Source organism: Heptranchias perlo, chromosome 9 (assembly GCF_035084215.1).
Source record: "Heptranchias perlo isolate sHepPer1 chromosome 9, sHepPer1.hap1, whole genome shotgun sequence".
NCBI lineage: Eukaryota > Metazoa > Chordata > Chondrichthyes > Hexanchiformes > Hexanchidae > Heptranchias > Heptranchias perlo.
In genome coordinates, this window is record NC_090333.1 from 1,350,872 (window position 1) to 1,494,686 (window position 143,815).

At 47.2% G+C, this 143,815-nt stretch overlaps 2 protein-coding genes, 4 non-coding genes and 2 pseudogenes across 6 annotated transcripts; 4 read left to right on the top strand and 4 right to left on the bottom strand.

Moving 5' to 3' along the window:
• The first annotated feature begins 12,499 nt into the window (after window positions 1–12,499).
• Window positions 12,500–81,860, top strand: msh4 (mutS homolog 4). Its single transcript, XM_067990848.1, has 25 exons — window positions 12,500–12,632; window positions 13,985–14,329; window positions 16,606–16,671; window positions 16,771–16,815; window positions 19,228–19,331; window positions 19,918–20,329; window positions 26,178–26,345; window positions 28,457–28,620; window positions 32,286–32,396; window positions 33,239–33,354; window positions 35,431–35,604; window positions 41,829–42,001; window positions 44,561–44,628; window positions 44,919–44,993; window positions 46,355–46,419; window positions 47,288–47,457; window positions 49,264–49,400; window positions 53,429–53,532; window positions 65,202–65,326; window positions 66,449–66,649; window positions 68,227–68,345; window positions 72,817–72,945; window positions 79,055–79,229; window positions 80,623–80,711; window positions 81,666–81,860. Exons 1-25 carry the CDS (start codon window positions 12,500–12,502, stop codon window positions 81,858–81,860), a joined length of 3,663 nt encoding a protein of 1,220 aa, XP_067846949.1.
• Window positions 81,861–82,835: 975 nt separating this feature from the next.
• LOC137324941 (ankyrin repeat and SOCS box protein 17-like) lies at window positions 82,836–86,533 on the bottom strand. The gene is made up of 3 exons (XM_067989632.1): window positions 85,969–86,533; window positions 83,819–84,098; window positions 82,836–83,185 (listed from the first exon to the last, which is right to left on the bottom strand). The coding sequence occupies exons 1-3, from the start codon at window positions 86,358–86,360 to the stop codon at window positions 82,979–82,981; spliced, it is 879 nt and encodes a 292-aa protein (XP_067845733.1). The 5' UTR covers window positions 86,361–86,533; the 3' UTR covers window positions 82,836–82,978.
• A 32,393-nt stretch (window positions 86,534–118,926) lies between these two features.
• LOC137326072 (U1 spliceosomal RNA) lies at window positions 118,927–119,090 on the top strand. The gene has a single exon (XR_010964089.1). It is a non-coding gene; the product is annotated as a U1 spliceosomal RNA (small nuclear RNA).
• Window positions 119,091–121,131: 2,041 nt separating this feature from the next.
• On the bottom strand, window positions 121,132–121,305 carry LOC137325812 (U2 spliceosomal RNA; annotated as a pseudogene).
• Window positions 121,306–134,227: 12,922 nt separating this feature from the next.
• LOC137326073 (U1 spliceosomal RNA) lies at window positions 134,228–134,391 on the top strand. Its single transcript, XR_010964090.1, has one exon. It is a non-coding gene; the product is annotated as a U1 spliceosomal RNA (small nuclear RNA).
• Window positions 134,392–136,440: 2,049 nt separating this feature from the next.
• LOC137325822 (U2 spliceosomal RNA) lies at window positions 136,441–136,612 on the bottom strand (annotated as a pseudogene).
• A 3,480-nt stretch (window positions 136,613–140,092) lies between these two features.
• LOC137325686 (U2 spliceosomal RNA) lies at window positions 140,093–140,283 on the top strand. Its single transcript, XR_010963930.1, has one exon. It is a non-coding gene; the product is annotated as a U2 spliceosomal RNA (small nuclear RNA).
• Window positions 140,284–142,262: 1,979 nt separating this feature from the next.
• Window positions 142,263–142,426, bottom strand: LOC137325861 (U1 spliceosomal RNA). Its single transcript, XR_010964045.1, has one exon. It is a non-coding gene; the product is annotated as a U1 spliceosomal RNA (small nuclear RNA).
• Window positions 142,427–143,815: the final 1,389 nt, after the last annotated feature.

The window sequence follows — 143,815 nt, forward strand, 5'->3', positions numbered from 1 at the left end:
ATTTTCTGTTTCTTTTTCAGATTTCCAGCATCCGCAGTATTTTGCTTTTGTTTTTACCATGTAATCTTAGTTGGGCTAAAATGAAGAGGCAGGAAGAAGAATAGGTTAAGCAATTGTGTCTAAACCCTTATACAATGGGAACACACTGGGGGCAATTTTCAACTGCCACACGCACTGTTTATGCTGTGTAGGCCCCGCCTATTCGTTTTAGGGCTGCCAACCCTCCAGGATTGTCCTGGAGTCTCCAGGATTGTCCTGGAGTCTCCAGGAATTGAAGATTGATCTCCAGGGCACTACTGTGAGCAAAAACCCCAGGAGACAAATCATCGGGGCATTAAAAAAATTGTGCTGAACACTTCTGCTTATTAGTTACAAAATACATTGGAGAGGGGGAGAAAGGGCTGTTTGAAGTTGAGAATCATCCAAGCAGGTAATGAAGAGTCTGTTCGCTTCTGAATTGACACTGGGAAGGTGGGTTCCGCGAGGTTGGGCGTGTTGCTAGACCAATGGTGGAGGCGGGACTGGCCGGCGGGAGGTCATGTGATGAAACCTCCAGGAATACGACCAAGCAGAGTTGGTGTCCCTAATTAGTACTAGTCGCGGAGCAACCTAATCAACAGTCTTTAAAGGGATTGCTGGAGCGGGCATCACAGTCGCACATGATTAAGAACATAAGAAATAGGACCAGGAGTGGGCCATATGGCCTCTCGAGCCTGCTCTGCCATTCAATCAGATCATGGCTGATCTTAGACCTCAACTCCACTTTCCAGCCTGATCCCCATATCCCTTGATTCCCCTAGAGTCCAAAAATCTATCCACCTCAGTCTTGAATATATTCAGTGAATCAGAATCCACAGCCTTCTGGGGTAGAGGATTCCAAAGGTTCACAACCCTCTAAGTGAAGAAATTCCTCCTCATCTCAGTCTGGAATGGCCAACCCTTTACCTTGCGACTATGCCCCCTAATTCCAGACTCTCTAACCAGGGGAAACAATCTTTCAGCATCTACTCTGTCAAGCCCCTTCATAATCGTATATTCAATAAGATCACCTCTCATTCTTCTAAACTCCAGACAGTATAGGCCCATTCTACTCATCAGCCCTCATCTGATGCTTGAGCTCGGGCAAGCCTAAGAAACTTGATAATGGTTACATCGTGTTAATGGTTGCACCAAGAGCATTTTGGAAGAGAGGTTTCCCCCATCAGTGTTTTGAAAAGTAGATGTTTTAGATAAGTTGACATACATTACAGGTGTCAGCCTTGGCTCAGTAGGTAGCGCCAAAAGAGGCTTTTCAATTTTAGCAGTTAAATGTTATTAATGTGCACTTTATTTGAAATCTGTACTGTATTTCATAGCTCCTATAAACTGTAAACCAGCCCTGAGCCTTTGGCACGTATTAGCATACAAATTAGTTTATATGTTTATCCCACATAAATTAATACCTGTTTTATACCTCATTTAACCAAACTGTTTCCATCCAATACTAGAGCCTATAATAAAAGATGTGATAACAGAACACTTGGAGTGCATTAACAGAATTGGACAAAGTCAGCATGGGTTTATGAAAGGGAAATCATGCTTAACAAATCTACTGGAGTTTTTTGAGGATGTAACTAGTAGAATAGATAGGGGAGAACCAGTGGATGTGGTGAACTTGGATTTTCAGAAGGCTTTTGATAAGGTCCCACACAAGAGGTTAGTGTGCAAAATTAAAGCACATGGGATTGGGGGGAATATACTGGCATGGATTGAGAAAACAGAGAGTAGGAATAAACGGGTCTTTTTCCGGGTGGCAGACAGTGACTAGTGGGGTACCACAGGGATCAGTGCTTCGACCCCAGCTATTCACAATATATAATCAATGATTTGGATGAGGGAACTAAACGTAACATTTCCAAGTTTGCAGATGACACAAAGCTGGGGTGGAATGTGAGCTGTGAGGAGGATGCAAAGAGGCTCCAATGTGATTTAGACAAGTTGGGTGAGTGGGCAAGAACATGGCAGATGCAGTATAACGTGGATAAATGTGAGGTTATCCACTTTGGTTGTAATAACAGAAAGGCAGATTATTATCTGAATGGTGATAGATTGGGAAAAGGGGAGGTGCAACAAGACCTGGGTGTCCTTGTACACCAGTCGCTGAAAGTGAGCATTCAGGTGCAGCAAGCAGTTAGGAAGGCGAATGGTATGTTGGCCTTCATTGCAAGAGGATTTGAGTACAGGAGCAAGGATGTCTTACTGCAGTTATACAGGACCTTGGTGAGACCACATCTGGAGTATTGTGTGCAGTTTTGGTCTCCTTATCTGAGGAAGGATATCCTTGCCATGGAGGGAGTGCAACGATTCCTGGGATGACAGGACTGACGTATGAGGACAGATTGGGTCGACTAGGCCTGTATTCACTCGGGTTTAGAAGAATGAGAGGTGATCTCATCGAAACATATAAAATTCTAACAGAACTCGACAGACTAGATGCAGGGAGGATGTTCCCGATGACTTGGAAGTCCAGAACCAGGGGTCACAGTCTCAGGATACGGGGTATGCCATTTAGAACCGAGATGAGGAGAAATTTCTTCACTCAGAAAGTGGTGAACCTGTGGAATTCTCTACCTCAGAAGGCAATGGAGGCCAAGTCATTCGATGTATTCAAGAAGGAGATAGATATATTTCTTAATGCTAAAGGGATCAAGGGATATGGGGAAAAAGTGGGAACAGGGTACTGAGTTAGACGATCAGCCATGATCATTTTGAATGGCGGAGCAGGCCCGAAGGGCCGAATGGCCTACTCTTGCTCCTATTTTCCATGTTTCTATGTTTCATCCTTTTTCCACCCTACATCACAATATTTTACTGTTTGCCGAAACAATATTTCAGTGAGCGAGTGGTCAATCAATGGAACATGCTCCCTAGGGTGACGGTGGAAACGGATGGTATTGATTCATTCAAATAAAAATAAGATTTATTTCAGTAAGTAACATTTTGGGATCCAGTATATCAGTAATTTGAGACATGATGTGTGGTGAGTGTAACAGGCTTGGGAGGAACAGGTGACTTTGGACCCATGGTTCCCAAAGCTCTCCACCACTGGGGGTTTTCCTCACCTCATGTCTGGGTCTGTTGGAGACTCAATGATAGAGATTGATTGCTGTGATTAGTCAACAACTCCATTATTGTCATATCACGTGACTACCAGGATGGTAGAAGGCGAACTAGATGGACCTGGGTCTTTTCTCGTCCAGCAATTCCTATGGTCTGTGGAACTTCTCTAATTGATATGCTCCAGAACTAGCTGCGCCTCTAGCCAAGCTGTTCCAGTACAGCTACAACACTGGCATCTACCCGACAATGTGGAAAGTTACCCAGGTATGTCCTGTCCACAAAAAGCAGGACAAATCCAATCCGGCCAATTACCGCCCCATCAGTCTACTCTCAATCATCAACAAAGTGATGGAAGGTGTCGTCGACAGTGCTATCAAGCAGCACTTACTCACCAATAACCTGCTCACCGATGCTCAGTTTGGGTTCCGCCAGGACCACTCAGCTCCAGACCTCATTACAGCCTTGGTCCAAACATGGACAAAAGAGCTGAATTCCAGAGGTGAGGTGAGAGTGACTGCCCTTGACATCAAGGCAGCATTTGACCGAGTGTGGCACCAAGGAGCCCTAGTAAAATTGAAGTCAATGGGAATCAGGGGGAAAACTCTCCAGTGGCTGGAGTCATACCTAGCACAAAGGAAGATGGTAGTGGTTGTTGGATGCCAATCATCTCAGCCCCAGGGCATTGCTGCAGGAGTTCCTCAGGGCAGTGTCCTAGGCCCAACCATCTTCAGCTGCTTCATCAATGACCTTCCCTCCATCATAAGGTCAGAAATGGGGATGTTCGCTGATGACTGCACAGTGCAACCCCTCAGATAATGAAGCAGTCCGAGCCTGCATGCAGCAAGACCTGAACAACATCCAGGCTTGGGCTCATAAGTGGCAAGTAACATTCGCGCCAGATAAGTGCCAGACAATGACCATCTCCAACAAGAGAGAGTCTAACCACCTCCCCTTGACAATCAACGGCATTACCATCGCCGAATCCCCCACCATCAACATCCTGGGGGTCACCATTGACCAGAAACTTAACTGGACCAGCCATATAAATACTGTGGCTACGAGAGCAGGTCAGAGGCTGGGTATTCTGCGGCGAGTGACTCACCTCCTGACTCCCCAAAGCCTTTCCACCATCTACAAGGCACAAGTCAGGAGTGTGATGGAATACTCTCCACTTGCCTGGATGAGTGCAGCTCCAACAACACTCAAGAAGCTCGACACCATCCAAGATAAAGCAGCCCGCTTGATTGGCACCCCATCCACCACCCTAAACATTCACTCCCTTCACCACCGGCGCACTGTGGCTGCAGTGTGCACCATCCACAGGATGCACTGCAGCAACTTGCCAAGGCTTCTTCGACAGCACCTCCCAAACCCGCGACCTCTACCACCTAGAAGGACAAGAGCAGCAGGCGCATGGGAACAACACCACCTGCACGTTCCCCTCCAAGTCACACACCATCCCGACTTGGAAATATATCGCCGTTCCTTCACTGTCGCTGGGTCAAAATCCTGGAACTCCCTTCCTAACAGCACTGTGGGAGAACCGTCACCACACGGACTGCAGCGGTTCAAGAAGGCGGCTCACCACCACCTTCTCGAGGGCAATTAGGGATGGGCAATAAATGCCGGCCTCGCCAGCGACGCCCACATCCCATGAACGAATAAAAAAAAAAGTAAAATTGTAACAGAATTTCTCTTTAATTCCCTTTCTCCACCTGTACAAAGTTGAGAGTGAAGGGAATGACACTGAGCTATGGACTTTCTTGTAGCTGCTATTTTGTTTTGCCCAACATAAGATGCAACTTGAAGGATAGGGGTCTGTGTGCCTGAAAATTTTTCTTTCCTGCCTGCCCATCACCCCACCCACTGACCCCAGAAATAGATAATTTCAGTGCCGTGGGATACATCAAACCGGGGCAACTACATTGAAGTTTTGCAACACATTTCTGTTCTCAAACTAAACTTGCAAATCATTGAATACAAGATTGGGCCAACTTTTAAAAATAGGACAGTCGGATTTAAAAATGACGAATGGAACAGTTGTGAGCAATTGACCAGAACTGTCTGTTGGGAATTAGGCCAAGTGGGGGCTGTGTGCTATCGAGCTCCTTCATTGAGTTACATCGAAACTACAGCACAGAAACAGGCCATTCGGCCCAACTGGTCTAAGCCAGTGTTTATGCTCGAGACGAGCCTCCTCCCTCCCTACTTCTCTAACCCTATTAAGATATCCTTCTATTCCTTTCTCCCTCATGTGCTTATCTAGCTTCCCCTTAAATGCATCTATGCTGTTTGCCTCAACTACTCCTTGTGGTAGCGTGTTCCACATTCTTACCACTCTTTGGGTAAAGAAGTTTCACCTGAATTCCCTATTGGATTTATTAGCGACTATTTTTTATTTATGACCTCTAGTTTTGGACCCCCCCACAAGTGGAAACATTTTCTCTACCCTATCAAACCCTATCATTATCTTAAAGACCTCAGCTTTCTCTTTTCTAAAGATAAGAGCCCCAGCCTGTTCAGCCTGAGAGGATATCCTCTCAGTTCTGGTATCATCCTTGTGAATCTTTTTTGCACCCTCTCTAATGCCTCTACATCCTTTCTATAATACGACCAGAACTGTGCATGATACTCCAAGTGCGGTCTAACCAAGGCTCTATACAAGTTTAACATAACTTCTTTGCTTTTCAATTCTGTCCCTCTTGAAATGAACCCTAGTGCTTGATTTGCCTTATTGTGCACTGATGAAAGACATTTCCAGCTATGTTACTGAAAACCCACAAGAGATTGTTTAGCTTGTTCGAACTCTTCCATTCCTGAGGAATTTGATAATTGTTGTGTATTGTAAAAGATGTCAAGAGATTTGGAAAGAATTTAGCCTTCTGGCATTTCAAAAAACACATCTGGGCCTAAAATGTTGCATGCAGCTTGGCCTTGTAGGCCAGAAGAGGGAGGAGCCAAGCTTGGAAGAAGCCAAAACTGAAATGAGAAATGACATTCTCAATGGAAAAATCAGATACTAACTGGACCACATCAAACTAACCAGACCTCACTCTCCTCTGCCAAAACTATCCACTATTCTATCATCATCCTAGAGAGCAAAGATAACCCCGGGTGTCTTTTCTCCACTACCAATCACCTCCTTTAAACCTCTCTCCCCTGCCCCCTTCACCCTCACCTCTAACAAGAGAACAAGAGAAGCTGGGATTGTTCTCCTTAGAGCAGAGAAGGTTAAGGGAAGATTTGACAGAGGTGTTCAAAGTTATGATGGGTTTTGATATAATATTATAAAAGGTACAGCACAGGAGGAGGCATTCAGCCCATCGTGCCTGTGCCAGCTCTTTGAAAGAGCTATCCAATTAGTCCCACTCCCCTGCTCTTTCCACATAGCCCTGCAAATTTTTTCCCTTCAAGTATTTATCCAATTCCCTTTTGAAAGTTACAATTGAATCTGCTTCATCCACCCTTTCAGGCAGCACATTTCAGATCATCACAACTCGCTGCATAAAAAAATGTTTCCCCATGTTGCCTCTGGTTCTTTTGCCGATCACCTTAAATCTGTGTCCTCTGGTTACTGACCCTTCTGCTACTGGAAACAGTTTCTGCTTATTTACCCTTTCAAAACCGTTTGTGATTTTGAACACCTCTATCAAAATCTCCCCTAACCTTCTCTGTTCTAAGGAGAACAATCCCAGTTCTCCAGTCTCTCCACGTAACTGAAGTCCCTCATCCCTGGTATCATTCTAGTAAATCTCTTCTGTACCCTCTCTAAGGCTTTGACATCCTTCCTAAAGTGCGGTGCCCAGAATTGAACACAATACTCCAGCTGAAGCCTAACCAGTGTTTTATAAAGGTTTAGCATAACTTCCTTACTTTTGTGCTCTTTGCCTCTATTAATAAAGCCCAGGATCCCGTATGCTTAATTAACAGCCTTCTCAACTTGTCCTGGCACCTTCAAAGATTTGTGTATATACACCCCCAGGTATCTCTGTTTCTGCACCCCCTTTAAAATTGTACTATTTAGTTTATATTGCCTGTCCTCATTCTTCCTACCAAAATGTATCACTTCACACTTTTCTGCATTAAATTTCACCTGCCATGTGTCTGCCCATTTCACCAGTCTGTATATGTCCCCCCTGAAGTCTGTCACCATCCTCCACATTGTTTACTACATTTCCAAGTTTTGTGTCATCTGCAAGCTTTGAAATTATACCCTCTATATCTAAGTCCAGGTCCGGGTAAATAAGGATAAACTGTTTCCATTGAAAAAGTGTCAGTAACCAGAAGGCACAGATTTAAGGTAATTGGCAAAAGAACCAGAGGGGATATAAGGAGAATTTTTTTTTACGCAGCAAGTAGTTATGATCTGGAATGCACTGCCTGAAAGGACGGTGGAAGCAGATTCAATAATAACTTTCAAAAGGGAGTTGGATAACTACTTGAAGGGGAAAATTTTGCAGGGCTATGGGGAAAGAGCAGAGGGTGTGGGACTAATTGGGTAACTTTTTCAAAGAGAAGTACAGGCATGATGGGCTGAATGGCCTCCTACTGTGCTGTATCATTCTATGATTCTAAGTGCGAGGAACTCATTGACTGTTTTGTCACTGATTGAGATCATCCCTTCAGCTACTGCTTCCCTTTGCTTACCAAGCCAGCCCACCCTCCAAGACCCTCACCCCATCCTAGTCCTGAACCCCCAAGACAGCTGAAGGCATATCCACCAGTGCTAAGACGAAAGGATTGGAGGGGAATGGGAATGCATAAGAGGCCAGAGTCAAAGGAAGAAACAGTTGGGGGAGAGGGTCATTGAAGGGCTGGAGGAGATAACGGATTGGGGGAGGTGGGTGGTGGTGGTGAGACCATGAAGGGGTTTAAACAAAAGGCTGTGGATGCTTGGTCAATTGAAATTTTCAAGACTGAGATCGATAAAGTTTTGTTAAGTAAGGGTAAAAAGAAAGAATTTGCATTTATATAGTGCCTTTCACAATCTCAGGATGTTCCAATGCATTTTACAGCCGTTGAAGTACTTTTGAAGTGTAGTCACTGTTGTAATGTAGGGGACGCGGCAGCCAATTTGCGCACAGCAAAGTCCCACAAACAGCAATGTGATAATGACCAGATAATCTATTTTTGTGATGTTGTTTCATGGATAAATATTTGCGAGGACACCAGGAGAACTCCCCTGTCCTTCAAATAGTGCCATGGGATCTTTTACATCCTCCTGTGAGGGCAAACGAAAGACGGCACCTCCGACAGCGCAGCACTCTCTCAGCACTACATTGGAGTGTCAGCCTGGATTATGCTCTCAAGTCTCTGGAATGGGGTTTGAATCCATATCCTTCTGACTCAAAGGTGAGAGTGCTCCCACTGAGCCAAGACTGACACCTATCAAGGGCATGGAGGGATAGGGAACAGATGTGGGTAGAAGGAGTTGAGGTATGGGTCAGAGAGATGCATTGGTATCTGACCTGGTTCATCCCCAACAGTTCCGTAACACAGGATTCTGTGCTCTACAGGCTGTTCCCTGGGACACACACCGAGACAGATATCAACTGCTGCTGGAAGACCATCAACTTGGTGAAGGAGGCCCTTTGATCCACCCGAAACCTGCTGGTCTTCCAGCTGAAGGAGCTGTCCATGACTGAGTGTTGCTGACTGGCACATTCCAAGGTCAAGGAGTATGTGCTGTGGGACGCACTGAGGCTAGGTACGACCTATGCAAAGGCTCTGTGGGGAAAGGCCACCGTGTAAAGCCACCCCACTTTGTATTGTATTGTACACCATGAATCATAAGGAATATTCTGTGTTTGAATTGTAATATTGAGATCGCATTGTATACAATCTGTAACGTATTAGTTTTGAATTGTACTGGTTTGAAATTGTGATATTTACATTGAACTTGTGTATCTTTAAATTCTATGAAATAAAGTATATTTTAAAATAAAAAAATAGATCAGCCATGATTTAATTGAATGGCAGAACCGGCTCAAGGGGCTGAATGGTCAAATCCTGTTCCTATATAATTGAAGTTGAACTTCATATGTATTAATTTGTCCTGAGTTGCGCTCAAGTGTCATTATGCACGCAAATTCAAACTATTTAAACTCTTTCATCTTGTCCATGTGTGGAGATTTCCCCCCTCCCTGTTGATGAAAACCAGTCCCTTACATTCTACTGGCTGTAGGGTTGCCAACCCTCCAGGATTGTCCTGGAGTCTCCAGTAATTGAAGATTAATCTCCAGGACGCCGCTACAAGCAAAAACCTAGGTCAAAAATCATAGCAGCATTAAAAAAATGCTTTTCATTTTCTTCGAAAACTTTGATTTAGTAGTTATAAAAATATTGGAGATCAAAAAAAGGCTGTCCATCATCCAGTCCATAACAAAGGGTCTGTTCACTTTCAAATTGGCATGGGAATGCAGAGCATCGCGAGGATGGACATGTCGGGCGAACGATGGTGGGAGCGTGGGGGTGGGGAAGTGGGGGGATGGGAGGTGATGTGATGAAACCCCCTGGAATACATCCAATCAACCCTAGCTGGTGGCCAAGAGACTGCGCTGTCTGATTGATGAACCAAATCGGTGGATACATCGCTTGTGCGAGTCCTTGATGTGACCCAGTTGGGAGACAATTCTTTAAATGCCCGAAGGAAAAACAAGTTTTCTCAAACTTTACGATGGTCTCCTTCTGTGTTGTAAATTTCTAAGAGTACATTTTTATTTTTGCAAGCTTTCAATAATGAAGGAGTAAAATATCCAGCCCAAGAACCAAGAAAGTTACTCAATAGCCTTTTAAACCCGCTACAGGTACCAAAGCCCCTTCCCAACCATTATTACAGATTAGGTGTGGCTTCAATGGACCATTACACGCAGCCAATCAGTGCGCATGCGCCAAGTGCGCAGTCACGTGGACGCCCCGGCGCCGCGCCTGCGCAGTGGCTCCCCGGCGCCATTTTGTGCCGGTTGCTTTTCCCGCCCAGAAGCGGCAGCTCGAGGCCCCGGGCGCCGCCTCCTCACTCCGCCCCGCCCGCCCGATGTTGAAGAAAGCGGCCAGCAGCGAGGATGCGGGGCGATCCACTCCGTCCTCGGAGCCCGTCCGGCCTCCGCGCTACGCCTTCGGGCTGTTGGAAACACCGTGCCCCGGAGGAAGAGGAGGAGGAGGAGGCCGCAGCTCCAGTTCTTCAACCGGGCGGCCGGCCACGGCCACGGCCTCGGGCTCCGGCCCGACCCACAGTAACCACACGGCCAGCGGCTTCACCCCCAGCGGCTTCAGCAACGGCTTAACGAGAGGTGAGGGGCGGCCGGCGGGGCTGCGCGTTCGACGTGAGGGAGGGAGGAAGGAAGGAGTGCGCGCTCCCGGGCGCCGGGGACGGCCTGCTAGTTTTCGACGCGCGCCCCCGTGAATGGCCATGCGCCCGCGTGCGCCCTTCACAAGCGCGCAACCGCGATTTTTCTCGACGCGTGTCGCCCCCCCCCCCCCAGCTCTTAGTGCGCGCTCCAGGTGGGTGAGGCTCCTACCGGGAGCGCGCCTCCTCCAGCTCTTAGTGCGCGCTCCAGGTGGGTGAGGCTCCTACCGGGAGCGCGCCTCCTCCAGCTCTTCGTGCGCGCTCCAGGTGGGTGAGGCTCCTACCGGGAGCGCGCCTCCTCCAGCTCTTCGTGCGCGCTCCAGGTGGGTGAGGCTCCTACCGGGAGCGCGCCTCCTCCAGCTCTTCGTGCGCGCTCCAGGTGGGTGAGGTTCCTACCGGGAGCGCGCACCCCTCCTCCCCCTCCCCCCATGAATGAATCTACAAACTTAAACCCAATAGGGTGCCCTCTTGTTGACCTTTGCCGACTGGACCTAGTCAGTGTTACCAGACGCCAGTTATACTGCACCGCCCACTCCGAAACCTGGGGCTGTAGAGGGTGAAGCACTCACCACCCGCACCCTAACCCCCCCCCCCCTGCCTGCTAGGTGTCGTTGGCTCCAGACCCGGCAATGCCTCGAATTTATAATTCCCATCTTTGTTTTCAAATCCCTCTGTAGTGACTCATTTATTTTTATACATGAAATGTACTTTCACGCACACCGTAATTGCAATGACTCTGCACGAAGCTCGCATGACAACGCTAAGCCGATCAGCGTTAATACCAGCCCTCGCAACGAAGCCTGGCAACCTCCAACATTTACTTCATTTGTAGCTGGACTCTCTTAGCGGACGGCGATGTTTTCAGCTACTCATCATTTTGGTACACACCACGCGGTTTTTGTACTTCAACATTTTATCGCGAATCCGTTCTATTTGCGGGGACTTTTGACCAAGGTTCGCAAATCTTGCAGTTTGGGCTCGACGAGAGCTTAATTCAGCTTTTTGGACAATCATCCGTACGGCAGTCGTGCATTGCACACTTTTGCGGACTTAATTCCAATGTGTACTGCTAGCGAAGCGAAGCCACATTGGACTTTATCAAAGTAGTATCCGTAAACACGCGAGTGCGGTACTTTCTCAGCACTATCTTCTTTGTTTACGACGCCATCTTCCTTCAAATCTCGTCTACAGAATTTATATTTGAGTGAGTGAATATTAACATTAGCTTAAGTTGATATTCATCACATTGGTGACCCCAATGTGATCTGACGAGATTTTAGATCTAGACCCTACTAGAGTTTTACTAGGCTTGGACATTTTTTTTTGCTATTTATGAATTTTAGTTTAGATTACCTTTTAGTCTAGCTTGAGTCATTTTTGACTTTTTCATAATGACGACGGATGCAGAGACATCCCCCACTCAACAGGCTCCTGTGGCAGCAGTCAGCCTTAAACTGCCACCCTTTTGGTCTAACGACCCAACAATTTGGCTCGCTCAGGTGGAGGCGCAGTTCATGACCAGAGGTATAACAGCTCAGGCAACTAAGTACACCTAAGTCATCGCCTCGCTACAACCTGAGATCGCCAGGACGTTAGAGACCTGCTAATGGACAAACCCGACAGCGTCCTTATGAAGTACTGAAGGTGAAACGTACTTCGGCTTTGGAGCAGAAACGTCTTCACCAACTACTGTTCTCGGAGGAACTTGGGGATCGAACGCCTTCACAGCTCCTATGACGCTTGAAGCAGCTGTTGGGCCAGAACACCATGGGGGACAGTATTTTGAAGCAACTTTTCCTACAGAGGTTGCCCTCCAGCTCATCCTGGCGTCAACCAGCGACAGCGTCAAGATTGAACAACTTGCCAGCATCGCTGATAAAGTCTTGGAAGTCACTGTACCGCCATCCTCCATCGCTACAGTGACCACTCCAGCATCACTAGTGGGAGCAGCTTCAGCTGGAAGTGAGGTGCACCGACTCAGCTCACAAGTCGACAGACTCACAGCTCAAGTGCAAGCCTTGACCTGCCAGCTGCAAGGCCGTCAGAGCTGTGAACATGACTGAGATAGTTCGAAAGAGCGTAAAAGATGGTCTTCATGTAGCCCGAGTGCTCAACAGCATGCCGGCGGAGTGTGCTGGTACCACTGGCATTTTGGGCGAGACGCCCACAAGTTTACCCCTTCTTGCACGTATGTAGAGCAGCCGAGACAGAGTCAGGGAAACGACCAGGCCAGCAGCTGAAGGCGACAAGTGTAGCCTGTCATGACAACGAAGGTCGCCTATTTTACGACACAGACAATTACTCTGGCAACCGTTTCTTGATAGACACTGGTGCAGAGGTTAGAGTTCTTCCTTCAACTCCAGAAGAACTCCGTCACCCTATTTCGACCGTTTTTTCACTCCAAGCGGCTAATAAGTCGTCTATCGCCGCGTTTGGAGAGAGGTCAGTAACTCTGAATGTTGGTTTGCGTCTAGTTTGTTGTTGGATTTTTATTGTTGCAGATATCCAGACACCCATCATCAGAGCTGATTTCCTGAGGCATTTTGGTTGGTTAGTGGAAGTCAAACATCGAAAGCTCATTGATTCCACGACCAGTCTAACTGTCCACGTGTCGCTTCACTTGTTCCATCCGTCAGCCCAGTGTTCGTTAAGCTTGATAACGCTGCAAGTTTTGACACCCTCCTTCAACAATATCGAGAGGTTACTCGACCTATTTACGGTGAAACGTCAATCAAGCACTCCACTGCACATCACATTGACACTCGTGGACCACCCATCGCAGCTCGACCACGCTGTCTTTGCACTGGATCATTACAATGTTGGCTCGGTAGCACCATTACTGACTGAGCTGGCCGAGCCCTGAACCCCCATCACTTTCCTGTACTATTTCCTTGTCTTTTCTCTTTATCAATCTAAACTTCGCCCCACCTGAGCTCCCCCCCGCCCCCCGCCATTTAGTTTAAAGCCTTCTCTACCGCCCTAGTTATTCAGTTTGCCAGAACACTGGTCCCAGCATGGTTCAGGTGAAGCCCGTCCCAACGGAACAGCTCCCTCTTTCCCCAGTACTGGTGCCAGTGCCCCATGAATCAAAACCCACTTCTCCCACATCAATCTTTGAGCCACGCATTCATCTCTCTGATCTGATTTACCCTGTGCCAATTTGCTCGTGGCTCAGGAAATAATCCGGAGATTATCACCTTTGTGGTTCTGCTTTTTAATTTAGTCCTTAGCTACTCAAACTCCCTCAGCAGAACCTCTTTCTTAGTCCTACCTATGTCGTTGGTACCTACGTGGACCACGACAACTGGATCCTCCCCCTCCCGCTCCAAGTTTCTCTCCAGCCCTGAGGAGATGTCCTTAACCCTGGCACCGGGTAGGCAACACAGCCTTCGGGACTCTCGCTCTTGGCTGCAGAGAACAGTGTCTATCCCGCTAACTGTACTGTCGCTTACTACAACCACATTCCTTTTTACTCCACCCCCCACTTGAATGGCCCCCTGAACCACGGTGCTGTGGCCAGTTTGCTCATCCTCCATGCAGTCCCTGCACTGGTCGACAAGGCCTGCAAGAACCTCATATCTATTGGACAAGTGCAGAGGCTGAGGATCCTGCAATGCTACCTCCTGGATCCCCATACCTGCCTCACTCGCAGTCACACCCTCCTGTCCCTGACCACGTGCCAATTCTACAGTATTTTGTCTAAGGGGCGTGACTGCCTACTGGATAAAAGTGTCCGGGTAACTTCCTCCCTCCCTGATGCCTCGCAATTTTTGCAGCTTGGACTCCAGCTCCTCAACTCGGAGCCGAAGTTCCTCGAACTGCAGACACTTGACCTCGTCCTCACCAATCTACCTGTTGCAGATGCATCTGTCCATGACAGTATTGGTACGAGTGACCACCGCACAGTCCTTGTGGAGACGAAGTCCTGTCTTTGCACTGAGGACACCATCCAACGTGCTAAATGGGGTAGATTCAGAACAGATCTAGCAGCTCAAAACTGGGCATCCGTGAGGCACTGTGGGCCATCAGCAGCAGCAGAATTGTATTCCAGCACAATCTGTAATCTCATGGGCCAGCATATTCCTCAATCTACCATTACCAACAAGCAAGGGGATCAACCCTGGTTCAATGAGGAGTGTAGAAGAGCATGCCAGGAGCAACAACAGGCGTGCCTAAAAATGCGGTGCCAACCTGGTGAAGCTACAACGCAGGACTACATGCATGCTAAACAGTGGAAGCAACATGCTCTCGACAGAGCTAAGCGATTCCACAACCAACGGACCAGATCAAAGCTCTGCAGTCCTGCCACATCCATTGTGAATGGTGCTGGACAATTAAACAACTAACAGGAGGAGAAGACCCCATGAACATCCCCATCCTCAATGATGGCAGAGTCTAGCATGTGAGTGCAAAAGACAAGGCTGAAGCATTTGCAGCCATCTTCAGCCAGAAGTGCCGAGTGCATGATCCGTCTCGGCCTCCTCCTGATATCCCCACAGTCACGGAAGCCAGTCTTCAGCCAATTCGATTCACTCCACGTGATATCAAGAAACGGCTAAGTGCACTGGATACATCAACGGCTATGGGCCCCGACAACATCCCAGCTGTAGTGCTGAAGACTTGAGCTCCAGAACGAGCCGCGCCTCCAGCCAAGCTAGAGCCAGTACAGCTACCAACTGGTATCTATCCAACAATGTGGAAAATTGCCCAGGTATGTCCTGTCCACAAAAAGCAGGACAAATCGAATCTGGCCAATTACCGCCCCATCGGTCTACTCTCAAACATCAGCAAAGTGATGGAAGGTGTCGTTGACAGTACTATCACCAATAACCTGCTCACCGATGCTCAGTTTGGGTTCCGCCAGGACTACTCGGCTCCAGACCTCATTACAGCTTTGGTCCAAACATGGACAGAAGAGCTGAATTCCAGAGATGTGATGAGAGTGACTGCCTGTGACATCAAGGTAGCATTTGACCGAGTGTGGTACCAAGGAGCCCTAGTAAAATTGAAGTCAATGGGAATCAGGGGGAAAACTCTCCAGTGGCTGGAGTCATACCTAGCACAAAGGAAGATGGTAGTGGTTGTTGGTGGCCAATCTTCTCAGCCCCAGGACATTGCTGCAGGAGTTCCTCAGGGCAGTATCCTTGGCCCAACTATCTTCAGCTGCTTCATTAATGACCTTTCCTCCATCATAAGGTCAGAAATGGGGATGTTCGCTGATGATTGCACAGTGTTCAGTTCCATTCGCAACCCCTCAGATAATGAAGCAGTCTGTGCCCGCATGCATCAAGACCTGGACAACATCCAGGCTTGGGCTAATAAGTGGCAAGTAACATTCGCGCCAGATAAGTGCCAGGCAATGACCATCTCCAACAAGAGAGAATCTAACCACCTCCCCTTGACATTCAACAACATTACCATCGCCGAATCCCCCACCATCAACATCCTGGGGGTCACAATTGATCAGAAACTTAACTGGACCAGCCATATAAATACTGTGGCTACGAGAGCAGGTCAGAGGCTGGGTATTCTGCAGCGAGTGACTCACCTCCTGACTCCCCAAACCCTTCCACCATCTACTAGGCACAAGTGAGGAGTGTGATGGAATACTCTCCACTTGCCTGGATGAGTGCAGCTCCAACAACACACAAGAAGCTCGATACCATCCAGGACAAAGCAGCCCGCTTGATTAGCACCCCATCCACCACCCTAAACGTTCACCACCGGCGCACCGTGGCTGCAGTGTGTACCATCCACAGGATGCACTGCAGCAAATCGCCAAGGCTTCTTCGACAGCACCTCTCAAACCCGCGACCTTTACCACCTAGAAGGACAAGAGCAGCAGGCACATGGGAACAACACCACCTGCACGCTCCCCTCCAGGTCACACACCATTCTGACTTGGAAATATATCGCCGTTCCTTCATTGTTGCTGGGCCAAAATCCTGGAACTCCCTTGCTAACAGCACTGTGGGAGAACCTTCACCAGACGGACTGCAGCAATTCAAGAAAGCGGCTCACTACCACCTTCTTTAGGGCAATTAGGGTTGGGCAGTAAATGCTGACTTTGCCAGCGATGCCCACATCCCATGAAAATAAAATAAATGTTGTGAAAGCAGAGTTCGACCACATGCACGAGCTTGGTATAATTTGACCTTCAGGTAGTAACTGGTCCTCACCTCTGCACATGGTTCCGAAGAACACGCCTGGATACTGGCGGCCGTGTGGTAACTACTGTGCATTGAACCGGAGCACAGTAACGGATCGTTATCCTATACTGAATGTTGGTTTACGCTGAGTTTGCTTTTGGGTTTTTATTGTTGCAGATGTCCAGACACTCATCATCGGAGCTGATATCCTGAGGCATTTCGGTCTGTTAGTGGCAGTCAAACATCAAAAGCTCATTGATTGCACGACCAGTCTGACTGTTCACATTTAGCTTCACTTATTCCATCCATCAGCCCAATGTTCATTAATAGAATCATAGAAGTTTTCAACATGGAAACAGGCCCTTCGGCCCAACATGTCCATGTCGCCCAGTTTATACCACTAAGCTAGTCCCAATTGCCTGCACTTGGCCCATATCCCTCTATACCCATCTTACCCATGTAACTGTCCAAATGCTTTTTAAAAGACAAAATTGTACCCGCCTCTACTACTGCCTCTGGCAGCTCGTTCCAGACACTCACCACCCTTTGAGTGAAAAAATTGCCCCTCTGGACCCTTTTGTATCTCTCCCCTCTCACCTTAAATCTATGCCCCCTCGTTATAGACTCCCCTACCTTTGGGAAAAGATTTTGACTATCTACCTTATCTATGCCCCTCATTATTTTATAGACTTCTATAAGATCACCCCTAAACCTCCTACTCTCCAGGGAAAAAAGTCTCAGTCTATCCAACCTCTCCCTATAAGTCAAACCATCAAGTCCCGGTAGCATCCTCGTAAATCTTTTCTGCACTCTTTCTAGTTTAATTTTATCCTTTCTATAATAGGGTGACCAGAACTGTACACAGTATTCCAAGTGTGGCCTTACTAATGTCTTGTACAACTTCAACAAGACATCCCAACTCCTGTATTCATTGTTCTGACCAATGAAACCAAGCATGCTGAATGTCTTCTTCACCACCCTATCCACCTGTGACTCCACTTTCAAGGAGCTATGAACCTGTACTCCTAGATCTCTTTGTTTTATAACTCTCCCCAACGCCCTACCATTAACGGAGTAGGTCCTGGCCTGATTCGATCTACCAAAATGCATCACCTCACATTTATCTAAATTAAACTCCATCTGCCATTCATCGGCCCACTGGCCCAATTTATCAAGATCCCGTTGCAATCCTAGATAACCTTCTTCACTGTCCACAATGCCACCAATCTTGGTGTCATCTGCAGACTTACTAACCATGCCTCCTAGATTCTCATCCAAATCATTAATATAAATAACAAATAACAGCGAACCCAGCACCGATCCCTGAGGCACACTGTTGGTCACAGGCCTCCAGTCTGAAAAACATCCCTCCACAACCACCTTCTGTCTTCTGTCGTCAATCCAATTTTGTATCCAATTGGCTACCTCACCTTGGATCCCGTGAGATTTAACCTTATGTAACAACCTACCATGCGGTACCTTGTCAAAGGCTTTGCTAAAGTCCATGTAGACCACGTCTACTGCACAGCCCTCATCTCTTCTTGGTTACCCCTTCAAAAAACTCAATCAAATTTGTGAGACATGATTTTCCTCTCAAAACCATGCTGACTGTTCCTAATCAGTCCCTGCCTCTCCAAATGCCTGTAGATCCTGTCTCTCAGAATACCCTCTAACAACTTACCCACTACAGATGTCAGGCTCACCGGTCTGTAGTTCCCAGGCTTTTCCCTGCCACCCTTCTTAAACAAAGGCACAACATTTGCTACCCTCCAATCTTCAGGCACCTCACCTGTAGCTGTCGATGATTCAAATATCTCTGCTTGGGGACCCGCAATTTCCTCCCTAACCTCCCATAACGTCCTGGGATACATTTCATCAGGTCCCGGAGATTTATCTACCTTGATGCGCGTTAAGACTTCCAGCACCTCCCTCTCTGTAATATGTACACTCCTCAAGACATCACTATTTATTTCCCCAAGTTCCCTAACATCCATGCCTTTCTCAACCGTAAATACCGATGTGAAATATTCATTTAGGATCTCACCCATCTCTTGTGGTTCCGCACATAGATGACCTTGTTGATCCTTAAAAGGCCCTACTCTCTCCCTAGTTACTCTTTTGCCCTTTATGTATTTGTAGAAGCTCTTTGGATTCACCTTTGCCTTATCTGCCAAAGCAATCTCATGTCCCCTTTTTGCCCTCCTGATTTCTCTCTTAACTCTACTCCGGCAATCTCTGTACTCTTCAAGGGATCCACTTGATCCCAGCTGCCTATGCATGTCATACGCCTCCTCCTTCTTTTTGACTAGGGCCTCAATCTCCCGAGTCATCCAAGGTTCCCTACTTCTACCAGCCTTGCCCTTCACTTTATAAGGAATGTGCTTACCCTGAACCCTGGTTAACACACTTTTGAAAGCCTCCCACTTACCAGACGTCCCTTTGCCTGCCAACAGACTCTCCCAATCAACTTCTGAAAGTTCCTGTCTAATACCATCAAAATTGGCCTTTCCCCAATTTAGAATTTTAACTTTTGGGCCAGACCTATCATTCTCCATAGCTATCTTAAAACTAATGGAATTATGATCACTAGTCCCAGCCTGATAACGCTGCAAGTTTTGACACCCCCTTCTTCAGACAAGCATCTTCAGGACTTTGCTACTGGTTTACAAGGGAAGCGAGTTTTCTCAAAGTTGGATTTGGTCCAGGCCTACCATCAGATCCCTGTAGAGCCAGCTGATGTACATAAGACTGCTATTGCCACTCCTTTTGGACTTTTCAAGTTTGTGCGCATGCCTTTTGGGCTACGTAACACTGCACAAACCTTCCTACAATGAAGTTATGCGCAGTCTTCCATTCATGTACATGTATCACAGAATGGTGTCGTCATCAACCCTGCCAAGAGTCAGTTTGGATTCCCTTCCTTACAGTTTCTGGGTCACCAGGTCTAGGAGCTCCGTGCCTGTCCACTTACTGACAAAATCAAGGTGATCCAAGACTCTCTGGCACCTACGTCAGTATGTAAGCTGCTTGAGTTTCTTGGCATGGTGAACTTCTACCGGACGTTCATACCGAACTGCGCAGGCATCCTAAGCCCACTCTCTGATCTCCTCACACGACAAGGAAGGAAGTTGAACGAGTCCTTACCCTAGACAGACGAGTGTGCTACGGTTTTTAACATGGTGAGGTCCACCCTTGCATAAGCTACTATGCTGGTACACCCCAAACCAGATACTCCACTCTACATCATGGCCTGATGTCGCCGTGGGTGGGGTACTCCAAAAATGTGTAGACAGAAGGTGGGAGCCCATTTCCTTTTTCTCTCAGAGGCTGCAACTAGCAGAGATGAGATATAGCACCTTCAGTCGCGAGCTGTTGGCCGTCTACCTGGCAATCCGCAACTTCCATCACTCACTGGAGGATAGGCATTTCTGCATGTACGCCGATCACAAGCCTCTGACTCACTCTTTCCAGTTTAAGCCTGATCACTACTCACCACGAGAAGTTCATCACCTTGACTACATGTCCCAATTTACCACTGACATATGCCGTATTAGTGGTAAAGAGAACACGGTAGCAGATGCTCTTTCACGTATGGATGTCAAAGCTTTCAACACACCACCCTCCATCGATTTTGACAAGTTAGCCAAAGCGCAACCGGGAGACCGGGAACTTCAACAGCTGAGAGCTAGCTCCATATCACTCCAGTTCAGCGAGGAGCCTCTCCTTACTTCAAAGGGTAAGGTTGTTTGTGACCTTTCTACAAGCAATCCTCGGCGTTATGTTCCAGTCAAGTCCAGACGTGCTGTGTTTGATGCCTTACACAATTTATCTCACCCTGGTATTAGAGCTACACAGCATCTCGTGACTCAATGTTTTGTTTGGCTTGGAATTTACTGTGACGTGAGGAACTGGTCCAGAGCCTGCCTACAATGTCAATGAGCAAAGGTGCATCATCATACACCAACACCACTAGGTATGTTTGCCTCACCTGACGCCCATTTCGACCATGTGCACATAGACTTGGTTGGTCCTTTTCCTCCATCCGGTGGTAACACAAATCTCCTCACATGTGTTGACCATTATACTAGGTCGTCTGAAGCTGTACCTATACCTGACATCACAGCAGAGACGGTGGCCAGAGATTTTGTTTCCGGATGAGTTGCTGTGTTTGGTGCCCCATTCCCTATCACCACCGACAGGGGTCGCCAGTTCAAGTCTGCGCTTTTCAAGGCACTGACGGAATTACTGGGGAGTAAACGCACCCAAACGACCGCCTATCACCCAGCTGCAAATGGGCTGATCGAGCATTTCCATTGACAACTCAAGTCTTCTTTGAAGGCGCAAGCAGATCCACAGTGCTGGATGGAAACACTACCACTTGTACTTCTGGGTATCTGTTCTACCGTTAAAGTTGATCTGGGTTGCAATACAGCTGAGCTAGTGTTTGGTTCGACACTTCGCCTGCCAGGGCAGTTTGTTATACCAGCAAAGAACCACACCAGTGTAGACCCAGCATATATGTAGACAGAATAAGGAGGAAGATGAGTGAGTTACACCCTACTCCTGCCAGAGTTCAGCATTGTTCCACACAACTGCACAAGGACCTCCCGTCGTGCACTCATGTTTTTGTACGTGATGACGCTGTGAGACCATAGCAGGGTGGCTCAGCTGTACAGGGGGGGAGGAGAACGGTCAGCAGAGCAATAGTGATAGAGGATTCTATAGTTAGGGGAACAGACAGGTGTTTCTGCGGCTGCAGACGTGATTCCAAAATGGTATGTTGCCTCCCTGGTGCCAGGGTCAAGGATGTTACTGAGCGGCTGCAGAACATTCTGGAGGGGGAGGGTGAACAGCCAGAGGTTGTGGTCCAATTCGGTACCAACGATACAGGTAGAAAGAGGGATGAGGTCCTGCAGGCAGATTTTAAAGAGTTAGGAAAGAGATTAACAAGCAGGACCTCAAAGGCAGTAATCTACGGATTACTCCTGTGCCACGCGCTAGTGAGTATAGAAATAGGAGGATAAAGTAGAAGACTGTGTGGCTGGAGAGATGGTGCAGGAGGGAGGGCTTTAGATTCCTGGGGCATTGCGACCAGTTCTGTGGGAGGTGGGACCTGTACAGGGTGGATGGGTTACACCTCAATGGAGCTGGGACCAACGTCTTTGGGGGGAGGTTCGCTAATGCTATGGGGGGGGTTTAAACTAATTTGGCAGGGGGATGGGCACCAGGATGTAGCATTGGAAAGGAGAAACAAAGTGCACAAAGGATTGGGAGAGAAAAATAGCGCTAGAATAAGAAATAGTACTGTATTAGGTGGGATCAGACTAAGAGAGAGTACAAGAAAGTCTAAGATTGGTTTACAGTACATGTGTGTAAACGCATGAAGCGCGGTAAACAAGGTTGGTGAGCTCCAGGTGCAAATAGCCACATGGGAATATGATTTTGTGGCAATAACGGAGACCTGGCTCAAAAAAGGGCAGGATTGGGTACTAAATATTCCAGGATACAAGATGTTCAGGAAAAAAACGGAAGGAAAAAAAGGACGGGGTTTGGTGGCAGTATTGATTAAGGAGAATATTGCAGTGCTAGAGAGAGAGGAACTCCTGGAGGGGTCAAGGACAGAATCTATTTGGTTAGAGTTAAGAAACAATATAGGTGCCATTACATTACTGGGTGTATTCTATGAAAAGGATATAGAGGAGGAAATTTGCAGGGAAATTACAGAGAGGTGCAAAAGCCGTAGAGTAGTGATAACGGGGGACTTCAACTTTTCTAATATAGACTGGAATAGTAATAACATAAGGGGCAAAGAGGGGAGGAATTTTTGAAGTGTTTTCGGGAGAACTTTCTTGACCACTACCAACAAGGAAGGAGGCATTGCTGAATTTGGTTCTGGGGATTGAGGCGGGACAAGTGGAACAAGTGTCAGTGGGGGAACATTTAGGGAACAGCGATCATCGTATCATAAGGTTTAGAATAGCTATGGAAAAGGACATGGACCACTCTAAAAATACTCAATTGGAGGAGGGCCAATTTCAGTGGGATGAGAACAGATCTGGCATGGGTAAATTGGAATCTAAGATTGGCAGGCAAAACTATAATTGAACAGTGGGCGGCCTTTAAGGAGGAGATGGTTTGGGTACAGTCTAGGTACATTCGCACGAGGGAGAAAGGTAGGGCAACTAAAGCCAGAGCTCCCTAGATGATAAAAGAGATAGAGAGTAAGATGAAGCAGAAAAAAGGGGCATATGACACATGTCTCCTGGAGAGAACCAGGCTGAATATAGAAAGTTCAGAGGGGAGGTGAATAAGGAAATAAGAGGGACAAAGAGAGCGTATGAGAATAGACTGGCGGCTAACATGAAAGGGAATCCAAAAATCTTCTATAGGCGTGTGAACAGTAAACGGGTAGTAAGAGAGGAGGGGTCGGGCCGATTAGGGACCAAAAAGGAGATCTACTTATGGAGGCAGAGGACATGGCCGAGGTACTAAATGAGTACTTTGCATCTGTCTTTACCAAGGAAGAAGATGCTGCCAGAGTCTCAGTAAAGGAAGATGTAGTTGAGATGCTGGATGAGCTAAAAATTGATAAAAAGGAGCGACTAGAAAGGCTAGCTGTACTTAAAGTAGATAAGTCACCCAGTCTGGATGGGATGCATCCTTGGTTGCTGAGGGAAGTAAGGGTGGAAATTGCGGAGGTTCAGGCCATAATCTTCCAAACATCCTGAGTGCCTGAGGACTGGAGAATTGCAAATGTCACACCTTTGTTCAAAAAAGGGTGTAAGGATAAATCCAGCAACTATCGGCCAATCAGTTTAACCTCGGTAGTGGGGAAACTTTTAGAAACGATAATCTGGGACAGAATTAGCAATCACTTAGACAAGTGTGGATTGATGAGGAAAAGCCAGCATGGATTTGTTAAAGGCAAATCGTGTTTAACTAACTTGATAGAGTTTTTTGAAGAGGTAACAGAGAGGGTTGATGAGGGCAGTGCAGTTGATATTGTGTATAAGGACTTTCAAAAGGCGTTTGATAAAGTGCCACATAATAGGCTTATCGTCAACATTGAAGCCTATGGAATAAAAGGGGCAGTAGCAGCATGGATACAGAATTGGCTAAGTGACAGGAAACAGAGAGTAGTGGTGAACGATTGTTTCTCAGACTGGAGGGAGGTGTACAGTGGTGTTCCCCAGGGGTCAGTACTAGGACTGCTGCTTTTCTTGATGTATATTAATGACTTGGACTTGGGTGTACAGGGCACAATTTCCAAATTTGCAGATGACACAAAACTTGGAAGTATAGTGAACAGTGAGGAGGATAGTGAAAGATTTCAAGGGGATATAGACAGGCTGGTGGAATTTAACGCAGAAAAATGTAAAGTGATACATTTCGGTAGGAATAATGAGGAGCGGCAATATAAACTAAAGGACACAATTCTAAAAGGGGTACAGGAACAAAGAGATCTGGGGGTTGAAGGTGGCAAGGCAGATTGAGAAAGCGGTTAAAAAAGCATACGGGATCCTGGGCTTTATAAATAGAGGCATAGAGTACAAAAGCAAGGAAGTCATGATGAACCTTTTTGAAACACTGGTTCGGCCACAACTGGAGTATTGTGTCTAGTTCTGGGCACCGCACTTTAGGAAAGATATGAAGGCCTTAGAGAGAGTGCAGAGAGATTTACTAGAATGATTCCAGGGATGAGGGACTTTAGTTACGTGGATAGACTGGAGAAGCTGGGTTTGTTCTTCTTGAAACAGAGAAGGTTGAGAGGAGATTTGATAGAGGTAATCAAAATCATGAAGGGGTTAGACAGACTAGATAGAGAGAAACTGTTTCCATTGGCGGAACGGTCAAGAACCAGAGGACTTAGCTTTAAGATAATTGGCAAAAGAACCAAAGGTGACATGAGGAAAAACTTTTTTACACAGTGAGTGGTTTGGATCTGGAATGCACTGCCTGAGGGGGTGTTGGAGTCAGATTCAATCATGGCCTTCAAAAGGGAACTGGATAGATAGTTGAAAGGAAAATATTTTCAGGGCTACGGAGATAGGGTGGGGGAGTGGGACTAGCTGGATTGCTCTTGCATAGATGGACCGAATGGCCTCCTTCCATGCTGTAACCTTTCTATGATTCTAACTCCACTTCAATCTCCTTACGTGTTCCTTTTCGAGTGATTAGCAGGAAGGACAAGTATTTTGCCCTAGACATCAACGGGAAGCCTGACACCGTCAGCTTAGATAGACTGAAGGTCGCCTATGTGGACAGTGAAGCAGAGGCATCACAATCTGCTCCTGCTGCCGCAGCGTAGAGGCAGCCTAAGTCAACGCTCTACTACTCCTAGCCAGCAACCTTCAACTCCATCCACTTCTCCATCAACATCTTCGCCACTGACATCAGCACCAGAAATGTGAGGAAGCCACGTTCAGGCAGACATGTACATTGGCCCAGGAGGTTTCTACAGGTATTGGACAAAGGTTGAAGCGCAACCTTGGTATACTTTTGTGATTTTTTTTATATATACCTGGCAATATTTAACTGATTGCGATATTTGAGCTACACTAATTAATGCTTCATTGTCGATCTTCGCTCTACGATCGTCGATTTCGGGGGGAGCTACATGTAGTGACTCATTTCTTTTTATACATGAAATGTACCTTCACGCACACCGTAATTGCAATGACTCTGCAAGGAGCTCACATGATGATGCTAAGCCAATCAGCATTAATACTAGCCCTTGCAACGAAGTCGGGTAACCCTCAACATTTACTTCATTTGTAGCTGGACTTTCTTAGCGGACGGCCATGTTTTCAGCTACTCAACATTTTGGTACACACCACGCGATTTTTGTATTTCAACATTTTATTGTGAATCTGTTCTATTTGCGGGACTTTTGACCAAGGTTCACAAATCTTGCGGTTTGGGCTCGCCGAGAGCTTAACTCAGCTTTTTGGACATTCATCCGTACAGCAGTCATGCATTGCACACTTTGCGGACTTAATTCCAACGTGTACTACTAGCGAAGCAAAGCCACATTGGACTTTATCAAAGTAGAATCTGTAAGCACACGAGCACGGTACTTTCTGCAGCACTATCTTCTTTGTTTACGATGCTATCTTCCTTCAAATCTCATCTATGGACCTTATATTTGAGTGAGTGAATATTAACATCAGCTTAAGTTGATATTCACCACACCTCCATGATCTCGCCCTCTCCCTTTCTCTGTAACCTCCTTCAGCCCTACAACCCTCCGAGATCTCTGCGCTCCTCCAATTCTTGCCTCTTGCGCATCCCCGATTTTCATCGCTCCAGCATTGGTGACCGTGTCTTCAGCTGCTTAGGCCTTGAGCTATGGAATTCCCTCCGTAAACCTCTCTGCTCCTTAAAACCTACCTCTTTGATAAAGCTTTTGGTCACCTGTCCTAATATCTCCTTATGTGGCTCGGTGTCAAATTTTAACTGATTACGCTCCTGTGAAATGCCTTGGCATGTATTACTACAATAAAGGCGCAATGTAAATGCAAGTTGTTGTTGTTTTTAGTGAATACTTTATTCATCATAATCCACCTTGATTTTTGTTTCGTAAGAATCATACTTTGGTGATAAGAGTTCAAATGCAGGGAATAGAAGCCTGTTTACTGTTGCCTCGGCGCAGACCAGTTCTTCACTGAAGGGATTCGATGATGTCAGAATTGGAAAGACACCCATGTCCACCACCAGCAGCAGTCACAATACAAGACCCGCCTGCAAACTTCGTACTCCACAAACCAGTCATTCAGGTTCATTGATAATTACCTTATTTTTAATCTTTTATCATGGTGCAATTCAGATTTGTTCATTCTAGGACCAAGTAGTTCATAAAGTTACTTGCCTGTTTCTAAATTTCTATTGTTATCAAAGCAAAAGTGTGTAGTGGATGATAAAGACTTAATAGGTGGCGAATAGGGGTTTTGATAGACTAGATAGAATTAACAGCACATTCGGCCCAACTGGTCTATGTCGGTGTTTATGCTCCTTCGGAGCCTTCTCCCATCCCTCTTCATCTAACCCCATCTGCATATCCTATTCCTTTCTCCTTCGTGTACTTACCTAGTTTCCTCGTCAATGTATCTATGCTATTCACCTTATCCATTCCTTGTGGTAGCGAGTTCCACATTCTTACCACTATCTGGGTAAAGAGGTTTCTCCTGAATTCCCTATTGGATTTATTAGTGACTATCTTACATTTTTGACCCCTAGTTTTGGACTCCTCCACAAGTGGAAACATCTTCTCTACGTCGAAAAGATAGGGATAAACTGTTTCCACTGGCGGGAATGTCGATAACCAGAGGACACAGATTTAAGATAATTGGCAAAAGAACCAGTGGGAAGATGAGGAGAAATTTGCTTTACGCAGCAAGTTGTTATGATTGAAGGGGATTCATTTCCTTTGGGACTATGATGCCGTTGGTAACCTGTTTATTTTAGGTGGACTGTTAAAATAGCACAATTTGAAGGGAACACATTTACCTTTGAACTAAAAGTCACATCCAGTGAAACTTCAACCCCCATGTTATGTGAAACTTAAAATACACAATTTGTAGGATAATACTCAGCTGTTTGGTATCTGAAAAAAGAGGGGTGGGGTCTGTGGTTTGACTTATTATTTCTCGCTGTTTTTTACCACTCCCCCATTTTGTTTGTGGTTGAGTCCTGTGTGACACCATGTGTTATGACATCATCAGGGGCATACCTATGAGACAATAGCTGCTTGCCAATCAGCTTTCGGTATTAGTGAGGTATGATTGAATGATATTTTATGTTACAATTGTTTTATATGCATTTTTATTACACCTACATGGCGACGCTAATATTTGTTTATTGAAGTTGTTCTCAGCTACAACACACAGTCATAGTAATATATTATTGGTCTAGTGTACAGTATGTGTGGTTCAGTGCACATGTTACAAAGGTAGAGCGAGAGCAGGTGACTTCACATAGCCTGAGTTGCCTGGTAAATAGTATAGGTTCTTACTGCTGTGTTTGTTATTTTCAAGTAGCAATTTAATTCACTTGCAAGCATCTTATCTCTTATAAGTTCTTTTTAGTTCAGCAGAGGGGCAGCTTTTATTAAGCTAGCGCTTTAAACAGTGGAAGAACCACTGTGGTGTGAATTGTCCTAATTTGTGGAACTTGTGTCAGCCGTGTCTCAGTGGATATCACTCTCACCTTTGAGTGAGAAGGTTTTGGGTTCAAGACCCACTCCAGAGACTTGAGCATATCATCCAGGCTGACATTGCAGTGCAGCACTGAGGGCATGCTGCGCTGTCGGAGATGCCGTCTTTCAGAGGAGACATTAAACGTCCGCCCTCTCGTGGATGCAAAAGATCCCATGGCACTATTCAAAGAAGAGCAGGGAAGTTCTCCCTGACCAACATCACTAAAACAGATTATCTGGTCATTTATCTCATTGCTGTTTGTGGGACCTTGCTGTGCGCAAATTGGCTGCTGCGTTTCCTACATTTACAAAAGTGTCGACACTTCAAAAGTACGTCATTAGCTGTGAAGTGCTTTGGGACGTCCTGAGGTCATGTAAGGTGCTTATATAAATACAATACAAGTTTTTCTTTAAACATTTGGTGAAACAATGAAAAGTAGGAATTTTTATGCAGAACACATTTTAGAAAAGCCTACGGTAAAACCAGTAGTCCACATTTGGAATGGGATTTCTTCCATTTCAATTTGGTTTTCATTAGTTCAGAGCTTGTTGTCTCTGCATGAACGCAGACGTAATAATTTTTTGATGAAAAGTTTCAAAGTGCACAGCAGTTAAACGTAGTTGCATCGCTATATTCATGGTACTTCTAATAAGTTTACTTTTGTACAGTTACTTCATCTTCTGCAGTCTCAGCTCACGTTGTTGCATCAGTAATTGTGGCTGTAGTAGAGGGACGTGGCCTTGCCAGAGGTGAAATAGGAATGGCCAGCATTGACCTGAAGAGCCCTGAACTAATATTGTCCCAGTTTGCAGACAACACCACCTACGCTAAGGTAATAAATTCAATCAATTAATCTAACAAAAAAAAATCTTTAGTTGGTTATACTTCACATGCGCTGGGTAAGATAACACCCAACCATTAACATCTCGCAGTCTCCCATCCAGCTGCCACTGTGTTCAAGAAGAAGGCCCACCACCTACTCAGGGCAACAAGGAATGGGCAATAAATGTGTCCATGCCAGCATCACCCACTGCCTTGTCAGAATCACCCGCATCCCAAGAAAATAACTCATCCTTCACTGATCCTCCTATATGATGCTTTTATATTAATGCAAATGGGGTTGATAGAGTAAATAAAGAGAAATTGTTTCCATTGACAGGTGGGTCGATAACCAGAGGACACAGATTTAAGGTAATGGGTTAGGAGAGAGATGAGAAGGCTTTTTTTACGTAGTGAGCTGATATGATCTGGAATGCACTACCTGAAAGGGTGGTGGAAGCAGATTCAATAGTAACTTTCAAAAGGGAATCGAATATATACTTGAAAAGGAAAAATTTCCAGAGCTATGGAGAAAGAGCAGGAGGAGTGGGACTAATTAGATAGCTCTTTCAAAGAGCTGGCACAGGCATGATGGGCTGAATGGCCTCCTTCTGTGCTATATCATTCTATGACTGGAATCACATAGAGGCCAGACTGGGAAGGACATTAGTGAAGCAGTTGGGTTTTTATAACAATCTGACAGTTTCCATGGTCGTTTCTTCTGGTGCGAGCCCATAAATTACTAGATTTATTGAATCAGTTCCAAAACTTGCCAAGGTGTAATTTGAACTCAGAAACCTCTAGATTGTTAGTCCAGTGTCCATAACCGCTAGGCCACGGTACCCTTATATAATCCTATAGAAAAGCAGCGACTGTCACTGCACACAATATATATTATTTCTTAAGTTTAGTTTTTTTTTGACAGTATAGGAAGTATGTCCTGAGAAACAAGCTAAAATGATACTTGAGTAATTTTATTTTATTCTGAAATAATATTGCGAATTGTAATGTGATGTACAGTTCTCCCTCCCCGCCCGCCCCATGCCTTACTAACTCTTGCTGAGGTAATGGTTTCATAGGAGCCAGGCATTCTTTGGTCACTCACCCAAGCGCCCATCTGGATTTGTGGTCCCTGATAGTGTGAACCAGGCGGCTGTTCGACTTTTTTATTCGTTCATGGGATGTGGGCGTCACTGGCAAGGCCAGCATTTATTGCCCATCTCTAATTGCCCTTGAGAAGGTGGTGGTGACCGCGTTCTTGAGCTGCTGCAGCCTGTGTAGTGAAGGTTCTCCCACAGTGCTGTTAGGTAGGGAGTTCCAGGATTTTGACCCAGCGATGATATATTTCCAAGTCGGGATGGTGTGTGACTTGGAGGGAACGTGCAGGTGGTGTTGTTCCTATGTACCTGCTGCCCTTGTCCTTCTAGGTGGTAGAGGTCGCAGGTTTGGGAGGTGCTGTCGAAGAAGCCTTGGCGAGTTGCTGCAGTGCATCCTGTGGATGGTACACACTGCAGCCACGGTGCGCCGGTGGGGAAGGGAGTGAATGTTTAGGATGGTGGATGGGGTGCCAGTCAAGCGGGCTGCTTTGTCCTGGATGGTGTCGAGCTTCTTGAGTGTTGTTGGAGCTGCACTCATCCAGGCAAGTGGAGAGTATTCCATCACACTCTGACGTGTGCCTTGTAGATGGTGGAAAGGCTTTGGGGAGTCAGGAGGTGAGTCACTCGCCAAGAATACCCAGCCTCTGACCTGCTCTTGTAGCCACAGTATTTATATGGCTGGTCCAGTTAAGTTTCCGGTCAATGGTGACCCCCCAGGATGTTGATGGTTGGGGATTTGGCGATGGTAATGCCGTTGAATGTCAAGGGGAGGTGGTTAGACTCTCTTTTGTTGGAGATGGCACTTGTCTGGCGCGAATGTTACTTGCCACTTATCAGCCCAAGCCTGGATGTTGTCCAGGTCTTGATGCACGCAGGCAAAGACAGCTTCATTATTTGAGGGATTGCACATGGAACTGTACACTGTGCAATCATCAGCGAACATCCCCATTTCTGACCTTGTGATGGAGGGAAGATCATTGATGAAGCAGCTGAAGATGGTTGGGCCTAAGACACTGCCCTGAGGAACTCCTGCAGCAATGTCCTGGGGCTGAGATGATTGGCCTCCAACAACCACTACCATCTTCCTTTGTGCTAGGTATGACCTAGGTAGCCATGGGAGAGTTTTCCCCCTGATTCCCATTGACTTCAATTTTACTAGGGCTCCTTGGTGCCACACTCGGTCAAATGCTGCCTTGATGTCACGGGCAGTCATTCTCACCTCACCTCTGAAATTCAGCTCTTTTGTCCATGTTTGGACCAAGGCTGTAATGAGTTCTGGAGCCGAGTGGTCCTGGCGGAACCCAAACTGAACATTGGTGAGCAGGTTATTGGTGATAGCACAGTCGACGACACCTTCCATCACTTTGCTGATGATTGAGAGTAGACTGATGGGGCGGTAATTGGCTGGATTGGATTTGTCCTGCTTTTTGTGGACAGGACATACCTGGGTAATTTTCCACATTGTTGGATAGATGCCAGTGTTGTAGCTGTACTGGAACAGTTTCGCTAGAGGTGCAGCTTGTTGTGGAGCACAAGTCTTCAGCATTACAGCCGGGATGTTGTCGGGGCTCATAGCCTTTATTGTATCCAGTGCACTCAGCCGTTTCTTGATATCACGTGGAGTGAATCGAATTGGCTGAAGACTGGCTTCTGTGATGGTGGGGATAGCGGGAGGAGGTCGAGATGGATTATCCACTCGGCACTTCTGGCTGAAGATGGTTGCAAATGCTTCAGACTTGTCTTTTACATCCACGTGCTGGACTCTGCCATCATTGAGGATGGGGATGTTTACAGAGCCTCCTCCTCCCGTTAGTTGTTTACTTGTCCACCACCATTCACTAGTGGATGTGGCAGAACTGCAGAGCTTTGATCTGATCTGTTGGTTTTGGAATCGCTTAGTTCTGTTTATAGCATGTTGCTTCCGCTGTTTAGCATGCATGTAGTCTTGTGTTGTAGCTTCACTAGGTTGGCACCTCATTTTTAGGTATGCCTGGTGCTGCTCCTGGCATGCTCTTCTACACTTTTTGAACCAGGGTTGATCCCCTGGCTTGTTGGTAATGGTAGAGTGAGGAATATGCCGGGCCATGAGATTACAGATTGTGCTGGAATACAAATCTGCTGCTGCTGATGGCCTACAGCGCCTCATGGATGCCCAGTTTTGAGCTGCCCGATCTGTTCTGAATCTGTCCCATTTAGCACGGTGGTAGTGCCACACAACACTGTAGAGGGTATCCCATCCTTTTCTCCTCCAAAGTCCACGCTTGCATTTTACAGCAGGATTCATTGGATAGTATTCAAGAGCAGAAACCCTGCCTGATTATCCCTTCTCTATCCCAGGGGTGGTGAGTCTGATTGTAGTGATCCAGCTGGCACTTGGGCTGGAATCCACTAACTGCGCACAGACCGAGAACTGAACTGGGAAGCTCATTTATTGTGATACATGTTTTCCAATGCTGTGTAGTTCATAATTTATATATATATATGAAATAAAAAATGAATTATCCACTTTTTAAAATCAAATTGGTTTGAATAATTCATTTCACTGCATGAAGACATTTCTTGCATTGTGTCTATTTTACAGGTTATTACCAAGCTGCAGATTTTAACACCTTTAGAAATAATAATGCCAAACACCACTTGTGATAAAGGAAGTGGGACCAAACTGTTTACTCTTGTCACAGAAAACTTTAAAGTAAGAATGATGCAGAGCTGGTTAACAATATTTTTGGTTTGTGTTTTGGATTTTGAACAACATAATAGGCTGTGTCATAGTAGTGTTATAATAGCCCTACAACCCTTCGAGATCTCTGCGCTCCTTCAATTCTGGCCTTTTGTGCATCCCCTACTACCTTTGCCCCGCCATTAGCAGCCGTGCCTTCAGCCTTCTAGGCTCTAAGCTCTGGATTTCCCTCCCTGAACCTCTCCACCTCTCTCTCCTCTTTAAAGACACTTCTTAAAATTTATCTTTGACCAAGCACCTGTCTTAATGTCTCCTTCTTTAGCTCGGTGTCAATTTTAAGTCTGATTACACCCTTGTGAAGCGCCTTGGGATGTTTTACTACGTTAAAGGCGCTATATAAACGCAAGTTGAAAATCGGGGATATGCAAGAGGCCAGAATTGGCGGAGCGCAGAGATCTCAGGGTTGTAGGGCTGGAGGATGTTACAGAGATAGACATCTTGAGTATACTGCACCTGTTGAACGCTCTGAGGGGGCCCCAGGAAGAAAGTTAGCCATCTGAACTTCTAGGATCAACATTAATTGGGGTGATATATCCAGTTTTGATTGAAAAACTCAACAAAAAACTGATGGAATTAAAGCACTGGAGAGCTTAGGGTGCTTGTAGTTAGTCTGCAGTTGATTACACAGTTGACACTGAGTCATTATTCATTATGTTTGTGTGGAAACAGTATGGAACTTGTTATGCTAAGTTTGATGGAAAGATTGTAAGGAAGCCAATGCATGGGGTTGCGAATAAAAGAGAGACTGATGAATTCTCTGTAGCTATTGAATGTTTTCTTTCTCTTTCCCACAGAGTGTTGCTCTCAGTACTGTTCAGAGGAAGTATTTTAATGAAACAAAGGGACTGGAATACATTGAGCAACTTTGCACGCCAGAGTTCAGCACTGTGCTAATGGAGATTCAGATGAAGTACGGAGTTAAGTTTAGGATTAAAATCAGTTGACCTTAAACTCAATGTTAACTGTTTTATGGCAACATATTATCAATAGATACTTTTAAGGAAAAGAAAGAACTTGCATTTATATAGCGCCTTTCACCACTTCAGGATGTCCCAAAGTGCCTTACAGCCAATAAAGTACCTTTTTGAAGTATAGTCACTGTTATAACGTAGGAAATGCGGCAGCCAATTTGCGCACAGCAAGATCCCACAAACAGCAATGAGAGAAAGACCTGATAATCTGTTTTTAGTGATGTTGGTTGAGGGATAAATATTGGCTGGAACACCAGGGAGAACTCCCCTGCTCTTCTTCAAAATAGCGTCATGGGATCTTTTACGCCCACCTGAGAGAGGCAGGTGGGGCCTTGGTTTAACGTCTCAACTGAAAGACGGCACCTACGACAGTTCAGCGCTCCCTCAGTACTGCACTGGAATGTCAGTCTGGATTTTGTGCTCAAGACCCTGAAGTAGGTCTTGAACCCACAATCTTCCGACTCAGAGGTGAGAGTGCTACCTTTTATGAGTTGTATATGTGTTTTTGCTGATTTACTCCCCTCTTGTACTGAAGACATTAGCTGCTTACTGCAGTTTATGGTTCCATGGGCACTGGCAGCACATGTCAAGTCACCAAAGTGGCCATCCTTATTAGTAAGCGTCGCCAGGCTTTTCAACTGCATGGACATCATAGCCATGGTGCTATCCTCACTTGATGTCCACACACTCCCAGCCCCAGCCCAAGGGGGTACTCCCGCTAATGGCGGTGCTGTCCATCAATCAACAGCTGACGTCACCCACTGCGCCTGTCGTTTCACCCGTCGTTTTGTGAGGAATAGCCAAGTGGAGATCAGTCGCTTTCCCAAGAAGGAGGAATCAAATCACAGCGAGAATTGCCCTGGCTTGCCATCTTGCAGCTTGCACCCATCACCCCTGTGCTCGCTGACCTACATTGGCTCCCAGTCCGGGAACACCTCGGTTTAAAAATTCTCGTCCTTGTTTTCAAATCCCTCCATGGACTTGTCCCTCCCTATCTCTGTAACCCCCTCTTGCCCTACAATCCTCAGAGATCTCTGCGTATCTCCAATTCGGGCTTCTTGAGCATTCCTGATTTTCATCGCCCCACTATTGGCGGCCGTGCCTTCAGCTGCCTAGGCCCTAAGCTCTGGAATTCGCTCCCTAAACCTCCGCCTCTCTACCCCTCTCTCCTTCCTTAAGACGCTCCTTAACACCTGTCTTAATATCTCCTTATGTAGCTCGGTGTCAATTTTTGTTTGATAATCGCTCCTGTGAAGTGCCTTGGGACGTTTTACTATGTTAACTGTATGATATAAATGCAAGTTGTTGTTTAGAACAGCCTTGGCAGAAGTCTGAAAGCAGATCACCTGTCTGCCCTTTTTGTCACGGTTACAAGATAAGTTTTGAGGAAGAAGGCCTTTCACTCCCTTTGATTTATCCTTACAGAATACCAAGCCTACCACCTTCGTATTACACCTTTAATGTATACCTGAACAGGCTGGTGAGGCTTCAGTTTGACATCTCATCTGAAGGATGGCACCTCTAACAATCCAGTGCTCCCTCTGAGCTGTAATAGAGTGTCAACCAAGATTCTGTGCTCAAGTCCCAGCACAGGGCTTCAAACTCACAGTCTTCTGATTCAGAGGCAAGAGAGCTGTGAACTAGGGGCCATAAGTATAAGATCGTCACCAATAAATCCAATAGGGAATTCAGGAAGAACTTCTATACTCAGAGAGTGGGTAGAATGTGGAACTCACTACCACAAGGAGTAGGTGAGGCAAATAGCGTAAATGCATTTAAAGGGAGGCTAGATAAACACACAAGGGAGAAAGGAATAGAAGAGGATGCTGATAGGGTGAGATGAAGTAGGGAGGAACGAGCCTCGTGTGGACCAGTTGGGCCGAATGGCCTGTTTCTGTGCTGTAAATTTTATGTAATTCTACGTAACTTGGGCTCATGGTATATGACCTAGAGGCTGGGGAGAAAAGGAAAAATTTTGAGGCGTGATACAATTGTTTTTATTGTTACTCTTGCAGGTACTACTGTTTGGCAGCAGCTGCAGCCTTGCTGAAGTATGTCGAATTCATTCAAAATACGGTTTACGCTCCAAAGTCCCTTAAAGTCATCTTCAAAGGGAGCGAACAGACTGCGATGATAGATTCAGCCTCAGCGCAGCAGCTTGAACTGATCATTAACAACAGGGATCCCAGGTACTTGGCCAAGCGAGTTATCACAAAATCTGAGGGAGGAATCTTCCAGGTGTTGGCGAGTTAGCTGCCTATTTTTTTCAGGTGAAAGTGAGATGGAAAAAAATGGATTTGTTTGCATTTTTGCCAGTCCAAGTTGTACAACTGTGTGCTTAACTGCAAGGAAAAGGGATCTGGGTGTTGCTAATTCGCCAATTATTAGGGGGTGGAATCCAAACTAATCACTGTTTGGGCCCAGCTGGATTATTGTGTCCAATTCTGGGCATCGCACTTTAGGAAGGATGTCAAGGCCTTAGAGAGGGGGCAGAGGAGATTTACTAGAATGGTACCAGGGATGAAAAACTTCAGTTATGTGGAGAGACTAGAGAAGCTGGGGTTGTTCTCCTCAGAGCAGAGAAGGTTGAGGGGAGATTTAATAGAGGTGTTCAAAAGCATGAAGGGTTTTGATGGAGTAAATAAGGAGGAACTGTTTCTAGTGGCAGAAGGGTTGGTAACCAGAGGGCACAGATTTAAGGTAACTGTCAAAAGAACCAGAGGCGAGATGAGGAGACATTTTTTTATGCAGCAAGTTGTTATGATCTGGAATGCACTGCCTGAAAGAGAGGTGGAAACAGATTCAGTAGTAACTTTCAAAAAGGAATCGGATAAATATTTGAAGGGGAAACATTTACAGGACTTTGGGGGAAGAGCAGGGGAGTGGGACTAATTGGATAGCTCTTTCAAAGAGCCGGCACAGGCACAAGGGGCCGAATGTCCTTCCTCTGTGCTGTAACATTCAATGATTCTATAATCAGGAGTCAGCGCCAACATGACCAGAGACATCCACCGCCTACAAAATTGAGGCCGAGTCAGAATATGTTTAAAAGCCACACAGAATCTCTGCTGATGTAGCTCTATCATTCCGCAACACATCTTTACTTGGGATCAGCTCGGCAATTGTCGACACAGAGGAGAGCAGGGGATGCAACAGGCACAGTGACGGAAGGAAAGGAAAGTCAAATGAGGTAGATCTCTAAGTAGAAGGATTTACTGGCCAAAGGTGTAGGAACATAAGAAAACTTGGAGTTAAAAAAAGTCATTTGGCCCAAGTCTGCTCCGTCCACAGTTCATGCCTGACTACCCCATGGTGGTCCATGGTTCTTAATTTCTACTCCACTGTCTCCCACCACTTGCCCTCCACTACTGTTAGTGTGGTTGATGGGATTTCCCCTCACTCAGGCTCCTCTCCTCATCACTGTAAGGTAGAAGTTCATAATGTTTTTTTAGCTCCACTTTACAGTGATAGGAATGGGAAGACCAACTAAATCACAGATTACTTTGGAGGGGGTGGGGGGGTGGGATGGGGTGGGGTAGGGAGTAAGTGAGCTGGCGGCAGCATGGTCGCTTTGAATGTTGGAGATTCAGATTCCAGCTGCGGGTCTGAGGATAAACAAAATGTGACTTACATTTCTTTTAAAATTGAAATCCATTTCAGCCTTAGAAAAAAAGTTGCAAGCTTAGAATCATAGAATCATAGAAGTTACAACATGGAAACAGGCCCTTCGGCCCAACATGTCCATGTCGCCCAGTTTATACCACTAAGCTAGTCCCAATTGCCTGCACTTGGCCCATATCCCTCTATACCCATCTTACCCATGTAACTGTCCAAATGCTTTTTAAAAGACAAAATTGTACCCGCCTCTACTACTGCCTCTGGCAGCTCGTTCCAGACACTCACCACCCTTTGAGTGAAAAAATTGCCCCTCTGGACCCTTTTGTATCTCTCCCCTCTCACCTTAAATCTATGCCCCCTCGTTATAGACTCCCCTACCTTTGGGAAAAGATTTTGACTATCGACCTTATCTATGCCCCTCATTATTTTATAGACTTCTATAAGATCACCCCTTAACCTCCTACTCTCCAGGGAAAAAAGTCCCAGTCTGTCTAACCTCTCCCTGTAAGTCAAACCATCAAGTCCTGGTAGCATCCTAGTAAATCTTTTCTGCACTCTTTCTAGTTTAATAATATCCTTTCTATAATAGGGTGACCAGAACTGTACACAGTACTCCAAGTGTGGCCTCACCAATGCCCTGTACAACTTCAACAAGACATCCCAACTCCTGCATTCAATGTTCTGACCAATGAAACCAAGCATGCCGAATGCCTTCTTCACCACCCTATCCACCTGTGACTCCACTTTCAAGGAGCTATGAATCTGTACTCCTAGATCTCTTTGTTCTATAACTCTCCCCAACGCCCTACCATTAACGGAGTAGGTCCTGGCCCGATTCGATCTACCAAAATGCATCACCTCACATTTATCTAAATTAAACTCCATCTGCCATTCATCGGCCCACTGGCCCAATTGATCAAGATCCCGTTGCAATCCCAGATAACCTTCTTCACTGTCCACAATGCCACCAATCTTGGTGTCATCTGCAAACTTACTAACCATGCCTCCTAGATTCTCATCCAAATCATTAATATAAATAACAAATAACAGCGGACCCAGCACCGATCCCTGAGGCACACCGCTGGACACAGGCATCCAGTTTGAAAAACAACCCTCTACAACCACCCTCTGTCTTCTGTCGTCAAGCCAATTTTGTATCCAATTGGCTACCTCACCTTGGATCCCATGAGATTTAACCTTATGTAACAACCTACCATGCGGTACCTTGTCAAATGCTTTGCTGAAGTCCATGTAGACCACGTCTACTGCACAGCCCTCATCTATCTTCTTATTGGATTTATTAGTGGCTATTTTATATTTTTGACCCCTCGTTTTGCTTCAAATTACGGGTGTGACCGTTTTTTTTAAAACAACACACAACACAACTCATTCTTTGATTAAGCAGTCTTAGAGCCAACATGCAGAAGGCAGTGATTTCAAACTGAGTAATTTAGCTGACTGCTTGCTGCGTTCTATTATATTGCCAGTTAGGACACAGTCGACTAACTCCCGATGCAGCAAAATGTGATGGCAAACATAGAATCATACAGCACAGAAGGAGGCAATATGGCCCATCGGGCTTGTGCCGGCTCTTTGAAAGAGCTATCCAATTGGACCCACTTCCCCCTGCTCTTTCCCCATAGCCCTGCAAATTTTTTCTTTCCTAGTATTTATCCAATTCCCTTTTGAAAGTTACTGTTGAATCTGCTTCCACCACCCTTTCAGGCAGTGCATTCCAGATCGTAACAACTCGCTGTATAAAAAGATTTCTCCTCATTTCCCCTCTGGTTCTTTTGCCAATTGTCATAAATCTGTGTCCTCTGATTTACGACCCACCTGCCAGCGGAAACAGTTTATCCCTATCTATTAGACATAGAGAAGTTGTTTCCACTTGTGGTGGAATCCAAAACGAGGGGTCAAAAATATAAAATAGCCACTAATAAATCCAATAAGAAATTCAGGAGAAACTTCTTTACCCAGAGAGCGGTAAGAATGTGGAACTCGCTACCACAAGGAGTAGTTGAGGCGAATAGCATAGATATGTTTAAGGGGAAGCCAAATGAGGGAGAAAGAAAAAGAAGGAAGCTGGAAACAGTTTCTCCTCATTAACTCTATCAAAACCCTTCATGAAAGTGTGAAGTCATCCATTTATTAGAGTTCTTTGAGGAAGTAACAAGCAACGTGGATAAAGGGGATCCTGTGGATGTGGTGTACTTGGATTTCCAGAAGGCATTTGACAAGGTGCCACATCAAAGGCTACTACACAAAATAAGAGCTCATGGTGTAGGGCATAACATATTAGCATGGATAAAGGATTGGTTAGCTAACAGGAAACAGAGAGTAGGCATAAATGGGTCATTTTCAGGTTGGCAAGATGTACGAGTGGAGTAACGGATCAGTGCTTGGGCCTCAACTATTTACAATCTATATCAACGACTTGGATGAAGGGACCGCATGTATGGTTGCTAAATTTGCTGATGACACAAAGGTAGGTAGGAAAGTAAGTTGTGAAGAGGACATAAGGAGTCTGCAAAGGGATACGGTTAAGTGAGTGGACAAAAATTTGGCAGATGGAGTATAATGTGGGAAAATGTGAACTTATCCACTTTGGCAGGAGGAATAGAAAAGCATTAAGAACATAAGAAATAAGAGCAGGAGTAGGCCATCCGGCCCCTCGAACCTGCTCCTCCGTTCAACAAGATCATGGCTGATCTTCTATCTCAATGCCATTTTCCTGCTCCATCCCCCTATCCCTTGATGCCTTTAATATCTAGTTTTCTATCACTCTCTGTTTTGAATGTACTCAATGATTGAGCCTCCACAGCCCTCTGGGGTAGAGAATTCCAAAGATTCACCACCTGAGTGAAGAAATTTCTCCTCATCTCAGTCCTAAATGGCCTGCCCTTTATTCTGAGACTGTGACCCCTGGTTCTAGATTCCCCAGCCAGGGGAAACATTCTCCCTGCATCTACCCTGTCGAGCCCTGTCAGAATTTTGTATGTTTCAGTGAGATCGCCTCTCATTCTTCTAAACTCTAGAGAATACAGGCCTAGTCTACTCAATCTCTCCTCATACGACAATCCTGCCATCCCAAGAATCAGTCAGGTGATCAGTATATTATTTAAATGGAGAGAAATTGCAGAACTCTGAGGTACAGAGGGATCTGGGTGTCCTAATACATGAATCACAAAAAGTTAGTATGCAGGGACAGCAAGTGATTAGGAAGGCAAATGGAATGTTGTCATTTATTGCAAGGGGAATGTAATATAAAAGTAGAGATGTTTTGCTACAGTTGTTCATGGCATTGGTGAGACCACATCTAGAATACTGTGTGCAGTTTTGGTCTCCTTATTTAAGAAAGGACATATTTGCTTTCGAGGTGGTTCAGAGAAAGTTCACTTGACTGATTCCTGGGATGAGGGTGTTATCTTATGATGAAAGTTTGGACAAGTTGGGCCTGTATACACTGGAGTTTAGAAGAATGAGGTGATCTTAATTGAAACATGTAAGATCCTGAGGGGACTTAAAAGGGTAGATGCCGAGAGGGTATTTCCCCTTGTGGGAGAGACTAGAACTAGGGGCCACAGTTTAAAAATAAGGGGTCTCCCATTTAAGACGGAAATTAGGAGAATTTTTTTTCTCTCAGAGGGTCGTGAGTCTGTGGAACTCCCTTCCACAGTGAGCGATGGAGGCAGGGTCATTGAATATTTTTAAGGCTGAGTTAGATAGATTCCTGATTAACAAGGGAGTCAAATGTTACAGTAGGTAGATGGGAAAGTAGGGTTGAGGTCACAATCAGATCAGCCATGATCTTATTAAATGGCAGAGCAGGCTCGAGGGGCTGAATAGCCTACTCCTGCTCTTAATTCGTATGTAGGTTGCATAAACTGAGCTTGTATTCTCTTAAATTTAGAAGATTAAGGGGTGATCCAAATGAGATGTTTAAGATGATTGAAGTATTTAATAGGGTAGATAGAGAGAAACTATTTCCTCTGGTGGGGGAGTCCAGAACATGGGGGCATAATCTTAAAATTAGTGCTAGGCAGTTCAGGGGTGATGTCAGGAAGCACTTCTTCACACAAAGGGTAGTGGAAATCTGGAACACTCTCCCCTCTAAAAGCTGTTGAGGCTGGGGGTCAATTGAAAATGTCAAACCTGAGATTGATAGATTTTTGTTAGGCAAGGGCATTATGAGTTATGGAACCAAGGCGGGTAAATGGAGGTAAGATACAGATCAGCCTATGATTTAATTGAATGGCAGAAACAGGCTCGAGTGGCTGAATGGCCTCCTCCTGTTCCTAACACATGCTTCGTTTTTTTTTTATTCGTTCATGGGATGTGGGTGTCGCTGGCGAGGCCAGCATTTATTGCCCATCCCTAATTGCCCTTGAGAAGGTGCTGGTGAGCTGCCTTCTTGAACCGCTGCAGTCCGTGTGGTGAAGGTTCTCCCACAGTGCTGTTAGGAAGGGAGTTCCAGGATTTTGACCCAGTGACGATGAAGGAACGGCGATATATTTCCAAGTCAGGATGGTGTGTGACTTGGAGGGGAACGTGCAGGTGGTGTTGTTCCCATGTGCCTGCTGCCCTTGTCCTTCTAGGTGGTAGAGGTCGCAGGTTTGGGACGTACAGTCGAAGAAGCCTTAACGAGTTGCTGCAGTGCATCCTGTGGATGGTACACACTGCAGCCACGGTGCGCAGGTGGTGAAGGGAGTGAATGTTTAGGATGGTGGATGGGGTGCCAATCATTGAGTCGTGACTTGTTTCTTTCCAAAGTAAAATGGCTTTGTTTTTGCAGAAATAATCACACTCTGTACGGGGTCCTGAATTACACGAAGACCGCCGGAGGGAGTCGCAGACTTCGCTCGAATATCTTAGAGCCCCTGGTCGACGTGGAGACCATTAACACGAGGTTGGACTGCGTCCAAGAATTACTTGAGGACGAGGATCTTTTCTTCAGCCTTCAGTCAGGTCAGTTATTGGTACCTCCACCTTTAGATGGACAAACAGTGCCTCTCGCCACAGTCAGAGTCTGACCTAGTCTGAAAATAATTCATAGAATTACATAAAATTAACAGCACAGTAACAGGCCATTTGGTCCAACTGGTCTGTACCGGTGTTTATGCTCCACATGAGCCTCCCCCCTCCCTACTTCATCTAACCCTATCAGCATGGCCTTCTATTCCTATCTCCCTCAAGTACTTATCTAGCTTCCCCTTAAATGCATCTATGCTATTCGCCTCAACCACTCCATGTGATAGTGAGTTCCGCATTCTAACCATTCTCAGCAAAGAAGTTTCTCCTGAATTCCCTTTTGCATTTATTGGTGACTATCTAATATTTATGGCCCCTGATTATAAATGCCCTATTGGACTTTTCATCTGAGTCCCATATACTGTACGGTTGGTCAACCTGCCCTCTAGTGGCTTGGTCAAGAAGTGAACACATCAAAAAAAAGAAAGAACTTGCATTTATACAGCACCTTTCACGACCTCAGGATCTCCCAAAGCGCTATACAGCCAATTAAATACTTTTGAAGTGTAGGGCCTGTTGTAGTGTAGAAAACGTGGCAGCCAATCTGCACACACCAAGTTCCCACAAACAGCAATGTGATAATGTGTTAATAAACGGATGTTGGTTGAGAGATAAATACTGGCTAGGACACCCAATCTCTTCTTCAAAATAGTGCCTTGGGATCTTTTACAATCCACAAAAGGGCAGACAGGGCCTTGGTTTAACGTCTCCTCCAAAAGACAGCACCTCCGACAGTACAGTGCTCCCTCGGTACTACACTGGAGCGTCAGCCTAGATTTTGTGCTCAAGTCTCTGGAGTGGGGTTTAAACCCACAACCTTCTGACTCAGAGACAAGAGTGCTCCCACTGACCCATAGCTGACACCTTAGTTGCAGTGCTGTCCTACAGTAATAGAAATATTAGAAGTTGAAATGTTTGAACATAAGAACCTAAGAAATAGGAGCAGGAGTAGGGCATATGGCCTCTTGAGTCTGCTCTGCCATTCAATAAGATCATGGCTGATCTTCTACCTCAACTCCACTTTCCCGCCCTATCCCCATATCCCTTGATTCCCTTAGAGTTCAAAAATCTATTGATCTCAGTCTTGAATATACGCAACGAATGACCATCTACAGCCCTCTGGGTGAAGAAATTTTGTAGTGGTGAGAATGTAGAACTCACTACCATATGGAGTAGTTTAGGCGAATAGCATAGATGCATTTCAGGGGGAAGCCAGATAAAGACATGTTGGAGAAAGGAATAGAAGGTTATGCTGCTCGGGTTAGATGAAGTCGGGAGGGAGGAGGCTCGTGTGGAGCATAAACACCGGCATGGACCAGTTGGACTAAATGGCCTGTTTCTGTGCTGTACATGGTATGAAATTCTGTGTAATTCTCAAGATCTTTTGTGCTTTCATTCAGTTGCTAAAGTTAGGTTTTCTGAAGATGGACCCTTATTATTTCAATATACCTGATTTTCCCAGAAAATAACAAGCAGATTGAAGCAACAAAGAACTTGGCACAAACCTGTAACAGTGACAAATGTTCTGTGTGTTTTCTGGAACGCTGGGGGGGTGGAGTGGGTTAGATGCTGACATTTCACTGTTGGTACCTGGGCTCCAATCCAGCCCCATGTAGGGGGGCTGAAAGTCTCCTCTTGTTTGCTGGCAGTAAGAGCCTTATAATGAAATGAACTCGGGCCTTTCTCGAGCCAGTTTCTCACAGACATGAGTCCACAGCAGAAAACTGGCTGTAATTGGCAGTCGTATTCAAGAGGTCACGGGATCACTGGAATGGGAAATGGAAATATAATGTTTCGCCGGTACAACAGGGGTGCTTGTCTGAGCCTGTAGTTGAAGTGCATTGATGGGGCAGAGTAGAGCATGTCTGCATCGAACCATGCTAAACCTGACCTGGAAGTGCTTGATGCTGACAACAGCAACTTATATTTACATAGCACCTTTAAGGTAGTACAACGGCCCAAGGCGCTTCGCGGGAGCGTAATCAGGCAAAAGAATTGACATCGAACCAAAGACACAGATATTAGGACAGGTGACCAAAAACTTGGCCAAAGAGGTAGGTTTTAAGGAGCATTTTAAAGGAGGAGAAAGAGGTAGAGAGGCGGTGAGGATTCCAGAGCCTGGGGCCTAGGCAGCTGAAGGCACGATTGCCAATGGTGGGGCGAAGGAAGTGGGGGATGCGAAAGAGGCCAGAATTGGAGAAAGAACAGAGATCTCGGAGGGTCGTGGAGCTGAAGGAGGTTACAGACATAGGGAGGGGCGAGGCCATGGAGGGATTTGAACACAAGGATAAGAATTTTAAATTCTAGGTAAAATATTTCACGGACAGTGCTTTCCTCCTTTGGGATTGAAGTTGTTTACATTGAGACTGTGCTCTCCCGATATTAATTTGCGAGCTTTATGTGACTTGTTGACGTGATTATGTTCCAATAATGCTTTGTATTGTTAAATATATTGTCATCATTATATATAAGCTGTATCCTTGTGTTTTTTTGCAGTAATTTCGCGGTTCTTGGATACTGACCAGCTCCTGTCTGTCCTGGTGCAGATTCCAAAGCAAGACACCGTACGTTCCCTATATTCAGCTATTTGAGATTTTTATTCTTACTAAATATGTATCATTTCAATAATGATTATCATGCATACAGACCGTAAAGGTTTTTATTATGGAGACCTGGCGCGCTGCCCCTTAGAGGCTGGAATGTTAGCTTTTTCTTTCTTTTTATTGTCAAGATTGGGAAATCGCACAGGCATATTTGATAGTATTTTGTTTTCATTTAAACAAGATATTCTTAGTTCATTCTAATTGTTTCTAAGTGACCAACGATTACAGGACTTCTTGTGTTTATTTAACAGGTACAGGCAGCTGAATCCAAGATCACAAATTTAATTTACCTGAAACACACATTGGAGTTGGTGGAACCGCTTCAGGTATGGTGTTTGACAAGTGTGTACGTGAAACTAGTGCAATTTAAACAATCGCTACAATAATAAATTGATATGAAGCAAATACAATCACTTTAGCAGTAGTATAGAGGAATAAGCAAACCCACTCCTCTGGGTAGAGACGTAAACCCTACCTCTTCCTGGTGTTCTTTCTTCGATTCTCTTACCATGAGTTCTCCCTTTTCTCCCACTTTCTATTCTGTCTCCCTTCCTGCCGTGTCGTTTGTTCACCCTGTGATCCAGGTTCAGCGACTCCACTATCACCTCTTCCTTGTATCGTTCACTTTACTTTGCATTCAAACCCCACTTAATTAATATGCAAACTTGCCTTTGGATTGAGTAAAGATTGTAATCTCACCCATCCTTACTTCCCTCGATCAATAGTCCTCAAGCTGTGATCAAATGGTCAACAGGTCACAGAATGAGATCAAACCGGTTTTAGTTTACTGTTGCATCACCCGAAACATGCTCCACCTTCAGTATCACGCAAAACTTATTCTAGTTTAATATTGTATCACGCAAAACTTATTCTAGCTTAATGTTGCTTCACCCGAAACTTATTAACCCCATGTTTGCTCCAAGCTGCTTTCTAAAATGTAGTTCTACCATCCATCCTGCTTCCTTACACTATTTATAGTCCATCCAAAATACCAACCCTACCATCTTCCCATTACAGCACCCAGCTTTCTTTTAAATGAGTCAAGTGTCCCAGTCCTCATGCACCTTTCCTGGTAATCCATTACCCTCTGTTACAAAGAAATACTTCCCGACCTTTGTCCTAAACTAGCTCTTCGTAAAAGAAAAAAAGAACTTCCATTTATATAGCGCCTTTCACGACCTCAGGATGTCCCTAAATGCTTCACAGCCAATGAAGTATTTTGACCCATTATCCACAGTCTTTTGGGGGAGAGAGTACTAAATTTGTGTGAAAAAGTGCCTCCCGATTTCGTTCCTGAACAGCCTAGCTCTGATTTTAAGATGATGCCCCCTTGATCTTGATTCCCCCGTCAGAGTAAATTGTTTCTCTGTATCTACCCTATTAAATCCTTTTAACATTTTAAACAGCGGGGAGAGGCAGTGAGCAGAGCGGGGAGCAATCCCCGTTGGGAGCAAAGGGAAAATGCCATGCACATCAAACACTCTCGCACCGATATAGAGCAGCATGGGCTTGGGAAGTGGGTAACTTCATAGCAAGGACACAGCTGGTGTTGTGAACAAGGGGAAGATTCAAAATCAGGATTAAAAATTGCTTTTCGTTGAAATCGAACTTTTTTTAAGAGAACGCAAAAGATTAATTTTCTGAAAACTGGTGAAATGTATTCAAGATCGGCGCTTTTGTTCTACAGGGAACTTTGAAAAGCTGCAAGACACCGTTACTGAAGGCTTATCGCAGTTCGCTTGAAGACAGCAGGTAACCAACAGTACAGCGAACGCAGCGGGACTTGGTACTTTGGCCGTGTAGCAGTGATTTACCTTGCTTCAATTGTACATCGTTCTGTAAAAACTCCATGAACAAGTTGGGTCTAATTAGTACATCTGACTGAACCAGATAGCATAGAATCATACAGCACAGAAGGAGGCCATTTGGCCCATCGTGCCTGTGGCGGCTCTTTGAAAGAGCTATCTAATTAGTCCCACTCCCCTGCTCTTTCCCCATAGCCCTGCAAATTTTCTCCCCTTCAAGTATTTATCCAATTCCCTTTCAAAAGTTACTATTGAATCTGCTTCCAATACACTTTCAGGCAGTGCATTCCGGATCACAACAACTCGCTGCGTAAAAAAATTTCTCCTCATCTCACCTCTGGCTCTTTTGCCAATTATCTTAAATCTGTGTCCTTTCGTTACTGATCCTTCTGCCAGTGGAAACAGTTTCTCCTTATTTAACTTTATCAGAACCCTTGATAAGTTTGAATGCCTCTATTAAATCTTTCCTTTAACCTTCTCTGCTCTAAGGAAAACAACCCCAGCTTCTCCAGTCTCTCCACATAACTGAAGTCTTTCATCCCTGGTACCATTCTGGTAATCTCCTCTGCACCCTTTCCAAGGCCAAGACATCCTTCCTGAAGTGTGGTGCCCAGAATTGGACACAATACTCCAGCTGAGGCCTAACCGGTGAATTATAGAGTTTATGTATAGCATATTTTGTCCAAGTTCGTAAAGTTCAGTGAGGGATGAGCTGTTTTTGTTTACAGCTTACTTTAGTTAATGTATCTTCCTTTAAAAATGCATGACTTGAATAATTCATTGCACCTGTTATTTTTGCACTGTGAAAATTATAGGTTCAACCTCATTCTGGAGAAAATCAAAACTGTCATCAATGATGATACCAGGTACATTAAAGGCTGCTTAAACATGAGGACGCAGAAATGCTATGCTGTCAGACCAAATATCAATGAATTCCTTGACATTGCTCGGCGCACATACGCAGAGATTGTAGATGATGTAGCAGGTACTGTTTCTGTATCGTAACATCTTTTGTATCTGTTAAATGAAGATGAAACAGTTCATACACAAGTTTGCCTTGTTAACTTAATAATAGTAACTCACTCTTTGTGCCTGCCTTGGCTCAGTGGTAGCAAAGTACCACTCATTGGCTGTGAAGTACTTTGGGACATGCTAAGATCGTGAAAGGCACTATATGACAACAACAACTTGCTTTAAAGTAAGAAAACGTCCCAAGGTACTTCACAGGGATGTAATCAAACAAAAATTGAGACTGTGCCGAAGAAGGAGAGGTGACTAAAAGCTTGGCCAAAGGGGTGGGTTTTAAGGCGGGTCTTAAAGGAGGAAAGGTAGAGAGACGAGAGGTTTAGGGAGAGAATTCCAGAGCTTATGGCTTAGATTGCTGAAGGCACAGCTGCCGATGGTGGGGCGAAGGGAGTGAGAGATGTGTAAGAGGCCAGAATTGGAAGAAAGCAGAAATCTCAGAGGGTTGTAGGGCTGGAGGAGGTTACAGAGATAGGGAGGGGTGAGGCCATGGAAGGATTTGAACATGAGGGGAATTTTAAAATTGAGGTGTTGCCAGACCGGGGAGCCAATGTAGGTCAGCAAGCACAGGGGTGATGGGTGAATGGGACTTAGTGTGAGTTAGGATGCGAGTTGCAGAGTTTTCAATGAGCTCAAGTTTATGGAGGGTGGAGGATGGAAGGCCGGCCAGGAGATCATTGGAATAGTTGAGTCTGGAGGTAAGAAAAGCATAGATGAGAGTTTCATCAGCATATGGGCTGAGGCAGGAGCGGAGACGGGTGATATTATGGAGCTGGAAGTAAGTGCTCTTTGTGATGGAGCGGATATGGGATCAGAAGCTCAGCCCAAAGCCAAATAGGACGCCAAGGTTGCGAACAGTCTGGTTAAGTCTGAGAGAAGGTCTTCAGCCCCATCCTCACAACCAGGCTGTGGTGTATGCCCTGCAGAGGTCTTGGAAGAGGGGGAAATGAGAATAGTGTAAATCTGCTAATTACTAAAAAGTGATTCAGGTTTTGAAAAAAAGTATCTTTGGGTCCAACCTATATGCCTTGAAAATGTAGTTGTGGAGAACTGCAACTTTAGTCCCCAGACATCAGCATTCTGGTCTTACGAACGCCAGTGGTCTTATAAACACTTTCCATTTGAAAAGTGCTAACTAAGTCCTGTGAGAATTGTGTTGCGTCAGTAAAGGTGCTTCACAAACCCCTATTGGACTTGTTAGCACTTTTCAAATGGAAATTCAACATGTTTCTAGGATAGTACTTGGCTAAATGCCAGAGTTTTGAACATGTTTGTGCTTGCTTTGCAAAACTCCCTTGAGTGCAATGCTAGGTTAGATGAGGTAGAAATAAATTGCAAAGAATTACATTGAAATTACAGCACCGAAACAGCACAACTGGTTTATGCTCCAACACGGGCTTCCTCCCACCCTTCTTCATCTAACACTATCAGCATATTCTTCGATTCCTTTCTCCCTCGTGCTTATCTCGCTTCCCCTTAAATACATCTGTGCCATTCACCTCAACTGCTCCCATATGGTAGCAAGTTCCACATTCTCATCACTTTCTGAGTAAAAAACTAAATGACAGTTTGATGCAAAGAGCACAGATCAAATCATAATTGATCTCTTTGAACATTTTACCATCTCCTTTAGACAAGAAATAGTTTTGCAATCAATGTTAAGCTAAGCTAAACGCATCCAATTTGGTTTCATGAATCTGTAAATGATACCTTAGTAAATTCTGCAGGATAAATAAGTTTTTTCACTATTTCATGTTAAATTGAGTAGGAATGATAACACAGCTGGGAGAAAAATACAACCTGCCTCTGAAAACTAGCTTCAGTACCACCCGAGGATTCTTCATTCAGCTGAGTTGTGAGGGAGCTTCATTCCCTAATGGACAGCTACCATCTGAGTTCATGAAGGTACGTGACTTACTGAAGCTTCTGACAGTTCTGTGTGCTTGGCAGAATATTTTAAGTATTAAATTGTAATCAGAAAAAGTTTTTTTGGGGGGAGATGGAATTTCCTATATAGTTGTAATTGGAAAATTTGGCAGAAATATGGCTGTGGATAGGACTTTAAACAAGTAGGACGGGGGGAGGGATCTGGTGAAAATAAGTCTGAAGATAAAGGAAGTAGATGAGAGTAAAGGTCAGACCAAGGTAAGGAATAAGGCTAACATACGGTCAGGGAACAAATACATTTTTCGAACATAAGTACAAAATGACTTAAAAATAAAGTAAGGGAAACAATTATTAAAAACAAATTACATTGCCTGTACAGCAATGTGCACAGCATCCAAAACAAAATGGGGGAACTGGAGGCAATAATTCATAGCGCGGAGCCAGATGTAGTAGGGATAACTGAAACAGGGTTACATAAAGAACAGGACTGGCAGTTAAATATTGCAGGATATAACGTATTTAGAAAGGATAGGGAAGGAAGAAGTGGGGTGGAGTAGCTGTACTAATTAGAGACGATACAATCGCAATAGAAAAAAGAGACATAAGTGATATTAAGATAGAAACAGCATCCATATGAATTGAGACAAAGGATACGAAGGGATCGATCAGGTTAATAGGTATATTCTATAGACCACCTAGTAGTGGAAGGGAAGTGGAGGATGAAATATGTAGCCAAATCTATGAAATGAATAAAAAACATCGAATAATAATTATGGGAGATTTCAACTATCCCCAAATAAACAGGCAAGAAGAGGTAGGGAAAAGGGAATGGAGTTTTTACAGTGTGTACATGACTCCTTTCTTACCCAGTATTTGAGAAGCCCACTGCTGGATCTAGTAATGGAAAATGAACCAGAGCAGACAAGAGAAGTAAGCATGGGGGAACATCTAGGCAGTAGCGATCTTAACATAATAAGATTTAAAATAATAATTGAGAAAGACATAAGTAAGCCAAAGACCACAGTAATAAACTGGAAGAAAGCTAATTTTGAGGGGATGAGAATGGAACTAAGGAAGATAAACTCGGAAAAAAAATTTGACAGACAAAGAGATAGAACTGGAGTATTGTGTCCAATTCTGGGCACCGCACTTTAGGAAGGATGTGAAGGCCTTAGAGAGGGTGCAGAAAAGATTTACTAGAATGGTTCCAGGGATGAGGGACTTCAGTTACATGGATAGACTGGAGAAGCTGGGGTTGTGCCCCTTAGAGCAGAGAAGGTTGAGAGATAGAAGTGTTCAAAATCATGAAGGGCTTAGATAAAGTAAATAAAGAGAAACTGTTGCCGTTGGCGGAAGGGTTGAGAACCAGAGGACACAGATTTAAGGTAATTGGCAAAAGAACCAAAGGCGACATGAGGAAAATCTTTCTTGCGCAGCAAGTAGTTATGATCTGGAATGGTGACCTAAAAGGGTGGTGGAAGCAGATTGGCTTTCAAAAGTAATTGGATAAGTACTTGAAGGGAAAAAAATTGCAGGGCTACAGGGAAAGAGCAGGGGGAACAGGACTAACTGGATTGCTCTTACAAAGAGCCACCATGTGCTCAGTGGGCCGAATGGCCTCCTTCTGTGCGGTAACCATTCTATGATTCTAACAGCAGTGGGAACTATTTAAAATGGTGATCAATAGAGCTCAGGAAAAATAGATTCCTCTAAAAAACAAGAACAAACTAGCCAATAATGAAATACTATGGATGAATAAAGAAATACGGGTAAAATTGAAACTAAAGATAAAGGCACACTTTAAGTACATAGACAATAAAGGAGAGGATGACAAAAGTGAATATGAATAGGTTAGGAAAGAAGTAAAAAAAAAACAATTAGGAAAGTGAAGAGGAATTATGAAGTTAAATTATCAAGGAAATAGTAAAGTATTCTACAGACACTTAAATAACAAAAGAAAAATCAGGATATGGATAGGGCCTCTAAGGTATATACACGATAAACTCACAGCGAAATGACTGAAATACTGAATAGTTACTTTGCCTCAGTATTTACAAGGGAGACTAATAAGGTGGGCATGACATTAGAAGAAGAGATCAAAAAAATAAAGATATTTAAGATAGAAAGGGAGGAGATAATTGATAAACTAATCAAACTTAGAGAGGATAAAACCCCTGGTCTGGATGGATTGCATCTGCGCATATTAAAAGAAGTTAGGGAAGAGCTAGCAGAGGCACTATTACATGTATATAAAAATTCATTAGAAAAGGGAATAGTGCCAGAGGACTGACTGGTGGACAGCTAATGTGATTCCTATATTTAAAAAGGGAGAAAGAACAAATCCAGGGAACTATAGACCAATTAGCTTAATGTCGGTGGTAGGAAAGATAATGGAATCTTTACTCAAAGATGAAATAGACCAGGAGCAAACAATGTAGGTCAGTGAGCACAGGGGCGATGGGTGAATGGGACTTGGTGCGAGTTAGGATACGGGTAGCAGAGTTTTGGATGAGCTCAAGTTCATGGAGGGTGGAAGATGGGAAGCCGGCCAGGAGAGCATTGGAATAGTCAAATCTAGAGATAACAAAGGCATGGATGAGGTTTTCAGCAGTAGATGAGCTGAGTCACGGGTAGTGTTACCGAGGTGGAAGTAGGGGGTCTTGGTGATGGAGCGGATATGTGGTCAGAAGCTCATCTTAGGGTCAAATAGGACGCCATGGTTGCGAACAGTCTGGTTCAGCCTCAGACAGTGGCCGTAGAGAGGGATGGAGTCGGTGGCTAGGGAACGGAGTTTGTGGCGGGAACCGAAGACAATGGCAAAATTTGACACCTAACCACATAAAGAGATATTAGGACAGGTGACCAAAAGCTTGGCCATAGAGGTATGTTTTAAGGAGGAGAGAGAGGTTTCTGGAGGGAATTCCAAGTCTTATGGCCTAAGCAGCTGAAGGCACGGCCACCAATGGTAGGGCGAAGGAAATCGAGGATGCGCAAGAGGCCAGAATTGGAGGATCGCAGAGTTCTCGGTGGGTCGCCGGGCTGGAGGAGGTTACAGGGATACCATTCCTCTTAAAAGTATCTAAGAGGTACCTTTCTAGGAAACCTGCCAGAGGAAAAGAAAACATCTTTCCTTCAACGCCCGTTATTCATCGACCCTATTGAGCCGAGTGTCCAGCTGGGGGACACTAAGTGCTTTGGGCCAAGACGGGGGGGGAGAGCAGCACATGATGCACCTCAGCCTGCAGTCGCGTTATCAGGGATAGATCAACACATAGGTGAAGTGTCGGGCTTCTTTATCCATAGCAGTTGATAAGCTCCCTAGCATAAGAACATAAGAAATAGGAATAGGAGTAGGCCATACGGCCCCTCGAGCCTGCTCCACCATTCATAAGATCACGGCTGATCTTTGACCTCAAATCCACTTTCCCGCCCGATCCCCATATCGCTTGATTCCCTTAGAATCCAAAAATCTATCAATCTCAGTCTTGAATATATTCAACGACTGAGCATCCATAGCCCTCTGGGGTAGAGAATTCCAAAGATTCACAACCCTCTGAGTGAAGAAATTCCTCCTCATCTCACTCCTTATCCTGAGACTGTGCCCCCTACTTCCAGAATCTCCAGCCAAGGAAACAGCTCTTTTTTTCATCTTTTTTTCCATCGGCTGTTCACATACGCCCTCAACGAAATTAGTAATTTCACACTAAGTCAGGGGAGCTCAGCAGGCAAAGTGACAAGTAAGCTTAAAGTCATAGGGTACACATTCAGGATGTATGTGTGTAGCCACACACCTGTGGAGCATAAACGCCAGCATCGACCAGTTGGGTCGAATGACCTGTTTTTGTGCTGTAAGGCTCTATGTAACACGTCTATTGAGCAGGCAGGGTCTAGACATTCAACAGCAACGGGCCAATACACACAAGGCTGCTCAGCTTTTTATAAGCGCCCCCTTGCCTCCTGCAATGTCTGTGAGGTGGGCACCCTGGCCTGACTTGCTTCTGACACCCACTGAAAGCTTCTATTATAACTTGTGCATTCCTTTCCAGGTCACCGTGATGAAGAACACTTACAACTTCACTACCACCGACTTAATTAAAATGAATGAACGGTGCCAAGAGTCTCTGCGGGAGATTTACCACATGACTTATCTGTAAGGAGAATAGGAATATTCATAAAGCAACTTTTGTTCTTTTAGGAAAGCCGGTATTTTCTCATAAAATGTGTCATTAGGACACAGATCATAAGCTAAGAATGAAAAACAGTGAAAGGGTGTCAGTTGCGGCTCATTCGGTAGCACTGTTGCCACTGAGTCAGAAGGTCGTGGGTTTGAGTCCCTACTGCAGAGACTTGAGCACAAAATCCACGCCGACACTCCCAACGCAGTACTGAGGGAGTGCTGCATTATTGGAGATGCCGTCTTTTAGATGAGACATTAAACCGAGGCCCCATCTGTCCTCTCAGGTGGATGTAAAAGGTCCCAAAGTGCTATTTCGAAGAAGAGCAGGGGAGTTCTAGCCAATATTTATCCCTCAACCAACATAACTAAAAAACAGATGATCTGGTCATTATCTCATTGCTGTTTATGGGATCTTAGAATCATAGAAAATTTACGGCATGGAAGGAGGCCATTCGGCCCATGGTGTCCGCGCCGGCAGAAAATGAGCCACCCAGCCTAATCTCACTTTCCAGCACTTGGTCCGTTGCCATGTAGGTTATGGCAATTCAGGTACTTTTTAAATGAATTGAGGGTTTCTGCCTCTACCACCCTTTTAGGCCGTGTGTTCCAGACCCCCACCACTCTCTGGGTGAAAACATTTTTCCTCAGCTCCCCTCTAATCCTTCTACCAATCACTTTGGGCCCGATTTTAGCACCCGGTTCCGGGTGCGTTCTCGGCGGGGGGGCCTCTAAAATCCCGGTTTCGAGGAGCGGGACCGGATCGCGCCTCGATCCCGCCCACTTCCTGGTTGCGCGATGACGTGCGGGGGTGCGTGCGTTGGCCCCGCTGGTGGGAATCCCGCAGGCAATTAAAGCCAGCGGGGTTCCACTTGAGTGTATTTATCTTGGTATTTCAGGTCATTAAATGACCTGATTGAGCTGTTTATTTAACAGGTGTCGGATTTTACAGTGAAATGAGACTGTTTCCCATACTGGGGGAAACACTCACACTCTCAACGGACGTGTTGCAGCCAGCAGCCTGTGGCAGCTGCCAAGGTGCATTCCACAGGTGGGGGGGGGGAGAGCCTTCACCAACGCAGGAGGACACTCCGTAACATTGGGCAACGCCTGCCCTCCACCACCCTCCTCCAAGCAAGAAGATTCACCGGCGTGGAAGTCCAACCCCTGTGCGAGGACACACTTTTCTAGCGTGCACAACCCCGCAAACCTAAACCTGCCAGATGGGTGCTGCGTTGACATCCTCGGAGGACGAACAGGATGACCAGCCTCAGCAGCCTCGCAGTCCACGCCGTCCGCCTCAGAGACATGCATCCCCACAACACGGTGCTGCGGCACATCCACCTGCACAGCAGGATGGAGGGCATCCGCAGAGAGAGATGCGTCGCAGGAGGCACTACCCTCCGCACAGGGTCTACAGACCGAGGCTCAGCTTCATGGACCTCTCTGAGCAGCAGTGCATACGGAGGCTCAGAGTCACTCGCCAGGTAGTCGCCGACATCTGCAGCCTCCTCAATGACGAGCTGCTCCCGGATGGACCAAGCAGCATCTTCTTACCCGTCGCCGTCAAAGTCACCACTGCCCTCAACTTCTTCGCCTCCGGATCCTTCCAGGGTGCCACGGGGGACATCACCGGGGTCTGTCAGTCGTCTGCACACAAGTGCATAAGGCAGGTCACCGATGGGTTGTTCCGCAGGGCCTCGACCTTTATCAACTTCGCCATGGATGAGCGCAGCCAGACGGAGAGGGCGGTTGGATTCCATGCTGTGGCTGGCTTCCCACGGGTGCAGGGTGTAATCGATTGCACCCACATAGCAATACGGGCACCTCCACATGAGCCAGGGCTGTTTATCAACAGGAAAGGGTATCACTCCATGAACGCCCAGCTCATTTGTGACCACCGCCAGAGATTCCTACACGTGTGCGCCAGATACCCTGGCAGCTGCCACGATGCCTTCGTCCTCAGGGAGTCCACCGTCCCGCCCCTCTTCCACGCACCCAACGCCGGCAACGGCTGGCTCCTCGGCGACAAGGGATATCCCCTGCACACGTGGCTTATGACACCTCTGAGGAACCCCATTACCGAGCCACAGCGTCGGTATAATGACAGCCACATTGCTACCAGGTCTACAATTGAGCAGGCTATAGGGCTGCTCAAGATGCGCTTCAGGTGCCTTGATCGTTCCGGGGGAGCGCTCCAATACACGCCATTCAGAGTGGGACGAATTATAGTTGTCTGCTGTGCCCTGCATAACATGGCACTACAGAGAGGGGTGCCGCTGGAGGAGGCCCCATGCACACCCGCCACCCACATTGAGGACGACAATGAGGAGGAGGTGGAGGAGGAAGAGGAGGAGGAGGAAGAGGGAGAGGAGGAGGAACGACCCATGCGCCGAACACCGGCTCACCTGCGTGCTCGTCAGGCCAGGGAGGCACTCATATGCCAACGGTTCTCCTAACATCACACTGTGTGAGGCGTTCACATGTCATAACGTGCACAGACGAGGGTCCATACAGGCTCCCTCCACAGAAGAGTGGTGCCTGTACACCTGCACCCACTGGATTATGCTCAATGGGTGGGACGGGGTGGTCGTCGTCATGATGAGGCGCAGGGAAGGGACATATTGCACAAGCCGCAGAATTATGGACAAGAGGTGGCAGCATTGGTGAGAAAAAGTGAGTTTATTTTGTGGTGACATTCAAAGAGTAGAAAATTAAAAAAAAACGACAAACACCCTGTTGCAATCCCTGTGTGCTCACGGAACTTTAGGCGTTCGTTTTCGGGACCCCCTACGTGGTGCTACCCCTGTGGCTCCAGCAGAGGTGGTGGCAGGTTGCTCCTGTTCGTGCCCTGACCGGGTAGATGCTTTGGGCCGACGCCCCCTGGGTTTCGGTGCCCGTGAGGGCACCTCCACAGACTGCTCCTCCTGCACCTGTGCAGGGGCAGACTCGGCCACCTGGAGAGGATGGACTATTGCGGGCACTGGTTGAGAGGGGGGCAACGGGTGAGACTTGGGGGCGCCTTGAGTAGCGTCCACACTTCCATTTCCCCGTTCACCATCTTCCCTCTCATGGCCAAGGCCCACATCACCCCTTCCACCCTGCTGGACGGCAGTTTGGATGACGTGGGTGAGACCTTGCAAGGCCACCTCCAATGTATCTGTCAACCTGTTGATGGCGGCAGAATGTTGTTCACCCTGAATCCGAACAGCCGTTGTGAGGGCCTGGATGGACTCATTGGTGAGCTGTGCGTGACGCTCGAGGGAGGCTAGCCTGTCCTCCACCGCAGACGTTCCCACACCTACCCGCGACACTATCTCAGAGATGCCTTCACGTCCCTGCGACACTATCTCGGCGATACCCTCCTGCACCTGTGCCACCATTCCCCTCATGCAGGAGTTGGACTCCTCCATCCTCCGTGCGATTGTGGAGAGTGCGCGTGGCACCTCTCCCAGTACCTCAGCAATGTTCTGGTGCCCCTCGACGACTCTCCTTTTGACAGGTGGCCCCCTGGGTTCAGCATCTGGGTCCGGCTGAGCAAAGCCTGGAGAAGAGTGCTCCCACCGACGCGGACCCTCCGCGGCTGACCCTGCCACCAGGGTCTGCTCATGCTCATGTGTGCGCGGTGACTCACCATGTGCAATCCCAACTAGCTGAGGGGGGGGACCCACCGAGGTGTGTGTATCTGCGCTGGTGGATGCAAGGCTCATGTGTGACGATGCACCCTCAGAGACGGGCATGTCCTCTGAGGAATCGCCCTCAACCGAGACGTCGATCGCAGACGGTCCTGGAAGAGAACAGAGGGAAATATCAGGCATGTGACCAAATGTGGCGGTGCGGCATATGCCATGTGATGCTACGATCATTCACGATCATGAGTGATGAGTGCCAGCTTTCCCTTACCGGCCGTTTCGCCAGAACCAGACTCGCCATCCGCCATCGACAGGCAATGCAGCGTGCGGCTGATCTCCAGTGCCTCGACCTCGGCGTCTGTCAGGGCCATCTCGTGTGGCGGGCCCCCTCCGGTGCATGCCCTATCGCGTGCGTTCCTGGCCCTCTTCTCCTGTGAGGGCAAAACACAAAAACGTTATTGAGTGATGATTACAATGTGAGACGCTTCAAGCATTGGTGTGATTGGGTTGAACGTGTGCCAGATGGATGGGAGGATGCGTGTGCCACATGGCCATCCCATTGTATGGGCATTGGGGTGTGTGGTAGTGGTCGAGTGGGGACAGGGACGGTGGGTACGTGCAGGCACTGTGAGGATGATAGTTGGGTGGCTGTGAGGATTGGTGCGGGAGCGCAGTACTGTCAGTGGAGATGGGGTTGTGAGGTGTTTGAGGTGATGTGGAAGACGGAGTGATGCAGAATGCGTTAGTGTACTCACTTTTCCGGACCTGGTGAGGTCATTGAATCTCTTGCGGCACTGAATCCAAGTGCGGGTGGTGTTTCCCCTGCTTGTGACCTCCGCGGCCACCTCCTCCCATGCCCTCTTGGTGGCGCTGGCAGGGCACCTCCTTCCATCCGTGGGGAACAGCGTCTCCCTCCTCATGCGGACCCCGTCCAGCAGCACCTGGAGGGCGTGGTCCGTGAAACGGGGAGCAGCCTTACCCCTGTGCTCCTCCATCCTTGATGGAGTGTAGTTTGTGGCTGGAGGGGCTTTGGTGGACTGCCCCTTTAAATAGAGCGCAACCATCGCTCAGACGTCAATGCGCATGCGCAGGCCGCCGGCACGCAGCTGAGAAGCGCGGAACCCGTAACTGCCGGCTAATCACATCAATCATCCCGCGATCGCGTGCGCAACGCATTCAATTTGGCCGGCGCGTTTTCCTCGAGCCCGCCCGACCACCCGCTGCCAACCCGCACCCCTGGTAAAATCGGGCCCTTTAAATCTGTGCCGTCTGTTTATCGACCTCTCTGCTAAGGGAAATAAGGATCTTGCTGTCCGCATCTTGGCTGCCACATTTCCTACATTACAACAGTGACTACACTTCAAAATAAAGTACCTCATTTTCTGTAAAGCGCTTTGGGACGTCTTGAAGTTGTGAAAGGCGCTATATAAATGTGAGTCTTTTAATGGATACCATGGCGTCATACACATAAGCATTTATATTGGTCAAGTTACCAGCAAGGAACTTGTATACAGTTTAAATTAATCTAGTTGACTAGATCAGTATTAGTGTTTAAATTAATCTAGTTAACTTCGGCTCCGAGTTGAGGAGCTGGAGTCCGAGCTGCAGACATTGCGAGGCATCAGGGAAGGAGAAAGTTACCTGGATACTTCGATCCAGGAGGCAGTCACGCCCCTTAGACTGAGTACTGTAGAATTGGCATGTGGTCAGGGACAGGAGGGTGTGACTGCGAATGAGGCAGGTATGGGGATCCAGGAGGGAGCACTGCAGGAGCCTCAGCCTCTGCACTTGTCCAATAGATACGAGGTTCTTGCAGCCCTTGTCGACCAGTGCAGGGACTGCAGGGAGGATGAGCAAACTGGCCACGGCACCATGGTTCAGGGGGCCATTCAAGTTGGGGGAGTAAAAAGGAATGTGGTTGTAGTAGGCGACAGTATAGTTAGAGTGATAGACACTGTTCTCTGCAGTCAAGAGCAAGAGTCCCGAAGGCTGTGTTGCCTACCCGGTGCCAGGGTTAAGGACATCTCAGGACTGGAGAGAAACTTGGAATGGGAGGGGGAGGATCCAGTTGTCGTGGTCCACGTAGATACCAGAGAGTTCCGCTGAGGGAGCTTGAGCAGCTAGGGACTAAATTAAAAAGCAGAACCACAAAGGTGATAATCTCCGGATTATTACCTGAGCCACGAGCAAATTGGCACAGGGCAAATCAGATCAGAGAGATGAATGCGTGGCTCAAAGATTGGTGTGGGAGAAATGGGTTTTGATTCATGGGGCACTGGCACCAGTACTGGGGAAAGAGGGAGCTGTTCCATTGGGACGGGCTTCACCTGAACAATGCTGGGACCAGTGTTCTGGCAAACCGAATAACTAGGGCGGTAGAGAAGGCTTTAAACTAAATAGAGGTGGGGAGGGCTCAGGTGGGACGAAGTTTAGATTGATAAAGAGAAAAGACAAGGAAGTAGTACAGGAAAGTGATGGGGGTAATGATAAACAGAGTGTGTCAGGAAGGGACAGAGCATACAAACATAAGAGTGCACTAGCAAATGGGGCCGGGGTAGGAAAGAATGGTAAAAAGACAAAATTAAAGGTTCTTTATCTGAATGTGCGCAGCATTCATAATAAAATAGATGAATTGACAGCACAAATAGAAACAAATGGGTATGATCTCGTGGCCATTACAGAGACGTGGTTGCAGGGTGACCAAGGTTGGGAGCTAAATATTCAGGGTTATTTAACATTTCGGAAGGATCGGAAAAAAGGTAAAGGTGGTGGGGTAGCTCAGTTAATAAAGGATGAAATTGGTATAATAGTGAGAAATGATCTTGGCTCTGAAGATCAAGATGTCGAATCAATTTGGGTGGAGGTAAGAAATAGCAAGGGAAAGAAATCACTGGTGGGAGTAGTATATAGGCCCCCTAACAGTAGCTACACTGTAGGGCAAAATATAAATCAGGAAATAAGGGAGACTTGTAAAAAAGGTAATGCAATAATCATGGGCGATTTTAACTTTCACATAGATTGGACAAATCAAATTGGCAAAAATAGCCCTGAGGAGGAGTTCATAGAGTGCATTAGGGACTGTTTCTTAGACCAATACGTCGGGGAACAGGCCATTTTGGATCTGGTAATGGGTAACAAAACAGGATTAATTAATGATCTCAAAGTAAAGGATCCCTTGGGAAGCAGTGATCATAACATGATAGAATTTCACATCCAGTTTCAGAGTGAGGATCTTGAGTCTGAAACTACTGTATTAAACTTAAATAAGGGCAATTATAAAGGAATGAGGGCGGAATTGGCTGGGTAAACAGGTTAGATGGTATGATGGTGGATAAGCAATGGCAAACATTTAAAAAGATATCTTACGACTCGTAACAAAAATATATCCCTGTGAGGAGGAAAGACTCCACAAGAAGGGTGAACCAACCATGGCTAACTAAGGAAGTAAAGGATGGTATCAGGTTAAAAGTAAAAGCATACAACATGGCAAAGATTACTGGTGAGCCCGAAGATTGGGAAAACTTTAAAAACCAGCAAAGGATGACTAAAAGAATAATAAAGAGGGAGAAAATAAATTATGAGAGTAAACTAGCAAGAAATATAAAAACTGACAGTAAAAGCTTCTACAAGTATATAAGAAGGAAGAGGGTAGCTAAAGTAAACATTGGTCCCTTAGAGGATGAGACTGGGGAAATAATAATGGAAAATAAGGAAATGGCAGAGGAATTGAACAGATATTTTGTATCTGTCTTCACAGTAGAAGACACTAATAATATACCAATAATAGTAGAAAATCAAGGGGAAAAGGGGAGGGAGGAACTAAAAACAATCACTATCACTAGAGAAAAAGTACTAGGTAAACTAATGGGTCTAAAGGCTGACAAGTCCCCTGGACCTGATGGCTTGCATCCGAGGGTCTTAAAGGAAGTGGCTACAGAGATAGTGGATGCATTGGTTGTAATCTTCCAGAATTCACTAGATTCTGGAAAGGTCCCAGCGGATTGGAAAACCGCAAACGTAATGCCCCTATTCAAGAAGGGAGTGAGACAGAAAGCAGGTAACTATAGACCAGTTAGCCTAACGTGGGGAAAATGCTCGAATCCATTATTAAGGAAGTAGTAGCAGGACATTTGGAGACTCATAATACAATCAAGGAGAGTCAACATGGTTTTATGAAGGGGAAATCATGTTTGACAAATTTATTAGAGTTCTTTGAGGAAGTAACGAGCAGGGTGGATAAAGGGGAACCAATGGATGCAGTATATTTGGATTTCCAAAAGGCATTCGATAAGGTGCCACATAAAAGATTACTGCACAAGATAAGAGCTCATGGTGTTGGGGGTAATATACTGGCATGGATAGAGGATTGGCTAACTAACAAAACAAAGAGTCGGGATAAAAGGGTTATTTTCAAAATGGCAATCTGTAACTACCGGGGTGCCGCAGGGCTCAGTGTGGGGCCTCAACTATTTACAATATATATCAACGACTTGGATGAAGGAACAGAGAGTGTCTTGTGGCCAGATTTGCTGATGATACAAAGATAGGTGGAAAAGCAAGTTGCGATGAGGACACAAAGGCCCCGATATTACCAGGGTGGCAGCGGGGGGGGGGGGGGGTGGGGACTGGGCGTGTGGGTAACGCACCCAGTGAAATCGGTCCGTTCCCCACCTGATTGCGGGTAAATTGAAGGCACTTACAGTGGCTTCCGGGTTTCCCGTCGTCAACCTGTGCAGTGGGTGGACTGCGCACCCGCATCACAGGCTGTCAGCTGGAGGAGCTCTCCTTAAAGGGGCAGTCCTCCAATGCTGCTCCTGCTTCAACCAACCAAAAGTACAGAATGGAGCAGCCCAGGGGAAAGGCTGCTCCCAGATTTACCGATGCCTCACGCCAGGTATTACTGGATGGGGTGAGGAGGAGGAGGAGGGAGATTTTCCACCCAGCGGATGGGAGGAAGTGGCCTGCCTCTGCCACCAAGAAGGCATGGCTTGAGGTGGCAGAGGAGGTCAGCACTAGCAGCAATGTCTCCCGCACCTGGATCCAGTGCAGGAAGTGCTTCAACGACCTAATTAGGTCAGCCAAAGTGAGTACACTTATTCTCCTGCACGCCATCTTCCACATCACTGCCCCCACCCCACAACTCTTTCTGCACTGCCAACACTACTCTATCACATTACTCCTCACAGCCACTCAAACCTCATCCTCAATTTACCTGCACTTATTCACCTCCACAGTACTCATCCCACCACTACCACTCAACCCAGTCCTCATACAATGTCATGGCTCTGTCTCATACTCACCCTCTGATGCATCTCTTTCACCGTCAGCCTCACCCAAACAAATGCATTCAGCAGTTGGCCACGTCATCATCCCTCACTCGCCTCTCTACTCTCTCCCCTTATAGGAGAAGAGAGCCCAGAATGCACAGGAGAGGGCAAAGACCGGAGGGGGGCCACAACATCAGGTCGTCCTCACGGACGCGGAGCAGGAGGCTCTTGAATTTAGCTGCACAATCGAGTGCCTATCCATTGGGGACGCCGAGACTGCCACCCAACAAACAGCTGGTGACAGAACTTTAACATTCAGCACTCACAGTAGCAAATGATGTTAACATGCTTTGCCATCTTCAGCACCTCAACATCTGTCATCATGTTTAATATTGCCTTCTATTCTCTTACAGGGCCTTCAGCGAATGCTGTGACGGCAGAGGGCGATTCCTCAGAGGATCTGCCGGCCTCTGAGGGGGCACCGTCATATCTGAGCGAGCCATCCACCGGCGCAGATACACATACCTCGGTTAGTTGGGGTTGCACATGGTGAGTCACCACACACGTGAGCACGAGCATACTCTGGTGGCAGGGGCAGCTGTGGAGAGTCTGCCTCAGTGGAAGCATTCTTCTCCAGGCTCTGCTCAGCTGGACACAGATGCTGAATCCTTGTGGCCATCCTTTAAAAGGAGAATGATCGAGGGGCAGCAGCACATTTGCGAGGTTCTGGAACAGGTGCCACGCGCACTCTCCACAATCCCTGCTGCAGCCACAGGGGAAACATCACGTAGGAGTACTCGTAAGCGTAAGGCGAAGGTTTTGTGAGCACAAAGGGGATGCACAAGGGTGTTTGACGGTTTGTCATGTTTTTTTATTCATATTTGATTTTTGTTAATAGCACATTAAATATGATCATTGTCACCACCACTGCCACGTCTTGGCCATTCTTGACTGGCTTGTGTAGTAAGTCCCTTTCATGAGGTTCACCATGAACACCCACACTTGATGCCACCCATTGGGTCACCCTACAGTGCGTGTATGTGTAGTTGCATGACTATTTTGTGCAGGTGCCTGTGGTGCAGCACTGTGTTGTGTTGCGGAGGTGGATGCGTGCCTGGCGAGGCTGGTGATGTTGCTCGTCCTCGGATGAAGTGATGAATGCAGCCATGGCGCCCCCTCATCCTGGCGGTGTGAGTTTGAGGGGGTCCGCAAAGTAGGTAAATGTGTTTGCACAGCAGAGTTTAGGGTATAAATTAATAATTTTGAGTGGAAAGACAAAGGTGTTGCAGTCAAAACTTTGTCTGAAGTGACAGAGTGCCCTGCTGCAATAAATGAGGTTTCCCCCCCCACAACGGTCAAATAATCCTTTGCATCTCCCACTGGCTGCTGACTGAAACACGTCTGCTCCAACAGGGAGTGTTTCCCACAGCACGGGAAACACGCTGAAGATCCTTCAAAATTGCACCCCTGCCAAAATCTCCACTCAATGAGGTCTGTCAAGTACTTAAAGTATCTAACTAACTATCTAAAGCAGCATCACGCTGGCTTTAATTGCCGGCGGGAGTCCTGCATGTGGGAGCTGCATGCGCACCCGAACGCGTCACTGAGGAACCTGGAAGTCAGCGGGTTGGAGCCGGGCTCCGAACCCGCTCCGGGATTCTGCCATTTTAGGAGCCCCCCCCCCCGCCCCTAACGTACCCGTTCGGCCATCGGAAAATCGGCCCCAAAGCGTCTGCAAAAGGATATTGACAGGTTAAGCGAATGAGCAAAAATTTGGCAGATGGAATATAATGTGGGAAAATATGAAGTCATCCACTTTGGGAGGAAAAATAAAAAAGCAAAATATTATTTGAATGGAGAAATACTACAAAATGCTGCGTTACAGAGGGATCTGGGTGTCCTCGTACATGAAACACAAAAAGTCAACCTACAGGTGCAGCAGGTAATCCGGAAGGCAAACGGAATATTGGCCTTTAATTCTAGGGGGATGGAGTATAAAAGCAGGGAAGTCATTCTACAACTGTACAGGGTGCTGGTGAGACCACAACTGGATTACTGCGTACAGTTCTGTGCCCTTACTTAAGGAAGGACATACTTGAATTGGAGGCAGTTCAGAGAAGGTTCACTAGATTGATTCCGGGTATGGAAGGGTTGTCTTATGAGGAAAGATTGAACAGGTTGGGTCTATACTCATTGGAGTTTAGAAGAATGAGAGGAGATCTTCTTGAAAGATACAAGATTCTGAGGGGACTCGATAGGGTAGATGCTGAGAGGATGTTACCCCTCATGGGGGAATCTAAAACTAGGGGGCATAGTCTCAGAATAAGGGGTTGCCTTATTTGGAAATGAGGAGGAATTTCTTCTCCCAAAGGGTCGTGAATCTTTGGAATTCTTTACCCCAAAAAGCTGTGGAGGCTGAGTCATTGAATACATTCAAGGCTGAGTTAGACAAATTTTTGATCAGCAAGGGAGTTAAAGGATATGGGGAAAGGGCGGGAAAGTGGAGTTGAGGTAAAAATCATATCATCCATGATCTCATTAAATGGCGGAGCAGGCTCGAGGGGCCAAATGGCCTACTCCTGCTCCGATCTCTTATGGTCTTATAGTTGACTAGATTAGTATTATCTTAGTATTCCGGCAGTGTGTTTTCTGCTACTCATTTTTCACGACCCAATAATTAAGAATACTCATGTTGCTGACCTTAACCCAAACGTAATCATTTTCTTTGTCTCTTGTCTTTCTCCAGGGTGGTTTGCAAACTCCTGAGTGAGATCTACAAACACATCCATTGCCTGTACAAGCTGTCTGATGCGGTCTCCATGTTGGACATGTTGCTATCCTTCGCACACACCTGCACGCTTTCTGACTATGGCAAGGGTTTTTTTTGTTGTTGTTTGTATTGTAAATAGTAGTGTGCAAAATAAGTGTAAGAGAAACAAACTCAACTTACTATAATTTTCGGACAAATGAGCAATTGTGCACAAATTCAATCGTAATCGGATTTCTGACAATTAACTGTACGGTGCTTCTGTTTCTGTTACGTTTTCGAAAAATGATGATTCAATAATAATGATTTTTAATGTAATTTCTGACCTCCCTCCTGAAGGCGTTGGCTCATGCTGTATGATTCCATGCATGTCAGGCACCCTCTGGTATCTAGTCCTAATTGCCACTCTTCATATGTGAGCCTGGACAGTGAGTGTGGGCAAGCTATTAGACTGCAGGAGGGTATCACAGTCAAACCTTAACTTGCTCTCTGATACTCACACTTGTGCTCATTAGAGAACAATCAGGAGTGGAAACTGTGGCTGTTGTTTCCTGTCCCAGCCCTGGGATGCTGAAGCCAATTGTAGGACCCCAACCCTGGCCTGGAACATGAGGCCATTCAGCCCCTCAAGCCTGCTCCGCATTCAGTTAGATCGTGCCAGATCGGCACCTTAGTTCCATTCACCCGCCTTTGCACCATATTCCTCGATACCCTTACCCAACAAAGATCTTATCGATCTCAGTCTTAAAAGCTCCAATTGTCCCCCTGCCTCCACAGCTACAGCCTGAAAGGGTGGTGGAAGCAGATTCTGTAGAAACTTTCAAAAGGGGAATTGGATAAATACATGAAGGGGAAAAAAATTGCAGGGCTGTGGGGAAAGAGTGGGACTAATTGGATAGCTCTTTCAAAGAGCTGGCACAGGAACGATGGGTCGAATGGCCTCCTCCTGTGCTATGTGATTCTATGACAAGGAACTGATTAGATGTGCATTTGAATGTCTGCTCCGACCTTAGCAATTTTCGGCAATTAATAATTATGAGGGTAGTAACATTCTGTACAGATATGTTGTTGCTCATGGGTTTTCCCGATCGGCCATCGTTAACTTCAGTGGAAGATGGGCGGAAACCCTCTTATGTGTCTATCTGGGGTTTTGGCACCTTTGGGAAATTCACAGAGTTAATATCAAAATCCGGCCTGGTTTTTTCACTTTTTTTGTTTTGTTTTAGTTCGTCCGGAGTTCACTGACACCTTGGCTGTTAAGCAGGGGCGACACCCTATTCTTGAAAAGATATCGATGGAGAAACCTGTGGCCAACAACACCTACATCTCCGATGGGAACAACTTCATCATCGTCACTGGGCCCAACATGAGTGGGAAGTCAACCTATCTGAAACAAATTGCTCTGTGTCAGATTATAGCACAGATTGGTGAGTAGGAGCTCCGCGGGGGTGAAATTAGACATGGGGAGGGGGTGCAAAACAGGCTCGAATCGCAATATCGGGTGGGGACTGTGACGGGCGGGGGGAGGGTATAACGGGCGACCCATGTGATACCACCTGTGATGATTGGTGTCCAGACTTGGACATAATATCGCTGCTCCTTCATCATGGCTGGGTCAGTGTGCTGGGATTCCCTGATTAACACCTTTATGGGAGCCCCATCACTACAAGGACTGCAGCGAATCACCACCAGCTTCTCAAGGTAACCGGGGGGCGTGTGTCACCCACATTCCAAAAACAAATAATGATAAAAAGTTTTTAAAAATTTAAATTACAACTTTCAAGATCCTGGGTACATTTACTTCTTGTGTGTGAAGTTAAAGTAACATTTTTCTAAACTATCATTAGAAATCATTTTCTCCTAACTTCATGTGTCCCCCCTGTTTACCCGCCAATAAATTATATTTTTAAAAATCTGAAAACACTGGTATGTGAAGGCCATGATATTCCAAGAATTTCAATGAGTTGAACTGAGGAAATTTATTGTGTTTTGAATTGGAATATCAAAGAGCGAGAGAATTAAGTGAAATACACAGCAGGGTGGAGGAGCATGTTGACTGACGTTCCTAGCAAGTTATTTAGCAAATAGTTTTCACATTGACTGGTACACTGAACATTCAGTCATTTTAATACTTGGCTGTATGGGGGGCATTCACTCAAATGCAGAGCGGGCGATTAAAAGATTAAGGGTTTGAAATTCTTAACTGAAGAGTTTTTTTTCTTTTAATTTTCTCCCCACTGCCTCTCTTCAAGGCACTGTCTTGCGCAACAAGCCATTCTTCATACATGAGCTAAGCTAGCAAGTGTTTGAATACTATTCCACCAGGAGGTGAAAGGGCATCACAGTCAAACCCCCACCCTGCCCTCTCCTGACATCCAGCCTGCACACTTTGCATCAGGAGTCACTGCACCTTTTTTGTTAAGCAGGTCGCAAAGGTAGACAAAGAAATTTCCTACAAATGCATTTAATGTTTTCGAAGCTAATCTCTCTAAAAAAGAGGAAGCTGTGGGCTGACCTGATAGAGGCCTTTAATATTATGAAAGGGTTTGATAGAGTAGATGTAAGGAAGATGTTTCCTCCACATGTTGCGGGGGTGGGGGGGGGACAAAACTAGGGGCCATAAATGTAAGATAGTCACTAATAAATCCAATAGGGAATTCAGGAGAAACTTCTTTACTCAGAGAGTGGTTCGAATGTGGAACTCGCCACCACAAGGAGTAGCTGAGGTGAATAGTGTAGATGCATTTAAGGAGCTGCCAGATAAACACATGAGGGAGAAAGGAATAGAAAGACATGGTAATAGGTTCAGATGAGGAGGGGTGGGAGGAGGCTCGTGTGGAGCATAAACACCGGCATAGACCGGTTGGGCGGAATGGCCTGTTTCTGTGTTGCAAATACTATGTAATTCACATAATTCTAAAAGAAAGTGTAAATGTATATTCGCTCTGAGGAATCTGGAGAAATCGGAGGAGCGATAAACAAGTTGCCCTTTTTTCCCTGCTAGGTTCCTTCGTTCCAGCCGAGTATGCCTCGTTCCGAATAGCCGATCAGATCTTTACCAGGATAGGTGTAGATGATGACATTGAAACCAACTCATCGACCTTTATGAAGGAGATGAAAGAGGTGCAAAACCTTTTTTTTAAAGGAGAATATTAAAATATCCTGTTGATGATAATTAACGTTTATTGTGGAAAGTGTTAAGACAAAAGAACGTAAGCAATAGGAGTAGGAGTATGCCAGATCCCTATATAATTGCAGCAAAACTTCCTTACTCTCATACTCCAACCCCCTTGCAATAAAGGGTAATATACCATTTGCCTTCCTAATTGCTTGCTGTACCTGCATGTTAACTTTCTGTGATTCGTGTACAAGGACACCCAAATCCCTCTGAACCAACATTTCTTAGTCTCTCACCTTTTAAAAAATATTCTACTTCTCTATGCTTCCTACCAAAGTGCATAATTTCACATTTCCCCACATTATACTCCATCTGCCACCTGTAGTCTATTTGAATCTCAGTTCAATTGTTCGAGACTGACTCCATAATGGTTAATAGCCATATGACTTTATTTAGTACAATAAGAATCAATACCGTACAGTATTGAAGCAGTAGTTTACAAAGCACAATTGAGAATTATATCAACCAGTTGTCCTTTGGCTAGAAGCCTCGACTCCATTCCACGTTCCCTCATACACGTACTCTCGTTCTCATTTACCTGCTAGGTACCTTTTTTCTGTCCTCTATAACTTGACTCTAGAAAGGGGTCTCTCTTTTATGCTACATTTGGGGGACGGCACAGGGGCTGTTACTGACACAGGTGTTTACCCTATCGGGATCTTTCTAAAGGGCGAGGTGGCCAATGAGGCGTTGTGTATCTCTTTAGACAAAGGAAGAAGAGTCAGCCCACTTATCTTTACATTTCGTGGGCAAGGGGTGATTGAGTGGCTGTCAAAATGTCATACCCTCTGGTTGACCAATCATAGGCTTCCAATTTAGCTTGTTCTAACTTCTCTTCAAGGCCGAAGCCGGCAGCTTGGATCTATTATCTTTATTTTTAATTAATTCATGGGATGTGGGCGTCGCTGGCAAGGCCAGCATTTATCCCCCATCCCTAATTGCCCTTGAGCAGGTGCTGGTGAGCTGCCATCTTGAACCGCTGCAGTCCGTGTGGTGAAGGTTCTCCCACAGTGCTGTTAGTTAGGGAGTTCCGGGATTTTAACCCAGCGACGATGAAAGAACGGCGATATATTCCCAAGTCAGGATGGTGTGTGACTTGAGGGGAACGGGCAGGTGATGGTGTTCCCATGCACCAGCTGCCCTTGTCCTTCTAGGTGGTAGAGGTCGTGGGTTTGGGAGGTGCTGTCAAAGAAGCCTTGGCGAGTTGCTGCATTGCATTTTGTAACTGGTACACACTGCAGCCATGGTGTACCAATGGTGGAGGGAATGAATGTTTAAGGTGGTGGATGGGGTGCCAATCAAGTGGGCTGCTTTGTCCTGGATGATGTCGAGTTTCTTGAGTGTTGTTGGAGCTGCACTCATCCAGGCGAGTGGAGAGTATTCCATCACACTCCTGACTTGTGCCTTGTAGCTACAGTATTTATGTGGCTCACCGAGTTAAGTTTCTGGTCAATGGTGACCCCCAGGATGTTGATGGTGGAGGATTCGGCGATGTTAATGCCTTCGATTGTCAAGGGGAGGTGGTTAGTCTCTCTGATGTTGGAGATGGTCGTTGCCTGGCACTTGTCTGGTGCGAATGTTACTTGCCATTTATCAGCCCAAGGCTGGAGGTTGTCCTGGTCTTGCTGCATGCGGGCAGCGACAGCTTCATTACCTGAGGGGTTGCGAATGAGACAGGGTTAATTAATAATCTCACAGTAAGAGATCGTCTGGGGAAGAGTGATCATAATATGATAAAATTTCACATTGAGTTTGAGAGTGATGTACTTAAGTCCGAAACTAGAGTCTTAAAGTTAAATAAAGCCAATTACATAGGTAAGAGGGACGAGTTGGCCAAGGTAGATTGGGAAATGGTTGAAAAGCAATGGTAAACATTTAAAGAAATATTTCAGTATTCTCAACAAATATACATTCCATTGAGAAATAAAAACTCCATGGGAAAAGTGATCCACCCGTGGCTAACTAAAGAAGTTAAGGATAGTATCAGATTAAAAGAAGAGGCCTATATAATGTTGCCAAGAGGGGTAGTAAGCCTGAGGATTGGGAGAGTTTTAGAAATCAGCAAAGGACGACCAAAAAATTGATGATAAGAGAGAAAACAGAATATGAAAGTAAACTAGCAAGAAATATAAAAACGGATTGTAAGAGCTTCTACAAGTAGGTAAAAAGGAAGAGAGTAGCAAAAGTAAACGTTGGTCCCTTAGAGGCTGAGACAGGAGAAATTATAATGGGGAATCAGGAAATGGCAGATGTGTAGAACAAATATTTTGTATCTGTCTTCACAGTAGAAGACACAAGAAACATACCAGAAATAGTGGGGAAACAAAGGATCTGCTGAGAGTGAAGAACTTAAAGTAATTAATATCAGTAGAGAAAAAGTACTTGAGAAACTAATGGGACTAAAAGCTGATAAATCCCCTGGGCCTGATGGCCTACATCCGAGGGTTCTAAAAGAGGTGGCTGCAGAGATAGTGGATGCATTGGTTATGATCTTCCAAAATTTCCTACATTCTAGAACGGTCCCAGTGGATTGGAAGGTACCAAATGTGACCCTGCTATTCAAGAAAGGAGGGAGAGAGAAAACAGGGAACTACAGGCCAGTTAGCCTGACATCAGTCGTCAGGAATATGCTAGAATCCATTATTAAGGAACTGGTAACAGAGCACTTGGAAAATCATAATATGATTAGGCAGAGTCAACATGGTTTAATGATTAGAATGGGCACCTGGTTGTTCTTCGAGCCGGCGCAGACACAATGGGCCGAATGGCCCCCTTCTGTGCTATGGAAAGGGAAATCGTGTTTGACAAACCTATTAGAGTTTTTTGAGGATGTAACTAGCAGGGTAGATAAAGGGGAATCAGTGGATGTCATATATTTGGATTTTCAAAAGGCATTCGATATGGTGCCACATAAAAGGTTGTTACTCAAGATAAGGGTTCATGGGGTTAGGGCTAATATATTAGCATGGATTAAGGATTGGTTAACGGACAGAAAACAGAGAGTAGGAAGATACAGCTCATTTTCGGGTTGGCAGGCTGTAACTAGTGGGGTGCCGCAAGGATCAGTGCTTGGGCCTCAGCTATTTACAATCTATATTAATGACTTAGAAAAAAGGACCGCGTGTAATGTATCCAAGTTTGTTGACGGTACAAAGCTAGGTGGGAAAGTAAGCTATGTGGAGGACACAAAGAGTCCGCAAAGGGATGTAGACAGGTTAAGTGAGTGGGCAAGAAGGTGGCAGATGGAGTATAATGTGGGGAAGTGTGAGGTTATTCACTTTGGTAGGAAAAATAGAAAAAGCAGAATATTTTTTAAATGGTGAGAAACTATTAAATGTTGGTGTTCAGAGGGATTTGGATGTCCTTGTACATGAAACACAGAAAGTTAACATGCAGGTACAGCAAGCAATTAGGAAGGCAAATGGTATGTTGGCCTTTATTGCAAGGGGTTTGGAGTATGAGAGTAAGGAAGTCTTGCTGCAATTGTACAAGGGTTTGGTGAGACCTCACCTGGAGTACTGTGAACAGTTTTGGTCTCCTTACCTATAAGGAAGGATATACTTGCCTTAGAGGCGGTGCAACGAAGGTTCACTAGATTGATTCCTGGAATGAGAGGGTTGTCCAATGAGGAAAGATTGAGTGGAATGGACCTATACTGTCTGGAGTTTAGAAGAATGAGAGCTGATCTCATTGAAACATATAAGATTCTACGAGGGCTTGACAAGGTAGATGCTGAGAGGCTGTTTCACCTGGCTGGAGAGTCTAGAAGCAGGGGACATAGTCTCAGGATAAGGGGTCGGCCATTTAGGACTGAGATGAGGAGGAATTTCTTCACTCGGAGGGTTGTGAATCTTTGGAATTCTCTACCCCAGAGGGCTGTGGATGCTCAGTCGTTGAGTATATTCAAGTCTGAGATCAACAGATTTTTGGCTCTAAGGGAATCAAGGGATAGGGGGATCAGGAGGGAAAGTGGAGTTGAGGTCGAAGATCAGCCATGATCTATTGAATGGTGGAGCAGGCTCGAGGGGCCATATGGCCTACTCCTGTTCCTATTTCTTATGTTCTTATGAGGAGAAAGGAATAGAAGATTATGCTGATAGGGTGTGATGAAGAGAGGTGGGAGGAGGCTCGTGTGGAGCATAAACACCGCCATAGACTAGTTGGGCCGAATGGCCTCTTTCTATGCTGTACATTCTATGTAATTCTATGTAAACCGCTTTGCAGCAACACAAAGTGACAGTATAACTGTACACTTATCCCTGAAATCAGACTGGTCACCTCTCTCTGAAACCGCCAGTGTACCAGTATCTATGTTATATTTAAACAACTTAGGATTCTGTCAGACAATAGCTAAGAGTCATGTATTTTTGTTATTGGGTGATTGTTAAAAGATAAATTGTGCTTCTTATCTTACAGATAACATACATCATGCACAATGTCACTGATAAATCTTTCATTATAATTGATGAATTGGGTAGAGGGACCAGTACTGAGGAAGGCATTGGTATCTGCCATGCAGTCTGTGAATTCCTGCTCAGTTTCAAGGTAAAAGTTTTGGTCATTAAGATGTTTAAAAGGAAGAAATACTTGCATTTATATTTTCATGACGTCCCAAAGCACTTTACAGCGAATGAAGTACTTTTTGAAGTGTAGTCACTGTTGTAATGTAGGATACGGGTTAGCCAATTTGCGCACAGCAAGATCCCACAAACAGCAATATGATAATCAGATAATCTGGACCAGGACGAACTCCCCAGCTCTTCTTCAAAAATTGCAATGGGATCTTTTACATCCACCTGAGAGGGCAGACAGTTTAACGTCTCATCTGAAAGACAGCACCTCCGACAGTGCAGCACTCTCAGTACTGCACTGGAAGGGGCAGCCTGGATTATGTGATTAAGGGGCCGATTTTCAGATGGCCGAGCGGGTGCGTTGGGGGCGGGGATGCTCCGAAAATGGTGGAATCCCGGAGCAGGTCCGGAGTCCGGCTCCAACCCGTTCACTTCCAGGTTCCCCAATGACGTGTTCGGGTGCGCCGCAGCTCCCGCATGCGGGACTCCCACTGGCAATTGAAGCCGGCGGGATGATAATTTAAATATTTATTTAGATACTTGAGGTACTTGACAGACCTTATTGACTGGAGATTTTGGCAGGGGTGCAACTTTGAAGGATCCTCAGCGTGTTTCCTGTGCTGTGGGAAACACTCCCTGTTGGAGCAGACGTGTTTCAGTCAGCAGCCAGTGGGAGATGCAAAGGATTCTTTGACAGGTGGGGAGAAAACCTCATTTATTGCAGCAGGGCACTCTGTCACTTCAGACAAAGTTTTGGCTGCAACACCTTTGTCTTTCCACTCAAAATTATTAATTTATACCCTAAACTCTGCTGTTCAAACACATTTACGTACTTTGCGGACCCCCTCAAACTCACACCGTCAGGATGGTGGGGGGGGCGCATGGCTGCATTCATCACTTCATCCGAGGACGAGCAACATCATCAGCCTCACCTGGCACGCCGTCCACCTCTGCCACATGGATCTGCACAACACAGTGCTGCGCCACAGGCACCTGCACAACAGCAGGGAGGGCAACAACAGAGAGAGCAGCGTTGCAGGAGGCACTACCCTCCGCCACAGGGTCTACAGACCGAGGCTCAGCTTCCTGGACCTCTCTGAGGAGCAGTGCGTACGGAGGCTCAGAGTCAGTCGCCAGGTAGTCGCGGACATCTGCAGCCTCCATGCCGAGCTGCTCCCAGCTGGCCCGAGCAGCATCTTCTTACCTGTCGCTGTCAATGTCACCACTGCCCTCAACTTCTTCGCCTCTGGATCGTTCCAGGGTGCCACCGGGGACATCGCCGGGGTCTCTCAGTTGTCTGCACACAAGTGCATAAGGCAGGTCACCGATGGCTTGTTTCACCGATGGCGTGGATGACCTTAGCCAGACGGAGAGGGCAGTGGGATTCCACACTGTGGCTGGCTTCCCACGGGTGCAGGGGGTAATCAATTGCACCCATATAGCAATACGAGCACCTCCACACGAGCCAGGACTGTTCATCAACAGGAAGGGCTATCACTCCATCAACACTCAGCTCATCTGTGACCACCGCAAGAGATTCCTTCACGTGTGCGCCAGATACCCTGGCAGCTGCCATGATTCCTTCATCCTTCGGGAATCCAACATCCCGCCCCTCTTCCACGCACCGCACGCCCGCAAGGGCTGGCTCCTCGGGGACAAGGGACACCCCCTGCACACGTGGCTCATGACACCTCTGAGGAACACCACCACCGATATAACGACAGCCACATCGCTACCATGTGTACTATTGAGCATGCTATAGGGCTGCTTCAGGTGCCTTTATCGTTCTGGGGGAGCGCCTCAATATGCACCAGACAGAATGGGACGCATTATAGTCGTCTGTTGTGCCCTGCACAACATGGCACAACAGAGAGGGGTGCCGCTGGAGGAGGCCCCATCCACATCTGCCACCCACATTGAGGAGGAGGAGGAGAAGGAGGCAGAGGAGGAGGAGCAACCTATGGGCAGAACAGCGGCTCACCTGGCTGCTCGTGAGGCCAGGGAGTCACTGATATGTGAACGGTTCTCCCAACATCAGACAGTGTGAAGAGTCCAGTCCTCACCACCTGGACAGAGGAACGGCCACACCAGCCCCCTCCCCCGCCCCATACACAAAATAGTCATGCAACTACATATACACTCACTGTAGAGTGACCCAATGGGTGGCATCAAGTGTGGGTGTTCATGGTGAACCTCATGAAAGGGACTTATTGCACAAGCCAGTCAAGAATGGCCAAGATGTGGCAGTAGTGGTGACAATAATAATATTTAATGTGGGTTGAACAAAAATCAAATATAAATAAAAAACATGACAAACCATCAAACACCCTTGTGCATCCCTTTTCTGCTCACAAAACCTTTGCCTTACGCTTCCGACTACTTCTACGTGGTGCTTCCTCTGTGGCTGCAGCAGAGGTAGTGGCAGGTTGCTCTTGTTCATGCCCTGACCAATTAGGCCTACGCCCTCTGGGTTTCGGTGCCCTTGAGGGCCCCTCCAAAGACTGCTCCACCTGCACCTGTGCAGCGGCAGACTCGACCACCTGGAGAGGAGGCAGCAATGCAGGTACTGGTTGAGAGGGGGGTAACGGGTGAGACGTGGCATCCCCACTTCCATGTCCCCTTTCGCCATCATCCCTCTCCTGGGCCAGGCCCACATTACTCCTACCACCCTGCTGGACGACAGTTTGGAGGACATGTGTGAAGCCTTGTAAGGCCAGTGCTAATGTATCTGCCTGCTTATTTAAGGCGCAGAAAGTTGCTCACCCTGAGTCCGAAGGGCCGCTGTCATGGCCTCAATGGACTCATTGGTGAGCCGTGCTTGAAGCTCGATGGAGGCTAGCCTTCCCTCCATCGCAGACATTCCTGCACTTACCCGCGACACTATCTCAGAGATGCCCTCACATCCCTGTGACAGTATCTCAGAGAACCCCTCCTGTAGCTGTGTCACCATTCCACTCATGCCGGACTTGGACTCCTCCATCCTCTGCACGATTGTGGAGAATGCGCGTGGCACCTGTTCCAGCTCCTCGCAAATGTGCTGCTGCCCCTCGATCATTCTCCTTTTAAAGGATGGCCCCCAGGGTTCAGCATCTGTGCTGAGCAGAGCCTGGAGAAGAATGCTTCCACTGAGGCGGACTCTCCACAGCTGCACCTGCCACCAGTGTCTGCTCATGCTCATGTGTGTGGTGACTCACCATGTGCAACCCCAACTAAGTGAGGACGGGGACCCACCGAGTTGTTTGTATCTGCACTGGTGGATGGCTCGCTCAGATGTGACGGTGCCCCCTCAGAGGCCGGCAGGTCCTCTGAGTAATCGCCCTCTGCCATCACTGCAGTCGCTGAAGGCCCTCTAAGAGAACAGAAGGCAATATTAAGCATGATGACAGATGTTGAGGTGCTGAAGATGGCAAGGCATGTTAACATCATTTGCTATTGTGAGTGCTGCATGTTAAAGTTCTGTCACCAGCCGTTTGTCGGGTGGCAGTCTTGGCGTCCCGCACTGCCAGGCACTCGAGGGTGCGGTTCAATTCAAGAGCCTCCTGCTCCGCGTCCGTGAGGACGACCTGATGTTGCGACCCCCCTCCAGTCTTCGCCCTCTCCCGTGCATTCTGGGCTCTCTTCTATAAGGGGAGAAAGTAGAGTGGCGTGAGTGAAGGATGGTCACGTGGCCAATCGCTGAATGCATTGGTTTGGGTGAGGCTGACCGTGAAAGAGATGCATCAGAGGGTGAGTGTGAGACAGAGCCATGAGATTGTATGAGGATTGGGTTGAGTGGTAATGGTGGGATGAGTACTGTGGAGGTGAGTAAGTGCAGGTAAGTTGAGGATGAGGTTTGAGTGGGTGTGAGGAGTGATGTGATATAGTAGTGTTGGCAGTGCAGAAGGAGTTGTGGGTTGGGGGCGGTGATGTGGAAGACGGAGTGTAGGAAAATGAGTAAGTGTACTCACTTTGGCTGACCTAATTAGGTCATTGAAGCGCTTCCTGCACTGGATCCAGGTGCAGGAGACGTTGCTGCTGCTGGTGACCTCCTCTGCCACCTCGAGCCAGGCCTTCTTGGTGGCAGAGGCAGGCCACTTCTTCCCGTCCACCGGGGGTAGGAGATCTCCCTCCTCCTCCTCACCCCATCCAGTAAGACCTGGAGTGAGGCATCATTAAACCTGGGGGCAGCCTTTCCCCTGGACTGCTCCATGGTGCTGTGTGGTTCTTTGCTGCAGGATCAGTCATTGGAGGACTTCCCCTTTAAGTAGAGCTCCTCCAGCTGACAGCCTGTGATGCGGGTGCGCAGTCCACCCACTGCGCAGGTTTCCGACACCCGGAAGCCATGTTAAGTGGCTTCAATTTACCTGCGATCGTGTGGGGAATGGACGGATTTCACTGGGCGGGTTACCCACGCGCCCAGTCGCCCCCCCACTGCCAACCCGCCTCTCTGGTAAAATTGGGGCCTAAGTCTCTGCAGGGGGAATATGATCCCATGACCTTCTAACTCAAAGGCAAGAGTGCTACCAACTGAGCCAGGGCTGACACTTATATTGGAGGATAAGTTGAAATAACATGTTACAGCAGGTTGTGTAGAGCAAATAATTTATTGCAGCAAATGGTTTGTTAAACTATTATTTTCACTACCTCCTCAAGGTCTTTTATACAAAACCGCAGCGCTTGGCAGCAGATTGCTCCAAGTGTCAGGTTGGTTCAGTCGGTAATATTCTCAACCGCATCAGAGAGAAGAATGTGGGTTAGAGCATCACTTCAGGACTTGAGCATCTAAATCAGGCTGACGCTCCCAGTAGCACTGAGAGAGAGCTGCGTTTTAGGCAGTGCCCATCCTTCGGATGAGATATTAAACCGAGACCCTGTCCGCTTGTTGCACTGGTTGAAGTGGATGTGAAAGATCCCACGGCACTATTGGAGGAAGAGCAAAGAGCTGTGGTTCCCTGCCCATATTGCTTCCTCAACGAAAAACAGATCAACTAGTTAAAGAAAGAAAGGACTTGCATTCATATCGCACATTTCACGACCTCAGGACGTCCCAAAGCGCATTAGCGCAATGAAGTACTTTTTGAAGTGTAGTCACTGTTGTGATGCAGCCAATTTGCACACAGCAAGATCCCACAAACAACGAGGGACAAATATTGGCCCAGGACACCGGGGAGACCTCCCCTGCTCTTCTGCTACCACTGAGTCACGGGCTGACGCAATTAATACTGCGATTAAGTTAATCAGCTTAGTTAATCATCTTGATCTAGCTATGTGCAAAATAACTGCTTTGTTTGCTGCATAACAACAGTCTGTGAACTTCAGAGTAATTCATTGTTTGTGAAGCAACTTTGGGGTGTCCCCAATAGATGTGATGAGCTAATGCAAGTATTTCCGTAACCTGTGATCGCTGTAGAAATGTGCGAGATGTTGTGCCATGTCAAATCACTCGCCCTGCTAGGAATTATTCTGGGTGCATTGTCCTCGATCATTAACCTTAGCGGAAATCTAAGCACGAGTATAAGGCAGATTTTCCAACTTTTCTCGCTAGTGTTATAAAGAAAGAACTTGCATTTAACGACCGCAGGATGTCCTAAAGCGTTTTACAGCCTGGACTTTTTTGAAGTGTAGTCACTGTTGTAATGTAGGAAATGCAGCAGACAATTTGCACACACCAAGGTCCCACAAACAGCAATGTGATAATGACCAGATCACCTGCTTTAGTGAGAGTGGTTGAGGGATAAATATTGGCTCGGACACCAGGGAGAACTCCCCAGCTTGTCTTCGAAATAGTGCCATGGAATTATTACATCCACCTGAGAGGGCAGACAGGGCCTCAGTTTATCATCTCATCTGAGAGACGGTCCCTCTGATAGTGCAGCACTCCCTCAGTACTGCACTGGGAGTATCAGCCTGGATTTTATGCTCAAGTCCCTGAAGTGGGACTCAAACCCATAACCTTCTGACTCAAAGGTGAGAGTGCTACCACTGAGCCACAGCATTATGAGCAGAGGGAAATATATATCCGCCATCACCAGATGTCTTTGCCAAGGTGGTTTGGTTTGAGGTTTGGTCAGTCGGAACAAACCCTTTGCTTTCTCTCCATTCAGGCATTCACACTGTTTGCCACTCACTTCCTGGAAGTCTGTCAGCTGGATGCTTTGTATCCCAACGTGGAAAACAACCACTTCGAAGTTCAGCACAATCGAAGCAACACTGGAAACTATAATAAGATCGTCTACACATACATTCTCTCCAAAGGTTACACCGAGGAGAAGAACTATGGTAAGGTACATTGCCGGACTCGCCATTCAGTCAGATCATCGCTGATCTATACTTAGGAACAGGAGTCGGCCATTCAGCCCCTCCAGCCTGCTCTGCCATTCAGTCAGATCATCGCTGCTCTGTACATAAGGGACAGGAGTCGGCCATTCAGCCCCTCCAGCCTGCTCTGCCATTCAGTCAGTTCATGGCTGATTTGTAGTGGAACATGCAGCAGGAAAATGTGCCCATTATTGTCTTGTCTCACACCAAGCGGAAATGCACAGCAACAAAGGAGAGGAGAAAAGTAAAGAAAATGATAAAGGGACTTAAGGCTCCAATGTAACAACTTCAGATTGCTGCAAAACCACTAACCAGGTTCAGAGCCCATCCACCACCTTAAACACCCACTCCCTCCACCACCTTAAACACCCCCTCCCTCCCCCACCTTAAACAGCCCCTCCCTCCCCCACCTTAAACAGCCCCTCCCTCCCCCACCTTAAACACCCCCTCCCTCCCCCACCTTAAACACCCACTCCCTCCCCCACCTTAAACACCCACTCCCTCCCCCACCTTAAACACCCACTCCCTCCCCCACCTTAAACACCCACTCCCTCCCCCACCTTAAACACCCACTCCCTCCCCCACCTTAAACACCCTCTCCCTCCCCCACCTTAAACACCCACTCCCTCCCCCAACATAAACACCCACATCCTCCCCCAACATAAATACCCACTCCCTCCAACATCAGTGCACTGTGGCTGCAGTGTGTTCTATCTACAGGATGCACAGTAGCATCTTGCCAAGGCTTCTTTGGCAGCACCTCCCAAACCCGCGACCTCCACCACCTGGAAGAACGAGGGCAGCAGGTGAATGGGAACACCGTTAACCTCCAGGTTCCCTTCCGAGTCACACACCATCCCTACTTGGACATATATCGGCCGTTCCTTCATTGTCGCTGGGTCAAAATCCAGGAACTCCCAACCTAACAGCTCTGTGGGAGAACCATCACCACATGGACTGCAGCGGTTCAAGAAGAAGGCCCATCACCACCTTCTCAAGGGGCAACTAGGGATGGGCAATAAATGCCGGCCTTGCCAGCGACACCCTCATCCCAAGAATGAATTTTAAAAAGTATTCACTTATTTGAGGGGGGGGTTAACCTAAACCAATTTGAAGAAGTAACACAGTGGTACAGGTAATAAAGATATTTTTGCAACTAAATTCACAGCCAGAGTTACTTCAGTGTTTAAATTTGTTTATTTCATATTCCGTGTAATCAGATATCGGTGGTAGTGTTTTAGTCAGAAAACTTTCGTGACCCATGAGCCCCAAATAACACTGCTGTGAATATACCAGATGCTGTATTATTCTCCTGTTGCTTAATGTCTTTTTCTTTGATTTTTTTTTGCGTGAGGTTTGAAAGCTGCTGAAGTTTCATCTCTTCCCCCGTCGATTGTACTCGACGCGAAGGAAATCACGTCTCACATCACCAGACAGATATGGGTAAGCACGATTAAAACCAGGGTTACAGAGCAATGTTTGTCGTTTAATAGATGGTACATCATGCGGGAAAATGATACACATCCTTTTATTTGCAATTACTGCGTAACAGAGATTGCAGATCAATGTATTGCAGTCAACATTGTAGAAAAATGTATGTGTCGAAATCACACTGTGGTATTACGGAGGCCAGAAATCCTCGGCATGCGAATTTCCTCCTCGGCCCCACCCCCTCTGACATCAGAGGCCGTGTTTGGGACAGATGGGGGAGTCCTGCCCACTCCAGGCCCCTGGTTGGGAGTTGGAGACGGGAAGGATTGTGAGCCGAGGCATCCCTAGATCCTGCCCTCGACGGGACTCCCTTCACCCAACTTACACCGCAGGAGCGCTGCTGGGACCGTGGAGTTATGGCCCCATAATGCACACAACTACATAATTTTACAATATCACCTAAGAGAATTCTTCTTCCTCTATCACCAGCACTCTGTCATGTGACTTAATGAGACTTGAGGACTGTCCTCCTCAATCAGTTTTCTTCCTGTCAGGTGATATGTATAATACCAGTGTATTCAGATCTGTACAAAATTATTCTGCGTGATAATGAACCCCCCCCCCCCCCCCCCCACCAATCATGGTCGAATGATGCCATGGGATCTTTTACATACACCTAAGAGGGCAGACAGAGCCTGGGTTTAACGTCTCATCTGAAGGATGGCACCTCTTAATAGTGCAGCACTCCCTCAGTATTGGTACTGGGAGTGTCAGCCTAGGTTATAGGCTCGATCGAGTCTCCGGATTGGGGACTTGAACCCACGACCTTCTGACTCAGAGGTGAGAGAGTGCTACCCATTGATCCACAGCCAACACGAAAGGCCGGTACGTTTGTGAATTGATATTAAATCTTTTAAGTACCCCAGTTGATTCTGTGATAATTCACTTGTTTTTGCTGAATTGTAGCGTAAACAGAGAAAGACTCCCGAGTCTCTGCAACGAAGAGCGATGCATCACCTGGCCACCAGACTAGTGCAGGCAGCAAGAAACTCCTGCCTGGACCCAGATCGTTTGCGGATGTACCTCATGGGTCTCAGGAAAAGGTATGAAGCAGACTGCCTCACAGCCAGGCAGTCTCCACAGACAGATATTTCCACCTGAGAACAATTTAGCTCCAAACAGTATAATGAGGCTGTTAATAACGTGACGTTTGAAAGCATTGTTGTTATTTGAAAAAGAAACATTGGGCCAGACTTTGCTGTCAAGATATGTGAGTTTAATGGCGCTTACCATTACTAATATGTAAATCGTCCAAGCAACTTGTGGTGAGGAAGAGATACCCTGTGAATCGCCACAAATTGCTGGACAATTTGTATCACTCCGCCGTTAGCCTCGCGAAAACGGCATCTCGCCCTCAACCTCCCCGTGAGTTTCATGAAATTGCTGCATTTGCACATTAATTGCCCATTAAACTCACCACAGAAAGTTAGGGCTGGTACTCACTAGCATAAGGACCCTTTCAATGAGGAGAATTATGTTGCCGCAATGCCACTCAACCTCTCCGGCCCAGAAGGGGAAGAGTTGAAACTGTGGAGTCTCATTAGAGGTTTTTTAAATATTAAATTTTAAGTTTTTTCTAACTTTTCCTTTCTGTCTCTTTTTTTTTCCTCTCTTAGTCCAATCTTTCTTTCCCTCTCTTTATTTCTCTTTCTGTATCTAATTTGACCTTAATTCACCCTATTTCCTTCTCCGTCGTTCCTCTGTTTCTTTCTCAATCCTTAAATCTCCGTTACCAGCTCGCGCTTCCAGCAAGTTAGGGCGCAAAAACATTTTGGGTGCAGGAACAAGTCTAACTAACAGGGCACAGCGTGAGATGCCCCACTCCAGCAAAATTCTGGGCCAAAGTTCCTTCAGAAGTTTGACTTGGGTGCATTTTAAAGTTTGTAAATGATTCGCTTTTTTGAATTTTAGTTGTAAATTCAGTTTTGGTGAAAAGTTTGAATGTCTCTTTGACGTTTTTAAATGAATGGTAAGGAAAAAAAAATAAAACAGCTCACAAAATTGCTGCAAATTCTGAGTTTATTGCATGATGTGAAGGGATAGAACTCGATGTAAAACGCAACACATGCTGTAATATTGAATCGGTTCTTTTTTCTCTCCTGAAGGGTCGGGTTGGGGTTTTTTTCTCTCTGTTGTCCCTGTCCCTGTCCCCAATCTGTTAAGCAGGACTGCAGCAAAGAGTGGGGGGGGTGGGGAGCGGGGGAGGAAGCCTTTTCAACTTATGTCTCCAAGTTCAAGTAATTCTGAAGCGATTTGGGAACCGGTAGCGAGGATATTCCACTGGGCAGCCCGTTGGTGGTGAGCAGGCAGCTTCTAATAGACATTCTGCAAAGGTGGAGGAGTTCGCATGGCTCTCGATATCGTGTCACAGGAATGTAATCCAACCAGTTAGAAACCAGAGGTTTGTGTCTAACACTGACACGTGCCTGCAAATGGAAGCAACAAGGGAGACTGCGTTACACTAACATCCATCCGTATCTTACTCATTAAAGCACAGCCTTGATCCTCTCTTATATCTTTTCTCACCAATGTTCTCTCCTCTCCCGAAGGTGTTGACTCGGTGCTGGGGAAGGGGGGGGGGGTTATGGTCCCGCAGATACTGGGCGTTCTCCGGTATCTCCGGCCCAAGGGACAAAATATTAACCCGGCGAGACTTTACCAGTGTCAGTGGTCTGTCTGTTCACTCCTGAGAGGCAAAGCAGCAAGGCCTGACCCAGTTCTCACCTAACACCCACATGTCAGATTTATCAGCAGTGTTGAAAATCACGATGGGCGGGGGGGGGGGGGGGGGGGGGGCGGGTTTCGATAAGAGTAGACAGGGAGAAACTGTTTCCACTGGCAGGAGGGTCTGGGAACTGAGCATTCCCCAGGTCCACAGGAGAGGAATATCAGGCTCGTCGCTCTAATGTTACAGCTTCCAAACCCGTCACAGGGGGGATTTTTGAAGCACGACGGATCCGTGTCTTAAACATGGCCTCGGACTTTTAAAAGCAAACAGGTTAAGCTCTAAACAAAAAAACAAGTCTTGGAATATCTAGCACGGCTGACAGCAGACCTACCTTAATCTGTGCGACGTGTATGCGACACATCGCTCTAACGCATAAACCTAGACAGAGTTTTGCCTCCTCTACTATTTGTGTTGACTCAAGGTCATCCACCAGTCCTACTGGTGTTGGGTAGAAGAGGATGATGAGGATTGTGGACATGGGCCTGTGCTCCCTCTCTAGTATCCCATACTGGAGTAAAATCTTCAGAATGTCTGATTGCCTGCTTTGAGCTACAAAGTGTAATGGGGTCACACCGCTCAAGGGGCTTGGACTGTACACTGGTGAGAAGGTTCTGAAACGCAAACAGGAAATTCAGAAACCCATCTAATAATGATATTTAAAGTAGCTTCTACGGTGTAATATTTATTCGCTTTTAAATGAGGCATGTTATTCAATGCGCACTCGGAGCAGGCCCCAAGAGAACATTCGTGCACAGCTTGCATTTATACAGCGCCTTTAACATAGTAAAATGTCCCAAGGCGCTTCACAGGAGTGATTATCAAACAAAATGTGACACCGAACCACATAAGGAGATACTAGGACAGGTGACCAAAAACTTGGTCAAAAAAGGTAGGTTTTAAGGAGCGTCTTAAAAGAGGAGGGAGAGGTGGAGAGGTTTCGGGAGGGAATTCCAGAGCTTAGGGCCTAGGCAGCTGAAGGCACGGCCGTCATTGGTGGAGCGATTAAAATCGGGGATGCGCAAGAGTCTAGAATTGGAGGAGCGCAGAGATCTCGGAGGGTTGTGGGGCTGGATTAGGATTTATGTTTATGTTCAGGATTTGTGCTTCATTTGGGTTTTGGTTGTCCCTCATAAACCAACTCAAATAAAACCGGGTCTGCACCTGAAACTTTAACTTCTCTCCACAGATGCTGCCCGTCCCGCTGAGTGTTTCCAGCATTCACTATTTCTATTTCAGATTTCCAGCATCCTCAGTATTTTTCTTCTGGTTTGAACAGTGCTGGGGAGGGGAGGGGAGGGAAGGGGAGGGGTGGAAGTGAAGAGAGGAGAGGAGAGGGGAGATCCCTCGGAAAGTACAGGCCCTCCTTCCCACACTCAGTGTGTTAGCTGTCGGCAGGGATGCTCTGTCTAGGCCTGTAGGAACCTGTCTGAAGAGCGCTCCCTTGGGCAGGACTATTCCACTTGGAACCAGTCAGTATAAACAAGGCTGGCTGGAAGTCAAAACAACAGCTACCTCCTCAGCTGCAGAATAGATGGCAGCTGAATCTCCCACCACGGGATCTAACTGTGTTTTGAATGATCCCAGTGGGGTTTTTTTTATTGCATTGCTTCAAACTCCAAACTCATGAAGCCACGAACCAAACCAAAGATTAGAAAACAAATCTGTAATTGATTATAATATTGATCGCCTGATTACAAAGACTCAGGCGATCTATATTATAACAGCAACTTGTATTTATGTAGCGCCTTTAATGTAGGAAAACGTCCCAAGGGGCTTCACAGGAGCCTAATAATTAGCTCTACACATATTGCACAGTAAAATTAAAGCAATACCCAGTCTACATCAAAGGCACGGCCAGAGGTGGATTGTTGAATGTAAGTGTCAGTGGGTAGCACTCTCACCTCTGAGTCAGAAGGTCATGAGTTCAAAGTCCCACTCCAGAGACTTGAGCACAAAATTTAGGTTGACACGCCAGTGCTGCACTGTCGGAGGGTCAGTACTGAGGGAGTGCCGCACTGTCGGAGGGGCAGTACTGAGGGAGTGCTGGCTGCAGTGTCAGAGGGGCTGTCTTTCGGATGAGATGTTAAACCGAGGCCATGTCTGCCCTGTCTCAGGTGGATGTAAAAGATCCCACTGCACTATTTTGAAGAGGAGTTCTTCCCAGTGTCCTAGCCGATATTTATCCCTCAACCAACGCCTAAGAACAGATTATTTGATCATTATCACATCGCTGTTTGTGGCACCTTGCTGTATGCAAATTGGTGGCCGTGTTTCCTACATTAAAACAGTGACTGCACTTCAAAATAAAGTACTTTGTTGGCTGTAAGGCACTTTGGGACGTCCTGAAGTCGTGAAAGACGCAAGTTCTTTTTCTTTTTATAAAATATAGGCAATGCACAATCTACATCAAAAGCATGGCCAGATGTGTATTGTTGAATGGAAGTTTTACACAAAGACTGACAGCAAATCCCAGTAAATTACCTCCAGATAAGTGCCAGCCGATTGCCCCGATCTCCCAGGTAGCTGACCGTTCTCTCCAATAGTTTCTCCACCAACAGGGGGCTGGGTTGCCGGGCAAACACCCAGTACAGGATGGTGTTGATGCAGATCTCTGTGAACTCCAAGTAGAAGCGGAGGCTGCTCTTGTCTCGGGGCCGGTGGAGGAAAGCGATGTAATCGGAGAGGAGGGAATCAAAGCCCAGCGCATCGATGTGTCGGAGGATGTGGGAGAGGGTGCGGTAAACGAGCGGCTCCCACTGGCGGATAAACAGCGGACCCAGTGACCTCCTCCCGGCTACTTTCTCCAGCAGCTCCCCGAACAGAGTCTGTCTCCCCCCCAGCACTTGACAGCACCTTTCAGCCTGGTCAGACATGCCCCTCCAGACACACACAGGAAAGTAGGGTTCAGCCCCGAGTTTCCTCTCACTACAGGCCACACGTCCGTCCCCCCCTCGTTTTCATAAAAGGCTCAAACCAACCGTGACATCTTCTTTTGTTACATAGACTGGATTTTGACATAGTTCAACCAGGTCACACAGAAAATGTCTTAAAAACATAAAGCATCTCAACCTTATGAAAGGGTTTGATACGGTAGACGTAGGGAAGACGTTTCCACTCAAGGGGAAGACCAGAACTAGGGGCCATAAATATAAGCTAGTCACTAATAAATCCTATAGGGAATTCAGGAGGAACTTCTTTACCCAGAGAGTGGTGAGAATATGGAACTCGCCACCACAAGGAGTAGTTGAGGCGACTAGCGTAGATGCATTTACGGGAAAGCTAGATAAACACGAGGGAGAAAGAAATAGAAGGATATGCCGATAGGGTTAGATGAGGAGGGGTGGGAGGATGCTCATGTGGAGCATAAATATGGACCAGTTGAACTGAATGGCCTCTTTCTGTGCTGTACATTCTATGTAAAGGTTTCATGGTGTTGACCATCTCTTGTGTTGGGTTTCCAATGTCTGCCTTTACTACATTTGCTTTCATTGTGTATCTCTCGCTTCTTTAAAGTTTCATCACTCCAAAATGATGATTTTAATCCAGTTTTTGACCGTCTTGCCTATGTCGGGAAGGTCAGATATCTCTGGTGGTCGCTATGAGCAACGACAATTCTATAAATGCATTGGTGAAAATTTCCTCTTCGTTACTGGTAATGAGATCAGAATTTGTTTTTTAAAATTCTTTCTTTCAGGATGGCCAGAAACATTTCGCTGGAGGTAGGAATATGGTAGAAGTGAGAAACAGGCCATTCAGCCCATCGAGTTCACCCTATTAAAGTTCACCCTAGTCTCCAATAACTAAGGGAGAGACCAAAGTAAACCTCACAGTGTCTGTACATCAAACCCCAAAGCTATTCTCACACCCCTAGGCATGGAGTTTGGTGAACTCTTGCCTAGGCAAATATAAATTATTCGTTTCCTTTCCAATTCCCGGAGTTTATTGTTGGAAAGAATTCCCACCGTGTGATTACAGTGTGGAGGGATTGGTCCGCTCAGTGCGTCTGACCGGAAGTGACCTCACCGCGCAGACATGCCAGCCAACATGGCGGCCGCCAGTGCTGCTGCTGCTCCCCCCCCCCCCTCCGCCATTTTGTCAACGTCCGGAAGTGACCTAGATCGGAAGACGGGCGGGGTCAGGTGACGGGGCAGTGCGGCCGATCGATGGGGCCTTTTCTGCGCCGCGCTGCATTGTGGGAAGGCGGGTCCGCCATTACCGTCTCCGTTCAACTGGCCCCTGGTGTTGGCGAAACCCGCCGCCTTCCCCGCCGGGGGACCGGCACAGAAAGAGGCCGCGGGGGTGGGGGGGGGGGGGGAACGGAACCGCCTGACGGCCCATCGCCCTCCGGTACCTCTCCCGGCACTCTGAACCCCTTCCCCATGAACCATTTCCCTTCCCAGTGAACCCCATGAATCCTTTTCCCTTACCATTGATTTATTGATCCAACAAATCCCAGTGAGATTAACAGCCTAGAAACTGTTTTTCTTTAATTTCCAATCTAACAATGTTGCTACATTGATGTATTGACTGGTCCCCCAATGGGACTCAAGACTGATTATATTTGGTCACCATCACTACAGTAGGGTAGAACTGATAACTGAAGAATAATAAACTGATACACGGTACAACTCTTTCCATTACTTTATAAATCGAGCATTACTTGTAGAAGTTGCCCACCTGTTCATCAAACTACTTATAGTTAGGTTGACCCTGCAATGTTGATTTTTCTTCAGTGGGGAAAAGCATCATTTTACCAAATAACTAGGCTTTAAAAGTAGTTACTTGGATGTGAAGCACTTTGGGACATCCTAAAGACCCGACAAGGTGCTGTGTAAATGCAGGGTCTTTAGTTCTACCCATGGGCTGGACACAAGACTCAACAGGCTACAAATTCAGGGTACGGTAACGCAGTGGTTATATTACTGGATGAGTAATCCAGAGAACGTGAGTTCAAGTCTCCCGGTGGCATTTTACCCATTTGTTTTTTTAAAAATCTGGAAATAAAAAACTGGCATCAGTAAAAGTGACTGTCAGATTGTTATTAAAAACCCAACTGGTTCATTAATGTCCTTGAGGGAAGGAAACCTGCCGTCCTTACCCGGTCTGGGCCTATATGTGACTCCAGTCTCACCTCAGTGTACTCTTCACTGTCCTCTGAGGTGGCCGAACAAGCTGCTCAATTGAACCACCACCTTCTCAGGGCAATGAGGGATGGGTAATCAATGCCAGTCATGCCAGCAATGTCCACATCCTAAGAATGAATTAAAATAATTACTGTTGGCCATTATTTTTTTTAAATAGCAGTGGAGTCATCAACAGGTTCATATAACATTCTTCTGTTTATTATTTTAAGGGCAACATTGGGCTGTTTATTTTAAATGGGATAACGTGTGAGGAATATCTTGGGACGAATCCATCGCTAATAAATGAAATAATCGGCTTGGGGCGTTGGCCAAGTCACAAAGTGTGACCCGGCCTCGGGTGCCTCCTCTGTTGATTCATTCAGTTGCATCTCTGACCCGATCCTGTTTGGGGGTCTCGGATCCCAGAGCCTGTTCGCTTCTGTTGCACCAGGCCGGCGATGAAAGCATCGATCTGGACCTGGAACAGTCTCTGGATCTCCCTCTGGTGTTGGGTGCGGTCGGGGGTCCGGTTGTAACTCGAGACCATCTGGCGGAGGATGCGAGCCTTCTCCCGCTTGGACATCACCACCCGGACTTGACCGCTGTCCCTGGGGCCGGAGGTGGCCACCGGGACATCGACAGAGAGCTGGCGCCGCCACTGTGAACTCCTCCTCCCGACACTTGGACTTGCCCAGATCTTGTCCATGTTCCCAGGGCACTCAGCCAGATCTTTCCACCCCGGCTCTCTAGCAGAGCAGAACCGAGGAGCAGCAAAGACGTGGGGTGAATGGGAAGGAGCTGAGCGGCTTCTGATCAATGGAGACCTTAGCGCTGGCTGATGGAAGCCCGGGTGCCCAGTTAATGTGGGAGATACATCATCGAAAGGGTGAGAAGTCGTCGGTCCTTTCTCTTTGGCCGAAGGGTGGTCACTGACTGGAACACAACGGCCATTGAATGGCCTCCACTCTGTGGCAAAGGACTCCAAGGATTTAGCAGTGAAGTCTAAGGACCGCTTGATTTGGGATTTAGTACTTGACCTTGCCTCCCTATCTTCAGAACAAACTATCACAGGTCCATCACTAACTGATTTACACTGAGGATCGGTTCTCCAGACCAATAATGTTCTTTGCACCCCAGAGTTTGTCTTGGATTCGCTCCTCTTACACCAGTCAGTACTCGCTGTCTGAAGACCCCTGGAGTCAGGAGGTGAGGGAGCTCCATCCCTGGGATTCACCAGAGGACCTGCCAACTTTCCCTTTCGGAATTCTGGCCCCTTTCCTTTCACGTCCAATCTTGCCTCCTCGCCAGTCCGCGGGTCCGGGTTGAAATGGGTTTTGTTCCTGTTACTCAGAGACCCTTCCCCGGTTCTCCAAAACCTCCTGCCCGCCTTCGATTCCTCGGCACCGGGGCGCCTCTCTGTTGATTCACTCCAAGCCCCCGAGCTATCTGTTGGGTCTGTTGAGGTCTCACACACACTGTGTCGGATGGGACGGTTGACCGGAGTTTCCATTCTGTTGGCCCTTTCACTTGGCTCGTTACCAAATGTGGCCAATTCTGAAGGCTGTGGGACACACTGCTTTGCTGGAATCCCCTCAGCTCTTGTAGATCTGGAAAGGTCCTTGTCCAATCCTTCCTCACCTTGGTGGCACTGTTCGCCCTTCAGACTCCAGTGACTGAGGTCTTTGCCCTCGTCTTGTTCCTCCTGAGGGGGTCTGCCCGCTGTCTGGTCTTTGTGGCCAGATGGAGGTACAGGGTTCACACTGTAACCACCGATAGCTCTGGTGACTCGCAGTGCCCTCCTCACCTTCTCCATCTCCCTCTCGATGATCAGCAAAGACCGAGCGCGTTGACTTTCGATCATCTCTACCTGCAGATCGCACCTTCTCTTCTCCTCGCCGTTCCTCCTGTGAGTTTGCAGGAGCTTCTCTCCCGCACTCCTTGCCCTGCCCATCATGAGCAGTCATCACATTGCAGATATCAAACGCGTTTACTCCGACCCAATCGCTGCAACTTCGCATCAACTTTGCATCAAACCCCTCTCCCGATCCATTTCTCCTTTAAGCATAAATCCCGGAGCTAATTCCGCCCAAGTAAAGTTCGCGGAGAACCGGCTCGGATATGCGCGGTGTGCACCGGCAGGGTGACTGATCAGAGGCTGCTCACCGTCAATATTATTAACTCTTTCAGGGCTATTTTTTAAAGAAGGATGAGATTCAACGGGAAAAATAAGGTTATTGTTAACGGGAAATAGTTAACAGCATTCTAAATTATTTCAAAAGCAAAATACTGCGGATGCTGCAAATCTGAAATAAAAACAGAAAATGCTGGAAACACTTAAGTCTGGCAGCATCTAAATTGCTATTTTTGCATTGCAGGTATTGCTTTAAACAAAACCTATTGCATTGTTCGAACTGCTGATTTGGGGCTTGAATTTTACAAAGAGTTACAATTGCTCTCTGACTAACCTCAGGAGTTTATGTGGCTGTGGGAGATCTGTGGGCTCAGTGCTCCCGAAGTGAGCTCCCCGCACAGACCCGGCGCCGCTGGGTTCCTCCTGTCGCCCCGTCCCTATCCTGTCCGAGAGGGTCACTGAGTCAGTTAACTCCATCTCCCAGAGTGCAGCCCAGGGACAGGCAGGGATTGAAACTCCGGGTACCCGCCTTTCCCCCTGACACTGGACTCAGTCTCACATTGTGTATCTCTGTGTATCACTCACTATTCTCAGTCTAAACTTTAACTATCTCTCTCTCTTGGTTTCTGGTATCATTCACTGTACTCAGTCACTCCTTTGCCTATCTCATTCTCTTGCTTTCTCTCTCTATCACTCAATGTACTCAGTCTCACCTTTATCCATCTCCCTCTGTTGGCGTCTTTTTGTCTCACTCACCGTATTCAGTCACACCTTTATCTATCTCTTTATGTTGGTGTATTTCTGTATCACTCTGCACTTAGTCGCTCCTTTATCCACCGTCCTTTGTTGGTTTCTCTGTGTATCACTATTAGCCATCTCTCTCTGTTGGTGTCTCACAGTGTCAATGTATCCAGTCTCCCCTTTATTTATCTCCCTCTGTTAGTTTCTCTGTGAATCACTGTACTCAGTAGCATTCGTGTCTAACGCCCTCTGTTGGTTTCTATGTGTCGCTGTAATCAGTCTCGCCTTTATCGCCCTCTGTTGGATTCTGTAAGTATCACTGTACTCAGTCACGCCTTTATCTAACGCCCTCTGTTGGTTTCTCTGTGTATCGCTATACTCAGTCACTCCTTTACTTATCGCCCTCTGTTGGATTCTCTGTGTATCACTGTACTCAGTCACGCCTTTATCTAACGCCCTCTGTTGGTTTCTCTGTGTATCGCTGTACTCAGTCACTCCTTTACTTATCGCCCTCTGTTGGATTCTCTGTGTATCGCTGTACTCTGTCGCGCCTTTATCTATCGCCCTCTGTTGGATTCTCTGTGTATCGCTGCACTCAGTAGCGTTTTTGTCTAACGCCCTCTGTTGGTTTCTATGTGTCGCTGCAGTCAGTCTCGCCTTTATCGGAGGCTTCCTCCTTCCTCAGGTGAACGTTGTTGGAAATTAAATCCTCAAAATGAAATTGCATTTATACATCACAGAACAATGCTTGGTGATTACAGACAGTTTTTTCAACTGCCCGTTGCCAAGGCAATCAGTGTGCAGACAGACAGGTGTTACCTGCAAGGTCTCCGAATATACAAATCACCAAAAAAAAACAAAAAAAAAAGAGATAGAGAGGTAGAAACACAGAAAAGACAGCAACTGACCCGTTATATTAAAAACAGATAACATTTGTTCGCTGGTGGGGTAACATGTAGCGTGACATGAACCCAAGATCCCGGTTGAGGCCGTCCTCATGGGTGCGGAACTTGGCTATCAATTTCTGCTCGACGATTTTGCGTTGTCGTGTGTCTCGAAGGCCGCCTTGGAGTACGCTTACCTGAAGGTCGGTGGCTGAATGTCCTTGACTGCTGAAGTGGGTGGTGTCCTCTCGTGTGATGGTGGTATCTGTGTCGATGATCTGGCATGTCTTGCAGAGGTTACCGTGGCAGGGTTGTGTGGTGTCGTGGACGTTGTTCTCTTGAAGGCTAGGTAATTTGCTGCGAACGATGGTCTGAGGTTGGGTGGCTGTTTAAAGGCGAGTAGTGGAGGTGTGGGGATGGCCATAGCGAGGTGTTCGTCGTCATTGATGACATGTTGAAGGCTGCGGAGAACATGGCGTAGTTTCTCCGCTCCGGGGAAGTACTGGACGACAAAGGGTACTCTGTTGGTTGCGTCCTGTGTTAGTCTCCTGAGGAGGTCTATGCGATTTTTCGCTGTGGCCCGTCGGAACTGTCGATCAATGAGTCGAGCGTCATATCCCGTTCTTACTAGGGCATCTTTCAGCGTCTGTAGGTGTCCATCGCGTTCCTCCTCGTCTGAGCAGACCCTGTGTATTCGCAGGGCCTGTCCATAGGGGATGGCCTCTTTGACGTGGTTAGGGTGGAAGCTGGAAAAGTGGAGCATCGTGAGGTTGTCCGTGGGCTTGCGGTAGAGTGAGGTGCTGAGGTGCCCGTCTTTGATGGAGATTCGTGTGTCCAAGAAAGAAACTGATTCTGAGGAGTAGTCCATGGTGAGCTTGATGGTGGGATGGAACTTGTTGATGTTATCGTGTAGTCTCTTTAGTGATTCCTTGCCGTGGGCCCATAGAAAGAAAATGTCGTCGATGTATCTGGTGTATAGTGTTGGTTGGAGGTCCTGTGCAGTGAAGAAGTCCTGCTCGAACTTGTGCATGAAAATGTTGGCGTATTGGGGTGCGAATTTGGTCCCCATGGCTGTTCCGTGTGTTTGGGTAAAGAACTGGTTATCGAAGGTGAAGACATTGTGATCCAGGATGAAACGGATGAGTTGTAGGATGGCGTCTGGAGATTGGCTGTTGTTGGTGTTGAGTATTGATGCTGTCGCAGCGATGCCGTCATCGTGGGGGATACTGATGTAGAGTGCCGAGACGTCCATCGTGGTGAGAAGTGTTCCTGGTTCAACTGGTCCGTGGGTACTGAGGTTTTGTAGGAAGTCTGTAGTGTCGCGACAGAAGCTGGGGGTTCCCTGTACGATGGGTTTCCGGATGCCCTCGATGTATCCAGAGAGGTTCTCACACAGGGTTCCGTTGCCTGATATGATAGGACGTCCGGGTGTGTTGGCTTTGTGTATCTTTGGGAGGCAGTAGAAGTCTCCCACGCGGGGAGTACGTGGGATGAGAGTGCGTAGGATGCTTTGAAGGTCTGGATCGAAGGTCTTGATCAGTTTGTTGAGCTGGTGGGTGTGTTCTTTGGTCGGATCTGCGGGTAACCATCTGTAGTGTTCCTGGTTGTCCAGTTGTCGGTATGCTTCTTTGCAATAGTCCGTTCTGTTCTGTATGACGATGGCTCCTCCTTTGTCCGCTGGTTTGATGACGATGTTGCGGTTGGTCTTGATAGCGTTGATGGCGTTGCGTTGTGCTCGGGTGACATTCTGGACTGTCTTCTGAGTGCGGCTGATGAATCTGGCATTGACGCATTTCCTGACATCCTGAGCATACATGTCCAGCTGAGGGCAGCGACCCTCCGGAGGAGTCCAGTGTGAACTCTTTCCTCTTTGGTTGCTGTACCGCGGATCCCTCTGTCTGCTGTTCCGGATCGTTGATTGTCTCATTGGGTTCGCTGTTGAAATCTTGGGGTTTGTGAGGACAACACAGTGTGCTGAGAGTTCGGTACGTGTGGGAGTTGAAGGGTTAATCTCTTTAAATCTAGTGCATATTGCTTCAACTGTTTAAGGTCAATTTAAAAGTTTAAATTTCTAAGTTTCTGTCAGGCTTCAGCAGAGAGCTGCTGTAGCAAGTTAATTGGTTAGCTAGATTCAATTGGTCCCTGAAGGTGGGGCAGGCCTGACTCATCTGAGTCTCAACTGTAGAAATACAGGGGCCTGTCAGTGCGGACAGCACGGTGTGAGGACAACACAGTGTGCTGAGAGTTCGGTACGTGTGGGAGTTTGGTGAAGTGGGGGAAGGAGGTGCTGCTTTGCCTTGCTTTTCCTGCAGAGCGGTAGTGGACCTGAGAGCGGTGAGCGGCGGGAGAGAGCGAGACCAGAGCGGGGATAAAAACAGCGCGGAGAGAGCGAGAGTTCAGTCGGTGAGCGGCGGGAGAGAGCGAGACCAGAGCGGAGATATAAACAGCGCGGAGAGAGCGAGAGTCCAGTCGGTGAGCGGCGGGAGAGAGCGAGACCAGAGCGGAGATATAAACAGCGCGGAGAGAGCGAGAGTCCAGTCGGTGAGCGGCGGTAAAGAGCGAGACCAGAGCGGGGATAAAAACAGCGCGGAGAGAGCGAGAGTTCAGTCGGTGAGCGGCGGTAAAGAGCGAGACCAGAGCGGGGATAAAAACAGCGCGGAGAGAGCGAGAGTTCAGTCGGTGAGCGGCGGGAGAGAGCGAGACCAGAGCGGAGATATAAACAGCGCGGAGAGAGCGAGAGTCCAGTCGGTGAGCGGCGGGAGAGAGCGAGACCAGAGCGGAGATATAAACAGCGCGGAGAGAGCGAGAGTCCAGTCGGTGAGCGGCGGGAGAGAGCGAGACCAGAGCGGAGATATAAACAGCGCGGAGAGAGCGAGAGTCCAGTCGGTGAGCGGCGGGAGAGAGCGAGACCAGAGCGGAGATATAAACAGCGCGGAGAGAGCGAGAGTCCAGTCGGTGAGCGGCGGGAGAGAGCGAGACCAGAGCGGAGATATAAACAGCGCGGAGAGAGCGAGAGTCCAGTCGGTGAGCGGCGGGAGAGAGCGAGACCAGAGCGGGGATATAAACAGCGCGGAGAGAGCGAGAGTCCAGTCGGTGAGCGGCGGGAGAGAGCGAGACCAGAGCGGGGATATAAACAGCGCGGAGAGAGCGAGAGTCCAGTCGGTGAGCGGCGGGAGAGAGCGAGACCAGAGCTTCCTCTGAGAGCGAGACTCTGAGACCAGCGGCAGTTCGGGGTGACGTCACCAGTCAGAAAGTGACGAGGCACAGGGGAGGCAGCTGATTGGTGAGTAGGTTCAGGTGAGTATTTCTACCATTTTACTGTAAGTAAAGTAATAAGAAAGGGAAGATCTGCAGGTTTTATAGCAGATAGTGTTTTTTTTTAGTGAACCTAGGTCCCTAGTATAGTTAACATTTTCTAATTTCAACGTAATTTAAAAGGGGTAACTAAGCTAAGGCAAGTCATGGCAGCAGACCTCGCACCCGTGATATGCTCCTCCTGCAAGATGTGGGAAGTCATGGACACTACCAGTGTCCCTGCCGACCATGTGTGCGGGAAGTGTGTCCACCTGCAGCTACTGACCGATCGTATCTCGGAGCTGGAGCTGCGGGTGGACTCACTGTGGAGCATCCGCGATGCAGAGAAACTCGTGGATAGCACGTTTAGCGAGTTGGTCACACCGCAGGTAAAGGGTATACAGGCAGGAAGTGAATGGGTGACCACCAGGAAGAGTAAGAGATGCAGGCAGGTAGTGCAGGGGTCCCCTGTGTCCATCTCCCTCTCAAACAGATATGCCACTTTGGATGCTGTTGGGGGGGATGACTTATCAGGGGAAGGCAGCAGCAGCCAACTTCCTGGCACCACGGGTAGCTCTGCTGCACAGGCTGGGAGGAAAAAGAGTGGCAGAGCTATAGTGATAGGGGACTCAATTGTAAGGGGAATAGACAGGCGTTTCTGCGGCCGCAACCGAGACTCCAGGATGGTGTGTTGCCTCCCTGGTGCAAGGATCAAGGATGTCTCGGAGCGGCTACAGAACATTTTGGAGGGGGAGGGCGAACAGCCAGCTGTCGTGGTGCACATAGGCACCAACGATATAGGTAAAAAAGGGGATGAGGTCCTAAAAGCAGAATATAGGGAGTTAGGAGGTAAATTAAAAAATAGGACCTCAAAGGTAGTAATCTCAGGATTGCTGCCAGTGCCACGTGCTAGTCAGAGTAGAAATAGGAGGATATTTCAAATGAATACGTGGCTAGAGGAATGGTGCAAGGGGGAGGGATTCAAATTCCTGGGACACTGGAAACGGTTCTGGGGGAGGTGGGACCAGTACAAACCAGACGGTCTGCACCTGGGCAGGGCCGGGACCGCTGTCCTAGGAGGTGTGTTTGCTAGTGCTGTTGGGGAGGGTTTAAACTAAAGTGGCAGGGGGTTGGGAACCTGAGCAGGGAGAGAGAGGAAAGCGTAACAGGAAGGGACAGAAGGTATGGAGTAATAGGTAAAGTGTTAAAAAAGGAAAAAGCAGGAACTAAGCGTCACAAAACAGATTTGAAAGTTCTTTATCTGAATGCACGTAGCATTCGTAACAAAATGGACGAGTTAACGGCACAAATAACTACGTATGGGTATGATCTTGTGGCCATTACAGAAACATGGCTGCAGGGTGACAACGACTGGGAATTAAATATGCCAGGGTATTTAACAATCAGGAAGGACAGGCAGGAAGGAAGGGGAGGTGGGGTGGCTATGTTAATAAAGGAAGGAATCACTGTAATACAGAGAAATGATATTGGGACAAAGCATCAAGATAATGAAACAGTTTGGGTGGAGATAAGGAATAATAAGGGAAAAAAAACATTAGTGGGCGTAGTATATAGGCCTCCTGATAGTTGCAACTCTGCTGGAAGAAGTATTAATCAGGAAATAGTCGGGGCATGTAATAAGGGAACAGCCATAATTATGGGGGATTTTAATTATCATATTAACTGGACAAATCAAATTGGGCAGAGCAGCCTTGAGGACGAGTTCATTGAGTGCATCAGGGATGGATTTCTTGAGCAGTATGTAACTGATCCTACAAGGGGGCAGGCAACCTTGGACCTGGTCCTGTGTAATGAGTCAGGATTAATTAATAATGTCCTAGTTAAGGATCCCCTTGGAACGAGCGACCACAACATGGTTGAATTCCATATCCAATTAGAGGGTGAGAAGGTTGATTCTCAAACAAGCGTACTGAGCTTGAATAAAGGAGACTATGATGGTATGAGAGCGGAATTGATTAAAGTGGACTGGGAAAATAGATTAAAGGGTAAGACGGTACATGAGCAGTGGTGTTCATTTAGGGAGTTATTTTACAACTTTCAAAATAAATATATTCCACTGAGGAAAAAAGGGTGTAAAAGAAATGACAGCCATCCGTGGCTAAGTAAAGAAATCAAGGATAGTATCCGACTAAAAACAAGGACATATAAGGTAGCCAAACTTAGTGGGAGGATAGAAGATTGGGAATTCTTCAAAAGACAGCAAAAAGTAACTAAAGGATTGATTAAGAAAGGGAAGTTAGATTATGAAAAGAAATTAGCAAAAAATATAAAAACAGACAGCAAGAGTTTCTATAGTTATATAAAAAGAAAAAGGGTGGCTAAGGCAAACATAGGTCCCTTAGAGGATGAGACCAGGAAATTAATGGTGGGAAACATGGAGATGGCAAAAATGCTGAACAAATATTTTGTTTCAGTCTTTACAGTAGAGGACACTAAGAATATCCCAACACTGGACAAACAGGGGACTCTCGGGGGGGAGGAGCTAAATACGATTAAAATCACTCAGGAGATGGTACTCAGTAAAATAATGGGACTCAAGGCGGATAAATCCCCTGGACCTGATGGCTTCCATCCTAGGGTCTTGAGGGAAGTGGCAGTAGGGATTGTGGATGCTTTGGTGATAGTTTTCCAAAATTCCCTGGACTCAGGAGAGGTCCCGGCAGATTGGAAAACTGCTAATGTAACACCGTTATTTAAAAAGGGTAGTAGGCAGAAGGCTGGAAATTATAGGCCAGTTAGCTTAACATCTGTGGTGGGTAAAATTTTGGAGTCTATTATTAAGGAGACAGTAACGGAACATTTAGATAAGCATAATTTAATAGGACAAAGTCAGCATGGCTTTATGAAGGGGAAGTCATGTCTGACAAATTTGCTTGAGTTCTTCGAGGATATAACGTATAGGGTGGATAAAGGGGAACCAGTGGACATAGTGTATTTAGACTTCCAGAAGGCATTCGACAAGGTGCCACATAAAAGATTATTACTTAAGATAAAAAATCACGGGATTGGGGGTAATATTCTGGCATGGGTGGAGGATTGGTTATCGAACAGGAAGCAGAGAGTTGGGATAAATGGTTCATTTTCGGACTGGCAACCAGTAACCAGTGGTGTTCCACAGGGGTCGGTGCTGGGTCCCCAACTCTTTACGATCTATATTAACGATTTGGAGGAGGGGACCGAGTGCAACATATCAAAATTTGCAGATGATACAAAGATGGGAGGGAAAGTAGAGAGTGAGGAGGACATAAAAAACCTGCAAGGGGATATAGACAGGCTGGGTGAGTGGGCGGAGATTTGGCAGATGCAATATAATATTGGAAAATGTGAGGTTATGCACTTTGGCAGGAAAAATCAGAGAGCAAGTTATTTTCTTAATGGCGAGAGACTGGAAAGTACTGCAGTACAAAGGGATCTGGGGGTCCTGGTGCAAGAAAATCAAAAAGTTGGTATGCAGGTGCAGCAGGTGATCAAGAAAGCCAACGGAATGTTGGCTTTTATTGCTGGGGGGATAGAATATAAAAACAAGGAGGTATTGCTGCAGTTATATAAGGTATTGGTGAGACCGCACCTGGAATACTGCATACAGTTTTGGTCTCCATACTTAAGAAAAGACATACTTGCTCTCGAGGCAGTACAAAGAAGGTTCACTCGGTTAATCCCGGGGATGAGGGGGCGGACATATGAGGAGAGGTTGAGTAGATTGGGACTCTACTCATTGGAGTTCAGAAGAATGAGAGGCGATCTTATTGAAACATATAAGATTGTGAAGGGTCTTGATCGGGTGGATGCAGTAAGGATGTAACCAAAGATGGGTGAAACTAGAACTAGGGGGCATAATCTTAGAATAAGGGGCTGCTCTTTCAAAACTGAGATGAGGAGAAACTTCTTCACTCAGAGGGTGGTAGGTCTGTGGAATTTGCTGCCCCAGGAAGCTGTGGAAGCTACATCATTAGATAAATTTAAAACAGAAATAGACAGTTTCCTAGAAGTAAAGGGAATTAGGGGTTATGGGGAGCGGGCAGGAAATTGGACATGAAGCTGAGTTCGGATCGGTCAATGCCCTGTGGGTGGCGGAGAGGGCCCAGGGGCTGTGTGGCCGGGTCCTGCTCCGACTTCTTGTGTTCTTTAAATTTGTGGTTGGGATCAGATCAGCCATGATCTTATTGAATGGCGGAGCAGGCTCGAGGGGCCGATTGGCCTACTCCTGCTCCAATTTCTTATGTTCTTATGTTCTTATGTAATTCCCGGAGCCTCATTCTCCTGATGAATTCCTTTGTGTCCGCCGCGAGACTAGTGGGGTCCATTTTGGTAGTGGGGCAGAAATTGAGCCCTCGGCTGAGAACTTCGATTTCGTCTGGTTGAAGGGTGTGGTCGGACAAATTGACGATAGACTTCCCTGTGGTTGCAACCGTGGTACCGGGGGAAGCTTGGTCGATGCTGGTGGTGATGCCGAATTTCTCAAGCTTCCTGCTCTTGGTTTTCATGTAGGCAGCGTAGTTCCGTTGCCTCGTCTGTCTGGCGGTATCTCGTAGCTGGTCTGCTGTGTCCTGAGTACAGGTTGAGAGTATGGACTCTATCTTAGTTTCGAGGTTGCGGCGTCTGCAGTAGAGTTGGTGTATGAGATGGTTGCGGAGTGTGCGAGAGGTACGGCGGCAGAGTCTCTCAGCGTAATCCGAGTTGTATGTGGACTTGAGTGGGTTTGTGATCTGTAGTCCTTTCGGGATCTTGTCTGCTTTCTTGCAGCTCTGTAAAAACTTGATGTCTGTGTCTATATGCGCGATCTTCTTGGATATCCTTTCCACTGTGAGCCGGCAGTTTGTGGTGTCGATGGTAGCCATGATGTGGAGATGCCGGTGATGGACTGGGGTTGACAATTGTAAACAATTTTACAACACCAAGTTATAGTCCAGCAATTTTATTTTAAATTCACAAGCTTTCGGAGGCTTCCTCCTTCCTCAGGTGAACGTTGTTGGAAATGAAATCCTCGAAAATGAAATCGCATTTATACATCACAGAACAATGCTTGGTGAGTACAGACAGTTTTTTCAACTGCCCGTTGCCAAGGCAATCAGTGTGCAGACAGACAGGTGTTACCTGCAAGGTCTCCGAATATACAAATCACCAAAAAAAAACAAAAAAACAAAAAAACAGAGATAGAGAGGTAGAAACATAGAAAAGACAGCAACTGACCCGTTATATTAAAAACAGATAACATTTGTTCGCTGGTGGGGTAACGTGTAGCGTGACATGAACCCAAGATCCCGGTTGAGGCCGTCCTCATGGGTGCGGAACTTGGCTATCAATTTCTGCTCGATGATTTTGCGTTGTCGTGTGTCTCGAAGGCCGCCTTGGAGTATGCTTACCCGAAGGTCGGTGGCTGAATGTCCTTGACTGCTGAAGTGTTCCCCGACTGGGAGGGAACCCTCCTGTTTGGTGATTGTTGCGCGGTGTCCGTTCATCCGTTGTCGCAGCGTCTGCATGGTCTCGCCAATGTACCATGCTCTGGGGCATCCTTTCCTGCAACGTATGAGGTAGACAACGTTGGCCGAGTCACAGGAGTATGAACCGTGCACCTGGTGGGTGGTGTCCTCTCGTGTGATGGTGGTATCCGTGTCGATGATCTGGCATGTCTTGCAGAGGTTACCGTGGCAGGGTTGTGTGGTGTCGTGGACGCTGTTCTCTTGAAAGCTAGGTAATTTGCTGCGAACGATGGTCTGTTTGAGGTTGGGTGGCTGTTTAAAGGCGAGTAGTGGAGGTGTGGGGATGGCCATAGCGAGGTGTTCGTCGTCATTGATGACATGTTGAAGGCTGCGGAGAACATGGCGTAGTTTCTCCGCTCCGGAGAAGTACTGGACGACGAAGGGTACTCTGTTGGTTGCGTCCCGTGTTAGTCTCCTGAGGAGGTCTATGCGATTTTTCGCTGTGGCCCGTCGGAACTGTCGATCGATGAGTCGAGCGTCATATCGCGTTCTTACTGGGGCGTCGTTCAGCGTCTGTAGGTGTCCATCGCGTTCCTCCTCGTCTGAGCAGACCCTGTGTATTCGTAGGGCCTGTCCATAGGGGATGGCCTCTTTGACGTGGTTAGGGTGGAAGCTGGAAAAGTGGAGCATCGTGAGGTTGTCCGTGGGCTTGCGGTAGAGTGAGGTGCTGAGGTGCCCGTCTTTGATGGAGATTTGTGTGTCCAAGAAAGAAACTGAGCAATTTTATTTTAAATAAATTTGCTGGACGATCACTTGGTGTTGTAAAATTGTTTACAATTGTCAACCCCAGTCCATCACCGGCATCTCCACATCATCGCCTTTATCGTCCTCTGTTGGATTCTCTATGTATCGCTATACCCAGGCACTCGTTTATCTATCACCCCCTGTTGGTTTCTCTGAGTATTACTGTACTCAGTCACACCTTAATTCATCTCCTTCCGTTGGTGTCTCTCCTTTATCTCCTTCTGGTGGTGTTTCTCTGTGTATCACTGTAACCAGTCACTCCTTTATCTATCGCCCCCTGTTGGTTTCTCTGTGTATCACTGTACCCTGTCACTCCTTTATCTATCGCCCCCTGTTGGTTTCTCTGTGTATCACTGTACCCTGTCACTCCTTTATCTATCGCCCCCTGTTGGTTTCTCTGTGTATCACTGTACCCTGTCACTCCTTTATCTATCGCCCCCTGTTGGTTTCTCTGTGTATCACTGTACCCTGTCACACCTTTATCTATCGCCCCCTGTTGGTTTCTCTGTGTATCACTGTAACCTGTCACTCCTTTATCTAACGCCCCCTGTTGGTTTCTCTATCTATCGCTCTACCCTGGCGCTCTTTTATCTATCGCCCTCTGTTGGTTTCTCTGAGTATTGCTGTACCCAGTCACTCAGTCACTCCGGATCTATCCCCCTTCTGTTGGTTTCTCTCTGCACCAAGCAAGAGCTCACTGGATGATCAAAAGTATCGAGATTAAAGTGAAACAGAAAAAGGAGGCTTGTGACAAATGTGTGGTTCATAACACAGTAGAGAACCAGGTTGAACACAGAAAATACAGAGGAAGATCCAATAAAGGGAATGAGAGGGGCAAAGAGAGAGTATGAGAATAGATTACCGGCTAACATAAAAAGGAATTGAAAAGTCTTTTATAAACATATATATCGTGAAATAGTAGTCAAAGGAAGGGAGGGACCAACTGTTCTGTGTGATACATGTAGAAAATGAAAGTGTTCAGTAAAAACAGGTTGAGGCACAGTGACTCCCACAGACAGACAGCGAGAGCGAGACAAACAATGCTTGAAGCACATGCTTCAAGTGCAGAGGACTTCTGCACACAGATGTCTTTGTGAATGGAAATCCGTTTCCAGTGGTGTGCCACAGGGCTCAGTGTTGGGTCCCTTGCTGTTTGTGGTATATATTAATGATTTGGACTTGAATGTAAGGGGCATGATTGGCAAATTTGCAGACGACACAAAAATTGGCCGTGTAGTTGATAGTGAAGAGGATAGCTGTAGACTCCAAGAAAATATCAATGGTTTGGTGGAGTGGGCGGAAAAATGGCAAATGGAGTTCAACCCGGAGAAGTGTGAGGTAATGCACTTAGGGAGGGCAAACAGTAAACGGGAACACGCAGTAAACGGGAATATATTGAGAGGGGTAGAGGAAGTGAGAGATCTTGGAGTGCGTGTGCACAGGTCCCTGAAGGTGGCAGTACAGGTAGATAAGGTTGTGAAGAAGGCACATGGAATGCTCTCCATTATTAGCCGAGGTATAGAATAAAAAGCAGGGATGTAATGATGGAACTGTATAAAATGCTGGTAAGGCCACAGCTGGAGTATTGAGCGCAGTTCTGGTCACCACATTACAGGAAGGATGTAATTGCTGTGGAGAGAGTGCAAAGAAGTATTACAAGAATGTTGTCAGGGCTTGAAAATTGCAGCTATGAGGAGAGATTGGATAGGCTGGGGTTGTTTTCCTTGGAGCAGAGGAGGCTGAGGGGAGACTTGATTGAGGTGCACAAAATTATGTGGGGCCTAGATAGAGTAGACAGGAAGTACCTGTTTCCCCTAGCGGAGAGTTCAAGAACGAGAGGACATTGATTTAAGATGATTGGCGGAAGGATTAGAGGGGACATGAGGAAAAACTTTTTTACCCAGAGGGTGGTGGGTGTATGGAATTCACTGCCCGAATTGGTGGTAGAGGCAGGGACCCTCAACTCTTTTCAAAAGTACCTGGACCTGCACCTAAGGTGCTGTAAGCTGCAGGGCTACAGACCGGATGCTGGAAGGTGGGATTAGAATGGGCACCTGGTTGTTCTTCGAGCCGGTGCGGACACGATGGGCTGAATGGCCCCTTCTGTGCTGTATCTTTTCCGTGGTTCTATTGATGTCACAATGGGAAATGGCTGGGGATGTCAGGATTACAGGAGGAGGAGGTGCTTAAAAGATTGGCAATGCTCAAAGTAGAAAAGTCACCCGGTCCAGATGGGATGCATCCTCGGTAATTGAGGGAAGTAAGGGTGGAAATTGCGTTGGGTCTGGCCACAATCTTCCAATCCTCCTTTAGATATGGGGATGGTGCCGGAGGACTGGAGGATTGCAAATGTTATACCCCTGTTCAAAAAAGGGGAGAGGGATAAACCCGGCAATTGCAGTCAGCCTAACGTCGGTGGTGGGGAAACTTTTAGGGACAACAATCCGGGACAAAATGAATCAGCAGAAGAGCCAGAGGTGACGAGAGGAAACATTTTTTAATGCAGTGAGTTGTAATGATCTGGAATGCACTGCCTGAAAGGGTGGTGGAAGCAGATTCAATAGTAACTTTCAACAGAGAATTAGATAAATACTTGAAGGGAAATAACTTACAGGGCTGTGGGGAAAGAGCAGAGGGAGTGGGATTAATTGGATAGTTCTTTCAAAGAGCCAGCACAGGCACGAGGGGCTGAATGGCCACCTCCTGTGCTGTATCTACTATAATACAAAGGGAACAGGGGGAGATGGAGAGACAAGAGCAGAGGGAAAAGCAGAAAGTGGATGGATACTTCAAAGGAAAAATTTGGCTACGGTGAATTAGCTGGGGAGTGGGACTAATTGGACAGCTCTTTCAAAGAGCCGGCACCGGCTCGATGGGCCCAATGGGCTCCTTCTGTGCTGTTTGATTCTGATTCTATAACAGATGGGGAACAGGGAAAGAGCAACCAAAAAGCAGACGGGTAACAGACAAAGAAGCAGCAGGTTAAAATAAAGCAAGGAACATTGAAATGAGACAATTGAGGTGATTGTAATGAAAGGAAGATCCTTCTTTTCATTAATGCTCCAGTGAGCAATGGAGCTTTGGAGGTGAGTGAGGGCTCCCCTCAGTTTCAGCTCACTGACTCTGTGCACAATGGTTAACAGGGCCCTGGCTTCCACAGGTAGTAGGCCTTATTCCTGGCTCCCAGCAGGAGGTCTGACCTCAGACAGGCCCAGGAAGGAACCACCTGGGTCACTGCAAGACAGAAGGCCCTCCCCCCTCACAGACAGACTCACCTTGGACCCTTCCACAGAAGGGGGCTGGGTTTGAGACAGAAAGCAGTTACCTGGTAGGTTGGGGGCTTTGGACTGGGAGGAGAAGACTTTTGACTGACAAGTTTCTGCTCCATCAGGGGAGGCAGATGCACTGGCCCCTCTCTCTCTTACTCCTGGGATGTGCTACTGGAGGCAGGTTGGTGAGTATTACTCTTGATCTCTGTCTTGCTGCACAGGTAATGAAAGTGTATTGGAGGATGGTGTGTGGGAGACCTCTTGCTCTGTGGATTTTTACTGATGTTTTGAATGTGGATTTTTACTGAAGGAATCATAGAACCTTACAGCACAGAAAGATTTAAATGACAAGTGATGCCTGTACAAGTAATGAAAGTATATTGTAGGACAGTGCAAGTGTCTCTCTATCTTTAAACTCTTGGGTTAAATTTGTTAACTCCTGAAAACAGGTGCTGGGATCGCGGTAGGTGATTAACCTTCGCCTGTTGTTTGCGATGCAGGCAGCACGTAACATTCGTGCCACCTGATGATTTGTGATTGCTGTGTGCAATCAGCGCTACCTGCACTTTTCATTGGCTGCACGCATGAGCAGGGGGCCCCAATATCGGGAGTGACTGGCACTACTTAAAGGCAGCCTGCACCTCTTAAAAGGGAGGTGCACTGTGGCTGCAGAAAGTGGTGAGAGAAGTGATTCCTGGGCTCTGATATTTGGAAGAATGGCTGCAGCTGGGAAAGAGCGAACACCAAGGTTCTCTGATGATGCACTAGAGACCTTGGTGCAAGAGATGGACAGAAGGTGGGGCATCCCATATCAGGGCAAGAGGCCCTCCAGAGGCAGTGGGAGGAATTATTTTTCAAAAAAATACTTTATTCATAAAATTTGCAGCAATACATACAATACAGTTGTGATATCACATTCCAAACGTACACAATACAGATTATACAATTTGCAGGTTACATTAAGTGCAGTTCAATGAAAACATTGGACATAATTACAGTTCATGACACTCGAGGGTGCCTCATTGCATTACACTCAATACAGATTATTGATTTCAGATTCATTACAGGTACATTACAGCAATTTGAATTTTACATTCTGCCCGAGGGGGTTTTTCCCTGATTGCAGCCCCTCGGTTTACAATGGCGGGAAGGCTCTAAACGGTTGCCTTTCCCCACAGGGCCTTTGCGGCGGCCGCACCCATCCTCAGTGCGTCCCTCAGCACGTAGTCCTGGACCTTGGAATGTGCCAGTCTGCAACACTCGGTCGAGGACAGCTCCTTGTGCTGGAAGACCAGCAAGTTTCGGGCAGACCAAAGGGCGTCTTTCACCGAGTTGATGGTCTTCCAGCAGCAGCCGATGTCCGTCTCAGTGTGCGTCCCAAGGAACAGCCCGTAGAGCACAGAATCCTGTGTTACGGAACTGCTCGGGACGAACCTGGACAGATACCACTGCATCTCTCTCCAGACCTTCTTTGCAAAGGCACATTCCAGAAGGAGATGGGTGACGGTCTCGTCTCCACCGCAGCCTCCTCTGGGACAGCGCACGGTGGCGCTGAGAGCCCGGGAGTGCATGAAGGATCTGACGGGAAGGGCCCTTCTCACCACCAGCCAAGCTAGGTCTTGGTGCTTGTTTGAAAGCTCTGGCGATGAGGCGTTCTGCCAAATGACATTGACAGTCTGCTCGGGGAACCAACCGATAGGATCCATCATCTCCTTTTCCCGCAGGGTCTCGAGGACGTTACGTGCGGACCACTTGCTGATCGCCTTGTGGCCAAAGGTGTTTTCCTGCACAAACCTTTCCACGAAGGACAGGTGGGGTGGAACGGTCCAACTGGACGGAGCGTTCCGTGGCAGCGTGGCCAGGCCCATCCTTCTCAACACCGGGGACAGGTAGAACCTCAGCACGTAGTGACACTTTGTGTTTGCGTACCGAGAGTCTATGCACAGCTTGATGCAGCCGCACACAAAGGTGGCCATCAGGATGAGGGCCACTTTGGGCACGCCTTTCCCCCCTTTCTCTGGAGATTTGTACATCGTGACCCTGCGGACACGGTCCATTTTTGATCTCCAGACAAAGTGGAAGATGGCTCGGGTGACTGTCGCGGCGCAGGAGCGAGGTATGGGCCAGACCTGCGCCACGTACAGCAACACCGAGAGCACCTCGCACCTGATGACCAGGTTCTTGCCCACGATCGAGAGGGATCGTTGATCCCACAGTCCCAGTTTCTGCTTAACCTTGGAGATACGCTCCTCCCAGTTTTTGGTGCATGCCCCGGCCCCTCCAAACCAGATCCCCAGCACCTTCAGGTAATCCGACCTGACGGTGAAGGGGACAAAGGATCGGTCGGTCCAGTTCCCAAAGAACATGGCCTCGCTCTTGCTACGATTTACCCTGGCCCCCGAGGCCAGTTCGAACTGGTCGCAGATGCTCATCAATCTGCGGACCGACAGCTGATCCGAGCAAAAGACGGCGACGTCATCCATGTACAGGGAGGCCTTGACCTGAGTGCCTCCGCTGCCTGGGATCGTCACCCCTCTTATGCCCGCATCCCTCCTGATGGACTCGGCAAAGGGTTCGATGCAACACACGAACAAGACGGAGGAGAGAGGACAGCCCTGCCTGACTCCAGATTTGATCGGAAAGCTTTCTGATTCCCACCCGTTGATTGAAACTGCGCTACTGATGTTTGTGTAGAGCAGTTGGATCCAATTGCGGATTCCCTCCCCAAACCCCATTTTGGAGAGCACGTCCATCATGTACGTGTGGGATATTCTGTCAAAGGCCTTCTCCTGGTCCAGGCTGATCAGGCAGGTGTTCACCCCCCTGTCCTGTACGTAGGCAATCGTATCCCTGAGTAGCGCCAGGCTATCAGAGATCTTCCTGCCGGGTACGGTGCAGGTCTGATCGGGGTGGATCACCACCTGCAGGGCTGACTTGACCCGATTGGCGATGACCTTGGACAGAATTTTGTAGTCCACGTTAAGTAGTGAGATGGGTCGCCAATTTTTGATTTCTTCCCTCTCCCCCTTCTGCTTGTAGATGAGGGTGATGATGCCTTTCCTCATGGAGTCTGACATGCTGCCTGCCAGGAGCATACCCCCGTACACTTCCAGCAGGTCTGGGCCTATCCAGTCCCACAGAGCCGAGTACAACTCCATCGGTAAGCCGTCGCTTCCGGGAGTCTTACTCTTCTCGAAGGATCAGACGGCCTTTGTCAGTTCGTCCAGAGTTAGCGGGTGATCCAGACTCTCCCGCTTGCTGTCGTCTAGAACCTCCGTGATAGACGACAAGAAGGAGTGGGAGGCCACGCTGTCTGTGGGCTTCGCGTCGTACAGTCCGGCATAAAAGGATTTGCAGATCCTCAGTATGTCGGGCTGCGAGGACGTGACCGAGCCGTTCTCTTCCTTCAGGCTGCTGATCACAGAGCTCTCTCTGCACCTTTTGGAAGAAGAAGCGCGAGCAAGTCTCGTCCTGCTCCACGGAGCAGACTCTGGACCGGAAGATGATCTTGGAGGCCTCGGAGGCAAAGAGCGAGGCTTGCTGGTCCTTCACCTCTCTGAGTTCCTCCCCGACATCGATCCCCATCGACTGCTTTTCTGGAGTCGGGACGTTTCCCTCTGCCTCTCTCTCGCCATCTGAACACCTTTTGAGGATGAAGAACCTCTTGATGTTCGCCTTGATGGCTTCCCACCAGTGCACTGGGGAATCAAAGAGGGGCTTTACGGTTCTCCAACCTTTGTAATCCCTCGTCAGTTCCTCAATGTTTCCCGGGGTCAACAGTTTCACGTTCAGCTTCCATGTCCCCATGTGATAGACACCGACAGAGGGAGATAAATAAAGGTGAGACTCAGTACAGTACTACAGAGAGACACCAGCAGAGAGGGATAATGTGTGACTGAGTACAGTGAGTAATAGAGACAAACCAACAGAGGGAGTTAGTTCAAAGTGAGACTCAGTATAGTGAGTGATACACAGAGACACCAAGAGGGGCGACAGATAAAGGTGAGACTAAGTACAGGAGGTGATAGAGGGAGATAGATAAAGGTGTGACTCAGTACAGTAATTGAAACAGACACCAACAGAGAGAGATAGATAAAGGTGTGAGTGATACAGAGGGAGATAGATCCAGTTGTGTATTGGTAAATATAAAGACACAGAAAGGGAAGAGTTTGATCAAGGTCCTGACCATTCCACCTGTTTAAATGAGGGGTGATGCAGTGCAGTGAACGGATCTGCACTGTTCTGTGTGATACATGTAGAAAATGAAAGTGTTCAGTAAAAACAGGTTGAGGCACAGTGACTCCCACAGACAGACAGCGAGAGCGAGACAAACAATGCTTGAAGCACATGCTTCAAGTGCAGAGGACTTCTGCACACAGATGTCTTTGTGAATGGAAATCCGTTTCCAGTGGTGTGCCACAGGGCTCAGTGTTGGGTCCCTTGCTGTTTGTGGTATATATTAATGATTTGGACTTGAATGTAAGGGGCATGATTGGCAAATTTGCAGACGACACAAAAATTGGCCGTGTAGTTGATAGTGAAGAGGATAGCTGTAGACTCCAAGAAAATATCAATGGTTTGGTGGAGTGGGCGGAAAAGTGGCAAATGGAGTTCAACCCGGAGAAGTGTGAGGTAATGCACTTAGGGAGGGCAAACAGTAAACGGGAACACGCAGTAAACGGGAATATATTGAGAGGGGTCGAGGAAGTGAGAGATCTTGGAGTGCGTGTGCACAGGTCCCTGAAGGTGGCAGTACAGGTAGATAAGGTTGTGAAGAAGGCATATGGAATGCTCTCCATTATTAGCCGAGGTATAGAATAAAAAGCAGGGATGGAATGATGGAACTGTATAAAATGCTGGTAAGGCCACAGCTGGAGTATTGAGCGCAGTTCTGGTCACCACATTACAGGAAGGATGTAATTGCTGTGGAGAGAGTGCAAAGAAGTATTACAAGAATGTTGTCAGGGCTTGAAAATTGCAGCTATGAGGAGAGATTGGATAGGCTGGGGTTGTTTTCCTTGGAGCAGAGGAGGCTGAGGGGAGACTTGATTGAGGTGTACAAAATTATGTGGGGCCTAGATAGAGTAGACAGGAAGTACCTGTTTCCCCTAGCGGAGAGTTCAAGAACGAGAGGACATTGATTTAAGATGATTGGCGGAAGGATTAAAGGGGATATGAGGAAAAACTTTTTTACCCAGAGGGTGGTGGGTGTATGGAATTCACTGCCCGAATTGGTGGTAGAGGCAGGGACCCTCAACTCTTTTAAAAAGTACCTGGACCTGCACCTAAAGTGCTGTAAGCTGCAGGGCTACAGACCGGATGCTGGAAGGTGGGATTAGAATGGGCACCTGGTTGTTCTTCGAGCCGGTGCGGACACGATGGGCCGAATGGCCCCTTCTGTGCTGTATCTTTTCCATGGTTCTATTGATGTCACAATGGGAAATGGCTGGGGATGTCAGGATTACAGGAGGAGGAGGTGCTTAAAAGATTGGCAATGCTCAAAGTAGAAAAATCACCCGGTCCAGATGGGATGCATCCGAGGTGATTGAGGGAAGTAAGGGTGGAAATTGCGTTGGGTCTGGCCACAATCTTCCAATCCTCCTTTAGATATGGGGATGGTGCCGGAGGACTGGAGGATTGCAAATGTTATACCCCTGTTCAAAAAAGGGAGAGGGATAAACCCGGCAATTGCAGTCAGCCTAACGTCGGTGGTGGGGAAACTTTTAGGGACAACAATCCGGGACAAAATGAATCAGCAGAAGAGCCAGAGGTGACGAGAGGAAACATTTTTTAATGCAGTGAGTTGTAATGATCTGGAATGCACTGCCTGAAAGGGTGGTGGAAGCAGATTCAATAGTAACTTTCAACAGAGAATTAGATAAATACTTGAAGGGAAATAACTTACAGGGCTGTGGGGAAAGAGCAGAGGGAGTGGGATTAATTGGATAGTTCTTTCAAAGAGACAGCACAGGCACGAGGGGCTGAATGGCCACCTCCTGTGCTGTATCTACTATAATACAAAGGGAACAGGGGGAGATGGAGAGACAAGAGCAGAGGGAAAAGCAGAAAGTGGATGGATACTTCAAAGGAAAAATTTGTCTACGGTGAATTAGCTGGGGAGTGGGACTAATTGGACAGCTCTTTCAAAGAGCTGGCACCGGCTCGATGGGCCCAATGGGCTCCTTCTGTGCTGTTTGATTCTGATTCTATAACAGATGGGGAACAGGGAAAGAGCAACCAAAAAGCAGACGGGTAACAGACAAAGAAGCAGCAGGTTAAAATAAAGCAAGGAACATTGAAATGAGACAATTGAGGTGATTGTAATGAAAGGAAGATCCTTCTTTTCATTAATGCTCCAGTGAGCAATGGAGCTTTGGAGGTGAGTGAGGGCTCCCCTCAGTTTCAGCTCACTGACTCTGTGCACAATGGTTAACAGGGCCCTGGCCTCCACAGGTAGTAGGCCTTATTCCTGGCTCCCAGCAGGAGGTCTGACCTCAGACAGGCCCAGGAAGGAACCACCTGGGTCACTGCACCAAGACAGAAGGCCCTCCCCCTCACAGACAGACTCACCTTGGACCCTTCCACAGAAGGGGGCTGGGTTTGAGACAGAGAAAGCAGTTACCTGGTAGGTTGGGGGCTTTGGACTGGGAGGAGAAGACTTTTGACTGACAAGTTTCTGCTCCATCAGGGGAGGCAGATGCACTGGCCCCTCTCTCTCTTACTCCTGGGATGTGCTACTGGAGGCAGGTTGGTGAGTATTACTCTTGATCTCTGTCTTGCTGCACAGGTAATGAAAGTGTATTGGAGGATGGTGTGTGGGAGACCTCTTGCTCTGTGGATTTTTACTGATGTTTTGAATGTGGATTTTTGCTGATGGAATCATAGAACCTTACAGCACAGAAGGATTTAAATGACAAGTGATGCCTGTACAAGCAATGAAAGTATATTGTAGGACAGTGCAAGTGTCTCTCTATCTTTAAACTCTTGGGTTAAATTTGTTAACTCCTGAAAACAGGTGCTGGGATCGCAGTAGGTGATTAACCTTCGCCTGTTGTTTGCGATGCAGGCAGCACGTAACATTCGTGCCACCTGATGATTTATGATTACAGTGAGTCCCCATCCCTGATTCAAAATTAGTTTCCTTGGGATGTCCAGCATGCTATCCTCTTCCTCTACTGTAAATACTGACGCAAAGTAATTAACGTAGTAAAAACAGGCTGAGGTACAGTGACTACCACAGACAGAGACAGTGAGAGAGACAAACATTGCTTGAAGCACAGACACAGAGACCTGTACACACGGACTGCACAGTGTCACAGGGGGAAATGGAAGCAAACGTCGTGATTATAAAGGGAACGGGGGGAGACGGAGAAAAAGAGCAGAGGGAAAAGCAGAAAGTGGATGTATACTTCGAAAGGAAAAATTTGCAGGGCTACAGGGAATTAGCAGGGAGTGGGACTAATTGGATAGATCTTTCAAAGAGTCAGCCCAATGGCCTCCTTCTGTGCTGTTTGATTCTATGACCGATAGGGAACAGGGAAAAAGCAATCAAAAAGCAGATGGATAACAGACAAAGAAGTAGCAGGTTAAAATAAAAGAAAGGAAACTTTTGAAATCAGACAATTGAGGTGAGTTTAATGAAAGGAAGGTGTGAGCAAAGGAGCTTTGCAGGTGATTGAGGGCTCCGTTCAGTTCATTTGCTCACTGCCTGTCTGCACACAATGGTGAAAAGAGCTCTGTCCTCTCCAGGTAGCAGACCTTGGACCTGGCTCCCAGCAGGAGGTCTCACCTCACACAGCCCCGGGAAGGAACAATCTGGGTCACTGCACCAAGACAAAATGCCCTCCCCCCTCACAGACAGACTCAACTTGGACCTTTCCACAGCAGGGGGCTGTTTGAGACAGAGAAAGCAGTTAGCTGGTCGGATAGGGGCTTTGGACTGGGAGGAGAGGACTTTTGACTGACAAGCTTCTGTTATATCAGGGCAGGTAGGTGCACTGACCCCTCTCTCTCTCACTCTTTCTCCTGGGATGTGTTATTGAAGACGGACTGGTGAGTGTAAGCATGTTTAAACTCTTGGTCTCTGTCTCACTGTACAGGTAATGAAAGTGTATTGTAGGATGGTGCGTGCGGGACTCCTTGCTCTTACAGTGATTGAGTGTGTGCGAGACTCCTTGCTCTGTGGATCTTGACCGGAGATGTGTGTGTGGATTTTGACTGATGGAATCGTAGAATCTTATAGGACAGGAGGATTTAAATAACAGGTGATGCAGTGCCCTGAGGAGAAGGGATCTGCACTGTTCTGTGTGGTACAAATGGAGAATAAGAGAGTTCAATAAAAATCCTGGGATGTGCTATTGCAGGCGGGTTGGTGAGTATTAGTGTGTTTAAACTCTGATCTCGGTCTCGCTGCACAGATAATGAAAGTATATTGTAGGATGGTGTGTGCGAGACTCCTTGCTCTGTATTTTTACTGATGAATGTGGATTTTCACTGATGTGAGTGTGGAGATTTACTGATGATGTGAGTGTGGAGATTGAGCACAGAGTTTGGGAAAGGCAGAGAGTGAGCCTCGAACGGAGTGAACACATTCAACTGGGAATTTGGTGCATGTGGGAATTAGGTGCAGAGGGGGAAGGAGGTGCTAAGTGATTTAAACCCAAGAACTGTAGACTTAGACTGAGCGGAGCATAAAGGGAGACGCAGGAGGAATCAAAACAAGGCAAGGAGGCGCGCCGAGGGCAGGTCAGTAAGTATTTAGTTCATTGGTTAGTGTTTTTTAGTGGTTGGTTCGTGTTTTACTGTCAGATAAACAGTAAAGTGCCTTAAAGCTAAAGAAACAGTTTCCATGGCAGGACAGCTGGGGCCCGTCCCATGCACATCCTGTGCCATGTGGGAACTCCAGAACGCACTTTGTGTCCTGGAAAACCACATGTACAGGAAGTGCCGCCATCTGCTGGAGTTCAAGCTCAGGGCTTCTGAGTTTGAGGGGCGGCTGGCGTCACTACAGTGAATGCGGGAAGCTGAGAGTTTTGTGGATCGCACGTTTCAGGAGGTGGTCACCCCCCAGCTGCAGAGAGTTCAGGTGGAGAGGGAGTGGGTGACCACCGGACAGACAAGAAGGAACAGGCAGGCCGTGCAGGAGTCCCCTGGGAGTGTGGCACTCACAAATTGGTATTCAGTGTTGAGTCCCAGTGAGGGTGTTGACACCATGGGGGAGTGCAGTCTGGAGCAAATCCACGGCACCGTGGGAGACTCGGCTGCACAGGGTCGGGGGGAGGGGGGGCACAAGAAATGCAGCTGTTATAGAGGATTCGAAAGTCCGGGGGATAGACAGGCATTTCTGCAACCGGCGACGTGAGTCCCACATGGTGTGTTGCCTCCCTGGTGCCAGGGTAAAGGACATCACTGAGAGGGTGCGGAACATTTTGAGGGGGGGCAGGGGAACAGCCAGAAGTCGTGGTCTATGTGGGAACCAATGACATAGGAAGGAAAGGGGTTGAGGCTCTGCAGCGTTTCAGGAGCTAGGGAGGAAGTTAAAAAGCAGGACATCAAAGATAGTAATCTCTGGATTACTCCCAGTGTCTCGTGCTGGTGAGTGTAGGAATAGTAGGAAAAGACAAGTTAATGCGTGGCTGGAGCAATGGTGCAGGAGAGAGGGCTTCAGATTCCTGGGGTATTGGGACCAGTTCTGTCGGAGGGATCTGTTCAAGATGGACGGGTGACACCTCAACAGAACTGGGACCAGTGTCCTCATGGGGAGCTGAACTCGTGCTGTGGGGGAGGGTTAATATAATATAATTGGAATATAATGTGGGAAAATGTGAAGTCATCCACTTTGGGAGGAAAAATAAAAAAGCAAAATATTATTTGAATGGAGAAATACTACAAAATGCTGTGGTACAGTGGGATCTGGGTGTCCTCGTACATGACACACAAAAAGTCAACATACAGGTGCAGCAGGTAATCCGGAAGGCAAACGGACTATTGGCCTTTATTTCTCGGGGGATGGAGTATAAAAGCAGGGAAGTCATGCTACAACTGTACAGGGTGCTGATGAGACCACACCTGGAGTACTGCGTACAGTTCTGGTGCCCTTATTTAAGGAAGGACATACTTGCATTGGAGGCAGTTCAGAGAAGGTTCACGAGGTTGATTCCGGGTATGGAAGGGTTGTCTTATGAGGAAAGATTGAACAGGTTGGGTCTATACTCATTGGAGTTCAGAAGAATGAGAGGAGATCTTCTTGAAACATACAAGATTCTGAGGGGACTCGATAGGGTAGATGCTGAGAGGATGTTACCCCTCATGGGGGAATCTAAAACCAGGGGGCATAGTCTCAGAATAAGGGGTGACCGGTTTAGACTGAAATGAAGTGGAATTTCTTCTCCCAGAGGATCGTGAATCTTTGGAATTCTTTACCCCAAAAAGCTGTGGAGGCTGAGTCATTGAATACATTCAAGGCTGAGTCAGACAAATTTTTAATCAGCAAGGGAGTCAAAGGATATGGGGAAAGGGCGGGAAAGTGGAGTTGAGGTAAAAATCAGATCAGGCATGGTCTCATTAAATGGTGGAGTCGGCTCGAGGGGCCGAGTGGCCTACTCCTGCTCCTATCTCGATGGTCTTATGGTGAAAACTAATTTGGCAGGGGAATGGACACCAGGAGGAAATATTTGAGAGGAGAAACAAGATGCACAGAGGACTGGGAGGGACAAGTAGCACTCGATTAAAGAATAGTTCAGAAATAGGGATCAGTCAGGGGGAAAATGCGAGGCAGTTTAAGATGAGATTGTGGGAGTACCTTCATCACACGGACTGCAGCGGTTCAAGAAGGCGGCTCACCACCACCAGCAACACCCACATTCCATGAACGAATCAGAAAAAAGATTGGAGTGCATTTGCGTAAATTCACGTAGTGTGGTAAATAAGGTTGGTGAGCTGCAGGCTCAAGTCGCCACATGGGACAATGATATAGTGGCAATAACAGAGACCTGGCTCAAAGAAGGGGAGGATTACGTACTTAATATTCCTGGCTACAAGGTATTCAGGAGAAAGAGGGGAGGATAGAAAGGAGGAGGGACGAGCAGTGTTGATCAAAGAAACTGTTATAGCACTGGAAAGGGATGATGTTGTTGAGGGGTCAAAGACAGAATCTATTTGGTTAGAATTAAGGGACAATAGAGGAACTATTATGTTACTGGGTGTATACTACAGGCCACCAAATAGTGGGGAGGAGAGAGAGGAGAACATTTGCAGGCAAATTACAGAAAGATGCAAGAACTATAGGGCAGTAATAATGGGGGACTTCAATTATCCTAATATAGATTGGGATAGTAACAGTATAAAGGGCAAAGAGGGGGAGGAATTCCTGAAATGTGTTCCAGAGAGCTTTCTGGAACAGTGTGTTTCCAGCCCAACCAGGATGGAAACAGTGCTGCACCTAGTTCTGGGGAATGAAGTGGGGCAGGTAGAGCATGTTTCAGTGGGGGAGCATTTGGGGAACAGTGATCATAATATCATTAGGTTTAGAATAGTAATGGAAAAGGACAAGGAACAATCAAATGTGAAAATGCTTAACTGGAGAAGGGCAAATTTCAGTCAGTTAAAAGAGATCATGCCCAGGTGGAGTGGAATCAAAAATCGGCAGGCAAAACGGTAATTGAACGATGGGAGGCCAGTAAGGAGAAGTCTGTTTGAGTGCAGAGTAGACACATCCCAATGAGGGGAAAAGGGCGTTACAAAGCTAGAGCTCCCTGAATGACTAAAGATATCGAGATTAAAATGAAACATAAAAAGGAGGCTTATGATGAATGTAAGGTTCATAATACAGTAGAGAACCAGGCTGAATAATGGAAGTACAGTGGAGACCTTGTTTAAAATAAAGGGAATAATAGGGGCAAAGAGAGAGGATGAGAACAGATTAGAGGCTAATATAAAAGGGAACCCAAAAGTCTTTCATAAACACACGAATAGTAAAAGGGTAGTCAAAGGAGATCTTCTTGTGCAGGCAGAGGATATGGCTGAGGTACTAAATGAATACTTTGCATCGGTCTTCACTAGAGAAGAGGATGCTGCCATTGTACCAGTAAAGGAGGAGGTGGTAGTGATGTTGGACAGGATAAAAATAGATAAAGAGGAGATACTTAAAAGATTGGCAGGGCTCAAAGGAGAAAAGTCACCTGGTCCAGATGGGATGCAATCCAGGTTACTGAGGGAAGTAAGGGTAGAAATTACAGAGGCTCTGGCCACAATCTTCTAATCCTCCTTCGATACGGGGATGGTGCTGGAGGATTGCAAATGTTACACCCCTGTTCAAAAAAGGGGCGAGGTATAAACCCGGCAATTCCAGGCAGTCAGCCCAACATCGGTGGTGAGGAAACTTTGAGGCAAAAATCCAGACAAAATAAATTGGCACTTGGAAGAGTATGGGCTAATAAATGAAAGTCAGCATGGATTTGTTAAAGGAAAATCGAGTTTGACTAACTTGATTGAGTTCTTTGATGAAGTAACGGAGAGGGTTGATATTGTGTTTATGGACTTTAAAAGGCAATTGATAAAGTACCGCATAATAGACTTGTTAGCAAAATTAAAGCCCATGCGATTAAAACGACAGTGGCAGCATGGATATAAACTTGGCTATGGGATAGAAAGCAGAGAGTACTGGTGACCGGTTATTTTTCAGACTGGAGGGAAGTATCGAGTGGTGTTCCCCAGGGGTCAGTATTAGGACCACTGCTATTTTTAATATATATTAGTGACCTGGACTTGGATCTAGAGGGTATAATTTCAAAGTTTGCAGATGACACAAAACTCGGAAAAGTAGTAAACAATGTGGAGGATAGTAACAGACTTCAGGGGGACGTAGACAGACTGGTGAAATGGGCAGACACATGGCAGTGAAATTTACTGCAGAGAAGTGTGAAGTGATGCATTTTGGTAAGAAGAATAAGGAGAGGCAATATAAACTAAATGGTACAATTTTAAAGGGGGTGCAGGAACAGAGAGAACTGGGGGTGTATATACATTAACCTTTGAAGGTGACAGGACAAGTTGAGAAGGCTCTTAATCAAGTCCAGGATCCCATATGCTTTATTAAGAGCATAGAGTACAAAAGCAAGGAAGTTAAGTTAAACCTTTATAAAACACTGGTTAGGCCTCAACTGGAGTATTGTGTTCAATTCTGGGCACCGCACTTCAGGAAGGATGGAAAGGCCTTAGGGTTCAAAAGAGATTTACTAGAATGGAACCAGGGATGAGGGACTTCAGTGATGTGGAGAGACTGAAGAAGCTTGGGTTGTTCTCCTTGGAGCAGAGAAGACGAAGGGGAGATTTGTTAGAGGTGCTCAATATCATGAACGGTTTTGACAGAGTAAATATGAGAAACTGTTTCCAGAGGCAGAAGGGTCAGTCACGAGTGGGTACAGAGATAAAATGATTGGCAAAAGAACCAGAGGCGACATGAGGAAACATTTTTTTATGCAGCCAGTTGTAATGATCTGGAATACACTGCCTGAAAGGGTGGATGAAGCAGATTCAATTGTAACTTTCAAAAGGGAATTGGATAAATACTTGACTTGGAAAAAAATTGACAGGGCCATGGGGAAAGACCACTGCATCGCTGCAGTATTTTCTCTGAGTATGTTATCGGATACATGTTACAATACAGGAGCAAAATTAATCTCTGAGCATTAGCACATTGTGAGTGAAGAGGTAGTGAATGCTGTCAAGTGGCACTGTGTGGAGACATAAGGCATACTTACCTGGCAGGGGAGAATCTGTGATCCTGAAGGTGGATCTCCCAGGATGAGGCTAGCCCATTGCACGCGGGGTGCGCTGACGCCTGCGATGTCCCCAAATGCGGGATACTTAACTGCAAAATTTGTGGTAGTGGGGGACTGCGTTCGGGCTCTCCCCTGCATTGAAACTAAAAGTTTGATTTTCGATCCAGTAGTCCACCAATCGGATGGGAGGTGTTGTTTGTGTGTGTGTGTGTGTGTGTGTGTACGTTGTGTCAGTCAGTGAGTCTCTCTCTCACTCAGTGGCTGCTGTGGAGGGAAAGCTTTTTAAAAAGAACTTTCATATTGAAAGAAAGATATGTCTCAAGCTGCTGGGCCCTGTCCATTGTCACATTAATGGCAGGGCGGGGCAGGACTGCTTTGACCAGGAGACCTGTTTTCTGGGTCGGAGGTGTGACATTCCAGTGGACCTGCTTTGTGCTGATTTCCCTCCCTCCCGTCCTTCTGAACACCTTTGCCGTTTTATCGAGGGCCAAAAGCCTGTGAAAGGGAAGGACCGGCCGGCCGTTTCCCTGCTGGTCGGTGCTGCCATTGGGGCCGGCGTGCATGTTCTCAGCCTCATGTACAGGTTCCTCAGGGAGGTTGAGGCAGGTCTAGTGGTTAGGACTGTAGGGTGCTTTGGGGTTGTTCTCACCCTATTGATCGGTGCAGATATCTGGTCCCCGGTCTAGCCAAGGAACACTTATACCTCACGGACCGGGGGTTCAGGAAGACAGGACTTTTGCTAACGCACCCGGTGATGGATCACGTAGCCGAATAGCACAGAGAACACACAAACTTGGTGTTTGAATTTAATTGGAATGTTGGTTTTATTATTCCATCAACACGAAGAAAATAACGATAAAAACGGTCCTACACAGTACATTGAGTTACACACACCCACTACAGGACCTTATCCCGCTGAACAATATGAAAGTTCTTTTTAAAAAGCTTTCCCTCCACAGCAGCCTCTGAGTGAGAGAGAGGCTGGTGGGGACCCTGGAGACACCTATCACACATACACACACACACGTATGGTTGGGGCTCACCATTCCTTTGCACTGTTCGGTCTGGCTGACCGGTTCTCTCACATTGGTTTCGTTGGAAGCTGCTCTCCTCCCTGGAGAGCTCAGGTGAAAAAAAAGAGCGAGCAGGAACTAAGAGAGAGAGAGAGAGAAAGAGCTGGAAAAGGGATAAGAGCTAAGAAGCAAGAGAGCAAGAACCAGAGACAGCAAACAAGAGCATAAATCAAGAGACCAAAAGCAAGAGAGCAAACAAGAGAGAGAGAGGTTTCGAACTTCCACTAAAAGACCCTTCTCTTACAATAGTTTTCGTTGTTAAATGAGGCACTCCATGTCTGTTTAACAGTTCTTACAAAGTTGTTAAGAGTCTTTAATGGCTTTTGATGGTCTCTCATCATGTTGCAATTGCTTCTCTCGATGGGCCATTGTTCTTCGAATTCATTCCGATCGTCGAGCACTTGCCACACAAGGCTCCCTTTTCACCCCACGTCCTCGCTGTCGATTGGTTTTGCATCAGAACCGAGGCCATGTCTGGAGCAGTTGCCTCTCTCAATGACCGACTGCCTCTCGAATTAGTGCTGATCATTGACCACCTGCTGTAGGTTTTGCATTGAAACAGAGACTGGTGACGTCTCACCTATCCTTCCACCTTAGGATTTTGGTCAATGGCCAAAGTTTTACAAACTCGGAAGAGGAGGAATTCTCAGAATTCTTATAGGAGGCAACCTTTCAAACTCGTTGAGACCTGGGTTCGAATCCCGGTCGGGGGGAGCGACTTTCTGGTGCAGATTAATTGGCACCATCAAAGAAAGTCTCCTTTCCTGAGCGCGATGCTCCACCCTCACCACCACCGCCTTTTCCTCTCCTTGACAGACAGACAGAGAGTTCAGGAGCACGCACACTTTAATCTCGCAGTTTTCATTTGTACGCACAAAGACACGCAGACCCTGCTCGTTTAAAGTCAACGACGTCAAGGTATTTTGCAGTTTGAATTATATCGCTGCGAGGGAGCGAGGGGCACTCAGCCCAGGAGAAGAAAAGAATAGCAATGAGCTGAGAAAGTAAGTGCAATATATCAGCTTTATTCTGAGTAATAATCCATACTCACGTAGAGAGACACTGGGAAAGAGCTGTTTTTTCCTTTTGAATATCTCCCCAGAGGGAGGTGCACCGTTCCCAGAGACACTGCAATACTGGGTCGATGCGTGGAGTGGACGGAGCAAGCCCCTATTCCATCTCCCTGTTCCAAAAATCAATTTAATATATGGTCCCCAGATAGGGGACGTATCAGATATTAAACTGATAAGAACAGATTTTTTTTATTCCAAAAATATACTTTATTCATAAAATTTGCAGCAGTACATACAAAACAGTTGTCATATCACTTTCCAAACGTACACAATACAGATTATACAATTTGCAGGTTACGTCAAGTACAGTTCAATGAACACATTGGACATAATTACAGTTCATGACACTCTAGGGTGTCTCATTGCATCATACTCAACACAGATTATTGCTTGCAGATTCATTTCAGATTCATTGCAGGTATATTACAGCAATTTGAATTTTACATTCTGCCCGAGGGGTTTTTCCCTGATTGCAGCCCCTCGGTTTACAATGGCGGGAAGGCTCTAAACGGTTGCCTTTCCCCACAGGGCCTTTGCGGCGGCCGCACCCATCCTCAGTGCGTCCCTCAGCACGTAGTCCTGGACCTTGGAATGTGCCAGTCTGCAACACTCGGTCGAGGACAGCTCCTTGTGCTGGAAGACCAGCAAGTTTCGGGCAGACCAAAGGGCGTCTTTCACCGAGTTGATGGTCTTCCAGCAGCAGCTGATGTCCGTCTCAGTGTGCGTCCCCGGGAACAGCCCGTGGAGCACAGAATCCTGTGTTACGGAACTGCTCGGGACGAACCTGGACAGATACCACTGCATCTCTCTCCAGCCCCTCTTTGCAAAGGCACATTCCAGAAGGAGATGGGTGACGGTCTCGTCTCCACCGCAGCCTCCTCTGGGACAGCGCGCGGTGGCGCTGAGTCCGGGAGTGCATGAAGGATCTGACGGGAAGGGCCCTTCTCACCACCAGCCAAGCTAGGTCTTGGTGCTTGTTTGAAAGCTCTGGCGATGAGGCGTTCTGCCAAATGACATTGACAGTCTGCTCGGGGAACCAACCGACAGGATCCACCATCTCCTTTTCCCGCAGGGTCTCGAGGACGTTCCGTGCGGACCACTTGCTGATTGCCTTGTGGTCAAAGGTGTTTTCCTGCACAAACCTTTCCACGCAGGACAGGTGGGGCGGAACGGTCCAACTGGACGGAGCGTTCCGTGGCAGCGTGGCCAGGCCCATCCTTCTCAACACCGGGGACAGGTAGAACCTCAGCACGTAGTGACACTTTGTGTTTGCGTACTGAGGGTCTATGCACAGCTTGATGCAGCCGCACACAAAGGTGGCCATCAGGATGAGGGCCACGTTGGGCACGCCTTTCCCCCCTTTCTCTGGAGATTTGTACATCGTGACCCTGCGGACACGGTCCATTTTTGATCTCCAGACAAAGTGGAAGATGGCTCGGGTGACTGTCGCGGCGCAGGAGCGAGGTATGGGCCAGACCTGCGCCACGTACAGCAACACCGAGAGCACCTCGCACCTGATGACCAGGTTCTTGCCCACGATCGAGAGGGATCGTTGATGCCACAGTCCCAGTTTCTGCTTAACCTTGGAGATACGCTCCTCCCAGTTTTTGGTGCACGCCCCGGCCCCCCCGAACCAGATCCCCAGCACCTTCAGGTAATCCGACCTGACGGTGAAGGGGACAAAGGATCGGTCGGTCCAGTTCCCAAAGAACATGGCCTCGCTCTTGCTACGATTTACCCTGGCCCCCGAGGCCAGTTCGAACTGGTCGCAGATGCTCATCAATCTGCGGACCGACAGCTGATCCGAGCAAAAGACGGCGACGTCATCCATGTACAGGGAGGCCTTGACCTGAGTGCCTCCGCTGCCTGGGATCGTCACCCCTCTTATGCCCGCATCCCTCCTGATGGACTCGGCAAAGGGTTCGATGCAACACACGAACAAGACGGAGGAGAGAGGACAGCCCTGCCTGACTCCAGATTTGATCGGAAAGCTTTCTGATTCCCACCCGTTGATTGAAACTGCGCTACTGATGTTTGTGTAGAGCAGTTGGATCCAATTGCGGATTCCCTCCCCAAACCCCATTTTGGAGAGCACGTCCATCATGTACGTGTGGGATATTCTGTCAAAGGCCTTCTCCTGGTCCAGGCTGATCAGGCAGGTGTTCACCCCCCTGTCCTGTACATAGGCAATCGTATCCCTGAGTAGCGCCAGGCTATCAGAGATCTTCCTGCCGGGTACGGCGCAGGTCTGATCGGGGTGGATCACCACCTCCAGGGCTGACTTGACCCGATTGGCGATGACCTTGGACAGAATTTTGTAGTCCACGTTAAGTAGTGAGATGGGTCGCCAATTTTTGATTTCTTCCCTCTCCCCCTTCTGTTTGTAGATGAGGGTGATGATGCCTTTCCTCATGGAGTCTGACATGCTGCCTGCCAGGAGCATACCCCCGTACACTTCCAGCAGGTCTGGGCCTATCCAATCCCACAGAGCCGAGTACAACTCCATCGGTAAGCCGTCGCTTCCGGGAGTCTTACTCTTCTCGAAGGATCGGACGGCCTTTGTCAGTTCGTCCAGAGTTAGCGGGTGATCCAGACTCTCCCGCTCGCTGTCGTCTAGAACCTCCGTGATAGACGACAAGAAGGAGTGGGAGGCCGCGCTGTCTGTGGGCTTCGCGTCGTACAGTCCGGCATAAAAGGATTTGCAGATCCTCAGTATGTCGGGCTGCGAGGACGTGACCGAGCCGTTCTCTTCCTTCAGGCTGCTGATCACAGAGCTCTCTCTGTGCACCTTTTGGAAGAAGAAGCGCGAGCAAGTCTCGTCCTGCTCCACGGAGCGGACTCTGGACCGGAAGATGATCTTGGAGGCCTCGGAGGCAAAGAGCGAGGCTTGCTGGTCCTTCACCTCTCTGAGTTCCTCCCCGACATCGATCCCCATCGACTGCAGCAGGAGAAGATTCTGCATGCTTTTCTGGAGTCGGGACGTTTCCCTCTGCCTCTCTCTCGCCATCTGAACACCTTTTGAGGATGAAGAACCTCTTGATGTTCGCCTTGATGGCTTCCCACCAGTGCACTGGGGAGTCAAAGAGGGGCTTTACGGTTCTCCAACCTTTGTAATCCCTCGTCAGTTCCTCAATGTTTCCCGGGGTCAACAGTTTCACGTTCAGCTTCCATGTCCCCATGTGATAGACACCGACAGAGGGAGATAAATAAAGGTGAGACTCAGTACAGTACTACAGAGAGACACCAGCAGAGAGGGATAATGTGTGACTGAGTACAGTGAGTAATAGAGACAAACCAACAGAGGGAGTTAGTTCAAAGTGAGACTCAGTATAGTGAGTGATACACAGAGACACCAAGAGGGGCGACAGATAAAGGTGAGACTAAGTACAGGAGGTGATAGAGGGAGATAGATAAAGGTGTGACTCAGTACAGTAATTGAAACAGACACCAACAGAGAGAGATAGATAAAGGTGTGAGTGATACAGAGGGAGATAGATCCAGTTGTGTATTGGTAAATATAAAGACACAGAAAGGGAAGAGTTTGATCAAGGTCCTGACCATTCCACCTGTTTAAATGAGGGGTGATGCAGTGCAGTGAACGGATCTGCACTGTTCTGTGTGATACATGTAGAAAATGAAAGTGTTCAGTAAAAACAGGTTGAGGCACAGTGACTCCCACAGACAGACAGCGAGAGCGAGACAAACAATGCTTGAAGCACATGCTTCAAGTGCAGAGGACTTCTGCACACAGATGTCTTTGTGAATGGAAATCCGTTTCCAGTGGTGTGCCACAGGGCTCAGTGTTGGGTCCCTTGCTGTTTGTGGTATATATTAATGATTTGGACTTGAATGTAAGGGGCATGATTGGCAAATTTGCAGACGACACAAAAATTGGCCGTGTAGTTGATAGTGAAGAGGATAGCTGTAGACTCCAAGAAAATATCAATGGTTTGGTGGAGTGGGCGGAAAAGTGGCAAATGGAGTTCAACCCGGAAAAGTGTGAGGTAATGCACTTAGGGAGGGCAAACAGTAAACGGGAACACGCAGTAAACGGGAATATATTGAGAGGGGTCGAGGAAGTGAGAGATCTTGGAGTGCGTGTGCACAGGTCCCTGAAGGTGGCAGTACAGGTAGATAAGGTTGTGAAGAAGGCATATGGAATGCTCTCCATTATTAGCCGAGGTATAGAATAAAAAGCAGGGATGTAATGATGGAACTGTATAAAATGCTGGTAAGGCCACAGCTGGAGTATTGAGCGCAGTTCTGGTCACCACATTACAGGAAGGATGTAATTGCTGTGGAGAGAGTGCAAAGAAGTATTACAAGAATGTTGTCAGGGCTTGAAAATTGCAGCTATGAGGAGAGATTGGATAGGCTGGGGTTGTTTTCCTTGGAGCAGAGGAGGCTGAGGGGAGACTTGATTGAGGTGTACAAAATTATGTGGGGCCCAGATAGAGTAGACAGGAAGTACCTGTTTCCCCTAGCGGAGAGTTCAAGAACGAGAGGACATTGATTTAAGATGATTGGCGGAAGGATTAAAGGGGATATGAGGAAAAACTTTTTTACCCAGAGGGTGGTGGGTGTATGGAATTCACTGCCCGAATTGGTGGTAGAGGCAGGGACCCTCAACTCTTTTAAAAAGTACCTGGACCTGCACCTAAAGTGCTGTAAGCTGCAGGGCTACAGACCGGATGCTGGAAGGTGGGATTAGAATGGGCACCTGGTTGTTCTTCGAGCCGGTGCGGACACGATGGGCCGAATGGCCCCTTCTGTGCTGTATCTTTTCCATGGTTCTATTGATGTCACAATGGGAAATGGCTGGGGATGTCAGGATTACAGGAGGAGGAGGTGCTTAAAAGATTGGCAATGCTCAAAGTAGAAAAGTCACCCGGTCCAGATGGGATGCATCCGAGGTGATTGAGGGAAGTAAGGGTGGAAATTGCGTTGGGTCTGGCCACAATCTTCCAATCCTCCTTTAGATATGGGGATGGTGCCGGAGGACTGGAGGATTGCAAATGTTATACCCCTGTTCAAAAAAGGGAGAGGGATAAACCCGGCAATTGCAGTCAGCCTAACGTCGGTGGTGGGGAAACTTTTAGGGACAACAATCCGGGACAAAATGAATCAGCAGAAGAGCCAGAGGTGACGAGAGGAAACATTTTTTAATGCAGTGAGTTGTAATGATCTGGAATGCACTGCCTGAAAGGGTGGTGGAAGCAGATTCAATAGTAACTTTCAACAGAGAATTAGATAAATACTTGAAGGGAAATAACTTACAGGGCTGTGGGGAAAGAGCAGAGGGAGTGGGATTAATTGGATAGTTCTTTCAAAGAGACAGCACAGGCACGAGGGGCTGAATGGCCACCTCCTGTGCTGTATCTACTATAATACAAAGGGAACAGGGGGAGATGGAGAGACAAGAGCAGAGGGAAAAGCAGAAAGTGGATGGATACTTCAAAGGAAAAATTTGTCTACGGTGAATTAGCTGGGGAGTGGGACTAATTGGACAGCTCTTTCAAAGAGCCGGCACCGGCTCGATGGGCCCAATGGGCTCCTTCTGTGCTGTTTGATTCTGATTCTATAACAGATGGGGAACAGGGAAAGAGCAACCAAAAAGCAGACGGGTAACAGACAAAGAAGCAGCAGGTTAAAATAAAGCAAGGAACATTGAAATGAGACAATTGAGGTGATTGTAATGAAAGGAAGATCCTTCTTTTCATTAATGCTCCAGTGAGCAATGGAGCTTTGGAGGTGAGTGAGGGCTCCCCTCAGTTTCAGCTCACTGACTCTGTGCACAATGGTTAACAGGGCCCTGGCCTCCACAGGTAGTAGGCCTTATTCCTGGCTCCCAGCAGGAGGTCTGACCTCAGACAGGCCCAGGAAGGAACCACCTGGGTCACTGCACCAAGACAGAAGGCCCTCCCCCCTCACAGACAGACTCACCTTGGACCCTTCCACAGAAGGGGGCTGGGTTTGAGACAGAGAAAGCAGTTACCTGGTAGGTTGGGGGCTTTGGACTGGGAGGAGAAGACTTTTGACTGACAAGTTTCTGCTCCATCAGGGGAGGCAGATGCACTGGCCCCTCTCTCTTTTACTCCTGGGATGTGCTACTGTCGGCAGGTTGGTGAGTATTACTCTTGATCTCTGTCTTTGCTGCACAGGTAATGAAAGTGTATTGGAGGATGGTGTGTGGGAGACCTCTTGCTCTGTGGATTTTTACTGATGTTTTGAATGTGGATTTTTGCTGATGGAATCATAGAACCTTACAGCACAGAAGGATTTAAATGACAAGTGATGCCTGTACAAGCAATGAAAGTATATTGTAGGACAGTGCAAGTGTCTCTCTATCTTTAAACTCTTGGGTTAAATTTGTTAACTCCTGAAAACAGGTGCTGGGATCGCAGTAGGTGATTAACCTTCGCCTGTTGTTTGCGATGCAGGCAGCACGTAACATTCGTGCCACCTGATGATTTATGATTACAGTGAGTCCCCATCCCTGATTCAAAATTAGTTTCCTTGGGATGTCCAGCATGCTATCCTCTTCCTCTACTGTAAATACTGACGCAAAGTAATTAACGTAGTAAAAACAGGCTGAGGTACAGTGACTACCACAGACAGAGACAGTGAGAGAGACAAACATTGCTTGAAGCACAGACACAGAGACCTGTACACACGGACTGCACAGTGTCACAGGGGGAAATGGAAGCAAACGTCGTGATTATAAAGGGAACGGGGGGAGACGGAGAAAAAGAGCAGAGGGAAAAGCAGAAAGTGGATGTATACTTCGAAAGGAAAAATTTGCAGGGCTACAGGGAATTAGCAGGGAGTGGGACTAATTGGATAGATCTTTCAAAGAGTCAGCCCAATGGCCTCCTTCTGTGCTGTTTGATTCTATGACCGATAGGGAACAGGGAAAAAGCAATCAAAAAGCAAATGGATAACAGACAAAGAAGTAGCAGGTTAAAATAAAAGAAAGGAAACTTTTGAAATCAGACAATTGAGGTGAGTTTAATGAAAGGAAGGTGTGAGCAAAGGAGCTTTGCAGGTGATTGAGGGCTCCGTTCAGTTCATTTGCTCACTGCCTGTCTGCACACAATGGTGAAAAGAGCTCTGTCCTCTCCAAGTAGCAGACCTTAGACCTGGCTCCCAGCAGGAGGTCTCACCTCACACAGCCCTGGGAAGGAACAATCTGGGTCACTGCACCAAGACAAAATGCCCTCCCCCCTCACAGACAGACTCAACTTGGACCTTTCCACAGCAGGGGGCTGTTTGAGACAGAGAAAGCAGTTAGCTGGTCGGATAGGGGCTTTGGACTGGGAGGAGAGGACTTTTGACTGACAAGCTTCTGTTATATCAGGGCAGGTAGGTGCACTGACCCCTCTCTCTCTCACTCTTTCTCCTGGGATGTGTTATTGAAGACGGACTGGTGAGTGTAAGCATGTTTAAACTCTTGGTCCCTGTCTCACTGTTACAGGTAATGAAAGTGTATTGTAGGATGGTGCGTGCGGGACTCCTTGCTCTAACAGTGATTGAGTGTGTGCGAGACTCCTTGCTCTGTGGATCTTGACCGGAGATGTGTGTGTGGATTTTGACTGATGGAATCGTAGAATCTTATAGGACAGGAGGATTTAAATAACAGGTGATGCAGTGCCCTGAGGAGAAGGGATCTGCACTGTTCTGTGTGGTACAAATGGAGAATAAGAGAGTTCAATAAAAATCCTGGGATGTGCTATTGCAGGCGGGTTGGTGAGTATTAGTGTGTTTAAACTCTGATCTCGGTCTCGCTGCACAGATAATGAAAGTATATTGTAGGATGGTGTGTGCGAGACTCCTTGCTCTGTATTTTTACTGATGAATGCGGATTTTCACTGATGTGAGTGTGGAGATTTACTGATGATGTGAGTGTGGAGATTGAGCACAGAGTTTGGGAAAGGCAGAGAGTGAGCCTCGAACGGAGTGAACACATTCAACTGGGAATTTGGTGCATGTGGGAATTAGGTGCAGAGGGGGAAGGAGGTGCTAAGTGATTTAAACCCAAGAACTGTAGACGTAGACTGAGCGGAGCATAAAGGGAGACGCAGGAGGAATCAAAACAAGGCAAGGAGGCGCGCCGAGGGCAGGTCAGTCAGTATTTAGTTCATTGGTTAGTGTTTTTTAGTGGTTGGTTCGTGTTTTACTGTCAGATAAACAGTAAAGTGCCTTAAAGCTAAAGAAACAGTTTCCATGGCAGGACAGCTGGGGCCCGTCCCATGCACATCCTGTGCCATGTGGGAACTCCAGAACGCACTTTGTGTCCTGGAAAACCACATGTACAGGAAGTGCCGCCATCTGCTGGAGTTCAAGCTCAGGGCTTCTGAGTTTGAGGGGCGGCTGGCGTCACTACAGTGAATGCGGGAAGCTGAGAGTTTTGTGGATCGCACGTTTCAGGAGGTGGTCACCCCCCAGCTGCAGAGAGTTCAGGTGGAGAGGGAGTGGGTGTCCACCGGACAGACAAGAAGGAACAGGCAGGCCGTGCAGGAGTCCCCTGGGAGTGTGGCACTCACAAATTGGTATTCAGTGTTGAGTCCCAGTGAGGGTGTTGACACCATGGGGGAGTGCAGTCTGGAGCAAATCCACGGCACCGTGGGAGACTCGGCTGCACAGGGTCCGGGGGAGGGGGGGCACAAGAAATGCAGCTGTTATAGAGGATTCGAAAGTCCGGGGGATAGACAGGCATTTCTGCAACCGGCGACGTGAGTCCCACATGGTGTGTTGCCTCCCTGGTGCCAGGGTAAAGGACATCACTGAGAGGGTGCGGAACATTTTGAGGGGGGGCAGGGGAACAGCCAGAAGTCGTGGTCGATGTGGGAACCAATGACATAGGAAGGAAAGGGGTTGAGGTTCTGCAGCGTTTCAGGAGCTAGGGAGGAAGTTAAAAAGCAGGACCTCAAAGATAGTAATCTCTGGATTACTCCCAGTGTCTCGTGCTGGTGAGTGTAGGAATAGTAGGATAAGACAAGTTAATGCGTGGCTGGAGCAATGGTGCAGGAGAGAGGGCTTCAGGTTCCTGGGGCATTGGGACCAGTTCTGTAGGAGGGATCTGTTCAAGATGGACGGTGACACCTCAACAGAACTGGGACCAGTGTCCTCATGGGGAGCTTAACTCGTGCTGTGGGGGAGGGTTAATATAATATAATTGGAATATAATGTGGGAAAATGTGAAGTCATCCACTTTGGGAGGAAAAATAAAAAAGCAAAATATTATTTGAATGGAGAAATACTACAAAATGCTGTGGTACAGTGGGATCTGGGTGTCCTCGTACATGACACACAAAAAGTCAACATACAGGTGCAGCAGGTAATCCGGAAGGCAAACGGACTATTGGCCTTTATTTCTCGGGGGATGGAGTATAAAAGCAGGGAAGTCATGCTACAACTGTACAGGGTGCTGATGAGACCACACCTGGAGTACTGCGTACAGTTCTGGTGCCCTTATTTAAGGAAGGACATACTTGCATTGGAGGCAGTTCAGAGAAGGTTCACGAGGTTGATTCCGGGTATGGAAGGGTTGTCTTATGAGGAAAGATTGAACAGGTTGGGTCTATACTCATTGGAGTTCAGAAGAATGAGAGGAGATCTTCTTGAAACATACAAGATTCTGAGGGGACTCGATAGGGTAGATGCTGAGAGGATGTTACCCCTCATGGGGGAATCTAAAACCAGGGGGCATAGTCTCAGAATAAGGGGTGACCGGTTTAGACTGAAATGAAGTGGAATTTCTTCTCCCAGAGGATCGTGAATCTTTGGAATTCTTTACCCCAAAAAGCTGTGGAGGCTGAGTCATTGAATACATTCAAGGCTGAGTCAGACAAATTTTTAATCAGCAAGGGAGTCAAAGGATATGGGGAAAGGGCGGGAAAGTGGAGTTGAGGTAAAAATCAGATCAGGCATGGTCTCATTAAATGGTGGAGTCGGCTCGAGGGGCCGAGTGGCCTACTCCTGCTCCTATCTCGATGGTCTTATGGTGAAAACTAATTTGGCAGGGGAATGGACACCAGGAGGAAATATTTGAGAGGAGAAACAAGATGCACAGAGGACTGGGAGGGACAAGTAGCACTCGATTAAAGAATAGTTCAGAAATAGGGATCAGTCAGGGGGAAAATGCGAGGCAGTTTAAGATGAGATTGTGGGAGTACCTTCATCACACGGACTGCAGCGGTTCAAGAAGGCGGCTCACCACCACCAGCAACACCCACATTCCATGAACGAATCAGAAAAAAGATTGGAGTGCATTTGCGTAAATTCACGTAGTGTGGTAAATAAGGTTGGTGAGCTGCAGGCTCAAGTCGCCACATGGGACAATGATATAGTGGCAATAACAGAGACCTGGCTCAAAGAAGGGGAGGATTACGTACTTAATATTCCTGGCTACAAGGTATTCAGGAGAAAGAGGGAAGGATAGAAAGGAGGAGGGACTAGCAGTGTTGATCAAAGAAACTGTTATAGCACTGGAAAGGGATGATGTTGTTGAGGGGTCAAAGACAGAATCTATTTGGTTAGAATTAAGGGACAATAGAGGAACTATTATGTTACTGGGTGTACACTGCAGGCCACCAAATAGTGGGGAGGAGAGAGAGGAGAACATTTGCAGGCAAATTACAGAAAGATGCAAGAACTATAGGGCAGTAATAATGGGGGACTTCAATTATCCTAATATAGATTGGGATAGTAACAGTATAAAGGGCAAAGAGGGGGAGGAATTCCTGAAATGTGTTCCAGAGAGCTTTCTGGAACAGTGTGTTTCCAGCCCAACCAGGAAGGAAACAGTGCTGGACCTAGTTCTGGGGAATGAAGTGGGGCTGGTAGAGCATGTTTCAGTGGGGGAGCATTTGGGGAACAGTGATCATAATGTCATTAGGTTTAGAATAGTAATGGAAAAGAACAAGGAACAATCAAATGTGAAAATGCTTAACTGGAGAAGGGCAAATTTCAGTCAGTTAAAAGAGATCATGCCCAGGTGGAGTGGAATCAAAAATCGGCAGGCAAAACGGTAATTGAACGATGGGAGGCCAGTAAGGAGAAGTCTGTTCGAGTGCAGAGTAGACACATCCCAATGAGGGGAAAAGGGCGTTACAAAGCTAGAGCTCCCTGAATGACTAAAGATATCGAGATTAAAATGAAACATAAAAAGGAGGCTTATGATGAATGTAAGGTTCATAATACAGTAGAGAACCAGGCTGAATAATGGAAGTACAGTGGAGACCTTGTTTAAAATAAAGGGAATAATAGGGGCAAAGAGAGAGGATGAGAATAGATTAGAGGCTAATATAAAAGGGAACCCAAAAGTCTTTCATAAACACACGAATAGTAAAAGGGTAGTCAAAGGAGATCTTCTTGTGCAGGCAGAGGATATGGCTGAGGTACTAAATGAATACTTTGCATCGGTCTTCACTAGAGAAGAGGATGCTGCCATTGTACCAGTAAAGGAGGAGGTGGTAGTGATGTTGGACAGGATAAAAATAGATAAAGAGGAGATACTTAAAAGATTGGCAGGGCTCAAAGTAGAAAAGTCACCTGGTCCAGATGGGATGCAATCCAGGTTACTGAGGGAAGTAAGGGTAGAAATTACAGAGGCTCTGGCCACAATCTTCTAATCCTCCTTCGATACGGGGATGGTGCTGGAGGATTGCAAATGTTACACCCCTGTTCAAAAAAGGGGCGAGGTATAAACCCGGCAATTCCAGGCAGTCAGCCCAACATCGGTGGTGAGGAAACTTTGAGGCAAAAATCCAGACAAAATAAATTGGCACTTGGAAGAGTCTGGGCTAATAAATGAAAGTCAGCATGGATTTGTTAAAGGAAAATCGAGTTTGACTAACTTGATTGAGTTCTTTGATGAAGTAACGGAGAGGGTTGATATTGTGTTTATGGACTTTAAAAGGCAATTGATAAAGTACCGCATAGTAGACTTGTTAGCAAAATTAAAGCCCATGCGATTAAAACGATTGTGGCAGCATGGATATAAACTTGGCTATGGGATAGAAAGCAGAGAGTACTGGTGACCGGTTATTTTTCAGACTGGAGGGAAGTATAGAGTGGTGTTCCCCAGGGGTCAGTATTAGGACCACTGCTATTTTTAATATATATTAGTGACCTGGACTTGGATCTGGAGGGTATAATTTCAAAGTTTGCAGATGACACAAAACTCGGAAAAGTAGTAAACAATGTGGAGGATAGTAACAGACTTCAGGGGGACGTAGACAGACTGGTGAAATGGGCAGACACATGGCAGTGAAATTTACTGCAGAGAAGTGTGAAGTGATGCATTTTGGTAAGAAGAATAAGGAGAGGCAATATAAACTAAATGGTACAATTTTAAAGGGGGTGCAGGAACAGAGAGAACTGGGGGTGTATATACATTAACCTTTGAAGGTGACAGGACAAGTTGAGAAGGCTCTTAATCAAGTCCAGGATCCCATATGCTTTATTAAGAGCATAGAGTACAAAAGCAAGGAAGTTAAGTTAAACCTTTATAAAACACTGGTTAGGCCTCAACTGGAGTATTGTGTTCAATTCTGGGCACCGCACTTCAGGAAGGATGGAAAGGCCTTAGGGTTCAAAAGAGATTTACTAGAATGGAACCAGGGATGAGGGACTTCAGTGATGTGGAGAGACTGAAGAAGCTTGGGTTGTTCTCCTTGGAGCAGAGAAGGCGAAGGGGAGATTTGTTAGAGGTGCTCAATATCATGAACGGTTTTGACAGAGTAAATATGAGAAACTGTTTCCAGAGGCAGAAGGGTCAGTAACGAGTGGGTACAGAGATAAAATGATTGGCAAAAGAACCAGAGGCGACATGAGGAAACATTTTTTTATGCAGCCAGTTGTAATGATCTGGAATACACTGCCTGAAAGGGTGGATGAAGCAGATTCAATTGTAACTTTCAAAAGGGAATTGGATAAATACTTGACTTGGAAAAAAATTGACAGGGCCATGGGGAAAGACCACTGCATCGCTGCAGTATTTTCTCTGAGTATGTTATCGGATACATGTTACAATACAGGAGCAAAATTAATCTCTGAGCATTAGCACATTGTGAGTGAAGAGGTAGTGAATGCTGTCAAGTGGCACTGTGTGGAGACATAAGGCATACTTACCTGGCAGGGGAGAATCTGTGATCCTGAAGGTGGATCTCCCAGGATGAGGCTAGCCCATTGCACGCGGGGTGCGCTGACGCCTGCGATGTCCCCAAATGCGGGATACTTAACTGCAAAATTTGTGGTAGTGGGGGACTGCGTTCGGGCTCTCCCCTGCATTGAAACTAAAAGTTTGATTTTCGATCCAGTCGTCCACCAATCGGATGGGAGGTGTTGTTTGTGTGTGTGTGTGTGTGTGTGTGTGTGTACGTTGTGTCAGTCAGTGAGTCTCTCTCTCACTCAGAGGCTGCTGTGGAGGGAAAGCTTTTTAAAAAGAACTTTCATATTGAAAGAAAGATATGTCTCAAGCTGCTGGGCCCTGTCCATTGTCACATTAATGGCAGGGCGGGGCAGGACTGCTTTGACCAGGAGACCTGTTTTCTGGGTCGGAGTTGTGACATTCCAGTGGACCTGCTTTGTGCTGATTTCCCTCCCTCCCGTCCTTCTGAACACCTTTGCCGTTTTATCGAGGGCCAAAAGCCTGTGAAAGGGAAGGACCGGACGGACAGCTCCCTGCTGGTCGGTGCTGCCATTGGGGCCGGCGTGCATGTTCTCAGCCTCATGTACAGGTTCCTCAGGGAGGTTGAGGCAGGTCTAGTGGTTAGGACTGTAGGGTGCTTTGGGGTTGTTCTCACCCTATTGATCGGTGCAGATATCTGGTCCCCGGTCTAGCCAAGGAACACTTATACCTCACGGACCGGGGGTTCAGGAAGACAGGACTTTTGCTAACGCACCCGGTGATGGATCACGTAGCCGAATAGCACAGAGAACACACAAACTCGGTGTTTGAATTTAATCGGAATGTTGGTTTTATTATTCCATCAACACGAAGAAAATAACGATAAAAACGGTCCTACACAGTACATTGAGTTACACACACCCACTACAGTAACTTATCCCGCTGAACAATATGAAAGTTCTTTTTAAAAAGCTTTCCCTCCACAGCAGCCTCTGAGTGAGAGAGAGGCTGGTGGGGACCCTGGAGACACCTATCACACACACACACACACACACACGTATGGTTGGGGCTCACCATTCCTTTGCACTCTTCGGTCTGGCTGACCGGTTCTCTCACATTGGTTTCGTTGGAAGCTGCTCTCCTCCCTGGAGAGCTCAGGTGAAAAAAAAGAGCGAGCAGGAACTAAGAGAGAGAGAGAGAGAAAGAGCTGGAAAAGGGATAAGAGCTAAGAAGCAAGAGAGCAAGAACCAGAGACAGCAAACAAGAGCATAAATCAAGAGACCAAAAGCAAGAGAGCAAACAAGAGAGAGAGAGGTTTCGAACTTCCACGAAAAGACCCTTCTCTTACAATAGTTTTCGTTGTTAAATGAGGCGCTCCATGTCTGTTTAACAGTTCTTACAAAGTTGTTAAGAGTCTTTAATGGCTTTTGATGGTCTCTCATCATGTTGCAATTGCTTCTCTCGATGGGCCATTGTTCTTCGAATTCATTCCGATCGTCGAGCACTTGCCACACAAGGCTCCCTTTTCACCCCACGTCCTCGCTGTCGATTGGTTTTGCATCAGAATCGAGGCCATGTCTGGAGCAGTTGCCTCTCTCAATGACCGACTGCCTCTCGAATTAGTGCTGATCGTTGACCACCTGCTGTAGGTTTTGCATTGAAACAGAGACTGGTGACGTCTCACCTATCCTTCCATCTTAGGATTTTGGTCAATGGCCAAAGTTTTACAAACTCGGAAGAGGAGGAATTCCCAGAATTCTTATAGGAGGCAACCTTTCAAACTCGTTGAGACCTGGGTTCGAATCCCCGTCGGGGGGAGCGACTTTCTGGTGCAGATTAATTGGCACCATCAAAGAAAGTCTCCTTTCCTGAGCGCGATGCTCCACCCTCACCACCACCGCCTTTTCCTCTCCTTGACAGACAGACAGAGAGTTCAGGAGCACGCACACTTTAATCTCGCAGTTTTCACTTGTACGCACAAAGACACGCAGACCCTGCTCGTTTAAAGTCAACGACGTCAAGGTATTTTGCAGTTTGAATTATATCGCTGCGAGGGAGCGAGGGGCACTCAGCCCAGGAGAAGAAAAGAATAGCAATGAGCTGAGAAAGTAAGTGCAATATATCAGCTTTATTCTGAGTAATAATCCATACACACGTAGAGAGACACTGGGAAAGAGCTGTTTTTTCCTTTTGAATATCTCCCCAGAGGGAGGTGCACCGTTCCCAGAGACACTGCAATACTGGGTCGATGCGTGGAGTGGACGGAGCAAGCCCCTATTCCATCTCCCTGTTCCAAAAATCAATTTAATATATGGTCCCCAGATAGGGGACGTATCAGATATTAAACTGATAAGAACAGATTTTTTTTTCCAAAAATATACTTTATTCATAAAATTTGCAGCAATACATATAAAACAGTTGTCATATCACTTTCCAAACGTACACAATACAGATTATACAATTTGCAGGTTACGTCAAGTACAGTTCAATGAACACATTGGACATAATTACAGTTCATGACACTCTCGGGTGTCTCATTGCATCATACTCAACACAGATTATTGCTTGCAGATTCATTTCAGATTCATTGCAGGTACATTACAGCAATTTGAATTTTACATTCTGCCCGAGGGGGTTTTTCCCTGATTGCAGCCCCTCGGTTTACAATGGCGGGAAGGCTCTAAACGGTTGCCTTTCCCCACAGGGCCTTTGCGGCGGCCGCACCCATCCTCAGTGCGTCCCTCAGCACGTAGTCCTGGACCTTGGAATGTGCCAGTCTGCAACACTCGGTCGAGGACAGCTCCTTGTGCTGGAAGACCAGCAAGTTTCGGGCAGACCAAAGGGCGTCTTTCACCGAGTTGATGGTCTTCCAGCAGCAGCTGATGTCCGTCTCAGTGTGCGTCCCAAGGAACAGCCCGTAGAGCACAGAAACCTGTGTTACGGAACTGCTCGGGACGAACCTGGACAGATACCACTGCATCTCTCTCCAGCCCCTCTTTGCAAAGGCACATTCCAGAAGGAGATGGGTGACGGTCTCGTCTCCACCGCAGCCTCCTCTGGGACAGCGCGCGGTGGCGCTGAGTCCGGGAGTGCATGAAGGATCTGACGGGAAGGGCCCTTCTCACCACCAGTCAAGCTAGGTCTTGGTGCTTGTTTGAAAGCTCTGGCGATGAGGCGTTCTGCCAAATGACATTGACAGTCTGCTCGGGGAACCAACCGACAGGATCCACCATCTCCTTTTCCCACAGGGTCTCGAGGACGTTCCGTGCGGACCACTTGCTGATCGCCTTGTGGTCAAAGGTGTTTTCCTGCACAAACCTTTCCACGCAGGACAGGTGGGGCGGAACGGTCCAACTGGACGGAGCGTTCCGTGGCAGCGTGGCCAGGCCCATCCTTCTCAACACCGGGGACAGGTAGAACCTCAGCACGTAGTGACACTTTGTGTTTGCGTACTGAGGGTCTATGCACAGCTTGATGCAGCCGCACACAAAGGTGGCCATCAGGATGAGGGCCACGTTGGGCACGCCTTTCCCCCCTTTCTCTGGAGATTTGTACATCGTGACCCTGCGAACACGGTCCATTTTTGATCTCCAGACAAAGTGGAAGATGGCTCGGGTGACTGTCGCGGCGCAGGAGCGAGGTATGGGCCAGACCTGCGCCACGTACAGCAACACCGAGAGCACCTCGCACCTGATGACCAGGTTCTTGCCCACGATCGAGAGGGATCTAGAGTCATAGAAGTTTACAACATGGAAACAGGCCCTTCGGCCCAACATGTCCATGTCGCCCAGTTGATACCACTAAGCTAGTCCCAATTGCCTGCACTTGGCCCATATCCCTCTATACCCATCTTACCCATGTAACTGTCCAAATGCGTTTTAAAAGACAAAATTGTACCCGCCTCTACTACTGCCTCTGGCAGCTCGTTCCAGACACTCACCACCCTTTGAGTGAAAAAATTGCCCCTCTGGACCTTTTTGTATCTCTCCCCTCTCACCTTAAATCTATGTCCCCTCGTTATAGACTCCCCTACCTTTGGGAAAAGATTTTGACTATCTACCTTATCTATGCCCCTCATTATTTTATAGACTTCTATAAGATCACCCCTTAACCTCCTACTCTCCAGGGAAAAAAGTCCCAGTCTATCCAACCTCTCCCTATAAGTCAAACCATCAAGTCTCGGTAGCATCCTAGTAAATCTTTTCTGCACTCTTTCTAGTTTAATAATATCCTTTCTATAATAGGGTGACCAGAACTGTACACAGTATTCCAAGTGTGGCCTTACTAATGTCCTGTACAACTTCAACAAAACATCCCAACTCCTGTATTCAATGTTCTGACCAATGAAACCAAGCATGCCAAATGCCTTCTTCACCACCCTATCCACCTGTGACTCCACTTTCAAGGAGCTATGAACCTGTACTCCTAGATCTCTTTGTTCTATAACTCTCCCCAACGCCCTACCATTAACGGAGTAGGTCCTGGCCCGATTCGATCTACCTTCCTTGACCCTAGCATCAGGGAGGCAACATACCATCCTGGAGTCACGATTGCGGCCGCAGAAACGCCTATCTGTTCCCCTTACAATTGGATCCCCTATCACTATAGCCCTGCCACTCTTCTTCCTCCCCTCCTGTGCAGCAGAGCCACCCGTGGTGCCACGAAATTGGCTCTTGCTGCTTTCCCCTGATAAGCCATCTCCCCCAACAGTATCCAAAGCTGTATATCTGTTTGAGAGGGAGATGGCCCCAGGGGACTCCTGCTCTACCTGCCTAGTCCTTTTATTCTGCCTGGCGGTCACCCATTTCCTTTCTGCCTGCGTAATCTTTACCTGCGGTGTGACCACCTCACTGATCGTGCTATCCACAATAGTCTCAGCATCATGGATGCTCCACAGTGAATCCACCCGCAGCTCCAGCTCCGAAATGCGGTTAGCCAGTAGCTGCAGCTGGACACACTTCCTGCACACATGGTCGCCAGGGACCCTGGTAGTGTCCATGGCTTCCCGTATGGGGCAGGAGGAACATATCACGGGTGCGAGCTGTGCTGCCATAACTTGCCTTAGATTTACACTGCGTTCACCTCTCAGACTCTCCTCCCGCTCTCTGTCTCCTTTTACACTGTGCTCACCTCTCGGACTCTCCTGCCTCACCTGTGACGTTGCACAGTAGTTTTCTCTTGTTGCAGGTCTGCTGCTGCTTTTATTCCCCACTCTCAGTCTTCTGCTGCTCAGGTCCGCCGCCGCTCTGCGGAAAAAGTTAGGAAAAGCAAGACAAAGCAGCACCTCCTTCCCCCACTTCACCAAACTCCCACACTCACCAAACTCTCAGCTGTCTCACTCGGTGCTCTGTTGTACTCAGTTTTTATTTCCCATTTCCACCCAGCCAGCCAGCCAAGCCGGCATCTGCAGTATTTTCTTTTGATTGGTCTTGCCTGCTGTGGAACGAATGTTTAAACACAAGCTGCTGATTGTCAGCACCTCACCTCTTTCTCAATTGGCCTGTTGTAATCTCACTCAGACACGTCACATCACGTCACTAGTTTTCTCTAAAGAGGTTTCCTTCCACGGCAGTTAGTTAGTGACTGAGACTGACTGACGGAGGTCCGTTGAGACACAACCCTCTCCCATCTGATTGGTGGACTACTGGCAAATTTACAAATCTCTCAAGCAATCCGAGCGAGAAAGGTAAAAACGGCAACTTCTTTAAGCCGATCCACTGTTGCAATTAGAAATGGTGGCAAAATTGTGCCGAGAGCGGGAGAGAACGGCAGTGGTTCTAGACTGCTTTAGACACATTCAGCCAGAGTCAAAGGAGGGAGGGCAGACAGGACCCAAGATCAATTCACATCGAGCGCGTTATCGCTTCTCGGCCTTTTGGCTAAGATCAAGTGTAGTATCTGTTCTTATCAGTTTAATATCTGATACGTCCCCTATCTGGGGACCATATATTAAATTGATTTTTGGAACAGGGAGATGGAATAGGGGCTTGCTCCGTCCACTCCACGCATCGACCCAGTATTGCAGTGTCTCTGGGAACGGTGCACCTCCCTCTGGGGAGATATTCAAAAGGAAAAAACAGCTCTTTCCCAGTGTCTCTCTACGTGAGTATGGATTATTACTCAGAATAAAGCTGATATATTGCACTTACTTTCTCAGCTCATTGCTATTCTTTTCTTCTCCTGGGCTGAGTGCCCCTCGCTCCCTCGCAGCGATATAATTCAAACTGCAAAATACCTTGACGTCGTTGACTTTAAACGAGCAGGGTCTGCGTGTCTTTGTGCGTACAAATGAAAACTGCGAGATTAAAGTGTGTGTGCTCCTGAACTCTCTGTCTGTCTGTCAAGGAGAGGAAAAGGCGGTGGTGGTGAGGGTGGAGCATCGCGCTCAGGAAAGGAGACTTTCTTTGATGCTGCCAATTAATCTGCACCAGAAAGTCGCTCCCCCCGACCGGGATTCGAACCCAGGTCTCAACGAGTTTGAAAGGTTGCGTCCTGTAAGAATTCTGGGAATTCCTCCTCTTCCGAGTTTGGAAAACTTTGGCCATTGACCAAAATCCTAAGATGGAAGGATAGGTGAGACATCACCAGTCTCTGTTTCAATGCAAAACCTACAGCAGGTGGTCAATGATCAGCACTAATTCGAGAGGCAGTCGGTCATTGAGAGAGGCAACTGCTCCAGACATGGCGGAGCCATGCCTCGGTTCTGATGCAAAACCAATCGACAGCGAGGACGTGGGGTGAAAAGGGAGCCTTGTGTGGCAAGTGCTCGACGATCGGAATGAATTCGAAGAACAATGGCCCATCGAGAGAAGCAATTGCAACATGATGAGAGACCATCAAAAGCCATTAAAGACTCTTAACAACTTTGTAAGAACTGTTAAACAGACATGGAGCGCCTCATTTAACAACGAAAACTATTGTAAGAGAGGAGTATATAAGTGGAAGCTCGAAACCCCTCTCTCTCTTGTTTGCTCTCTTGCTTTTGGTCTCTTGTTTTTTGCGCTTGTTTGCTGTCTCTGGTTCTTGCTCTCTTGCTTCTTTGCTCTTATCTCTTTTCCAGCTCTTTCTCTCTCTCTCTTAGTTCCTGCTCGCTCTTTTTTTTTCACCCGAGCTCTCCAGGGAGGAGAGCAGCTTCCAACGAAACCAATGTGAGAGAACCGGTCAGCCAGACCGAAGAGTGTAAAGGAATGGTGAGCCCCAACCATACGTGTGTGTGTGTGATAGGTGTCTCCAGGGTCCCCACCAGCCTCTTAGTTTAGCGGGATAAGGTACTGTAGTGGGTGTGTGTAACTCAATGTACTGTGCAGGACCGTTTTTATCGTTATTTTCTTCGTGTTGATGGAATAATAAAAGCAACATTCCAATTAAATTCAAACACCGAGTTTGTGTGTTCTCTGTGCCATTCGGCTATGTGATCCATCACCGGGTGCGTTAGCAAAAGTCTTGTCTTCCTGAACTCCCGGTCCATGAGGTATAAGTGTTCCTTGGCTAGACCGGGGACCAGATATCTGCACCGATCAATAGGGTGAGAACAACCCCAAAGCACCCTACAGTCCTAACCACTAGACCACCAGGGGAGCTGCCTCAACCTCCCTGAGGAACCTGGACATGAGGCTGAGAACACGCACACCGGCCCCACTGGCAGCACCGACCAGCAGGGGGCCGGCCGGCTGGTCCTTCCCTTTCACAGGCTTTTGGCCCTCGATTAAACGGCAAAGGTGTTCAGAAGGAAGGACGGGAGGGTGGGAAATCAGTGGAATGTCACACCTCCGACCCAGAAAACAGGTCTCCTGGTCAAAGCAGTCCTGCCCCGCCCTGCCATTAATGTGACAATGGACAGGGCCCAGCAGCTTCAGACACATCTTTCTTTCAATATGCAAGTTCTTTTTAAAAACCTTTCCTTCCACAGCAGCCTCTGAGTGAGAGAGAGAGACTGACTGACTGACATAACGTACACACACACACAAAACAACGCCTCCCATCCGATTGGTGGACTACTGGATCGAAAATCTAACTTTTAGTTTCAATGCAGGGGAGAGCGCGAACGCAGTCCCCCACTACCACAAATTTTGCAGTCGAGTATCCCGCATTTGGGGACATCGCAGGTGTCAGCACACCCCGTGTGCAATGGGCTAGCCTCGTCCTGGGAGATCCACCTTCGGGATCACAGATTCTTCCCTGCCAGGTAAGTATGCCTTATGTCGCCACACAGTGCCACTTGACAGCATTCACTGCCTCTTACGGTTGCAACGGCAGGTTTTAAAAATCAGAATGTCCCTTCGCTCGCAACGTGCTGATGCTCTGAGAGATTAATTCTGCTCAAATATTGGACCCTATATCCGATGATATACTCTCGGAGAAAATACTGCAGCAATGCGGTGCCGGCGATGGTTGTTTGCGTGTCGCCCTTCGAGGGAATTGTCCCGCCTCCAGTTGTTGTTGTTGTAATATATACACGCGCGCTGTTGTAGGAATATTGAACTGCAAGTTGTCGCTATAGTAGTAGTTTCGAATCAGCACAAAGCAGGTGCCTCCCTGGAATGTCACACGTGGGTGGCAGGTCCCTCCCTGACCTGGCCTGGAATGTCACGCCTGCGTCCCAGAAAACAGATCTCCTGGTCAAAGCAGTCCCGCCCCGCCCTGGGATTAACATGACAATGGACAGGGCCTAGTCAGGAGCAGCTTGACACACAACTCACAATATGCACTTCTGAAACATTAACGTTGTTCAACAGTTTAACCAGCCTTTAACACGTCTTGTGTTTTAGGAACATAGGAACAGGAGGAGGCCATTCAGCCCTCGTGCCTGCTCCGCCATTTGATAAGATCATGGCTGATCTGTGATCTAACTCCATATACCTGCCTTTGGCCCACATCCCTTAATATCTTTGGTTGCCAAAAAGCTGTCTATCTCAGATTTAAATTTAGCAATTGAGCTAGTATCAATTGCCGTTTGGGGAAGTGAGTTCCAAATGTTTTCTAATCTCACTCCTGAAAGGTCTGGCTCTAATTTTTAGACTGTGCCCCCTACTCCTACAATCCCCAACCAGCGGAAATAGTTTCTCTCTATCCACCCTATCTGTTCCCTTTAATATCTTATAAACTTTGATCAGATCACCCCTTAACCTTCGAAACTCCAGAGAATACAACCCCAAATTGTGTAATCTCTCCTCGTAACTTAACCCTTGAAGTCCAGGTATCATTCTAGTAAACCTACGCTGCACTCCCTCCAAGGCCAATGTGTCCTTCCGAAGGTGCGGTGCCCAGAACTGCTCACAGTACTCCAGGTGCAGTCTTACCAGGGTTTTGTATAGCTGCAGCATAACTTCTGCCCCATTGTACTCCAGTCCTCTAGATATAAAGGCCAGCATTCCATTAGCCTTATTGATTATTTTCTGCACCTGTTCATGACACTTCAATGATCTATGTACCTGGACCCCTCAATCCCTTTGGACATCCACTGTTTTTAACTTTTTACCATTTAGAAAGTATCCTGTTCTATCCTTTTTTGATCCAAAGTGGATGACCTCACATTTGTCTACATTGAATTCCATTTGCCACAGTTTTGCCCATTCACCTAAT

Coding starts and splice junctions, on each gene's coding strand:
- msh4 (XM_067990848.1), top strand. CDS start 12,500: ATGACTGAGATAGTTCGAAAGAGCGTAAAAGATGGTCTTCATGTAGCC. Junction 16,816..19,227: donor TGATATCCTGAGGCATTTCG/GTCTGTTAGTGG, acceptor CCCCTTCTTCAG/ACAAGCATCTTCAGGACTTT. Junction 33,355..35,430: donor CTAATGGAGATTCAGATGAA/GTACGGAGTTAA, acceptor TTACTCTTGCAG/GTACTACTGTTTGGCAGCAG.
- LOC137324941 (XM_067989632.1), bottom strand. CDS start 86,360: ATGTCTGACCAGGCTGAAAGGTGCTGTCAAGTGCTGGGGGGGAGACAG. Junction 84,099..85,968: donor CGGCTGGCACTTATCTGGAG/GTAATTTACTGG, acceptor TTTGCGTTTCAG/AACCTTCTCACCAGTGTACA. Junction 83,186..83,818: donor TACACGTCGCACAGATTAAG/GTAGGTCTGCTG, acceptor TTCCATTTGCAG/GCACGTGTCAGTGTTAGACA.